Source organism: Amphiura filiformis, chromosome 11, assembly GCF_039555335.1.
Source record: "Amphiura filiformis chromosome 11, Afil_fr2py, whole genome shotgun sequence".
NCBI lineage: Eukaryota > Metazoa > Echinodermata > Ophiuroidea > Amphilepidida > Amphiuridae > Amphiura > Amphiura filiformis.
The window spans coordinates 36,737,015-36,869,565 of NC_092638.1; the positions used below are offsets into that span (position 1 = coordinate 36,737,015).

Below are 132,551 nucleotides of genomic sequence, written 5' to 3' on the forward strand. Positions count from 1 at the left end.
TCAATTACCTTAGGAGAAATCGACATATGTTCATTATGTGAAAACTAGTGTCAAATTTATTACTGTTTACTGGTTGCTGCAACCGGCCTTCACTTTTCTTGGAAATGTCACTATGTCGATTTTATGTAAATTAGCTTACTTATGTCAATTACAAGTTCTCCAATTGGACAAAATCAACATAATTATGTCAATTTCTTTCAGCGAAATTGATATGTCGATTTGCCTATTAATGGCAGCGATCGCACGTTAAAGCCGTGTTTGTACTTTTCTCGCCGCGATTTGTTTTGTGCTAAAGATGGTATTTTTAGCATATGACGTAATGTTCGTCCAGCCAGCGACGGAAATCTGAGTACGCTTGCACGATAATACATCACCAAGCAATGATTTAATTGGAGCACTGTCTGAAAATCGTTCTAAAACTGTTGATCACGTGTCAATTACATGCATAGCATAACTCGGCAGTACGTTTGTGTGCGATAGTACAGTACGTGCCATTGACGACCTGTAGGTGGGGTAACATGTAGATCTGTTGTAGAGATTGCACCTTTTTTAAAAAAGGCCAAAAGACCCACTTAACCTCAAAATTTCAAAAATCTGTGTACACCCTGTAGACAGTAGCTACAGCCAATGCTTATGTGCAAGTAACGTGTTTGAATAATGTGATCTGTAGAAGAAGATGCATTTTGAAACAGAAAATGCTAAATTTTAATTTATTGAACCTAGTCTGACCTTTGACCTCCCAAAGGTCATGTGCAGTTATGGTCAGTGATTCTTGTGACCAAATTTGGTCAAAATTGATGGAAGTATGTAGGAGCTAGAGCACAAAATAGATTGGGGTCAAAAGGTCAGGTTGACAGAAGAAAAATCTGTGTGACTGAGATCTCGTACGATACAAGACACAGCCGTGGGTCACGGCTGTGTAACTACCGGCATTACACAGCCGTGACGTTAGTCACGGCTGTGTCTTTTTTCTTACAGGTTCTTCTTCTTCTTTCTTCTTTCTTTCTGTCAACCATTACATTTGCTCTAGCACTCAAACGCTTACATCGATTTTGACCTAACTTGGTCACAATGATCATTGACCGTGCCCCTACATGTCACATGAAACTTGTGGGGTCAAAGGTCATGCAGGGGTCACAGGGTCAAAAACGTGATTTCAACTAAAATGCATCTTCTCCCACAACTTACGTTGGACAGTGACCCCACTTGCACACATGCATTGTTATTACCCAGTGTCTATGTGGTGTACACAGATTTGGGGTCAAAGGTCATTAAGGGGTCACTTCCGGTATAAAACGAAAAACCTTCACACATTTTTATTAGCTAAGTAAAACATAGCACAGTAACGGTATGTTCACATATGATCTGCAGTCACCCAATGTATATGTGGTATTTTTTTTTATTTGGGGTCAAAGCTCATTAAGGGGTCACTTCCGGTATAAAAAGAAATACCTTTAAAATGCATCTTCTTCCACAAATTATGTGGGACAGAGACACCACTTGCACACATGCATTGTTGTCACCCAGAGTATATAGGGGTGTACACAGATTTGGGGTCAAAAGGTCATTAAGGGGTCACTTCCGGTATAAAACGAAATACCTTCAAAAAATTTTATTAGCTAAGTAAAACATGGGACAGTAACGGTATGTTGACACATGATCTGCAGTCACCCAATGTATGTGTGGTATTTTTTTATTTTGGGTCAAATCTCATTAAGGGTCACTTCCGGTATAAAATGAAATACCTTTAAAATGCATCTTCTTCCACAGATTATGTAGGACAGTGACGCCACTTGCACACATGCATTGCTATTACCCAGTGTCTATGGGGTGTACACATATTTGGGGTCAAAGTTCATTTAGGGGTTACTTCCGGTATAAAACGAATTACCTTCAAGAATTTTTATTTGCTAAGAAAACATAGGACAGTAACGGTATGTTCACACATGAATTGTGGTTACCCAATTCATATGTGGTATTTTTTTATTTGGGGTCAAATGTCATTAAGGGGTCACTTCCGGTCTGAGACGAAAACCTTCAAAATGCCCCTTCTGCCACAAATAACATGGCAAAGTGATGCCACGTGCACACATACATTGACATTAGCCAATGTCTATGGGGTTTTCATATATTTTGGGGTCAAAGGTCATTAAGGGGTAACAACACGGCTGTGTTCGTGGTCTTGGACCACAGCTAAGTCTAGTTGCACTTATCTATGATCAACACAACATGACGCATGATTGAGCTTCCTCAATGCCGTTGTTTCCCCCACGTCCGTGGTCAAGGTCTGGGGTCTGGACGTCGGAGGTGCAAGACGTGTCTCTCATCTGCTCCGGTATCTCAGCAATTAAAAGCAACATTTTGCTTTAACTTTTGCTTTAACATCTGCTCCGGTATCTCAGCAATTAAAAGCAAAATGTTGCTTAATTTGAGGGCTAATACACCAGTGGATTATTACCCTCGGTATCCTATATCACCGTTTAAGTGAAATTTCTTGTGAAGGAGAGAGAATTTTGACGTGTTTTGGACGCCGCACTTGTGTCGTAGAGAGAAAGGATCAGAATTCAACAACTGGGTACAACGGCGGGGAAAAAAAAAGGGGAGACCAGAAGTGGTTCTTATCATATTTTACCAATCAAGCCATCATTTTCTACCATCGTTCTACCATAGTCTAGGAAGAGTATATGTTTTAAATTAAACCAGTCTGGAGGAATTTAGAGAGAAGATAGAGGAATTTACGGGAAAAGAAGTGGGCGTGGTACTGAGAAGAAAAGATCAACCAGTGGATCTCCGGGAGTGGACCCAGCTCATCAAACACGCTAAGTGGCAATATATTAAACTTTATATTTGTATCTTCATGTTTTAACCTATTTATGATGTATGACATTTGTGCAATATTTGATGTTAGCAACAATTCAATTTAAAAACAAAGCAAATCTTCATAATTAACATCAGCGCCATCTTATTGACGTCATAGATTTGCGAAAATTACCGAGAGTGCCGAAGAGCCGAATTTACACCAGGGCCCGGATTGAGAAGTACGTGAGCCGATGTCAACAAAGTGGACACGTGACAAAAGCGCCGGTAAAACAGCTGTAGAGTGTTGTATTCAAGTAAATCATTGACTCGCAGTTTGATATAATTGTTGTGCAGTTTAAATCAAAAGCCTCGGTTTATCAAACAGATAAGTGAAGTTGTTGTTGATGTAAAGTGATGAAGTGCACGAAGTATATAGTAGTGAATAGTGATTGTAACTTTTTGATATTGATGTGCATGTAGTTGTAGCAGCATCCGGCAGAACTGAAAGGAGGAATTGGAAGAAGTGAGTAATTGTGTTTGTTATTTGATGTTGACATTGAGATGAAATAGTCATGTTTTGAAAATTGATGTGCATCGGTACTAACCTAACAGCAGCATTAGAGGAACCAACAGAAGTGGCGTCAACATTTTACTGATACATGTGTTCGTGAATTAGATGTAGTGCAGTGACCTTTTCTAGCTATTGTTTGCAGGGGCTACAGAGGAATTAATTATATGTGAACTTGATGTGGTGCAATCTGTGATTTATTGTTTAAATGTATACGGAGCAGAAGTAAAAGTGTTTATTTTGTGAAGACAGTGCAAAATCTATGTGAACTTATTGGTGCAGTGAATAGTTGTTGACATTGACGTTCATTAGTAAAATTAGATGTATTGGATGTACAGAAAAACAGAAGGACCAGTTCCAGAGTAGCAGTATATAAACTGCTCAAATAAAGAAAGTCCGCAGTCGTGTAACTCGTCCTACACCAAAACCTGATCTTTTTATGACAATTTGATTGATACGGTCGTGTGAAGAATCTTGTTAGCTGCAATTTGATACCAAATTTGCTGCCGAAAACTCTAAATTCACAGAGATTGATACCAGTATATGAAATTTGGTGCATTTTCAAAAGTTGCAAATTAAAAACAGACCACGCGGACCTGTAGAGGAGAATGGCAGAGCGCGACTATTGACATAGCCCGAAACAACCGCTAGGTCATATCGATCGCATCGTGCCCTAGTATTCATCAGTAAAGCACTGTAGCAATCCATGCGTTAAAATTAACAATTGAATAAAGCGCGCACTTGGGATAGTCGACATGGACCCATCGTGGGCAAACAAGGTTGACCATATTGCCACGCTAAGAATTTCGACCGCGTGCTTCATTTTGATTTGCAACTTTTGAAAATGCACCAAATTCCATAAACTGGCATCAATCTTTGTCACTTTTGAGTGTTTGGTAGCAAATTTGGTATCAGATTGGAGATAACAAGATTCTGCACACAGCCTAATCAATCAATTTGTCACAACAAGATCAGGTTTTGGTGTAGGACGTGTTACATGACTGCGGACTTTCTTTATTTGAGCAGTTTACATCAGCAGAAAGCAGCTCGTTAGATTACATGGTGGGTGCAATTGTGAATTTGATGTAGTGCAGCAGAATAAATTTTACTGCGAAAAGTAGTGTTTCGTTTACATAGTGAGTAGTATAGAAAGTGCAATAAACATTTCCGATACTTGTGTTTTGATGTGCACATTTAGCAGCGAAGTGTATGTAACAGACGACAAGCAGAAAACGACTGTAGCAGTATAAAACAAGTTAAACAACAGGAAGGCGCAGATATTTAACTTGATGTTAAGTGTATGTTTTATGAAGACAGTGCAAAATTTATGTGAAACTGGTGCAGTGAATATTTGTTGATATCTGACGTTCATGAGAAAAATTAGATGTATTGGAGGTACAGAAGAACAACAGAAGGAACCGTTCCAGAGTAGCAGTATATACTTCAACATAAGATAACCTTGCAAACAAGGCAAGAATGTTCGCGGATGACTGTGTCATCTACACAGCGGCAAAAACACAGCAGGACCTTCAAACTCTTCAAGATGACTTGAGAAAGCTTGAAGAATGGCAGAATAGATGGGGAATGTCCTTTAATGCATAAAGATGTTACAAAATGAAAATTAGCAACAAGATGCAACCTCCGGATATGGATTATACTTTTTGCAAACTGCAAGAAGTGTCATCGCACCCATACCTGGGAATAGAAATTGATAACAAGCTCAATTGGAATACACAGAGGAAAAACACAATTTCTAAAGCAAACAGGGTGCTTGGTTGTCTCAGAAGAAACCTATGGTTCTGCACCAAGGAAGTTAAAGAAACTGCATATATGGCTTTAGTGCGACCAATACTCGAATATGCAAGCACAGTCTGGGGGCCATACCAGGATGGAGCAATAAAACAACTTGAAGCCGTGCAGCGTAAGGCTGCCAGATTTTGCATGGGGGACTTTAAGCAAAGAAGTAGTGTGACCAAGATGATAAAGAGTTAGGATGGGATTTATTGGAAGATAGAAGGAAGCAAGCAAGACTAGCAATGATGTATAAGATAACAAACAACATGGTGGGCATAAACAAGAACGATCATATGGAGCTAATAAAAGAAACAAGAACCAGGAAGAAGAACAGCAGCAATTATAAACCAATCTATGCAAGACTCAACACATACAAGTACAGCTATTTTCCAAGATCAATTAGGGAGTGGAACGCAACAGGAGAAGAAACAATCAAGGCAAGCACAATTGACAGCTTTAAGAACCGGTGCTGCGTGCAAAACCACATACCTTTGCAAAATATGATATTTTGCATATGCAAAATTACATACTTTCCAAAAGTATGTAGTTTTGCATATGCAAAACGACATACTTCGGCAAAATATGTAGTTTTGCATATGCAAAATATCATACTTTACGGTCACTATGAAAAATACAAGTTTTGCTGGGAAACCCCGTGCAGTTCGTGTTTGTGAATAAGGGCGCATGTCACAATGATTGGTAACTTATATTTTAAAAGGCAAAATATAGCGGACTGTGTATGTAACAAATGAATTAGCAATATCTGTATCTGTCTCCACAATCCTAAAGTATTGGGCTACATATAATATAAATTATTCTTTGAAAGAAGAGAATATTAGAACAGTGACCGTATGGATCCATTCTGCCCCTAAAGCGGCCGATACCGAACAACACATAGGGCCTACACGGCCTTGACCTGCGATTGTCTAAATTTGCATGCTGGTCAGGTAGAAGATAAATAACAGAGTGACCTTCAGCTTCTCCGTGTTTGGTCAGACCTACCGTATAGGCGCAGGCTGCATGGGGTGTATCCTGCTGTTCCTGCATAAATTAGTGTTCTTGTTCAAACCTGAGACTAGTATACCTCAGGTTCAAACACATGTTTCACACTAAGTGTACGCTGCATGACTGTATGTTTCTGTTTTCAGGGATGATTATCCTAATGTCTAATAAATGATGAGGGACATTAATTTGGTGGTATGCACCCTTACAACACACATCGCGCGGTGTTTCTTTATGCAAAATAAAAGTTATGCAAAACATCATACTTTGTTAGTATGTAGATATGAATGCTATACCGGCTCAACAGTGCAACCAAACAGAACAATTAGATAGAGACACGCACCATATATCCGCGACCATGACCCAAAAAGTTGGTGAACTGCAGCTAATAATCTGTATCTACCGACTCAACCAAGAAGAAGAAGGTCAACATAGTCGTATCGACTATAATAAGTGATACATGTAGTTAGCGCGAATGCAAACTACGATACAGTCGACCAGGACGGCGTTTGAAGCAAGCAGTAGGCCCATGAGCATGTTAAGTATACCAAGAAATAAAAGGTAAGTTGGGATGGGGGTGTGTGTGTAAGAGAGTCTAGATATTGGTAGATATTTTTGAATGCATAGTAAAATGCCTCGTTCGCAAATTATATTCCAGACTACGTATAGCAGGCTGTTGCAGTGTTGACTAATGAGAGAAGCTTTTTTGTTCTGTACACATATTATAAAATCCTAATTTTTGTCAGTTTTTGATTTGATTTGAAACGCACCATGTTCTTTCAATACATGTATTCAAGTGCAAGCCTTACACTTGGTTTCTCATTAGAAACCAACTGACGGGAGATATTCATCATTTTCTACCCCGGTTTCGTAAGATCTATTGTCTGAAAATCGAGCATAGCAGAATACACGTGTATTGATTTAGTCTCCCTGCCTGTACAATGTATTTATTTACCAGGCGTTGTCGAGGTGCCACGTGGCTCCATGAGTACCTCTAGCCCAACCCAGTCAGTCAGAGCACGAAGCTACAGGAGAGTCAACACTAGTTTCACTGGGTTGGGCGATCCAGCTAGAGGTACTCATGGAGCCACGTGGGTTCTCATCATCCAGGGTAGTGATGTTACATGTGGTCTGAAATATGGTGAACGAATTTCTTACAGTATTCCTCCTCGCGGACTATCGTTTCCTGCGAGGAGGAATACTCAGGGTCGTTCCTAGGGATTTTGCCGCCCTTGGCAAAGGCTCTTCCTGCCGCCCCACCAAAGCATACCAAAAAAGTGTTAAGGGGGGTTACCCCCTTGAAAACTGATAAGTTTTGACCTATTTGTATTCGTCTCCGCCCCGTGTCTTCTTTCTTCTCTGCCCCGTTTCTTTTCCTTTTCCGCCCTGTTTTCTGTTTCTCTTTTCGCCCTCTTTTTATTTTTTCCTCCCATTTCTTTAAATTTGTATACGCCCTCATTTTGTCTTCCCTTTCCTTTCTCCATTCTCGTTTTTTCCCTTTTTCCCTTTTTTTTTGCGCCCTCTGCGTTTGCCGCCCTAGGCGACCGCCTTTCCTGCTCTAATGGTCGGAACGGCCCTGGAAATACTGCGTTTCTTTCTCAGGAAGGGCCAGGAAATTTTTATCCGGCAGGTTCAGTAATTTTTTAACGGGAAGTTCAAGAGTTTCCGACCCCTTATAAAGCGCAATACAGTCTACATAGCCATGCAGCATGCAAAAAAATTTACAATACATGTAGTTTGGATAAATCATCAACAATTATCTATAAATCACTGACAAATGCCCCGTTTTTTACGATAAAAAGGAAAATTTCAATAAGAAAAATGTATACTTTGGGAGTGGTGGGTGGAGAAATTAAACGATCTTATCAGACAGAAAGCCGATTATAATGATGAATTATAATAATGAATAATGAATAAAATCAGGACAAAATCACAATCAAACCGATTAAAATGCCAATATCCGATTGCTGGAGTAGGAAGCTTCGTCCTTCTTGCTCTTTAGAACGGACCCACTTGTCGATTTTCATTTTTTGTGTGTATTTTCATGTTTTCTTATTTCTTGTTCATTTGTCTTATCTTTTATTTTATAGTTCTGATGAATTAGTAGATCCATTAAATAAGAGTTCTGGAACACTTCGTTTACATTTCCTGGCAATTTAATCCACAAAATATATTCACAATATTTCGGCCCTAGGCCTCTATCAAGTGCGAGCTGCGATCATCATATATCTATATATATTTTCCCTCCATGAGGGTAAAATGCTGTTTTCTTCCGTTCAAAATGAATATCTTAGTTTTTTAAAATTAACCCACTGACTAACATTTTTTATAGCTTAATACAAATAGAAAAAAAGATGGCTACCAATACAGATGCAATAGAAGAACGACCATTTGTAAGAACCGAGATAGTTCAACTCATTATTGAAGGAAACCCCGAAAAAATGTTCGAGTACTATAAGAATGCTAAAGGATATGAACAAGTAAGTGGTATATTTATCCGCCGTTGATAGGGTGAACATCGATATCTCGTATTATTATAAAGTAACGAAAGCGAGGACAAGATGAGTACCACGTGATTATTAAATAACGAAAGCGAGGGCAAGATGAGTACCATGTGATTATTAAATAACGAAAGCGAGGACAAGAGAGATGAGTACCATTTGATTATAAAATAACGAAAGCGAGGACAAGATGTGTACCATGTGATTATTAAATAACGAAAGCGAGGACAAGATGAGTACCATTTGATTATAAAATAACGAAAGCGAGGACAAGATGAGTACCATGTGATTATTAAATAACGAAAGCGAGGGCAAGAAGGGCATTAACCATATCAATGTTCACCTCGTCAATGTGTACTAATTAATACGGAATGCTATTATATAGGCCTGATTATAGCCGCATTTTACATCCGTGTGCCCGTAACTCATAGTTTCTTAAATGGGTCTCAGACAGATGTCGGCAATTGCACATTTCATGCATGATGGATTCAAAGCATTGAAATTTCGTCCTCCTCTTTCAGGTCCTAGGTCTCCTCCTACATGGCATATAAGACGTTTTGCCGTTAGACCGTAATTTGCTGATAACATGAGCTTTTGATATAGGCCCGCTTTTATACGTATATGTCATTAAAAACATCAACATTGTTTGCCCAGGGTAACTTGTCTAGCTAAGGTTACCCAGGGTAACCATACCCAGTGGCGGCTGAAGTATTAAAATTTAGGGGGACGAGGATTTGGTTTTACTAAGACATGTTTAATTGAAAGCAATTTTAGTCCAAAATTTAGCCCAAAATGGAGGTGATTTTTGTTATCGGATCAGCTAGTGTACGGGGAGTACGATAAATTGTGCAATTTTACCCTATTATATGGCCCGTGTTTTTCGGACTAAAACTGAAGATGTACACTGTACAAAAAAAAGCAATAATTGCCCTTGTTTGCTTTGTTTTTTTGCTGTTGTTGTTGGTGGTGTGTTTTTTTTCTTCTTCTTCTTCTTTTAAGATTTTTAGGGGGACGTTCCATTATGGAAACATTTTGGTATCCGGGGTAGAATCATAATGGGCACATTGTAGTGTAGGTTTTCGCGGGGATCACTTATATTACCTGTAATCATTTCATTTTCACCTTTTCTTTGTTTCACATTGATCAAGTATGCCAGTAGTCTTGGCAAGGCTGCCGGAGCTCTGGCGATGGCGAAGATATTAGAAAGCATACATCTGAGTAAGGATTCTCGCATCTTAGACGTAGGCGCTGGCACTGGGATCATGGGAGAAAAGGTAACTACACTCACAGAAATTGTTCGTTGGCATTACTCAGTAAGTTGATGTAAGTCGTTGCGTCAACTTTCCGAGTAATGTCAACGCGTACAATTTTGAGTAACGCTGACTCGATATCATTATGTTGGTCGCACTCATTTGCACTTACTTTATTGAGTTGTTACAACTCAGAAAATGAAACTAGGTTAGCATAATTTTCTAGAGGTGTGCTATAGTATACAAAATTTTGCACTGATTACAAAAATAGATATTTGAATACTGCTAATTGTGCAGAAAATGATCCAATTACGTGAATTAAGTAACAAAGTACCAAATTAGAATAACTCAAAACAATAAGTACCAGTAACTTAATATGAACGAGTTACATCAACTTACATGTTGAGTTACAATAACTCAACTAATTGGTTCTTTGAACCTTGTTTATTTTTCTAAGTTCCATGAACTTCAATTCAGAAGTTGGCATCACTTAAGAAGTTGACGCAACGACTTACATCAACTTTTTAAGTAATGCCAACAAAGTTGATTAGTTGACGGAACTTTCTGAGCTTTTTCAGCATTTGTTAAGTTCGGATAACTAAAATGAATTTAGTGTTGGCAACTTTTACACTATTTTTGAGTAAACTTACTCCTTTTGAATTGCGCCAACAAGGCGAACAAGTCATTTCTATGAGTGTACTAACATTGCATGGACAGTGGAGCTGCTCCCTGAGCTTTACCCCGATGCTGGCAGCCGTGATATTTTAGATTATTTAGGACTTTTTGTACTTTTTAGTCCAATTCCCTCTTGCTTTTCTCCACTTCAAAAATCCTGGCTAAAGCACTGAATAACATCCATTGATATTTCCCGGTGTGAAACGCCGCTCAAACGATTTTGTTTTCATATAGCATTTTCTTCAACATTTTGTCACAGTGGCACATTTTTTGTCACTGTGGATGACGCTGCCAGTGGCGCGCCAGAAATTGCTTTCTTTTTTGTTTACGCAAAAATCGGGAAAGAGAAGGAGGAAAAAAAGAAGTCAAAAAAGCGTAAAAACTTGAAGAAGAGGAAGAAGAAATGGAAGAAAAGATTGATAAGGAGACGCAGGTCGGAGAAGAGACAGAGAATGAAAAGGAAGAGAAGAAAAAGAGGAAAAGAAGACGGACGAGAAGGCGAAACTTAAGAAGCAGAGGACAAGAGGAGGAAGAAGAAACTTCGGGAAAAAGTGGAGAGAGCAGTTTAAGTAAAGGGAACCAGGAAAAAAGATATTAGAAAGAAAAAACTATTTCGATTAATTTTATTTCAATAAGTTTTACAAGTCATGCATGATTTGAAAACTTTATTTTTGTCAGCTTATCTGTAAACGATATTATTCTCTCTTTTGTTTTTCAATCAGCTTAAGGAAGTAGGATACACAAATGTTGATGCATTAGATCCAGTCGAGGAAATGTTGCAGTTTGCGCAGTCGAAGGGTGTTTACAAAGAATACATACATGAAGCTATAATACCTGGCAAGAAAGTTAACATAGCTGACAGTAAGTCTGAATAATCACACACTGGTAGGTGGGGGGCACTAAATTTTTCAATATCCATGATAATAAAATTAAAGCAATTATTGCCCATGTATCTTCCATTTTAGCCCAAAAACGTGTTTTGGGCAAAAATAGGGCACAATTGTGCGCGCACTAGCCCATCAAGTACCAAAATTCACCTTCATTTGGCGTTAAAATAATCAAAAAAAATTGAAACTTTTCCCCGTATTTTACGCACAAATGTCATAGTAAATCCGGCTCTTATATGTTCAACACCCCCCCCGCCAATTTTCTTCCCTGAAATACGATCCTGCAATCTGCAAGCCACAAAACATGGCGACTTCTATAGGATCCTGCTGTAGAGTCCTTTGAAACGCCACACCAAAGATGATGAGAACCTGTTTTACACCCGGGTTTTACATTATCTACATGGTAAACATGGTATGGTAAATTATGTTTTACAAGTCCAGTGATTCATTTCCGTTTTAGACGTTTCATCTTCTGATCGGAAGACTTCATCAGGTTGTGAAAGATTTGTTTTGGCCCCTGAACATGTATAAAACATTACCAAACTATATACGAAACTATACGCAACTTTAGTGTATACATGTTGAGGGGCCAAGTGGACTTACGGTCTTCTTGCGCTTAGGTATTTTCTTTGTTTTGCTCTCAAAATTGAAACGGGACTTTTTTAACAGCAAAAACTAACATTTTGTGGAAAAGAAATAAATACAAATCTACTTTTAACAGTTTTAATTGTTTTGCTTACAGATACTTACGATGCTTTGTGTTTACTTGGAGCGTTCCTCACTGGTCACGTAAGAACAACGTCATTGCCTGAATTAATGAGAATAACTAAGCCCGGTAAGTCTTAATCTCGGTCTAAATAACACATAATTCATACCGACAGAATACGCGCCAGAGTAACGCAAATGTAATCGCTAATATTGCGAAATATAGCCCATAGTAGGACGAAACATCGAATGACTCTACAATGCAATGAATGAACAGTAAGTTGACGTAGACATGCAACAAGTCAATTTGGAACAGCATTTCGCAAACTCTCCAGTGTCTCACGTTTGTTCACTTTTTAATTTTCAATTTTTGGGGCTATGTTAAGTTAATCCTATCGACCTTTATTAGTTTGATCTGTTTTTAATGTAACACATCAACCATAGTACAAACTGTTCTTTTCCGGAATCCCTGAAGCTAGGCAAATAGCTTGCATCAAACTACCCACGTACATTTTGAAAATTTACCTAGATATACATATTCATTACATGACCAGGGTATGACTGAAAGAGCCACCGATAACGCTATAGAACCAAATTCGATGTGGTGCCTAATTTCTCAACCATAAGTAGTATGTGCAGGAATATTTTATTCTAATGATGTTAATTACCAGCCAGGCAATTGGAACATGAGTAATTAGACCTAAAATGGGGTAAAATAGGGAGTCTACCAACTTAATTTATACTCAAAAATGCCTCAATATCAATGCCCTATTGGGTTTTCGTCTATAGTCTATGTATTTTATACAGGTCTGTGTCATCTACTGGTGTAACTTACTGTCGTAATAATTATTATTGTTTGTTAATTATGCAGGTGGTGTAATTATGTTCAATGTTTTCCAACATTGGATGAAAACGGACCCAGAATTTCACAAGGATTCAATCGAGGCAGAACTCCAATCATTCGTCGATAATGGAAGTTGTACAAAATGGAGCAAGCAGGACATTACTGTGTTCTCAAGCAATGGGAAATAACACCAGTGTACCTCCTCACATTAAAGCCACAGTGTGCGGGTTTTTAAAAATAGATTTTGATTTTCCTAAAATTGTTACTTTTCACTATCAGATAGCGCCATGTCCTTTTTTATGATATAATAAACTGGACGTCATCATGGCAGGATTTATTAGTCGTTTTATGTACTATTTATCCCGTATGTCATAATACCAATATTAAATGTAATAAAATATAATGAAAAATAATTTGCAGCAAAGCGTGCAGTCGATAATATGCACACACGAATAATGTCTTTAAGATAATGCGGACAGATTATACTGCAATAGCAATTGATTTCGCAGTACTTGATGGGGTATTAGATTTGGCAAAATGTGACAGCACCACATTTTGGGGGGTTCCAGTTTAAAAAACATGACCCTCTCTGTGTATGAAATTTTTGACATTTGACCTTAAAACTCATGAACTAAGCACCGTAGAAAAATATGAAAATTGATTTTATATTCCGTGTGATATATATATAAGAAGAACAATTTGAAATGCATTACAACATGATGGGAATATTTTTAATTTTTCCCTCACTGTGACTTTCGACCCCTCGTGGGAATCACAAGAGGCATAGAAAAAAATGTAACCATCATTTTTTTCCGGTTTAAGGATGCCAAAAACATGGGTTCCACTAATGTAAGAATAAAAATCCCAAACACATAGCGTCCAGTACTATAAAGTGTATGTAGCTGGGAGGAAAAGCCGACAATCATTTGAAAAATTTAAACTTGCTCCGATCTTGATGAAAATGATGCCAGAATCTTTGTTTTGATAAGATAAATGATCTTTAATAATGCTAGTTAACAACATGTGAGAGATGTTTCATTACCTATGTACACATCAAAACATGTCAAGTTCATTGGGTTTCTATGGTCATTGACCTATTTTGATGCGAAGTTTGAAATTTGACCCCGTGTATAAAGTTTAATGACCTTTGGGACAATCTTTTGTTTTGGGAACAACACAATACTAGGGTTCTTTTTATCTTTTCGGTTTCCGTAAGTCTTTTGTTCAGATACGAAAACGCGAGGGATTCAGTAAGTTACTGTAATCTGACTTTATTGTTAACTCTGAAGTACCAATCCGCTTATTTCAATAGAGGTGATTGCTTATGTCAATAAAACCGGGAGAGAAATGATTACGTTAACACCAGTGTTTTTAATGGTCTAGCGCCCTCTCGTCTTTACATTGGTAAATAAATTGATCTACATTAATTTGACAAAATGCATGCCAATCCGAATGACAAAGTCCACTTTTTTCTGTAAAAACGTTGCAAATAAGCCCTAAAATTACAAAAGGTCCGCTTGTGCATGGCCACAGTGTCGCCCTTCCATCAATGTCTATTTCTACTCCCTATTTTGCTTCCTCCTGCCCCCCCTGATCAGTCTCCCCACTCCCTCCCGTCCATACTCTCTCCTCTCGAGTTCTTCTTTTCTAGTCTCTCCTCTCCTCTCTTTCTTCCTCACCCCTCCCACTCTCACTTGTTCAGTCTCAAGTATTTCCCTCTCTCCCTCCCTCCCTCCCTCCCTCCCTCCCTCCCCCTCCCTCCCTCCCTCTCCATCCCTTGCGAAATTTATCAGTATGATCCATGACTGAAAATAAGCTCTGCAAAAATAAACATTTAAAATAAACCCGAGCCTTGCATATAGACCCAACCAATTATCAGATTAGCTTGTCATTGGTACGAATGAATAGAATACATTATCTTTGCTCCAATGCAATTCTTTTGTATTGCATTTCAATATAAAACATGATTCCCAAATCACCACTTGTACGCGCCTCATTGGGAGGTATTTGACTATTTTAGACGCTCGTTTCATCGCCAATATGAAAGACTTTTGCTTATAACTTGGCAAATGGTTAGTATATATTTCAATGCAAGACTTTTTTACGAGCGACTTACGTGTAGTGCATATACACCAAACACAAGTCAATTGAAGCCGTACAATTTACCGCGAATTTAGGACCGTAAAATTTAGACTCTTCTTTTGTCTAGATTAGCACCCAACCGCACATCACAAGGTTTTATGTCAAAAATCAATATAACTTACCAAAACGAAAACTGAAATTCACGAGCTTCACATTTTCAGTAACTAACAAAAGGCTAGAATAAAAGATTGGTCACACCTGGGAGACTACCACTTCAGAATAACAATAGCCTTGTTCACACAGTCGGACTTAAACCACTTAATACCGGACTTAAATTACGTCGGTAATAGTATCGGGTATAAGTGGCAGTGTGAATGAGCGTCGGATATAACTATATCCGACGTAATGTGGTTTAAATCCGACAATTTAAATCCGAAGATGACCAGGGTTAAGAGCTGTTAAGACCGATCGAAACGTTACGATCGGTAATAGTAATTACGTGTGAACACTGAACAGCGCTTTTGGGCTGTCGGATATAGCTGTGACCTTTCACCTTTCTGCGTGATTCAGCATGTAGAACACTTCCGGGTTAAATTAAATCACTCGCGCAACTGATTTGAAGCAGAGTATAAATAGTGTGACCAGTGAGAGATAAAACAAAATCATCATGGATGCAGGTGCGAATATCAAACGCAATAGAGGAATGAACTGGCAAGAGAAGGAGACATTAGCTTGTCACTGACCATTTCCGGTTAGTTATGACCGGTAATAGCTCGGATATAAACACGTCGGACATAGAGCTATTGCCGACTCGTCGTGTTCACACAGTCGGACTATTACCGGACTTAAATTACGTCGGTAATAGTATCGGATATAAGTGGCAGTGTGAATGAGCGTCGGATATAATGTGCTTTAAATCCGACAATTTAAGGCTGAAGATGACCAGAGTTAAGAGCTGTTAAGACCGATCGAAACGTTACGTCCGGTAATAGTAATTACGTGTGGACACGCAGCACTATTGGGCTGTCGGATATAATTGTGAGTAGGCCTATATCACTCGCGGAAAATTTTAAGCAGAGTAATTTATGGCTGCAGCTGCAAATATTAATATAAACTAGCGGGATGCAGGCCTTGCCGTTTAGATTTTAAAGGCGAGTGGTTAATCACTCGCTAGCATGATTGTAGGCGAGTGGTCGAATTTTCACAAATATCACTTATTTAGGAAATAATCAAGTAGAGTTTCTGTCTTGACACGGTATTTATGTACATTTATGTTGAAATGCGCGCGAAGCGCGCTAACATTTTCACTTTCTACGCTTGGAGGAGTACAGCATCGATTAAATACTGAAATGGCTGATTCAGTGGCTGATTTTGGGAGATTCGCAGCGAGTGATATTTAGTGTCTATGGCGAGTGGAAAATCGGTCACTAAAAATCGAGTTTGGGCGAGCGGTGGCGAGCGAGAGCGATCGCTCGCCTCAAACGGCAAGGCCTGGGGATGCGATTTTTTTTTTCGGACATCACCGTTAGATGAGTAAATGGGAGCGTTCACTATAACAGGAAGAATTACTGAACAGGTAGAATATTTGAAAATGAACATTAAAATCTGTTGTTTCTTACATTTCTCTTTTAGCTTCTTTTTTATTTGCTGCTTGTGATTTCCCGTTTCCATAGAGGGGTCAATTGGAATGACAAGGAAACATTGGCTATACTCAAAATTTGGAGAGACACGGAAAGTATTTCTGGGATAAAAAAAGCTTTGGGAGGAAATAGCCACGCTATTACATGACAAGGGGGGTCCCGATACGGTCGGGGAGCAGATACCTGTAGTGATAAAGGCACTGAAAACTCTCCATCGCACCCTCCATGATCGGGTGAAAAATTCAGGCGCAGGAGCAATTGACCATCCTTATTGGGATAACCTACACGAGTTTCGGGGGTAGCAAATGTTAACCCCAGAGGGTTCAGTGGGGGGCAGTATGGCCCTGGATGTAGATGGAGATGAAATTTATTAAGCCATAAGCATGATAATAGAAAGGCATGCAATTGCATTTTATAAGATGATTAGGGGGTCCCAAATATATACGGAAAGAAAAATATGGGGTGTCATAAAATATTTTTGATGACCAAAATGTAGGGAGTCACAACACAGCATGACTACAGATAGTGTGCTTATTTTATTCAAAAAGACTGATGTCTGGTTTTTTTTGGGGGGGGTGTAAACGGTGGGGGGGGGTCATAAAATATTTGCTGCCGAAATAGGGGAGGTCGCAATTTTATTGAAGCCGACTTTTTGTAAATTTAAAAATAGCATGATGATGGGAGTCAGTGTAATTTTTTTTATTTTTGTCATTTTTTCAAAGATGTTCACCATAGTAGGGCCTACATGTATAAAATGCGATATAGAGCTAAGTCTACTGTAAAATGGGACTACTTTGTCAAACTAAAATAATAATAATAATAATAATAATAATAATAATAATAATAATAATAACAATAACAATAATAATAATGATAATAATAATAATAATAGAACCTACATAAATACAAAATTGGTCTTAATTTTGGAACTTTTGAATTTGCATTTTTCTTACATGACATACCTACCACATTGTCTGTAATTTGTTTTAAAAAGGGGCGTTTATTGAAAGTGAATTTTCAGTGAAAACATTTAAAATCGGGTTAAATTTTCTGATGATGCTCATGTAGAAAGAAGGGTTTATGACCGGTAATAGGCTTTAACGGACATAACATGTCGGGCATACGCTTGCGAAGTTACGTCATTTATCAGATTAATTACCATAGCAATAGGTGAAAACAATTTTGAACATTTCGCGCTGTACTACAAGCAGGTTGCACTCATCACCAGTATGTCTACAATCATAGATTGAATACAATACCGGTCTTTTCAAAGATACAATCTTACAGGTGCAACTAATCAGCACGATTCACCTATTGCTATGGTAGTTAATCCGATTATTACGTAACTTCGCCAGCGTATAGCGCTATTGCCGACAAATGTGGACGCACTAAGGGATTAGCGGAAATATTTAATTCGATCGGACATAAGCCTAGATAAAATATTACCGGTAATAAGTGCATGTGTGAACACAGCTATAGACTTACAAAAACAGATCCGGAAACAGAAACTGAAAAGATAAAACGACGGTAGGGACTTCAAGGATTACGAAGAAATAGGTTAGAAAAATACATCATCTGGGTGCATGAGAACAATAGCTGGGTACTAGACTATATGGCTTGTTGTATCTGTAAAGTTTAGCTATTATAACGCTATGGGCAGAAACGTGTCAAAGGGCAATGCACTTTGGGTTGGGCCAATTTACTTATATTATAACATTGTCCAATTCAAATTGGACAATATTAACCGTATTAGTTGGCCCCAGCCAAAAATGTGTTAACCTTTGACACATTTGCCTATAACGTCGTAACAAAACTTCGCAGATGCGGTAGAGCAAACTATTCTTTGGATCAACACAAATTCGGTATAGTCATATGTAATTTTGCCACATAAGCTTGTTTTGGTGTCCATAGTTTTGTTTTTGATGGATATTGCTTCTAAATACCACGAACTTCAAAAATATGTTTACTGGACCTCTGTCAGCATTGGGCTAGTTCACACAGAGGTCAAAATTCAAATGCTGTTGAAAAGTTCTCCAAAATATTCCCCTTGTCATGCTTATTCATAGCGCTCAAAATTTCATCAATCCTGTTGTACACTTTATCTTGCTGAGTGCAAGGGCTGGTAATTTTTCCTCTCATGGTTATTACGCGTTTGTGTACCGGTTAGTTTGGTCACATTTTACCATGTTGATGTGCTTCATTTTATGATGCTGTACTTATAGTATTGTATTTGTTTGCGATTGTATTATTTGGTTAAATTTGAAATTGTAGGGGACCAACGATTTCCGCCTGCTTTCAAAATCGGCGATTAGTTGTCAAAAACTTCTTTCACCCAGTGTAATTTGGGGATCTGCTGAGATGATATTAATGAATTTTACAATCTAACAGCGGATAGGTGTGCGCCTTGTTCGGCTCAACCGGCCTAGTGGATTAGATCTGATTCTGATGATCCACCAGTGGCTTAAAAAGTGCGCTGTATAAATCTAACATGAATTAATTTTTTTATAATTTGATAAATATTTCTTGTTAACATACTCTAATGTGGTGCTCACTACATGTGGAACCGATGTAGCTAAGCCAGTACCTTCCAGCCTGTTTTTAACCTGTATATAGTATCTTTTTATGCCTTTGAGTCTCATGCCTGTTATGTGTGAGAGCGTGCCACCATTTGTGCGAGTATACTCCTAGGAGGTTTGTGCACAGTAGCGGAAAGAAGAAGAAGAAGATGCGGAAGGTCGAGTCTGCAAATGTTCTGTGCATGAGCTAGTAGAGATACAGCTTCATGTTCAGTGTAATCAAATAAAATAATATAGCTGGTTATCAACAAATCGTGATACATTCCTTCTTGTTACGAACGACAAGTATTAATTTCGATATTATTATGACAAAATCCATTCCCTTCTCAAATGATTAGGCTTTCTTCTCGAAAAAAATCAGAGGCCATGATAGAAACCCTTATCCTTTAGTTGATAAGAATTCTGCAATCTGTATATTAATGAGAAGTACGCAGGTAATATTTCCCGTAATACTTGCGTAGTCCGTAACATGACTCGCGCGATATCATAGACTCGCGCATATACTTCAAGCGAGGCATGGTTGCACTTTTAAAAAAGCAAGGAAAAACTAGTCTATTTTTTGGTAAGATTATCAAACTAAATTTCTTCAGCAAAGTTTACAAAATGTTCAATTAAGGATAAAATCGATACCCCTGTTTGTTCTCATGTATTACGGGAAAATGGAATACGGCACCAGACCGTAGATGTTTAACAGTATTTCGTGAACAAACAGGTGGTAAATGGGAGGAGTTGAACAGCGACCTCAAAGTTGAGATTTTCCATTTTTGGCCCTATTTTAAGGGGAAATTTGGGCCTGTGGTACTCCATCTATTACTCTACTTTTCATGGTTTTAGTGAAGCAGGCAGTCTATTTTCAAAATCTATAGTGCTCTGTTTGTATATTTTTTATTTAAATTGATTTGTAGGCCTCCGAAATTGCCCAATAAGCATGCAATTTCCCCACGCAATAAGCATGCAATTTCCCCATATCACAGAGAATTTAGGGGTTTATTATGGGTTTCCCATTGCCTGTAACTTTATTAAATTGACTCAGACTCAGAAAAGTTTTATATAGGAAATGGAAATCTACCATTAGAGGTATTTCGTCACTATCGACCCATGGCACAACATGCGAATCAGTACAGAAGATTTAAATGGAAGAATGCATAATGGGAAGTGTGGTCTAAACCGCAACATAATTTGTTCCTTGTTTTGCAAATGACAATAATATGTTATAATTAGCAAACAATGGCGCTGTGTGGTCTCTATAGTGACCGTTTGCCACCGTTCTTATAGCCTATTTTTGAATTTTTACAATTTTATTAAGTAAGTTTTACATGTATTTCCCCATAAAAGTACTCCATAATTCAAATAAGGCAATATTAACGTACAAAAATAAAGCGTAAATAAGATACGATTTGGAACAAAATGTTTCAATTTATTCATGACATTTTCTTGAAATTGTTCTAGATAGGCAATCTATGTGACATTTCCAAGTGAGACATTCGTCTATTAGTACACCAAGGAATTTAGTTTGATGCACTGTTTCTAAAGCCGTGTGATCTAGTGTGATATGCTGGTCTTGATTCATCGATGTCATTTTGGGTGTGCCAAGTACCATGTAATTTGTTTTGGTAGCATTAATTGACCATTTATTAGCTTTAAACCGATTGCTTACTTCCTTTAATTCTTCATTAACAAGGTTTGTCTAGCGTTCTACGTTTTTATGGGAGTCTAAAATGGTGGTATCGTCTGCAAAAAGGACGAATTCGAGTACTTTAGATGCATTGGTTATATCATTGACATAGAGTATAAATAGAAGTGGCCCCAGGATTGATCCTTGTGGAACACCACATACAATATCGTGTGATTCTGATTTATAAGAATTATAACAAACATATTGTTTTCTGTTACATAGAAATTTCTGAACCATTCTAACACAATACCACGAAAGCCACAGTGTTCTAATTTATGTAAGAATATGTTACGATCAGTTTCTTTCAACTGTTGCAGTAACTTTGTCTACCATTTGCTCTATAGCCATAAATGTCGAATGTTTTGACCGAAAGCCAAATTGTTTGGGGTTAAGGATTTCAAAAATGTCAAAAATTTCATACACAGAGGGTCAAGTTTTTTAAACTGGAACCCCAAAAAGGTGGTGCTGTCACATTTTGAGCGGATTATTCGGTATTTAGTTTAGTGTATAAGTACTGCGAAATCAACTGTTATTGCAGAATAATCTGTCCGTATTATCTTAAAGACAATGTTCGTTTTTGCATATTATAGACTGCACGTTTTTTTGCTGCAAAATATTTTTCATTATATTTTATTATATTTAATATCGGTATTATGACATACGTGATAAATAGTACATAAAACGACTAATAAATCCTGCCATGATGACGTCCAGTTTATTATATCATAAAAAAGGACATGGCGCTATCTGATAGTGAAAAGTAACAATTTTAGGAAAATCAAAATCTATTTTTTTTAAAACCGCACACTATTGCTTTAATGTGAGGAGGTACACTGGTGTTATTTCCCCATTGCTTGAGAACACAGTAATGTCCTGCTTGCTCCATTTTGTACAACTTCCATTATCGACGAATGATTGGAGTTCTGCCTCGATTGAATCCTTGTGAAATTCTGGGTCCGTTTTCATCCAATGTTGGAAAACATTGAACATAATTACACCACCTGCATAATTAACAAACAATAATAATTATTACGACAGTAAGTTACACCAGTAGATGACACAGACCTGTATAAAATACATAGACTATAGACGAAAACCCAATAGGGCATTGATATTGAGGCATTTTTGAGTATAAATTAAGTTGGTAGTTTCCCTATTTTACCCCATTTTAGGTCAAATTACTCATGTTCCAATTGCCTGGCTGGTAATTAACATCATAAAAACAAAATATTCCTACACATACTACTAATGGTTGAGAAATTAGGTACCACATCGAATTTTGTCATATAGCGCTATCGGTGGCACTTTCAGTCATACCCTGGTCATGTAATGAATATGTATATCAAGAATAAAAATTAACTTTCGCATACTGTTATTGTTTTCCATTTGATTGAAACTAAAGCAATGTTCAAATGTTCACGGTGCAAAAATACGAGGCATTGGTACATATTAGGGTACCGATAGCACTAGGATCAACTGCGAATAAGGGCCAAGGTAAATTTTCAAAATGTACGTGGGTAGTACTAAAGAATTTGATGCAAGCTATTTGCATAGCTTCAGAGATTCAGAAAAGAACAGTTTGCAATATGGTTGATGTGTTACATTGCAAACAGATCAAACTAATAAAGGTCGATAGGATTAACTTAACATTGCCCCAAAAAATTGAAAATTAAAAAGTGAACAAACGTGAGACACTGGAGAGTTTGCGAAATGCTGTTCCAAATTGACTTGTTCCATGTCTACGTCAACTTACTGTTCATTCATTGCAGTGTAGAGTCATCCGATGTTTCGTCCTATGGGCTATATTTCGCAATATTAGCGATTACATTTGCGTTACTCTGGCGTGTATTCTGTCGGTATGAATTCCGTGTTATTTATACCGAGATTAAGACTTACCGGGCTTAGTTATTCTCATTAATTCAGGCAATGACGTTTTTGTAATGTGACCAATGAGGAACGCTCCAAGTAAACACAAAGCATCGTAAGTATCTGTCAGTAAAAATTAAAACCGTATAATAATGAGAAATTTGATTAGAGTTTGTTACAATCAATATTGTAACAAAGCTTAACATTTCAATAAAAATAGATTTGTATTTATTTCTTTTCCACAAAATTTAGTTTTCGCTGTTTAATAAGTCCCGTTTCAATTTTGAGCAGAACAAATGAGGCAAAACAAGGAAAAGACGGCGATGTCGTCACTCGTTAATGCGTGTCGTTTGTGAATGAGGTCGGTCGCCTTGATGTGTTATGAACATCCAGTGCACCATTATGTACCACAATACAATCGTGTAAAAATTAGAATTTTGAAAAACATTGACAAAATGTTAACATATTACTTTAAGGGTACATAACCATCTTATACATGCTTTAGATAACAATGTTTTTGTTTTTTGTGTGCATATTTCAGCTGCATTTGACACATCATGTGCGTCTTTAGCCTTGACAATTAACGTCTTGCGTTTCGCTAATGACAATGGTACAAACTATTTTGAAATTCATCATATCTTTATATCATTAACAATCATTTCTTATCTCCTTGAATAAGTTCATCAAGATTGTTTAGTGAATGTTTTAAATTATGTTTTAAATTTCGATTCGCAACATCCCTTGCAACAGAAATGGGAGGGGGTCAGAACTTTGTTAAGCTGAATTTATACTCGATCGCTTTTGCAGAAAAGCGATTCTCACGCATGCTCAGTGTTTACTTACATTTCCAGAGCGTCAAGACGATCAATCAACTCAAATCGCTGAGGCCAAAACGACGTCGCTTTTGCAAGTTGAAGAAATCTCAACACGTGAATGCGTCAACCAATCATATCCAACCAACTGGATCTATTATTTTGATAATTAATTTTCCTTTCTCGATTATTAACTTTCGGCGATGAACTAATTCAAAGCAATAATTATTGACAGCAACCGATGTTTTAAAAATGTATTTTATGGCATTTAAAACATTTTAATTGTCGTCTGCAATCGCTATCGCCGTGATAAGTATAAATGCAAAAGCGACGAGCGATGCATCGCAAAATTCGGCGATTGCACATCGCTTTCCAAAAGCGTTTCATCGCAATCGCTCGGTGATCGAGTATAAATTCAGCTTTAGATTGCAACGGAACGAAGAGGATAAACAACATGAGAAGGAACATATTAAACATACGATAAATCAATGTGAATATTCTAACTGGGCATTTGAAAAAACATCACATCAAAGATAAGACCAAAGCGAGAAAGAAAGCAAAGGACAAGAACACCATGTGATTAATTGGGAGGGGGCAAAGATAAGACTCTTGCAAGCAAACCAGATGGATCAGAGAAGCAATAACGGGGATCAGAAAACGTTATCAACCAGGATGAAGGAACATATTCACTAAATCATGTATTTGCTGTAAAAGGGATGTAATACTCGGATTGACTGCCATAGCAATAGATTAATACAATTGTTGAATATATCACCCTACAAATTTCACGGTCAAAGAACAGGGATAAAAACCTAGATCGTAATATTATAGATGGATTAGTATCTTTGAAAAGAGCGATATTGTATTCAATCAATGATTGCAGACATACACATGTGATGAGTAAAACCTGCAGTGCATGGCGATATATACCAATTGTATTCATTGTTATGGTAATTAATCCTGTTATATCATCACTTTTTACGGCGAATGCGACCAGCTACTACAAAGAACTGAACACTGTTGAGATGAGAGTAGGAGTGTTGCTGATGAAGTCTTCCGATCGGAAGATGAAACGTCTAAACGTCTAAAACGTGAATGAATCACTGCACTTGTAAAACATAATTTATCATTTACCATGTTTACCATGTTTACCATATAGATAATGTAAAACAGGCACTCATCATCAGTATTTAAAAGGACTCTTCAGCTGGACCCTCTAGAATAATCTCACGAGCCAAGTGATGGTCAGCATTTAGTCGGCCATGACTGGGTCCCCGGCGCACCAAACCGGTGTTGTGACTGCCCAATTGGGTGGATTAAAGCCGCTTAAAAATCTATGTTATGTTGTATTGTGTTGTAAACTTTCATCATTCTATTGTCTACGTGTAACACGGGTGATGAAATGCAGTTTAAAATCCCCGCCAAGGACGAATCATTTCATATTTTAGGTGGAAAATATCCGACGGGGACCCAGCTATGGCTGCCATTGAGGTGTAGGAATGCGTGAAATGGGATTCTTCTATAGAAGTCGTTATGTTTTGTGATTTGCAGATTGTAGGATCATATTTCAGGGAAGAAAATTGGCGGGGGGTGAACATGAAGGTGAATTTTGGTACTTGATGGGCTAGTATGCACACAATTGTGCCCTATTTTCCCCCAAAACACGTTTTTGGGCTAAAATGGAAGATGCACGGGAATTAATTGCTTTATTTTTTATCATGTATATTGAAAAATTTAGTGCCCCACCTACCAATGTGTGGTTATTCAGACTTACTGTCAGCTATGTTTACTTTCTTGCCAGGTATTATAGCTTCATGTATGTATTCTTTGTAAACACCCTTCGACTGCGCAAACAGCAACATTTCCTCGACTGCATCTAATGCATCAACATTTGTGTATCCTACTTCCTTAAGCTGATTGAAAAACAAGAGAGAATAATATCGTTTACAGTTAAGCTGTCAAAAATAAAGTTTTGAAATCATGCATGACTTGTAAAACTTAAATAAAATTAATCAAAATAGTTTTTTCTTTCTAATATCTTTTTTCCTCGTTCCCTTTACTTAAACTGCTCTCTCCACTTTATCCCGAAGTTTCTCTTGCCCTCTTGTCCTCTAATTCTTAAGTTTCGCCTCCTCGTCCGTCTTCTTTTCCTCTTTTTCTTCTCTTTCTTTTTCTTCTGTCTCTTCTCCGACCTGCGTCTCCTTATCAATCTTTTCTTCCATTTCTTCTTCCTCTTCTTCAAGTTTTTACGCTTTGCTTCCGCTTCCACTTCTTCCCCTTATCATTCTCCGTCTATTACGCCTCTTCCCTGCTTCTTTTTTTACTTCTTTTTTCCTCCTTCTATTTCCCGATTTTTGCGTAAACGAAAAAGAAAGCAATTTCTGGCGCGGCACTGGCAGCGTCATCCACAGTGACAAAAAATGTGCCACTGTGACAAAATGTTGGAGAAAATGCTGTATGAAAACAAAATCGTTTGAGCGGCGTTTCACAATGGGAAATATCAATGGATGTTATTCAGTGCTTTAGCTAGGATTTTTGAAGTGGAGAAAAGCAAGAGGGGAATTGGACTAAAAAGTACAAAAAAAGTCCTAAATCATCTAAAATATCACGGCTGTCAGCATCGGGATGGAAGGGGGTTGAGCTCAGGGAGCAGCTCCACTGTCTATGCAATGTTAGTACACTCATAGAAATGACTTGTTCGCCTTGTTGGCGCAATTCAAAAGGAGTAAGTTTACTCAAAAATAGTGTAAAAGTTGCCAAAACAAAATTCATTTTAGTTATCCGAACTTAAAAATGCTGAAAAAGCTCAAAAGTTCCGTCAACTAATCAACTTTGTTGGCATTACTTAAAAGTTGATATAAGTCGTTGCGTCAACTTTTTAAGTAATGCCAACTTCTGAATTGAAGTTCAGGGAACTTGGAAAAATAAACAAGGTTCAAAGAACCAATTAGTTGAGTTATTGCAAGTTGATATACTCGTTCATATTAAGTTACTGGTACTTATTGTTTTGAGTTATTCCAATTTGGTACTTTGTTACTTAATTCACGTAATTGGATCATTTTCTGCACAATTAGCAGTATTCAAATGTTTATTTTGTAATCAGTGCAAAATTTTGTATACTATAGCACACCTCTAGAAAATTATGCTAACCTAGTTTCAGTTTCTGAGTTGTAACAACTCAATAGAGTAAGTGTAAATGAGTGCGACCAACATAATGATATCGAGTCAGCGTTACTCAAAATTGTACGCGTTGGCATTACTCGGAAAGTTGACGCAACGACTTACATCAACTTACTGAGTAATGCCAACGAACAATTTCTATGAGTGTAGTTACCTTTTCTCCCATGATCCCAGTGCCAGCGCCTACGTCTAAGATGCGAGAATCCTTACTCAGATGTATGCTCTCTAATATCTTCGCCATCGCCAGAGCTCCGGCAGCCTTGCCAAGACTAATGGCATACTTGATCAATGTGAAACAAAAAAAGGTGAAAATGAAATGATTACAGGTAATATAAGTGATCCCCGCGAAAACCTACACTACAATGTGCCCATATGATTATACCCCGGATACTAAAATGTTTCCATAATGGAACGTCCCCCTAAAAATCTTAAAAGAATAACAAGAAAGAAAAAAAACACCACCAACAACAACAACAAAAAAACAAGGGCAATTATTCCTTTTTTTGTACAGTGTACATCTTCAGTTTTAGTCCGAAAAACACGGGCCATATTATAGGGTAAAATTGAACAATTTATCGTGCTCCTCGTACACTAGCTGATCCGATAACAAAAATCATCTTCATTTTGGGCAAAAATTTTGGACTAAAATTGCTTTCAATTAAAAATGTCTTAGTAAAACCAAATCCTCGTCCCCCTAAATTTTGATACTTCAGCCGCCACTTGGTAAGGTTACCCTGGGTAACCTTAAGTAGACAAGTTACCCTGGGCAAAAAATGTTGATGTTTTTAATGACCTATACGTATAAAAGCGGGCCTATATCAAAAGCTCATGTTATCTGCAAATTACGGTCTAACGGCAAAACGTCCTATATGCCATGTAGGAGGAGACCTAGGACCTGAAAGAGGAGGACGAAATTTCAATGCTTTGAATCCATCATGCACGAAATTTGCAATTGCCGACATCTATCTGAGACACATTTAAGAAACTGGGTCATTCCATATGAAATCAAGGAGGCGCCCTACCTGACCCCCTCAGATTTGCTTTATATTTTAGTCATATGTTGTACCTGTAAAAATATTAAAAACCTGCAAATTTGAGGTCTGTAGCTCTTACGGATTTTCTGTGGCAGCCATTTAAATTTGGAGTAGGGGGGTCTAAATTTGGACCCAAAAGTTGCCCTTGAAATAAATTTCATCTTTGGGAGTCTGTGCCTTCTTTATAAAATGAGAGAGAGGTCTGAAACTTTGTATACACACTAACTGCATGCCCAATTTGTCAAAAATAAAAAATAAAAAATTTCTGTAATTGCGCGTTGTGTCACGGGGTCATTAAATATGCAAGAAAAAATGTAATGTTTTGTAAACTGGCAAGTTTAGCCCCCCTAAATTCACATTTTTGTCAGATTAATTATTTTTGTTATCACTGATGCTATATATAGGATAAATACAATGCATATCCAAGAAATTGAGGTCACAACTCATTTACATTTCGAACAGCGCCCTCACGAAGATGAAATTTATTGCAAATTCAACATTTTCAGGGGGCCCAAAGTCGATGTGGTCCACCTTCAAAATTTATAAAACATCACTTTTATATAACTACTAGTCTTAAATTACAACTTTGCTAAGTCCCAGTAATTGTATAGGTTGACTTCATATAAAATGACAAGCCCAAAGTTGACCATTTTCTTATGATTGCATGTAGTGCAAATGTGCCGAATTCGGAAGGCTTGAAAGTCAAATTGGCCACAATATTACAAATAAATGATTAGATGAGTAGTTATTGGCCCTATTTATACTTTTATTTCCATTTCATTTTGAATATATACAACTCATTTACATTTCGAACAGCGCCCTCACGAAGATGAAATTTATTGCAAATTCACCATTTTCAGGGGGCCCAAAGTCGATGTTGTCAACCTTCAAAATTTATAAAACATCACTTTTATAAGACTACTAGTCTTAAATTACAACTTTGCTCAATCCCAGTAATTTTATAGGTTGACTTCATATAAAACGACAAGCCCAAAATTTACCATTTTCTTATGATTGCATGTACTGCAAATGTGCCGAATTCGGAAGGTTTAAAAGTCAAAATGGCCACAATATTAAAAATAAATGACTAGATGCATAGTTATTGGCCCTATTTACTTTTATTTCCATTTTATTTTCAATATTGGGGCCAATTTAACTTTTAAGCCTTCCAAATTCGGCACATTTGCAATACATGCAATCATAAGAAAATGGTCAACTTTGGGCTTGTCGTTTTAAATGAAGTCAACCTATACAATTACTGGGACTTATCAAAGTTGTAATTTAAGACTAGTAGTTATATAAAAGTGATGTTTTATAAATTTTGAAGGTGGACCACATCGACTCTGGGCCCCCCTGAAAATGTTGAATTTGCAATAAATTTCATCTTCGTGAGGGCGCTGTTCGAAATGTAAATGAGTTGTGACCTCAATTTTTTAGATATGCATTGTATTTATCCTATATATAGCATCAGTGATAACAAAAAATAATTAATCTGACAAAAAATGTGAATGTAGGGGGGCTAAACTTGCCAGTTTACAAAACATTACATTTTTTCTTGCATATTTAATGACCCCGTGACACAACGCGCAACTACAGAAATTTTTTATTTTTTATTTTTTGACAAATTGGGCATGCAGTTAGTGTGTATACAAAGTTTCAGACCTCTCTCTCATTTTTTAAAGAAGGCACAGACTCCCAAAGATGAAATTTATTTAAAGGGCAACTTTTGGGTCCAAATTTAGACCCCCCTACTCCAACTTTAAATGGCTGCCACAGAAAATCTGTAAGAGCTACAGACTTCAAATTTGCAGGTTTTAATATTTTTACAGGTACAACATATGACTAAAATATAAAGCAAATCTGAGGGGGTCAGGTGGGGCGCCTCCTTGATTTCATATGGAATGACCCAACTGTGAGTTACGGGCACACGGATGTAAAATGCGTCTATAATCAGGCCAATATAATAGCATTCCGTATTAATTAGTACACATTGACGAGGTGAACATTGATATGGTTAATGCCCTTCTTGCCCTCGCTTTCGTTATTTAATAATCACATGGTACTCATCTTGTCCTCGCTTTCGTTATTTTATAATCAAATGGTACTCATCTTGTCCTCGCTTTCGTTATTTAATAATCACATGGTACACATCTTGTCCTCGCTTTCGTTATTTTATAATCAAATGGTACTCATCTCTCTTGTCCTCGCTTTCGTTATTTAATAATCACATGGTACACATCTTGTCCTCGCTTTCGTTATTTTATAATCAAATGGTACTCATCTCTCTTGTCCTCGCTTTCGTTATTTAATAATCACATGGTACTCATCTTGCCCTCGCTTTCGTTATTTAATAATCACATGGTACTCATCTTGTCCTCGCTTTCGTTACTTTATAATAATATGAGATATCGGTGTTCACCCTATCAACGGCGGGTAAATATACCACTTACTTGTTCATATCCTTTAGCATTCTTATAGTACTCGAACAGCTTTTCAGTGTTTCCTTCAATGGCCAGTCGATCCATCTCGTTTCTTACACACGGTGGTTCTTCTATTGCATCTGTATTGGTAGCCATCTTTTCCTTCTATTTGTATTATGCTATAACAAATGTTAGTCAGTGGGTTAACTTTAAAAACAACAAGATAATCATTTTGAACGGAAGAAAACAGCATTTCACCCTCATGGAGGGACAATATATAGATATATGATGATCGCAGCTCGCACTTGATAGAGGCCTAGTGCCGAAACATTGTGAATACATTTGTGGATTAAATTCCCAGCAAATGTAAAGTGTTCAAGAACTCTTATTTAATGGATCTACTAATTCATCAGATCTATAAAATAAAAGATAAGACAAATGAACAAGAAATAAGAAAACAAAAACATGAAAATATACGCAAAAAATTGAAAATCGGCAAGTGGGTCCGTTCTAAAGAGCAAGAAGGACGAAGCGAACGGGCTTCCTACTCTACTCCTACTCTAGCAATCGGATATTGGCGTTTTAATCGGTTTGATTGTGATTTTGTCCTGATTTTATTCATTATTCATTATTATAATTCATCATTATAATCGGCTTTCTGTCAGAATAGATCGTTTAATTTCCCCACCCACCACTCCCAAAGTCTACATTTTTATTATTGAAATTTTCCTTTTTATCGTAAAAAACGGGGGATCAAAAAATTTGAACCCAAATTTTATCTTGATACTGACTAAATAAGTATAAATAGTGCAAAATTTCGCGCGCTAGATAATTGTTTTGAACATATTTATCCACACTACATGTAGTGTAAATTTTTTGCATGCTGCATGGCTATGTAGACTGTATTGCGCTTTATAAGGTGTCGGAAACTCTTGAACTTCCCGTAAAAAAAAATTACTGAACCTGCTCCGATGAAAATTTCCTGGCCCTTCCTGAGAAGGAGACACAGTATTCCTCCTCGCAGGAAACGATAGTCCGCGAGGAGGAACACTGTAAGAAATTCGTTCGCCATATTTCAGACCACAATGTAGCATCGCTACCCTGGATGAAATATGAGAACTCACGTGGCTCCATGAGTACCTCCAGCCCAACCCAGCGAAACTACTGTTGACTCTACTGTAGCTTCGTGCTCTGACTGACTGGGTTGGGCTAGAGATACTCATGGAGCCACGTGGAACAGCGACAACGCCTGGTAAATAGTTCTATTGTACAGGCAGGGAAACTAAATCAATACACGTGTATTCTGCTATGCATGCCGATACACGTGTACTGATTTTCAGATGATAGATCTTCGGATACCTGGGTAGAAAATGATGAATATCTCCCGTTATTTTTGGTTTCTAATGAGAAGCCAATTGTAATGCTTGCACTTGAATATATGTGTTGAAAGAACATGACAGTCGTAAGCGTGCATATTGACAAACAACCGTGCGTTTTGAAATCAAAAACTGACCAAAAAAATCGGATTTTATATGTGCAGAACAAAAAAATGACTGCTGCCGTCATTCGTCAACCCTGCAGCAACCTGCAGGGTTACAGAACATAACACGGTACTAGCGCAGTAGAGGTAGTCTAAAGCAGATAACGTACCAAGTCAGTGACCAGGCTAATATCAATAGCCTTAGTCCTTCGGCCCATGGTTTCAAAACTATTAAACAGGTCGGAACAAAATGACCATGTGTGGCTGTTGAAGAACTAGTGGATTCAGCCTACCATCTTGGCGATTTCTGTCATGAAGATATCGGGGCGATGACACTGTGCGTGGGTTCTCATGTTTCATCCAGGGTAGCGATGCTACCGGGAATGCTACACCAGTAGGCCTAAATACAAGTCTCCTACACCCTGGGAGGAAAAAATCAGTGTTTCAAACGAGGAAACTTGCAATACGACTAAATTAAATACATTAGAAAAGGCTTAAAACCCAACTATTAGGCCCTGATTCATATTTAATCCTCATTTAGGCCTGGGAAATAGATTGTCTGTGAAAAATGAGCAGGATCTGACTTTTTATGACAATTTGCTAAACTTTCAAAATGTGTTACATTTCAGCAGAAACACCAAGCTATTCGTTAGGTGGCGTAAGCTGTGTGGGCTATAGGGTGATCTAGTCGGCATTTTTCTGCGAAAAAATGCTGGACTCCATATATAATTTCCACAGTGGATGTCTTCATCTGACCTTCGACTTGCAGAAAGGGTGAGTTTTGAAGAACTGAGTCGCTCTGGAGTCAAGAAAATGACGTTTTCCCAGACCCTGTTTGTACACAAAGTCAATGGGAGCTATTTACTGGTGTGCACCCTACACGTTGTCTGAAATATAATTTGTGAACGAGACATTTTACTATGCATTCAACTATAATTATATCTACCAATCCAGAATCTCTTACGCACGCAGGCACATCACAATTTACCTTTTATTTCTTGGGTACACTTGTGGGCCTACTGCTTGCTTCAAACGGCGTCCTGGTCTACTGTCTCGTACTTAGCATTCACGCTAGCTACACGTATCACTCATATATACACCAGGCACAAAAAGAAATTCGTCAGTTATATTTATCCTTGCTGTTCAATAACTTGATAGTTTTGGATTATTCTGAAATATACATTTTGTTAACTGGACTTTGCTTTCTCATTTGACCCTCTGTTCGTGAAAAACGAACAAGAATTGACCAAGATATGCGCCTCTAAAGCCTCAAACCCCAAAATCAAAAGTTGCATTTTCAACGATTTCCAATGGGAATGCATCGTTGTGTTGCACACAAGCACCACGGGTCAATCACCGGGGTCAATCAATAAAGCACACAGTGTACATGTATTAATTGAATCGTTAAAATTGCAACTTTTCATTTTGGGGTTTGAGAGTTTGGAGGCGCATATCTTGGTCAATTCTTGCTCAATGTTCACGAACAGGGTGTCAAATGAGAAAGAAAAGTCCAATTAACAAAATGTATATTTCAGAATAATCCAAAATTATCCAGTTGTTGAACAGCAAGGATGAATATAACTGACGAGTTTCTTGTTGTGCCTGGTGTAGTTGATTTACATACAACATAACTATATTATCGTCACGTTTGACCTTGCCTTGACCGCGTTCACTCCATAATGATAATAAGAACTATTATCTTTAAATAAAAATTCCTTTAAAAAAGGAATGGGGCGCCCAATGTGAGCTGGACGGGATATGGTGAATTCCATGGTGATTAGATTTGGTATTTAATAATGATTTTTTAGGGAGTAGAAGATGATCAAATACGAGAGAAATGCTTCATGGAATGAAGCTTTCGTGTCAATTTGCGATTATGTGGGGTTGGAGTTCTGTTTTGGGGGCCTATTGTAGTTTTCTTTGGATATTGAATATTGTTGAATTTCGTTATGCAGGCCCTAGGGTATATTATGATGGATAGTATAGAAGACACAAATAAGTAGGCTACCCCCCTAGTCATCTATACACTCATTCTTGTCACACGACGAATTTCGACAAAGTCATGTAAACGTAATTTCGTTTTTCACCTCCGTCCAGAAACAATCCTGAAATGTTGAAACCTGGGGTCGGCGCACGCATGCCAGTTTATCCTAAGGTATACTCTGTGTCTTTTGTAGCCAACCCTGTGGCTAAGAGAGGCTAGGAAATACTTAAACTAATACAAAACAAATCATACCCTCCTTTCATATTAAACAATTCCAAGAAATTGACAGGCCTGTTAAATCAAGGGTAAGGTCGATTTTTATTCTTCATGAAACGGGCACAGCCCATTTTTATGTTATTAATTCTGCTAAAAATTAATTAATAAATAACAAAATTACGTCATAATTATGACTTTAAGTCGGCCATAGAACTCTATTTTAAATGGACAAAATAGCCATTGGGGTTTCTTTCACTTTACCTTGCTAGGAACCCTTCCCAGCAGTTAGGCATTATTACAATAAATATTATTTCATTCAACATTTTGGGTAAACACTAACAAAATGACACAAAAGGCCTAAATCGTACATTATTGCGTTAAACTGCCCGACACCGACCCGGGTGAACACACGAGTCAAAAGTCGCCTAATTGGGCTACCATATCGCGGGGTTGGCAACTCTGGTTGCAAATACACTTCTGACCTTCAACACAGTCATGTATTCCGAATTTAAAGTCTGTCCACATAGAAGTACAAAGTAAATAGACCTCGGAAACTGGAGGTATGAGAATAATTATTTCAGTGCAATGCTTCTTTGGCGCGCCAACTGCTGCGCGATTTGTTCACCACGCTCTTTACCCGTCGCGTCATGCTTGCGTGTGACGCAAAGCATCGACCCCCGATGCCACAGATTTGGTTTGTACTTCTAAGCGGACAGACTATATTCCTTTCTCTGCTGACCAGAATTGAACTTCGTTAATTAATGTTTTTTATCAGAGATAGTCACCACAAAGATACTGAGCTGTGGTCTAATATCTTTGGTCAGTGGTTGTTTTGTTTGGTTTAAGGATTAGGCGTGCAAAGGTCACGGTCGTGTTGCTACTGCAATCACTATGGACCACAATGGCCTCATTCCACTGGCATATTATCAATAACCTCAATTAAACAATCATAGTGCAAAATTTGACCTTAAGTTGCAGAGTATTTTGAGTTTTTGTACTCACATTTTCAAAGGTCATTCAATAATGCACAAATGTATTGGGGTTAAAGAACTGTGCCCTGATAGATGAGCATGTTGTAGATTCTTCACACTGTAAACAACTAGTTCATGTACAAACATGATCAAAACATACATAATTAGAATGGTCAAATGTCACCGTCTATCGGGTTCTAAGAGGCGGTAAACTGGTTTAAACCATACCTGACCATACAAAGGTCACGATGTATTTGGTGTCTTTATAAGTCCATTAATTCTGTATTTTAAACAAAGAATATACGCACACCATTTTATCCCGTGCATATCAGAAAACAATAATAAAATAAAATCCAAGCATATTGTGGTTTTATTTCTGAGCTGGGCATAATTTTAGCAAGACAATTGCGTAGTAAATCTAGCAAGAGTGAAATTAGAAACTTTTCACAGAGTCATGCTATTAAGGTGCGCCCGCTTAAGGCGGGCGCCCCAAAAAGGGGAGAGACAACGCCATAGAAGAAGCTCAGTCATGCGTCATGTTGCATTGATCATGTTGATAAGGGGCTGTGCAATAATTATGAGCCGGGGTGAAATTGGGGGAGAAGTTTTGGCGAGCCGAAGGGGGGCAAGCAATTTTGGCCATCCGAGAGGGGGGGGCAAGCGATTTTTGGCACACATTCATGGGGCGCCTTTTAAATAAAACGATCTAAAAAGGCTTAGGAAAATAGTACGGAAATGCTTGAATATGCAATTTAAATAAAATTGGCCATTGCTCATTCTAATGAGACTAGTGTATGGGCAATATAAGTGTACTTTGAAAAATATTGTAAGAAACACTTAAAAGGTTTTCACTTTTAAAACCGACATTTCGGTCAAATCTTGTGCTTCGAAAGTAGTTTTCAACAAATTTACCACATTCGCTTTGCTATAGGGGCCTAAACATTAAATTGCGTTATTTATTGACCTAATGAGAATAAAAATCCCTTTAAAAAGGGATGTACCGGCAAAAGGATGAATTACAATGAGTAACAACCATTTTCTTTTTTAAAATATGAATATACAGTAAAAATAATTTTAAGTGTAAAGATTATGGTTGTTTGAACATTTTGAGCCAAGTTCCATTTGTTGCTATTCTTTCAAAATCAGTCTTTACGTTGTTACATAAATTTGAAATAAGATGGAATAAATTCCAAACATTTGGTACCAAATGTGATCATTTGGTACCAAATGTGATCATTTGGTACCAAATGTGATCCCTTCTAGATCCTCAAGAATTTCGGAAGCTAATTCATTGGCGATTTTGCCCAATAGTTTATGTTACACCCTGTTTTGTATTCTCTCTCACACTATACTTACGTCAAAACTGTCTATATAGAATAATTGTGATTGCACAAATGAAATTTGTAAAAGCAAACAACATTCGCATCTTTTAGTATAGATTAATTCATAACAATCTGGTTTGAAAATTTAAACACACAGAATGTTAAACACTATATCAAGAATAATAATTTTTGGAATATATAAACAACAAATATTTTAAATAGTTTAACTTCAACACTACACTATTTTTCGCTCACCTGTAACGTTTTCACTAGTTCGACTAGCGTCTTCAGCAGATGGTGATGCTGTGATGGTATCTTGTCTACGATCGGGATAACCTTCACTGATGACGTCATATGATTGACAGAATGACGTCATAGGATGTTACGATGTAACATCGCCCCCCACCCCCCCGGGCATCAGTAGGTTGTCCCAAATTGGGTCTATTTCGAATCCTTTGTCACGATTCAGTCTCGGTTTCAGTCATCCTATGACGTCATTCTGTCAATCATATGACGTCATCAGTGAAGGTTATCCCGATCGTAGACAAGATACCATCACAGCATCACCATCTGCTGAAGACGCTAGTCGAACTAGTGAAAATGTTCCAGGTGAGCGAAAAATAGTGTAGTGTTGAAGTTAAACTCTTTAATCATTTTATCTACCACTACGTATGAATATCCACTCGTATAACAAATATATTATAGGCCTACACGACACATACTGAAACCCAATGCTATTGTATTAATTTTGTTTATAGCATGGTTAAAGACTAGTGATATACGTAGGAACATAATTCGTTACATCTGCACCAAAGCTCCATTTTTTTGATTTCTGATTTTTCTGTATATCATCATTATTATAGACAAAAATATATGAAGTTAATCAACTTATCCAAAATAATTGGTAATTGTTTATCATGTGTGCAAATAGCTTTTGACACCAGACTTTTGATTAAGGGCATAACATACACCCTCTTCTATCCTAACATCTAATTATTATCCTGTGAAACTCCTAAATGTAGAACCGATTGCCCTGCCAATTATTCTCTCCCACCAACTGCCAATTAATTTTCATGTGTAAGTTTTCTGGAATAGATGTGTAATGACATCAAAACATTTTCATTAACCTATAGCAAGATCGCTGCTAGATAACCTTGACCCTGCTTGAAAAGCACTATGACCATGATGACCACACACTGACACATGTACTGAGTATTTTATTGTCCCCTGCGCTTTATACTCTAATAAGGTCGATGTGCATGGTAAGAGGACCAGCGAATTTGCCCAATTTTCAATTTAGAAAGAAAGTTCCTAAAATATATACTGATTTTACCTTAGTAGTTCAAAATCAACACAAAACTTCTGCTGTCTTCGCATACCAATTTTGGTATTTCTATTTGCTATGACAACTTGATCATTTTTTGACAATATTTTCTGTTTTATTCATAAACTATCTAATAGAAAGTTAGAAACAACAACAAACTTGAACCAATTAATAAGTACCGGCCAGCTGTGGCTGGCCGGTACAAAAAGTGTTTTTAGGGGGAAGTGTTAGCTTTCGTTGGATATACAAATATTTCTGATTGGATGAAGGGAACACTTGAGGTTTTGACAAAACCAATCACAGAGGTCTTTTTTCTCACATAGCTCTTTCAAGCTATGCTCTAATCAAAGACTGTTTAAAGACAATTCACTGCTTGCTTGGAAGCTCTTGGACGAAAATGTGTGCTCGGGTGTATCGAGGTGGTAACTGTGCATAGATGGTTTATAAGAGAATCGTTTTTGTAAACAAACCTTGCAATAGATTACGTAACGCATTGTTCCTTTGCGCCGATTTATTTTGCCGACAAGCCATTCATCGAGAGGAGGAGTCGAGGGGTGGAAAGCGGAGAAGCGGATGAGCGATCGAGATTGGAGGGGAGGGGAGGCAGACAAAAAGAAAGAAAGGAAGAGGGGAAGACGGAGAGAGAGGGAAAAGGAGTGCGAGGGAGAGATAGGCCCCTAAAGTGTAGGCATAAGAAAGAATAAATGCAGAGAAAGGAAAAGAAAGGAATGAATAAAGAAAATAATCATTATAACTATAAAAACTAAACACATAACAGCACTATTAGATTAAATAAATTTCGTTTGAACAAAACCATAAATTTACTCACGATTGACGGTTTCGTCTATTGTCTGGGCCCCCGTACAGGAAAAAGTTGCTGTCATTGGTATTTTTGTAAACCCCAGTGGGTAATAGTTCCAATGCAAAAAGATTAATCCATGTGTCTCTTCAGCAGAATAACCAGTTATGGGATATCGAGCCCTTTGAGGCTACTGTCTGGTCCTCCGTACAGGAAAAAGTTGCTGTCATTGGTATTTTTGTAAACCCCAATGGGTAATAGTCACAATACAAAAAAAACCTTAGACATTAACTCTGAGAGTTTGGTCTCAGACATTTAAAACCAAACCAAAAATCCCCCACAAAAACAAACAAACAAACAAACAAAAAAACAAACCAAAAACCTCAAGCTATCAAAGGAAGATTTTTAAAAGGTCGACAAAATTCCATTTTCCATTGTGTCTGAATCAGCATAATCTTATATGGTGTCCTGTATTCCTTTTAAAGATCGCTTGCCTGCCTGAGATGGAGAGCAATGTGATGGCACCGTAAATTGGTTGAGTCTAGCTAAGCATCCTTTATGAACATAGAATGTGATACGACAGGTATTCCAATTTTTCAGCAATGTCTCCCGCATTCAAATCTGTAGGCCTAATTATGATCTACATGTTTAATGATAACAACCTCTACCTCATTCGAATACCACCATGTTTGAGATTTTCAAATGATATTTTAATCCAGACCACATGTTTTATTTTTAAGCTTTCTGCTCGCGGGGTACAACTAGAGGATGGGGCATTAAATCTAGGTAGACAAATCTCTTCGGAACGATGCATTTCATATAATCAGCTGGACTGTTTTGAGAGTGCCATTTGAATTTGGCAGCAGGTGGTATTTTATCATCATTCTCATTACTAAATATTTAACTCTTTTGTAGAAGAATCCATGGTGTCATTCATTGCATGGTAGAGCCAGTTTGTTAAGTGTACAGAAGTCAAGTAGTTTCTCCACTCTGCTATTTACCATCACTACAAGGTCAAACCTCCCTGTGGTATACTGATAACCAGAAGAGTCAAGTGACTCTCTATGTGGAGTAAACTAGCACTGACTCTCAAAAGGAGTCACCTGATTGTCACAGGAGAGTCAGTTGACTCTACTTGTGGAGTCATTTGACTCTACATTCAGAGTGTTCGACGGAGTCAAGAAATTTATGATTCTTCAAGAAAGCCAGACTCTGGAATAGTTTGATTGTTGACACCATGTAATTTATATTCTCCCATTCCTAAGGGATGGTGGTTCAGCCTAAATTTATTTATCATGTCGTCTGACAGTCGCCTGTATGGCGTGAAACTCAAAATAAAGTCTCCTATTCCGGTAGGTATATGGTCAATTCCAGCCAAAGCGGGACAAAATTCTCTCTGGGGGCCATTTTAAAAATGTTTTCCTTTTCAATTCTAGACTTATCAAATGAGACGATCATATCTTGTGAATCATCAGGTGGAAGTGCCATCGGATTGAAAAATAACTTTTCTTGCTAGACCAAATAAAGTGTTAAATGCGCATATGCATGTTACCCACGAATCCAAGCCTTTTTCACCTGTTGTACGCCATAAAATTTCACCTTCTTTAATATCTTTCAATATTTTATGTGTGACTCATATACACTAGAAATCGGTGAAGACTTTGAACGTAAAATAGAATTTTATTACATATATCTACAAAGAAATATTTTGGTTATTACAAATTTTAAGAAAGAACCAGGTGTACAGTTAAGATTGTGTCAATTCTTCGAACTCTTTCCAAAGTGGCTGTCATTTAACATTACTGTATTATTTCGAAAGATTAGAATAAATGCTTCATAGAAATATAAAGTTAGATTTTGTATCTCGTCGCAGGATGAGGATCTCGGATGGATTCGTGGGTAACAGCGTCTGAAAAATAGCAATTCCTATTAATTTTTTTTACATAAAAATAAAAATTACTTTTCCGTATGTCAATAATTCAGGCTGCAATGGCACTAAAATGAATTTTAATCAAAATACAAACTACATAGAATATTTAGAATTGATCATTATGGCATTTTGGGTATAAAAATTTGAGAATAATGAAGTTGCCAAATTCAAATAGACAGAACAAACAGTTTTATATTATTATTTTAGTAAAATCATTCCATATTTTCATGCAGCAATATTCTATTAACTCGTGTTTGACAGTTCCTATGAACTAAAACACTATCAATACATTGTTAACTATAATTTAAGTAGGGATTCGTGGGTAACCAAAATGTTCGTGGGTAACACATATTTGAAGGTATGTATTGGTAAGCGGCAAAATAGAAAATATTACAGAATGTTGGAAACCATCATGCGGTTATTCCTCCATTGTGTTTCAATGATTCCCGTTTCTCTAACCAATTGCATTTACCCAAAATATGGTAATTTAGGATAATCACGGAAGGACCTGGCCACCCACCGTACTATTTGGCCTTGAATGTAAGCATGAGAGTACAAAGTCAAAAGAAAACGATGGTATCGGAAGGTGCGACCCGCAGGCCGGAAGATACGTCAATGGCTACTGGGGAAGAGAGAGATGCTGCTCAGAGTACACCTGTTGGTGATGACAGATCAGGATTAAAGCCTGCTACAGGAAGTCCCGTTCTTGACGGTCCCAGGAAGGAAAGGAACAGCACCCCTTTAAGAAAGCCAATAAATATTGCTACATGGAATGTACGCAGTATGTCAGGAGGAAAGATTGAAGTTGTGGAGAAGGAGATGGTTGCAAACAATATTAAGATCCTAGGAGTAACATAGTTGTGGTGGCTTGGTCAAGGGAGGTTCACTACAGATGATGGAAGTATGTTCATCTATTCTGGAAAAGATACTGGAAGGAAACGAGGAGGTGTGGGTTTCATAATAGAAAGAACCACAGCCAAGTGTGTTTTGGGATATAATCCAATAAATGAAAGAGTGATGACTGTAAGACTGCAAGGACATCCTTTAAATGTATCTATCATACAAGTGTATGCACCAACATCAGATGCATCAGAGAGCGAGATGACAGACTTCTATGAGATGGTACAAGGAGTTATGGATAGTATACCTACAAGAGACTTACTCATCGTACTGGGGGATTGGAATGCTAAGATTGGCAAAATGAAGGAGAAAACTGGGTGTATAGGCCAATATGGACTTGGGATCAGAAATGAACGTGGAGACAGACTAGAGGAATTTTGTGAAGCTAATAACCTAGTCATTGGGAACACGTTATTTCAGCATCATCCACGGAGACTGTGGACTTGGATGAGCCCAGGAGATAGAACAAGAAACCAGATCGATTACATCATGGTCAGGAAGAGGTGGAGAACATCACTCCAAAATGTCAGGACACGACCAGGCGCTGACTGTGGTAGTGACCATCAGCTACTTGTAGCCAAAGTAAAACTAAAACTGAGAGCTAAGAGAGGCAATGCACCACCTACCAGGTATGATGTTGACAACATTCCCACTCAATATTCAGTAGATGTGAAGAACAGGTTTGACGAGTTACTGAAAGTTAATGAAGAGGAGCAGACCCCAAATGAATTGTGGGAAGACATGAAAGAAGCAGTCCAGAGCACAGCAAAGAAGTACATCCCTAGAAAGATGAAACGGAAACAGCCGTGGATCTCTCAGCAGACCTTAAACCTAGCTGATGACAGGAAGAGAGCAAAGGCAGATGGAGGAAAGGAAGAATGGGCACGCTTAAACAAAGAGGTCTCCAAAAGTGTTAAGGAGGACAAAAGAAACTACATCGAAAGGAAATGTGTGGAAATGGAAAGATGTAAGGGTGACTCAAAAATAGCTTTTGGTATTGCCAAAGAACTTACCAAGAAGTGGACCCCAGGATGGATGTTATAAATGATGAGAAAGGTAACACTCTTACCGAAAGTGTAGACATCAAAAGGCGATGGGTTCAGTATAGTTCCCAGCTGTTTGAGGCACAAGATGACAAGGTGTATGTACAGTGTGAAACGAGTGAGGAAGAACCTCCACCATTGAGATCTGAAGTTGAGCTTGCCATGGAACAAATGAAAAATGCTAAGTCACCTGGCATTGATAATGTAGCTTCTGAGTTGTGGAAGGCAACTGGGAAAGAAGGGATAGACCTAATGTGGCGTCTATGTGGTATCATCTGGAAAAAGAAGAAATGGCCGAGAGACTGGTGCAGGGCAGTATTTATTCCACTGCCAAAGAAGGGAAATTTGAAAGAGTGTGCCAATCACCGGACCATCAGCCTGATTTGTCATGCAAGTAAAGTGCTTCTGAAGATCATCATCAAGAGAATGAAGAACAAAATGGAGCAAGAAATAGCTGATGAGCAGGCAGGATTTCGTGAAGGAAGGGGTACTAGGGACCAAATTGTCAATATCAGGAATGTGATTGAGAAATGCAGAGAGCATAGACTTCCTCTTTACATGTGCTTCATAGATTACAGTAAAGCTTTTGACTGTGTTAGCCACCCTCAGATGTGGGAAACTATGAAAAGATGGGTTTCCCAAGTCATCTTGTGGATCTGATCAGCTGCTTATATGAAGACCAAGAATCGGCAGTCAGAACAAGTAGTGGAGACACAGATTGGTTCAAGATTGGAAGAGGCTTACGACAGGGCTGTGTGCTATCACCCAACCTATTTAACATCTACTCTGAAGACATAATGAGAACAGCTTTGGAGGGGTTTGAAGGTGGAGTGAAGTTTGGCGGTACAAGAATTACTAACCTGAGGTACGCCGATGATACCACTCTTATTTGTAGCAGCAGAGTAGAGCTGATTGATCTTTTGAAGCGCATCAAAGAGGCCAGCGAAGAAAAACACCTTCACCTGAACACAAAGAAGACAAACATAATGGTTGTAGACAGAGAGCGGAAAAGTGATGAGTTTGTGATAGATGGACAGCAGATTGAGGAGGTGAAGCAATTTGAATATCTGGGTTCAATGATTAACAACAGTGGTGACAGCACAACTGAAATTAAGAGAAGACTGGCTATTGCAAGGACAACTGTGCAGGGCATGTCAAGCATATGGAAAAGCAGAGGCCTATCCATTGACCTCAAGGTACGCCTACTTCGTGCAACTGTGTTTTCCATTGCCACTTATGGATGCGAGTCTTGGGCTATGACCAAGAATGATAGGAAAAGAGTAGATGCTTTTGAGATGTGGTGTTACAGGAGGCTTCTACGAGTGACATGGAAAGACAGGAGAACAAATTCCTGGATCCTCGACAAGATTGGTACAAGTCTAACCATCAGAAGCGGCATAATGGAGAGAAAGCTGAAGTACTTTGGCCATATTGTCAGGAAACATGGAGGTGTAGAAAAACAGATTTTGCAAGGGGCTATGGAAGGCAAACGAGGAAGAGGACGTCCACCAACATCTTGGACTAATGACGTGAAGCTGGTTTCTAACCAGGGAATGCAAGGTGCAACGCACTTGGCATCAGATCGAGTGAGATGGCGTACTCTTGTGAAGACCACAGCAGCGCTACACAGCGCCACCTGACACAGAGAGAGAGAGGATAATCAATCAAAACTTCATGAAACAGCTTCAGTATACATTCAAGAGGACGCTATTAAACAGGACTGTTTTGGAACCTATTGCGCATGTTTTCAAAATGTTAAGATGCATAAGAAACATATAATTTACGAGTAAATCCTTGGATTCGTGGGTAACGCCGAATTCGTGGGTAAAGCTATAAGTACTATAGTACCGTTTGGGGTTTGCGTTTCTTAGGTGCATAAACTGTAAGTACTGTAAAAATTATAGCATACACATGGCTTGAATATGTGCTGATTTAAACTTAAAATATACAATCTCCTTGTTTTTCAAGGTTAGCATCTATTCGGGATTCGTGGGTATCAAAAGTTTAAACCGTCGTAGGTTCTTTTTGAAAGCGCTGAACGTATTTTTACGATTTAAAATTTTAAGCGCTTGTCAAACTAAATTCAGTGTCCAAAGTCATTAAATGTTAATTTAAGTTATGGCAATTATATTCGCTGGATTCGTGGGTAACAGTTGATACGTGGGTAACGTCAAATTTGATTTTATGGAATTTTATGGGTAAAATGTATTTGCATAAAATAATCACTTGGACCTCAGAATTATACAACGAAACTTCGTTTCATGATATAGTCATTTATGGCATATTCACTTAACATTTTTCAGAACGATCATTTAATTTTTGATACGCGGGTAACAAAATTATTAGCCAAATTGACTTAATGGCCTCTAGAGTCCACAAACTTTGGTGGAATTCAATCGTTTTACATATGATGAGAGATCATGCAAACGTCTTTCTAACGGAAATAATTTCATTTTGATTGAAGGACATTCAATGACATATATGGTGCTTTATCTTTGAATTCGTGGGTAACGCCAATTCATTTAAGCCATCATAACTAGTCCCCTGGTATGACTTGCTAATAAAGGTCTATATGCTCAAAGAGACCACATTGGACGTGACATGATATGCTCCATCAATAACGTAATTTCCTTTATTAATGACATTTTTAAAGTGGAAAGTTAACATAGAGAGAATTTTGTCCCGCTTTGGCTGGAATTGACCATATACTTTGAATTTTTATCTTGATGTACATCTATGTGTAGCATTATGTTGTGCTATTTCCGAACTGTCGGAGTGTCCCTGTAATGGAGTCAGGGTGACTCTATAAATGGAGTATGGGTTGCTCTAGAAGCAGAATCTAGCCACAACGCTACTCTATGTCTAAAATGACTCCATATTGGGAGTCAAATGACTCCTGTGTAGAGTCATCAACGGTGACTCTTCCGCGGAGTCAAGTATTTATGACTTTTCAGGGGAGTCAGATGACTCCCAATATGGAGTCATTTTAGATATAGAGTCGCAGAGTGGCTAGACTCTGCTTATAGAGTCACCCTGACTCCAGTTTGGCTTTTAATGGGATTCCAAAGATTGCGGTCTTTTTCAACCCTATTTGAGGACATTAAATGCAGCAGGTCTAGTCACTTTCATCTTGAATTACGATGGGAATGTCATATATTTGCATTTAGCGTAATAATTCAACGTTCAAGATGAAATCTTAGAGGTCCAAGAATTTACCGATAGATTTAAATCGACGAATCACGAGGCCTGAAATCACTGCTGATCAATTCTTAACCAATGAAATCTTAGGCGCCTGAAATTTTAGACGCCTAAGATTTTCTTGGACATCCAAAATTTAATATTAATTACCATGATTTAGTAATTTAGTAATTTAAACCGAAAGAAACTCACCAATAACAAAATTATTGTTTGCGTTCTGAGTTAAGCTAGCAGCAGCAAGAATAAGTCCAATAACAGCCATTACAAGAGCAACAATGCTCACAACCAGCGGAAGTGAAATGCTCGTATTGTTATCTGCGCCATATTTAATTATTCCTATCTTACTGCTAACACTTTCAGTATCCGCCATTTTTACAAGGGTCCCATGTAACTCTACTTAAATCACACTCATTTAGTAGATTTACAACATATTATGTTGAATTTCATGGCGCTTTGAGCACAGACTGTCATGCATTTGAACTTGAACATACACTTTGCATTACTAGTAAGGGATACCGTTCAATTAACTTATTACACTCACTGAAAGCAAGCTTGGTGGTGCTCAGTTAAAAATCGAAGCATTTCTATTACAATTCATTGGCATCGATCGAATGTTATTTGGTATCTCTGATTTTAGTTATTCTCATCTAAAAACACCCACCATCTGAGGAGTTGAAAGGCATAGTGAGTTCGATTTTGTGTGTTTTCAAGCTCTTTCGAGTCTGAATTTTCGCGTGCAGGGATATGGAGACAATGAGGATGTTAATGATGATGAGGATAATATTGATGACCAATGCAACAATAACCAATTCAGAGCCCACAGAAGTTTTAACCAAATAGACAAAAACAGGCCAACGTTTCGAGCAGATAAATTGCTCTTTTTCAGGGACAAATTTAAACAACACCACTACCTGCTATAGTTAAAGAAGAAACTATTGTTAACTAATGGCAAGTTCAAATTGAACCCAGGAGCAAACAAGACAACAAGCAAAATGGGCTGTGTCTTCACTCAAAAAAATATTAAATTGTTCTCCTTTCTCCTGAGTGACAAAGTACAGCAGTTTAGAGTTTTAAAATGTTATTAATTAAAACGCAATCAAATTATGATACAAATCCTTGAAATTTTGATTATCATCAACGTAAACTTGAAAGCTGTCGGTCACACAACAAGATGCATGCGAATACGTTTTGTACACAAACATGTTCAAGTCGGCACAGAAACAGTGGCGAAAACAGAACTCAAAAATCACTTTTTCTTGAATTGTGCTCCTTGAGACAATTTTTTTAGAAATTCAGAGAAAATTGCAGGACGAGATGTTGTTGTACATGAAACAGAAATACGTTTTACTATCAACACAAACAAACCTGTTCAATTCGGCACAGAAACCGTGGCGAAAACAAGGATCAAAAATACCTTTTTTAAATTAACGTTTAATATTTAATTATAAAGCTCCAAATTTAGGTTGCGATATGTTTTCTAGAAACACACAAAAGATTGCAGGACGTACGTTTCAGCCAACGAAAAAGAAGCACTTTTGACTATCGCTATGGAAAATATTGAATTCGATCTCAATGGGCCACACAACGAGCGAGATGCATGTGAATACGTTTTTTTCACAAACCTGTTCAATTCGGGCAAAAAAAAAGTGGTGAAAACTACGCTCAAAAGTCACTTTCGCTTTATTTATACTCCAGATTTCATATTTAGGTTGAGATATGTTTTCAAGACATTCAGAGAAAATTGCATGAGACACGTATTTGAGAGCGAAACAGAAGCACTTTTTGTCATCGCTATTTTTTCAACCCCAAAATAACATTCTGTTTAGAATGATTTGTACCAAATGTTTTTGGAATGTTATTAAAACGTTTTTATACCCTTTATATAACCCGCCATTTAAATGTTTTCTGTAAAACATTTGTGTTTGCTGTGCAGTAAGTTTTCATGAAACTTAAAGAGTCCCCGTGAAGCTCTAGCCTGAATCCTTCTGGCCTCTAATGGCGGCGCCTTTTTTACCCACAATCCTTCACGTTGCCTCATTCGAATAAGCACAGTGGAGCGGCCGTGCGTGAGTATTCGAGGACTGGAAGATCGAGTCTAGTGAAGCTCATCGTCTCTTTCGTCTTCAGTTTCTCATAGCTGATCCGATTCCTATCTTCAGGATTCCTTAAATATGTATACATGTATTAAATCTACGCAAAAATAAGGCAACAGTAAATATTATGAGTCGTGTTTGATTAATAGAAAATGTAATAAGTCGCAATATTATTGTTGGTGTGGTGTACCAAGCTTAAATGTCGGGTTATGTAAAGGGTATAAAACGTTTAATAACGCAATTCCTATTAAATTCCCTATTTCAAGTATAATATCCAAACTTTGATTATTGTCCTCCACCGGTTTAGTTTCGCTCACTCCACACAAACACTATATGGCTAAAAAATTTCCCGGCGACGCACAGTGTCATCGCCCCGATATCTTCATGGCAGAAATCGCCATGGTAGGTTGAATCCACCGCCACGCATAGCCATTTTTTACGTTCTAATTCTCGCGTTTCACAATACGATGCGCCTCCAGCGGTCGCTGGGTCGAGGCCAAAATACGCAGTGCATCATGGGAAAATGAGTCGACATCCAAAGCCCGCGTAATACGGATACAATACAGAAACATGCATCATTGTGGGTTTTAATGTCATTATAATGATGTTACATGCGAATGCACACTAAAACAACAATTTACAACTATAGTAGATCCATTTTCTATCTATTGATCACAGGGAATCCATCGTGGAGCTGTTTTCAACATATTTATTATCACACTCGCGTGAAAATTCAATAGCAGCTAGAACGGCGATGTCGACTCTGGGGTCAAAAATTTGACTGCCAAAAGCAACCGCTGGCGGCGCATCGTATTGTGAAACGCGATAATTGGCAGCCGGTTTGTGCGGAGAGTGAGCGGAATCAAAACGGCAGCGGAGGAGACTAAGCTTTTAATAATATGCAAGTAATATGAAATTTACAAAGCAAAGAGTGAATTGATATAGCGTCATTTTTGCAGTTACCGATTATTTAAATTCCAACACCATTTTATTTGTCATTTTTGCAGTTATCGATTATTTAAATTCCAACAACATTTTATTTGTCATTTTTGCAGTTTATTTATTTATCGCCTATTTCTTGATACACCGTGTCAGTGTTGCCTGTATCCTCGTAGTAGGCGTCATCATCATCGGCACCACTTGATTGTATCTTCTTCGGATTATGAACACGACCTTGGTTCTGATATTGGTGCGGGGTGTTCTCATCGTGATCTGGGTATTCATAATCTGTGTCAGTAGGTATGTGTGTCATCGGAATGGTACCCTGATATGGATGCTCTGCTTCTCTTGTAGTATTTTCAAGATCTTGGTAAGCTTCGTTTTCTTTCCCAGGCGCCGTCTCCATGATCTCTGTAGGCTCCTGGTGTCTTTTCCTGCAACATTTAAAAACAACGACTCAATATTGCACTACTGCACTGGTTGCATAAAGAAACGGGCCTTAGATGGCACCTGAATCCAGCCCAAAATCAAAACAACAAAGGATTATAAATATGAAAGAAAATATCCAAAATTTGTCTCACCTTGTAAAACTTCGAATCATTTTTAATATGCTACACAAAACACATTTTTTCTTGAACGTGGCTAAAGAAAGGCACATTATACCAATACCTTTTGAATTTCATTTAGTATTATAGCTGTATTTGACGATGTCGAAGAAAACGAATACCACTTACATATTTCGAAACTTATTTCGAAATTTTCATACATGTATACATAAATTGCTCTATATTATTTCCCATCCAATAAGTATTTTTAGGCACAAAAAAAAGTATTTAATTCGAAATCTTTCAAATGTATAAAATTTCGCTCAAAGCTCAAATTATATATTCTTCAACTCAACCAATTAACTGTGCTCTATAAACACTGTCTGCGTTTGGGACCACTTCTTTTGTTTATATTTCTCGCTGGCTATTCAAAGAAAGGCTTCATATTAGTACATAATATTATATCCTTCATTAATATATTCTCGTTCATTAATTGGTTAAACGAGTATCATGTGACCAAAAATAGTTTTAACTATTTTGCAAAGCAGTCAAAAGTCGATTGATAAGGGAACGGGGTACTATTGGAAGTACTATTTCCCCGGGAAATAGTACTACTATTTAAATAGTACTACTATTTCCCTCTGAGCGCGTATAACCTCATTGCTGCGTCACGGTTCCTAGTGGTCTGTGCAACTCACCACGTTCGCGGGATTTCGGTACCGGTTTCGGGGTATTAATTTGTAGCATGTCACGTTGTCTTGCGAAGCACACAAACAGCCCATATCTGCCGCTAAAATACGGCGGTTTCATGGCATAATCTGAATTACATCAGGATCAGTATCTTAATATTGACGGTTAAATAACAGAAAACATATGGTTACTCGTTGCACGGCGGTATTACAGAGGTTACAACATTTTCACGGTAAGCTTTAGCCACTCGACTGTGTGCGTGCTTTGTGCATGTGCATTCAATCAAAACAAAGCATGGGCAACCTAGCCTAGCCCTGACTAGGCCTAATCTACATGTATTCCTAGGTCTGTGTCTATGATAAAGGCCTTGCGTTTCTAATATTTTAACCAATCAATGAACAAAAAATACATTAATGTACCAATATAGGCTGCCACTGTGATGCCAATATGAAGATTACGATGATAAGCCACGATTGGCCCAATATGGGCAGCAAAATAATGCCGATGCCAAGATTGGCGTTCGAAAACCAACGTTGGGCCAATATATGCATGTTATCTGGGATATTGGTCCCCTCGGTGAACTGGAGACCGTGAACCTACTATTTTCCCTCGACCTGGCTCACGGTCTCCAGTTCACCTCGGGGACCAATAGATTACACCAGATTCCTCAAGAGCAGTAAATATTAATAATATTATATTTACAATTATTGGTTTCATTAATTACACCCTGATACAAAACAAAACACTTGCCGTTTAACGATGACTGCGATAATAAAGAGAATAATCAGGAATACTGTAACTACTGAAGCTGATACCGAAGAAAGTATCGTAATATTTGTACTCGGTCCTGAAAGAAAAGAGTATTTTATTTATATAGTTAAAACCTTGCTTTTCATACTTCAGAACATTTCAGATGTCTGTTTCATCTATTCAAGTGGTGTTTTGGTAACCGAAAACTGTTCCATACCCACGGTTAGTCCCAGTTCATAACTGGGCCATGAATTGCGCATGTATATTCCATGATCATCTACCAGCCATGTAATAATAGAGTCATGATTCGTTACTCGATGGACGTGAAAACATGATTCGACTACAAGTCTGCTGTTTAATGGTAATGGTTAGTATGGTAGTGTGACGTACTTTGACAGAGATTCCGCGAAACAAAAAAGCTCAAAAATAATCTACATTTTATAGGGAATCAAAATAGATAGTTGAGTAGACAGAAAGGCGAAGAAACTAATTTTCATGGACACTTCCATGCCAAAATCGGGGCCAAAATATAGAAATTACAGAGGCAATCGGTAAAATCTGAATTCTTTTAACTTGTTCAAGTATATGTTCAAATCATGATAATGAATAAAAAAAGTGAAAACAGTACAATATTGAACTAGTCCCCGGAAGTAGTCGCATATAAATACTGCTTACTTACAGTCACTGACAGACGACAACATGGTATGGAATATTATAATCAGGCAGGGTAACAAATTTATGGGGACAGAGCGGACAAAGCACCAGCATGGGCATAGATTATTTGGGTAATAAGTACTTAGATAATTAAAACCTACACCAAGGCATTCCTTCAGGAAAAGTATTGTTTGGCCTATCTGTGATGAAGCGTTTTCGAGTACAAAGGTCAAAGGTCAGGGTTTGACCTCCATGTGAGTAAAGTAAAACGACGACTTTTATCAAAATGGTCTCAAATTGTTCCTCTTAAAATAATAATTCAAGTAAACGACTATCATGACTATAAGGGGTGGTGCAATAATTATGTGTACCCCGGGGTGAATTATAGGGGGCAAAGATTTTTGGCAGGCCAAAAGGGGGGGGCAGCATTTTTGGCAGGTCAAAAGGGGGTCAAGCGATTTTGGCAGGTCGAAAGGGGGGCAAGCAATTTTTGGCACAGATATTTTGGGCACCGTTTCTATATTACGCCCTAAAAGGCGTAGGAAAACGTTAGGAACATGTTCAAATATGCAAAATTTCCTGCTCGCTGCGCTCGCACTATATGATAAGACAATTTAAGGTTTTAAATTCGGGTTTCCCAAAATCTTGCATGTGTAAGGGGGGGGGCAAAGATTTTTTGGCACATCAAAAGGGGGGCAAAGGTTTTTGGCACGTCGAAAGGGGGGGCAAAGATTTTTGGCACGGCCAGAGGGGGGCAAGCGATTTTGGCAGACCATTTTGAGAATTCACCCCCTGGTACACATAATTATTGCACCACCCTAAGATGTTTGGTTACCAAGCCCACTATATATGTAAAACCTATTTCATTATGAATTATTATGTTAGGACCACAGAGGAGAAAGAAACTGAGCGCGTGCAACCAGTCAAAGTCTCAGCATCACCCGATGAGGGCCGATTGTTCCATGAAATGCGACAGGCGGGACTGCTACGCAATTACCGCGTATTTTCACGGTCTATCGCGTAATCGCGAAAGCACGCGACGCTCTATCATGTATACCTTCATTCTACGCGAAGGCACGCAGCGCTGAGTAACCTTAAGGGTGACGGGCTGTCTCTAATTTTTTTATAAAAATAACCTTAATGTTAAAACCTTGAGTAACCTTAATGTATCGACCTTCAAATGTAACTTCTAAAAATACTAGTTTTTATATTTTATAGTGTTATATTACCTAAAATATTTCTTCGCTAAGTTGAAAATACGTTTTAAAGTGAATTATGACCAACAGAGGGCGCTATTACTGTACTAAAGTACGTGGTATTTTGACAACGGGATACACCGTGACCATACGTATGCTAGCATACAGCATACTCTTCCAAGCACGGTCTTCTCCGTGACAATACACTACGTATTGTCACAGTGTTTTCCATGTACAATATGTGTGTATTGGGTCGTTAGACACGGCACGATCGAACAATCGGCACTCATGAATATGCGAGAACTTACATCATGCAATACACGGGGACTTAATTTGACTGGTTGTACGCGCTCTGTTTCTTTCTCCTTTGTGGTTAGGACGATTCCCGGGACGATTCGGAGCATTTCTCAACTTTGACCCCTATAGAGCCCCAAATTTGACATCTGACCTTTAACCATATATCATGTAACGATCACCTGTAACAGTCGAATCACTCCCCGAGTCACTCGCAGAAGCAAATATCGTCTCACTGAACGGTCCTGGTCCTTTACTTGTATATGCCCTCACACGAAATGCATACGTTTCGTTGCTGGATAAGCCCGTTAAAGTTACTTCATTTCTTGAGGTCGTCTCTCTAGTACGCTCAGCAGTCTGCGAAGGTATCCAGTATTCAAATTCGTAGTTTATTATGTCACCATTACGTATATCACATGGTGGATCTTCCCACGTAAAGATTATTATTCCATCGCCTAGAAGCATCTGCTTCACATTGTTTGGTGAACCGTAAGGAACTATATTGGCCACAGTAAAAAGAGATGTCAAGAAGAAAACCAAAATATTTTAGGTGAATTACATAATACAGGGTGTCCCAAAAAAAGAGGCCCCTCATTGCGCCCACTTTTTCGCCTATTTCTGAAAAGTTGTTCAAATATATGTTGGTATGTAAAGAAATCTTAAATTGTTAGCTTTAATAAACCAAAACAATTATTTCAATCGGCTCACACATTTGACGATATGCCCATTTAAAGACAAGTACCCGTTTTTCACTCTGTCCACGGATAGCAAACAGAGTGGTTGGGATGGGTCATGCTGTGGAGTGGTCTGCGAGATCATCAGACCTCACACCAGTTGATTTCTTCATTTGTGGCAAAATCCAAAATCTTTGCAAACGTATTACTGCTATATTCGCAAGTATCCGGCGCACAAGGTTGGAACGCAACGCAATTGATGCAATGAGGACTAAGGCTGAAACCTGTATTCATCAAGGAGGCAACCAGGTAGAAGGCAGAGCAGCACAGTAAACTCACTTCAAAAGAACTAAAGACAAACTAAAAAGCCCTTTTCAGGGCTACCTTTTATTCCAAAAAGAGAAATGACTTATGTTGTCAATAAAAAGAAAGCAAGAAACAATAGGCCTAAAGTAAGAAAGTAAGAAACATAATAAAACAAAAAGGCATAAAATAACCGAGAAAAACATAAGTAATTGCAAGTATAGCAAAAGAAGTCCCATCCCACATCAATTATGCCCAAATTAATGACACTTAACAAAATCCATAAGCCCACCGGTAAAGCCCATTCCCTAAAATAAAGTTGTTATTTTATAAAGTTATCATCGAGGAATGTTTTATATTCATGCATGGTATATGCACTTTTTAATCTTTGAAGTAGCCAGACCTCCTCCGTGGACAGAGTGAAAAACGGATACATTTCTTTAAAAGGGCAAATCTTCAAAAGTTATGAGCCGATTGAAATATTTGTTTCGGTTTATTAAAGCTAACGGGTAAAGGCTTCTTTACATACCAACATATACTTGATCAACTTTTCTGAAATAGGAGGAAAATGAGGGCGCAATGAGGGGCCTCTGTTTTGGGGGACACCCTGTACATCAAAACTCTGTTTTTATCTGCTTTCCGATAGTTGGCATTTACATAGTTGGATCATACAGGAATTATATTAATTTTGCTCTATCGATGGTTTATTTAAATTTACATGTAGGCTATTATCGTCCGTTTACATGGAATCAAAAATTGTTTTAAAACCTTTAGCTCATTACACACCTGACTCTTCAGTAGTAAAATCAAATACTGTAGATTCACCAGCGGCGTTCCCAGATCTTGCTCGTATTATTGCCCGGTAGGTGGAGAAGTACTCGAGTCCAGGAAGTGTAACATTGGTGTTGTTGACGACTGCGTTCATGACGGATACATTTGTTTTCTGACACTGATCACTGTTTATCAATGTCACATTGACAATAAAGTCAGAAATGCAGGAGCTTATCGGTTCAATCCACTGTAGCATGTTACCTCTGAACTCGACATCAGTCACCATTGCCAATGCTATAGAATATGAGAATGTGAAAGAATTTTTACTGATTTATCAAATATTTTTACCAACGTCAGCAGATTAATGACTTCTACAATGTGATTGTGAGTCGTCTTTAGCATGTTTAGCTCTCCTTTGCATGCTTTGTATAATGTCACATTAGGTTTCACTGCCTGAAGAGAATTGAACACAACTTGAATTCCCTCCTGGAATTAGTATCTGTCAAAAGCCAGATCGCCAGGCTGTCATTATAGCTAGAGGCAGTATATGACACAGATGAGATAATGAGTGACATAAAAATGACCTTGTGTGGTATTGGGTTTTGCCTGAAGCAGGCACTTGTGGTTGAATATTGATCCCTAACTGCAAGACTTATTACCGTCGATTTGGTTGAAAAGGAGATGAAACATGAACAATTCTCTTCAGGCAGTTAAATCTAATGATTTATCAATACGAAGTTCAAGATCCACCCAAGGCTCAATTATTAATATTCGATAAACGATAACATTAAAATTTGTTATAATTACAAAGGCATGATGGTTACATAAAGTACTTTAGGCAATAACACATTGTTTGTATAATGTTTGATTTAAAATATTCTTCGATAGCCATTAAATTATATTTGCAATAATTCACCATAATTTACCTTCGCCAACAAACAGGCTTCTAGGCAAGCTCTTGTTTCCTTCAGCTTCTTTATTCACTGCACGGATTTGAAATGCGTATATTTTGCAGGTAGTTAACCAAGTGACTATAACAGACTTTGCTCGGGAATGTACAATTACTTCTGTATCAGTGGCCATTGAGCTGTTTTCCTTGTATGTAATAATAAAGCCACTTAATCCATGGGAACACTGTGTCCACTCTGTACCGGCTGGGATCTGAAATAAAATACATTTATAGATTATATCGACGGCCTTTCTCACTGAGCAAAACCAAAATACATCAACTTTAAAGAACGAGTACTGGTAGTGAGCAACGATTGAGTTGGATATGTCAAAGTTCCTATCTACAGGGTGAGTCAAAAAAAGTGCAATAGAGAAAAGAATCCATTTTTATTTAAGAACCGATTTGAACCTTTTAGGTTTTAAAACATTTTATAAATGATATATCCATTAGTGACCTTGTGTGAAAAAACCAAGGAATTGGCGTTTACCGTTTTGTTTTTACGCCACACTTTATAACGATACCCAGGTTTAATGTTTGTCCAAGAAACATCCAAAATTTGAATGTCAGCCCACTCTGTGTAAGGTAGTTTTGGAACAACTGCTATTTTCTTAACCTCATTGGCATTGAAATAAAATGGAGCACCCAAATTGTTATTGTCCTTGGTCTTGTTTAAGGAAAAGAAACATTATTTGTTGTTATTTTCATATTACCTTTACTTTAAAGATGTTTATTCTCTATCAAAAACATATACATTTGTAGGCGGATTTTTTTCAAATGTCGAAATGAAATGCGCGCAAATTGAAGTGGGGTGAATTATAAAATATCCAGTAAGTTGGACATATTGGGATTAAAAAAACTAGAGTGAGGTATGAATGACTTAAAGTAATGTTAGAAAGTTTGTTTGAACAGAAAAAAGAAATTAAAATAACACAAAAATCAACCTTATTTAAGTTTAAGTAAGTTTCAGAGCTGGTGCCTTTATCGTGCATTGTGTGCTCTCATTCAAAATACATGGTACCTCGTGGACAAATAATGAAATTGGGTATCGTAGCAAAAGGACTCATAAAAATAAAACGGTAGATGTGATTGACTTCATTTTTTCACAACTGATGCGTATTGAGTGTGGCATTTATAAAAACTTTCAATAATTGGAAAGTTCAACGTGGTTCTTACATAAATATCGATTCTTTGCTCTATTGCACTTTTTTTTACTCACCCTGTAGAACCACAAATGGAAGACAGGTCATTAAAGCTTAAAATTAAACATATCTCAAGCCCCCCCCCGTGAAAATGTATCCCCTCTTGAATTTAACTTAAACACGCCATCCCCTACAAAGTACAGAAATACATTCACAATGGCATTCGAGGGTCAGGGAAAACTACATTAGTTTCGAGTTTTAATGGCGTTTACTGTTTAACATTAATAATACTTATCCTACACAAACCCTTATTGTCAAAGGGGACGATCAGTATTTGTACTGGGATCATAGGGGCTCAAAATGTTTCAGACAAACTGTCCATGCTCGCTAAAATTATTTAACTCCTCTCTTTTCCATCAAATTTCTATATATTTTCAGATTTCGTGTTTCACCTGTTTCATGAAAATAAATGTCATGTTCCCACAAATTTCCAATCATGTCAGTCAATCAAATAAAAACAAAACGTACCGTCCAGGTCAATCGAACTGTGTTGTCATCGATTTGCTCAATATCAGTAATCGTCGGTGTGAGTGTTGGCGCTGAAAATGATAAGACACAATTAACCCCGTAATGATCATGACAATATTGTACCAACAAAAAGTTTTAATCTAGCCAGGCTAGCTAAACAGACATTGATATTTGCCTTATCAATGGAGGGGAGAACCAGCCATTTTGTGAATGCCAAGCATCCCTCTGGAACTAGTTTCGTTAGGAGCTGGTTGAAAATGGTGGATTACATTTCTCGCAGAATTTCTTAAAAAACGCCAATTTAATTATGTTAAACTTTTATATACTGTACACACAACTGTAAGGCTCTATTCAAAACTTTTGAAGACACCCATCGGAAGACTTTTGACATTTTAAACCCACTGACTACATAACCAGTATACATTGTTGTTTTTATATTGACTTTTTTCTTGAGTTTCTTGATCTTAGGGGTTGTCCTACCAGCGCAACCAGTAGTGGTGGATACATTCCTACTCCATGGCCCTTCAATTAGTTCTCCGTTTACATATTTAACTGCTGCTACAGCTAAATTGTACACAGTTTCTATGGATAAATCTGAGATGATTGCTGTCGAATCAGACGATTCCTGAGAGTTGTACGAAGTACCTATGTCATCTTCCTTCCAATAGAAGACCCTGTACTGATCAACAGGTCCAGTGCCATAGTCAATGGTTTGATTCCATTCATTCCAGGCAACCTTTACCGAGTTACTCATAGCGTCTACAATTACTTGGTCATTGTCGTAGAAATACGGTAATGCTTTTTGAAAAGAACATACGAAAGAGATTGGATGGTGAAAGAAATTTTAAACAAAATCCATGCTTTAAAAATCTGTCCCGAAATGTTGGTTCCTCAGTTCTAAATTAAAGCGTTGCGAGAATTTGTGAAGTTATATCTTGCAACGATAGCATTAAAGCACCATTTTCAGTTCGTGGATAATATCCGCAAATTGTCGGGTGTGCATGAAATATACAAGATATACAAGAAACATGTAACGAAATTAATACAAAATATGGTTATGTTGCGAGTTACCTTGTTGACAGTCGTTCCCGCCCCATCCGTAAGCGCATCTTCCATTGTTGCAAAAACCGGTAAGTTTATTACACCCATCTCTTCCATGACAATGGCATACAAATTCGCATTGTGCTCCAAAGTAGCCTTGACTGCATATATCCTCACCTTCGCAGCATATTGTCAAGCAAAACATATCATCAAGAATATTGTATTTTTACTATTTGTTATTATTCTACATATTTTTAACAAACATTCAAGAATAACGACACACATTACAAACAACTGCTTCTCAATCTTCACCACGTAACTCTCGAATCAAGTTTCGTAACCAACTTATACATTAATTGTAACTGTTACGAGTGTATTGTATAGACCTGTTGGTTGAAATACAGTACCGCACACCGACACCGCCTGGTTAATAATTACATTGTACAGCAGAAACACTAAAATCAATACCCGGGATCGATACACGTGAATGTGCTATGCACGATTTGATATTCAGACGATAAATCTTTGGATACTGGGGTAGAAAATGATGAATATCTCCTGTAACATTTTTATTCTAAAGAAGCCGATTTTGATGCTTGCACTTGAATATATGTATTGAAAGGATATGATAGTCGCTAGCTTGCGTATTGAGAAAGAACCGTGCGTCTTGAACTCAAAAACTGACAAAAATTCTGATTTTATATGTGCCGAACAAAAAAAAGACAACTGCCCTCATTCGTAAATACTCGGGTTACGGAAGATAGCGGATGATAGCGCAGCGTAGGCCAGTGGTGGAGGCATGCGCAGATGACGTCATGACGTATATCATGGTCACTGACATCTACAGAAGTCAGTCACCCGGCTACATTATTGTCAATAGCCTTAGTCGGATGTCCCTCGGCCCATTATGCGTCTCAAACAGGTCGGAACAAATGACCATACGTGGCTGTGGATTCAACCTACCATCATGGCGATTCCTGCCATGAAGATATCGGGGCGATGAGACTGTGTACCGTATATCAACTCTTATAATCACGAGGTAAAAAGATGACCGATCCTGTACGGCGAGTAAAATGGGACCATCCATCTTTCACATGGTATTATGTATACCATTAGATGGATTTATATCATTCGACTTATTGTAGATTTTTTCCCGAATATTGTATGCTCATTTGCCAGATAATTCACATTTAAAATAATTTACCCGCAACTTAATTGGCGAGTCTAAGAGGCCACGCACGAGAACAAGACACGCAGGCAAGTTGTCTCTTCCCTTCACGTGCACAACACGCGTACTATGTGACTACGGGCCTTTTTATCTAGGACCTTTCTGTTTTCGTTTTCGGTGTCAGATCTCATTGTTATTTTAGACTTACAGAAACCGAAAAGTCGTACCGTCACGCATAAGAGCCTTAGCTACCGTCTTACCGTTGAGAGCAAATTTGACTGCCAGTACAATACATTTTATTTATATATTGATTTAATCAGAAGAATGTGAAGGTTTATTATGCATATTTTTCTCTTACCCTGGCAGAAATTTTCATTGTAGCCAAAGTCACAATCATTAGATAAACACCCTATAGCTGCGTCACAGTTACTCAAATCACAATGGCATTGTCGATCGCAGTTTGCTCCATACCAACCAGCAGGACAAGCTGGAATTAGAAATCACATTATATTTTAATACATTCAGTAAGATAAGGATAATGAACTGAGTACAATGCATTAGTCAAGATAATCGCACGCGCCGTGGAGTTATTGCATTTAGCTCGAGAGCCGACAGGCTCGAGATTATCTTGACGAATGTATTTGCACGAGTACATTATCCGTCATATACTTTGAGTGTATTAAAACAATAGGCAATATTAATGGCTGCATTCATTATATTAGTTTGAATATTAGGTAAAATATCTTAAATTTTAAAAACACCGTCAGGTCATTGACCAGGTAACATTTACTAGTAACTGGTCAAGAAACTCAATCACTGTAGAAACTCAATCACTGCTATCAATGGTATCGATTGCGCCATACGTCATACTTTAGTAACTTATTCACGCATGGTTTGTAACCAATTGACTTTATGTTGTGATTATTTAATATCGTGGTTCCGAACACAGAGAGCACTGAAGCAGTTGACCTAGAAACAGTCGATTTTGACGTCCCACTACATGTAGTACTACAGTGAATGGAGATGAAAGAATAAACTTATATATCAATATCAACTGAACTTTATAGTTCTACAATTTGAACTTTAAAATCTACTAATATTGTTAAAACACACGACAGTGGAATTTGTTCGGTATTATTTAAAACATGATCATAATATTATGCGCTAGTGTGTGTTTCCTGGGCATGTTTATGTTATCTTCGATATAGGCCTACATGTAATTCCTTTGTAAAATGCTGAATATTTTGTAATGGTGTCATCTTGTATAATTATGGTCCACCTGCTTTTAGCCCTTTTTAATTAATAGAAGCTCAATTATTCTCATTTGATGTTGGATTTATTTGAGTTCATTAATCATAATTTATGGCAATGATAGTTGCAAAATAGAACAGTTTGTAACCTATGATTTACAAAGTGCGCATGAAAAAATACCATGCCCTATAACTATTTTAACACCACAGAATGTATATTCGTACTTTTTTGGTGGTATATATACCGAACATAGTTATATAAGTTATATAGTAATGTGAAAGTAGTATTTCTAGTATTTGCACGTATTATCTAAAATCTATTGTTTAGCGTGCGGGTTTTAGATAATGTATTGTTTAGCGAGCAGGTTTATATAAACCTGCACGCGAAGTATAGTTCGCGAAAATAATGCACCGGAGAAGAATACATAACGATGAATAGAAACGGGCACTAGAAGTATATGTTCAGATATTGTATCCATCCCACCTCTGAGGTCATATTTAATGGTTTGGGATCGCTAATATGTGACGTGTCATGTAAAAAGGAGACACTTTTGGACAGGATCGTAAATGGAGAAATAGCCAAAATCTGCCCGGGTGATTTTTTAACAATTTGAGTTTGTTGCGAATTTGTAATGTTATTAATGTTAAAAATATTGTCTGATAGTTTCAGACCGGAATATAACTGGAATCTTGTATTTTTGAGACATTTTTGAAGGTAATTCCTACTCTCAACATTGTCAATAATATTTTTAAAGGCCGATATCTCAATTTCCAATTTTATAATACCATAACTTAAGAACTCAATATCTTCGCTTAGGAATGTCCGATTTCATTGAGGAAAATGGCGTTGTGGAGCAAAATATCTCTGTATTTAACCCTAACCGCCTAAGGGCTTTTTGGCGACGGAAGGGAAAGAAGGAAAGAATAAAGAGAGAAAAGAAGGAAAGAAGTTGTTTGCTCTGGGTGGGATTCGAACCCAAGACACCTAGCATGCCAAGCACTCGGTCGGCGACACTTTGCTACGGGTCTTGGGCTTCGCTGGCCAGCGAAACCGTGCCTATTATCACTTAGAGCGATTGCGTCATCACACCACGTGGGATGCATGCACGAACAGCGCATATATCAAGTAGTATTTTGTAGTATTCAGGAGGGTTAGGGTTAAGATTATATAAAGACCTTAAAATTGATAACCTGCCCAAAAGTGTCTTCTTTTGACATGACACGTCACATATAAACTACCTCATATTTTGCTATTTACTTGGTGTAACTTCCCATTTAGTCTAATGATCAGTTGGTTTAATAATAAATTGACAGTGTTTTTGTCAAATACACATTCAATCAATGTTAACTAAAAAACTGAAAAGTAATAAATAAACAACTAGACACAAATAAATAATTGAATTACATTTAAGTATTTAACATTTAAGCACTAACTTTTATGTATTCAAATACATAACTAAATAACTAATTAAATGAATAAATTAAATGATTTTTAACTTTTAGGTACTAACTATGTATCAAAATACATATTAGTAATTGAATAACTATGGAAATGAATAAATAAAAATGATTATTATATAGTAGAATAATTTGTGCATCAGCAGTACAGGCTAATGTGATTCACAAAACAATACACTCATAACATCTGAATTACTTAACTTATAGAAATCATTGGAACACTGTTCTGAACTGAAATTACTTGATTCTCCGGTTGTGTACTTAAACCATCCGGCGGTTGCTACTCACATTCTTAAATTGTATTCATATAGCAATGACCTTCTGACAAACGGACGGAGACGCCGGTCAACCGCCGGTCGAGTTTTGATTTGATCCTAAAGCATATAATGCTAGCCTTGGTCAATAAATGAGGGCTATGAAGTCACTAAAAATGTTTCTTACAATTTGTGCGTGTTCCAAGTTATTTTCTGCATGTATTATGTGTGACGAAGCTCCAGCTCGATGTAGAGGACCATGGGCACAGAGTTGATAATATCAACGTTTAAACTACGTTGCAATTTCAACGGATGAAATGACAGTCGGATTTGAAAGTTTGCGTCAACAGGTCGATGCGAATGGTTTCAACTAACTGCAATTTTAATCTGATATCGACCAAATTTCAACCACATTTTAACCATATTTCGCTCCCATATCAACTACAGACAGAAGTGTTCATTTATAGTATAATATATAACATCCTATCAATTTTAGGTAGTACGTTTCTCCCAAGAGTCTACTTTATTTCTTACCAAAAAGAGATTGCACCGTTTATTTGTCTCCATTCAAAATACTGCTTGCAACTGTCCAGTTTCACACCTGGTCTTTTAAATGCCAGCCACTGCCTCCTAATTCACAAACGTGCGTTGCATTGATTGGTCAATGCAAATAATTTCAATAAGTATTATGCACGTTTTTAAATGATGTATTAAAATTAAATTAAACAAACCTAAAGTACAATCAAGCCCCATGTACCCTGCTGCACAGGAACAGCCAATGGGATCCGGACCGCAAATAAGAGCTGACCCACAGTTACCGCCTTTACTACTACAAAATAGAGAAGCAGAGGCTCCCCAGCGGTTGCTGTCTGTACCTAATAATTCAAATAAAAGGGAATACAAGGAACCAGTTTAGCCATGACTTTTGTAAATAATACTATCATCATTAGATAATTAGATTTTTAATAAAGTATTCCATTTTCTATTGAAACGAAAAATCTTAAATAAAGAAAAACATAGATATTTTGCCCTCTATATTTTGATTTTATCTTTTCCTGATAAAATGGAATGTTTAAAAAATGTACTCCTACATTTTTTAGGTTTGTTTATTATCTCTCATTAAAATAAAGAATTAGGTTTCTAACATGTTTCGTTGTGTGCTTGGACTCTTTAAAATGTCCTAAAATCCAACATGGCCGCCAATAAAATATGCAAATTGCGTAATTTAAGCATTTTTTGCTTTTATTCAACCCAAGTGTCCTTGACACCATATATGAAGTATCTAGCAGGTTTAATAAGAAAAAGTTGTTTTTGGTGCACACCTATTCCCAAAAAGTACATATTTAACATTCAAATAATGAGCAATCATCATTGTTTTCTAACTCCACTTAACAATGCTTAATATGTACCTAATAGTGACATGTATGTAATACAAAAAAGCGTCTAGTGAAATATTTGCATTATTTAACATGCACTTAACTATTCTGTTCTATTGAATAGATTCTCTTCATTATAGAGAAAATGCAAACGCAAATATATTTTTGATATAATTATAATTTATTGTAGATAATCAAGGTTTACTTTTAATACAATCAAAACATAGAACCTGAAACATGCGATAGACCTGCAATCGTCCAGAATATATAAATCTACATGTATGATAAAATGCAAAACGAAAGGTTTGGGACTTGCAATAACCTGATATTGTGCCGTCGTTAAAAATGCAGTTACGTTAACTGTCACAATATTTAAAATAACCAAAAAGAAACGACAGATCATACAGTCCCCTTGATATACTAGAGACATGTATTCACCAAAATATGAAGGTATCTAAATTATAGGACGATCGGCGATCTGTTCTAACCAATAGTGGGCTAAGCAAAAACCTGCATCCGCGCCTGAGGTGAAGTAGTGGATCCTCAAGAAATTTCAAAACATCGCTACTTGTCATGTGTAGAAATTGTGATATTCCAGTAGGGCCTAGCTTGCAGTAGTATACAGAGTGAAATATTTATAATTTAATAAATGATGAAACAGTTACACAATGTTGAGCTACAGTTTGACTAATAATGACATAACAGTCTGTCATCATTATAAATATCAGTAAGGCTTTGACCCATGCCCCAGACCCTTAATGCAGCCTAGCTCAAGCGGATATAGATTACCTGATCATCATTATCACTTCACAAGTTGATCACTGCTAGAAAATAAAAAGCCCTCCTTCCTTTTATAAAAGAGTACATGGGCAAGTTTTTTTTTGGGGGGGGGGATTTTGTCCTCAATAGTATTTTTTCCCTTACGTGTACCACAGAAGACACCAGCAAATCCAGGTTGGCATAAACACGTCCCGTCGTCAGCAGCACATATTCCTCCATTCCAACAAGTTGCACAGTTGCTGGAGCAGTCTGGACCGTACTTAGGACTTGGACATGCTGAATGAATATAAAAGTGATATACAAATAAATAATTTACGACATGACTTGGCTATATTGATCCAAAAACGAGCAATCCGCTGGTATTATCATAAAACGCAGGAATATCAAGGAATAAATAAGATTAACAATATAGGCATAAATTGAATTTTCTCCCAATAAGACGTCAAAAATGTCAGTTAATATTTAGCTATTATTTTTAACCACGTTTTTAATGTAATTGTTTTCGTGGCAAACATACCATACCCTTCTCGCCAATTTGTACCATTAAAATTACTGCAAATGGTGCAAAGAATACATAAATATATAGTACATAAAAGCCTTTTATCACTAGTTTTAGCTAGCCTTTACATTTTATACTAACCGTCGTCCGTCGTTTTATCTTTTCAGTTTCTGTTTCCGTATCCGTATCAGTTTTTGTAAGTCATTGTTATTCTGAAGTGGTAGTCTCCCAGGTGTGACCATTCTTTATTTTAGCCTTTTGTTAGTTACTGAAAATTTGAAGCTCGTGAATTTCAGTTTTCGTTTTGGTAAGTTATATTGATTTTTTAGATAAAACCTTGAGATGTGCGGTTGGGTGCTAATCGAGACAAAAGAAGAGTCTAAATTTTACGGTCCTAAATTCGCGGTAAATTATACGGCTTCAATTGACTTGTGTTTGGTCTATATGCACTTACGCCTAGACGTAAGTGGCTCGTAAAAATAATCTTGCATTGAAATATAACACTAACCATGTTGCCAAGTTATAGGCAAAAGTCTTTCATATTGGCGATTAAACGAGCGTCTGAATTAGTCAATTATCTCCCAATGAGGCGCGTACAAGTGGTGATTTGGTAATCATGTTTTATATTGAAATGCAATACAAAAGAATTGCATTGGAGCAAAGATAATGTATTCTATTCATTCGTACCAATGGCAAGCTAATCTGATAATTGGTTGGGCCTATATGTAAGGCTCGGGTTTATTTTAAGGGGACTCGGTCTTTTGTGCGTAATTATAGAGGGCCAGGGGATTCACTCTATCATTAAAAAAATATTTGAAGAAGTCAAAAAGCCCTAGGAATAAAAACTGTAGTGCAATTCACGCCAGATACAATTTCTTTATACGACAAAAATTTATTTTTGTAATCGATCAAAAAACAAACGTTTTATATCAATTTTAAATTTAGCCTGAATCCGTAAATATGGTACCTCTCGCCCTTTTTTAGGTCAAGGCTATTTTTACCATTATGCAGCGAACCATTGTTGAAGCTATTTCACATAAATGTACAAAACATTCTAGAGAAAGAATGAGGACATATAGTGTTGAAATATCTTTTGTTGATTTCGAATGATAATGTCATGAAGTCGTAAATTTTAAGGTCAAATTCCTAAAACCAAAACAAAACATTGCGACGCAGATAATTCCCGACTTACGCAATTTCATCATCACATCAGTGTCTTTATTATTTGTTTGAAACCTTTCCCAAACATAAAACGGCTAATCTATCTTTACAAAACGCGTCTTTTTTTAGTAAACAAAAGGCTAAAGATGGCATTATAAGATTTATCTTTTATCAATACACTCATCCGCTCAACTGCCACGGTGGCCGAGCGGTGAAGCGCTAGACGCGTAATCGAAGGAAGTTTAGAATCGCTGGTTCGAGTCCCAACGAAGCCTGTGGAAACTTTTTTTCTTCAAAATTCATGATCGCATTCCGAAATGAGTCACTTGTCGGTAAATCATGTATCGTATCCTTAAATGTTTATTTTTGCAGAGCTTATTTTCAGTCATGGATCATACTGATGAATTTCGCAAGGGAGGGGGATGGAGGGGGGGGGCGTGAGATACTTGAGACTGCATAGGGCCTGCACTTTGGCTCGTTTTTTGCAGGTTTACATGGTCCAATAATCACAAGATGACTGACATGTGGTAACAAAGGCAACAGTCACTGCTATTTGATTACTTCGCCTGTGATTGGCCATCACTGTGATACGATGGTCAAAAAACCAATAGATGACTGACATGTGGTAACAAAGGAACCAGTCACTGCAAGTTGATTAATTCCTGTATGACTGGCCATTCAATACATGCCTGTGATACACTATAGCCTTTTCAAAATGTAATCAAAGTAGAATACTTTGATGTAATACATGTTTGCTTGACTGCATTGACTATACCCGGGAACAATACACACAGTACATGTATATGCATTGGACCAGGGACTGTGTATGAAGGGACTCGAAACGGATTATAGATAGCTATTGTCAAGCTATTGTTATCAGGTTATCTTTTATGGCCTTCGATTACATGCGAGTTGCATCGAGGGCGTGATGTTTGTTTTCTTATTATTTACTCATGTTGCCCTATTCAAATATTTCTAAAGTTATGTCAAATAGAGTGCTTGCACGAATGGTCATTAGTTCAAATCATCCTCCAGACAAGCTCCATAAGATATGCTAATGCATGGAGTACAAAGATTTACTTTGATCATGGAAGAAAGAGATGAGAAGGAACCACAACGACTTCGATCGGCCAAGTTTTAATCCGCTTATCTATTGACGCATGAAAAGAAAAGCTATCAATGGTACTTACTTTCATGTATGATCCATTTACCGCGATCGATGCTTGGCAAAATCATTACTGGAAAAATTTATAACAAACCCATCCACGAACAAACAAACGCTACCCAGAAGTAAGATTATGGAATTTCACTGATGCTCTGAACATGTATAGTAGCTTTGTTTTGGGATCTACAGTCAAACTGTTTTCTTGATCGTGTTGTGTAGAAAATGTCCTATAAAACATCGAAAAGGTAATCAAAATCGGCCGTTTTTTTGCTGAGTTTCATCTTTAGCAAATAAGGTAAGATTTTGGTGACTTTTTCGATGAAAAATAGATGTAAAATGTTCTTAAATAATGCACAATGTTCCGGTTGAGTCCGGTACATAAAACCTGTTTAATTTAATAGTTTATATGTGTATAATCGTAACTAGCTAACTCGTTTCAGTGCCAAAGACTGCCAACTCTGAGAAAAAAGTCATCAAAGTTCGGAAAAATTGGGCAAAATGGAAGAAAAAGATGTAGGCCATCAATGACCGATGATCACGTCACCAGAGAAAATCCTATAGGGTGCTTGCACGGAAGGTCATTAGTTCAAATCATCCTTCACACACGCTCCAGAAGACATGCAAATACATGGAATACAATACCAATCACCTATTTAACGCGGGGTATTGATCAAAGTAAATCCTCATGAATAACAATGTCAACTAAATGTCGGTAAGGCTGAGTTCACATAGAAGTATACGGTATACGGTATTCGCTATACGAAATACGCTCATTCGATCAGGCTGAGTTCATATAGGAGTATACTATGTGAACTCAGCCTGGTCAAATGAGCGTATTTCGTATAGCTAATAGCGAGTATACATTTGTAGGTCAGTTTACCAATTTTCTTCGTCTAATCAAATGCTTGTAACTTTACTTCTTGAGGTCACATTGCATTGAATGAGGTGTCATAATGTGCAGAATTAGATAGTGGATCTATTACAAAAAAATGAATTTACCCACATATGGTTTAGTTTTAAAAATAGGACGGTATACGCTGCACTAAAATCGAGCACGCACGATTCCCACTATACTATCTATACGTAGGTATACGGCCTTTTCGAATAGCTTCGAATAGTGCCTTATGTGACCCGGTACTATGAAACTACCATGCCCGATTTAAGCTATACGCGTGCACCTGCAAAACGTACACCGTATACCCGAATAGTATACTTCTATGTGATCGTAGCCTTATGTGACCCGGTACTATGGAATTGCATTGCTCGATTTAAGCTATACGCGTGAAGGCTGTAAAACGTGCACCGTATACCCGAATAGTATACTTCTATGTGAACGCAGCCTAAAGGGAGTGGACAAAGTGAATGCGTTCGTTGTGGTTCCTTCTTATCTCTTTCTTCCATGCTTTGATCTATACCAGTTTACAGGTGATTGGTATTGTACTCCATGCATTTGCATATGTCTTCTGGAGCGTATCTGGAGGATGATTTGAACTTATGATCTTCCGTGCAAGCACCCTATTCAGTACGACAGCAACTTAGCTCACTTCCGGTAATTTTTACAGGCGTGACCTCTGCTGTTACGTAACGCAATGTTGAAAATCAGGTGGCAAATACGGTTTTTCAGAAAACATTAAAAAAATGGAATACACGAGTCGTTTCTCCCTTCATTTCTATATTGAGCCCATAGATAAGATATGAAACATGAGTATAAGGCAAAGAATAACGTGTAAAAGTTGAATTATTGTGGAAAAAATGAATGCTTTTGGTGCGCGAAGTAGCCTAAAAAATGAGAGAAAATGCATGTCACGATAACAAAAATGGTTATATCTACAGCTTTGTGGAAACGCCGGTGTAATGCTTTTCTGTTATGATAAACATTAATTAACCACAGCTTGTATTAAACTTTCAGCGAAAATGAGCGATGGAATAACCTAGTCGTAGGTTGAAAAGTTGCGTTCTTTGAGTCCTCGTGTCGTAAGCGCACGTTGCAAGTGTCACGATGCTTCACGAAATGGATCCCAGCCGGCGCTGTCTATTATACATGTTATATTGATTAATATAGCAATTAAAAACGTCTATTGTTATATATTTTATAAATACAAAATACTCTATTGTGTAACAAAATATTGTAGTCGTCAAAGAAGGTAGTATCATCTCATTTAACTGAAGTACAAGCAGTTTTGAAAAGATTGTTGTTGAGTGAGATCCTTGAACATGTTGAACGAGAAATAAGATAGCAAAAGAATACCCTTTGCCCGAACAAGTTGCGATGGCTTGTGGACAGAGCGAAGGTGTGCAGTGCGGAAGGTTGTGAGCTCGATTCCCGTGTTATTTTATCGATTATGTGGAATTTTTCAGTTCGTTTTTCTTTTCTTTTTTCCTTTCCTTTTTTCTTTAATAATATAGGCCTAATGAATGTCAGCTTGAAGGCCCACTTTTTTCATGATTTATGTCAGTTCAGTTCAGTTCAGTTTTATTTTCATCTCAACACACATACATATAAATAACACGATATAGAAAAAAACATTTTGTAATAAATTAGTAACAATGCAAAGCCAAATAATTTACAATTGAGATACCAATATTAATATTACAAAATAATATTCTAATAATGTGGTATGAGAGATGTGGATGCCACAGAAACGCATGTTTAAGCCTAATCCTACATTCGAGTTCATATCTTTTTTACAAAAAATGCATTTAAGTTCAGTAGCTTTCAATATGAAATAATCAAATAAAGCATGTCAAACTTAAGTAATTTTTAAAAGTTCAAGAATATATATATAGGCCTATCAAATAAAGGAACGTCAACACAGATTTTCACGATTTTTAATTGGACTAGACCCTCCCCTATCGGCAACATATTTTATGAGCTTTTATGCATACATATTAAATCATGAGATGCACGAATTTCAAACCTAATATTTTGGCATATTTGTAATTTTTACACAATGTCCAACTCGGATTTCACCTAATTGAATCAGCCAAGTTCGTTGTCTAGATAGAGCAACTAACTTTGATGTCTTGAGACTAATCCCCCATAAAACACCACAGTTAAGCGGTCAAGATATTAAGTGTTTTCTTTTCATTTTTATCTCGCTACTTCTGCTTCAAATGTAACGTGAAAACCTTCCTGACAGTTATTTAGTAATATTATAAATATTGTTATAATTTTTGGAATAACAAAACTTCAAATTTGCCCGAAATCGTATATTATGGCTTTAATAAAATATGAAAACTAGGATTTAAAAATATGAGTTAAAATCAAATCGAAAATCAAAGAGAGGTGCTTGCGGGGTTCGAACCAAGATCGAACTTCCAAATACATGTATTTACCACTAAGCCATACCAGAGATATGATTAATTCGGTGACAATAATAGCAATGTTATTCTCACTCAGTGGCTCACTCGTGTATTCTATTTCTGGAATGAATTAACTGACTTTTAAAATTGTTTGAACGTCGCGTTGGGAGTATTATTTTCAAGTTAAATAACCAACAATGGACAATTGACAATGAAAGTTTCTTTGCAGGAAAAACATCGCCCGTACAATATATGGCGTGACAGTAGTCACGCACAAAGATAAACATTTCAACATGTTCAATATGCGACTAGAAATATAGGCCTACCCCAACCTAAAGTGATGAAATTTTCAGGCAAGCTAACTTTAGTTATTCTATAACATGACACCCATTTTTGATTCCGGCGCTTTTTCTTGCTGGATGATATGAACATTTTTGTGTTCGTGACATGCAATTTTTCTTATTTTCCGAGCTACTTTGGACATGTTCAAGCTTCTTTTTTCCCATTTAATTCAACTTTTACACGTTATTTGTTGCTTTACACAAATGAATACATGAATCTAAAACCCACCCAAGTCCATGGGAAGTGATTTTGAGAAAAAACCCTGTGTATCATTTTAATTCCTTCAGTTAGATTTACCTGGTCAATATGGTAAGTTGTACGTGCAAATGGGTGGGTTAAACTGTATTAGGTATGACGATTAGCATTTCAGGGACTTCGTGGGGTTCATTTTAAATTCTGGACTTGGGTGGTTTTTTGAATCATATACAAAGACAATAATGTTGGAATGATATTACCACTAGTAAGATAATACAAAATAAAGCACACAGTTAAGTATAATATTGATAAGCATTCTGCCATGTAATATAAACCACACACTTTCCTTGATTAAACCCATTTTTTTTCAAAAGTCACTCTCCAGCAATGAAGATGTTACAAGTGGACTTTTATACATACTGGATTTCAATCAATGTGTTACAAGACTTAAATCATGGACTTGGGTTGATTCTTTCATACATGCTATTTTTCACATGCTCAATAGACACAGAGGATGAATTTGAGTTGTTCTTTCAAACATATGACAGGCCTATGTATAGCAACACTTTCCCATGCTTAACTCAATTTGGCTAAAGTATGGACTTGGGTGGCTTTTGTATTCATATATTCAAATGTTTGATATCTTATCTGTGGTCAGGGTACATAAATGGAGCAATATACGACCCGTGTCTTCCATTTCTGGAGCTATTTTGATAAAAAGCGTTTGCCGGCTAAAATGTCAACATTGTGTTACGTAACCCGTGTTCACCAACCCGTATAAATTTTCTGTCGAACAAAAGAGGTCACAAAGTTGCTGTCGTACTGTAGAAAGGTCTGACGCATAACAAACTATACATTTTTTTTTCCTCATGACCATACGAGTATTTTGATATATTACTTGGCATAGTTGGAGCACTCTGAAAATTTGACCCCATGTGACCTTGATTGACCCCTCCCCGGAATGCCCGGAAGTTTCAGGAGGTCAAGTAGAACCATGTACTTCTTTTGTCCAATTTGCCATCAAGATTTCAAACGGAAACAGTTCAGACCCAGAGCACGATCATGTCAGAAATTTATATTTTGTTCTTGGCATTGACGTAGCGTCATAGGGGCATGGGTGGGGGGGGGGGCACGTGCCCGCACCCCCAATCGATTGCAAAATTTTAAAAATCCCAAAGCAAAATTGCCAAAAAATGGCTTGTGCCCCCCAATCAGACCCGGTGCGCTCCCCCCCCCCCCCAATCATGGTCGGTGCCCCCAATCAGATGGCCCACGCTACGCCACTGGTTCTGGGACTGATTATTCGGACTACGATCAACGTATTATTCATGCTTGCTCAACTGAGGATAATTTGTAAACCAACCACCCGCATGGGACAATGGGTGGAAGCCGTTTCCAGTCCCTTCAACACAGTCCCTGGCATACGTATAGGCCCATAGTAAATTTGTCTGCTTTATCTGTTTTGTGCTGTTTAAGCAAATAGTTAAACATAATTTCCATAAAATGTAAGCTTTTACTGTCAGATATGTCCCCCTTTAATTTTTTAACCGAACAAGTGAGGTAAAGCAAAGAAAATTGGAATTTACTACTAGCGCCAATGAATGTTATACGGTACGATCCCTTGTGTGTGTGGGGGGGGGTGTGCGTACGTGTGTCCTGCACGCGTATTTTTTCTGCAACTATAACGGGACGCAATACGATACCGGTATGTTATAAGAATCAAACTTACAAGAAAGATGGCTCTTGTCAAATCCTACAATTCTGTCAGAGAAAATATGCATATTTGCATTAAATTTTTAATTAATTGACATAATTGATTAATTAATAAATATTTTATTTAATGATTTACCATAATTCCAAACATGTCAAACAATATGTCAAATTAAAGCTAATGCAATACTTTATATATTGGTCAGAGCACATTTTGCAGAATGCATTTAGTATTTTAGTTACATGATTCCAAACATTCTATTCCAATTTTTTGCTATACACGCATAGAAGCTGTACTTTTAAAATCCGCACCTAATCAATAATTTCACTCCATTATCAAAGTACTGTGCTCTCTGTAGCATTATGGAGTGACCAGGTCCTAGAGTGTGATGGTTTTGTAGCAGATGACAGTGCTCATTCAAGCCTGTCAAGGTCAGTTAGTAGCCACTTGCTGAATGGATGGCCATTATCAGCTGCCAATCACAGTAGAGGTTTGATAACATTTTGTTAAAAACCCAAATGTGATATAAGGACAAAGCTGTGCATGTTGGTACTTAATTGTTTGGATTCTTATGTTGAAATTCCCTTGTATTAGTATTTTTATGTGTAGTGTATATTGTTCATAAATTATATAGCTTTTAAATTTTAGGCATTTTTGCTCTGTTGCACTGTACCATTATGGAATTAGAGCAAATCAATTACCGACACAAGCAGGTATACAGTGTATTATTTTATTTTTATTTCGTATCTCAGGAGCATCTAGCTCACTTGGAAAGGCATCAGAATTTGGTACACTAGCGCTTCGAACTTTAAATCGGAAGGTGGTGAGTTCGAGCCTCATCACGGTCACATTAATTTTATAAACCAAATATTAGTTTTTCTTTTATTGTTTCTTTTCTTTGACTTTTTTTTCTTGTTTTATTTAATTTTTTTCTTTATTTTTCTTTTATTCATATTGCCAGGGTAAGGAGAGGAGGGTACTAATGGCCCATTCAGTGGTTTTTTCATCCGGACGATCGTAAAAATCATCAAAATTCAGATTTTGTACTAGACTGCGGAACTCAGTCTTCAATGATATAGTCAGTAATAATCTTTTTGTCATTATATGACTATCATCATTTGACGACTGAGTTCTTATGATACATCATCCGAAGAGCAGTTTCAGACAATTGCTTGGGATTGTTGGGGCAGAGGTTATCTTTTGAATTCTTTCATGACCACTGAAGCAGAGTCAAACCTGTCAAGGACACTCGGCGTGAATTGAACTGACCATGTCACTCGCAACACAAGAATTTCAAAGGTCATAAAACATCAATTTGGTATCTTCTGCTAGTGGTTCAGCCGAAAGCCGAGTAGGCCTATTTAAGACAAAAATAATGCATTTACGTGAATCTGTAATTTATATACTGACAGTATATATAAATTAGCTACATGTATTTGAATGGGGCATCAACTTCGTCGATACTGCCGTTTTCTTGGGTTTTTTGCCAATTTTTTTCATTAAAAAAATTTATGAAAGTAACAATTTGATTTTTTTCACACTTTCGCTGGGATCACTGAATGGGGCTTTGCAACGCAATATATTCAAAACTTGTATTCACCTACTGTTATAGCATTAATCCGATTATTACACAACTTCGCCAGCGTATTCAAGACATCCAATGCAAATAATCACCTAGATTATGACGTATCATACTGTAAATATGGCGGAGTACTCAAATTCATTCAACAAAACCATGATTACAAGCTATTGCAATCTACCGCGACAGCTCGTCTCACACACATAACAAATGCACTATACGATCAAATAGGTTGACGACAACGTTTGATTGAATGCACTGCATTGCGCCATGATTACGGTGAATAATGAAGGACACCGGTTCAAATCCTTTGTATGGAGCCAATCAATAATTTCACGCACATCCTCTATTATTGCCCAATTATTGCCCGGGATGATTGCACACTGTAAAAGAGCTATTGTTATAATGTTTGATGAAATCGTGTTTAACTATTTGCTTAAGAACGGCACAATGCAGACAAAGCAGACAGATTTACTACATGTGGTACATGTACATATAGGGAATGTGTGCGAGTATTACCTAATCATAATAGGGGCGTATCCAAAAATGAATTCACACCCCTTTCAAATGTCGAGCCAAAGTGCAGGCCCTATGGAACAAGTGAGAGTGGGAGGGGTGAGGAAAAAACATAGGAGATGGAGAGACTGAAAGACTAGAAAGAGAAGAACTCGAGAGGAGAGAGTAGGGACCGCGAAGGGAGTGGGGGACTGATCGGGGGGGGGCAGGAGGAAGCAAAATAGGAAGATAGACATTGATACGAGGGAAGGGCGACACTGTGGCCATGCACAAGTGCATTGGGGTTCGACAGGCTCATAAGCGGACCTTTTGTGATTTAAGGGCTTATTTTCAACGTTTTTACAGAAAAAAGTGGACTTTGTCATTCAGATTGGCATGCATTTTGTCAAATTAATGTAGATCAATTTACCAATGTTCAAGACTTGAGGGCGCTAGACCATTAAAAACACTGGTGTTAACATAACCTTTTCTCTCCCGGTTTTATTGACATAGGCATTCGCCTCTATTGAAATAAGCTGATTGGTACTTCAAAGTTAACAATGAAGTTAGATTACAGTAAACTTACTGAATCCCTTGCGTTTTCGTATCTGAACAAAAGACGTACGGAAACTGAAAAGATAAAATGACCCTAAGACATCGTCGAGAGCGCAGTCCCTGTTCGCACCAAATTTCAAAAGATTTAGATTTGCTAAACAGTGTGCTTAAGGTGGTACTACACCCCCAGATAAATTTAGTGACTAATTTTGAATTTTTCTCAAAAAATAACTGTATAAAATATATGTATATTATAGGGCCAAGGAATCCAACTACTTCACTGAAATTTCAATGATTCTAGACAAGTGGTTCATTATATATACGTTAAGAAATGAGGTACATTCTAGATAGCGGTACCTCATTTCTTAACATAAATAACATACCGCTTGTCTTGAGTCACTAAAATTCCAGTGTATTAACTGGATTCCTTGCCCCTATAATATACATAACTTTTGTTACCAGTGTGTTATTATTTTTGAGAAAAATGCAAAAATCCCAAAATGCGGTTCGTTTTCTATTTATTTATTTATTTCACAATATTTCAACAGGGTAACCTGCTCAATAAAAATTGATTTTCAGCAGGGCCCTGCTAACGTATAAAATACAATTTTACATGTTAAAAGAAAATAAGTATTTACATAAACATATAATCCATCCATAAAACCATGATTAAGAGACACGTTGACGTAAAAGACATAAAAGATATGTATATACATTATTGAATATTTGATTTTAAAAAACATTAGAAACTTCATAAGAATTACATAAGAATATAAATATTGACATAAACATATAATCGAACCACAATATTTCAACAGGGTAACCTGCTCGATAAAAATTGATTTTCAGCAGGGCCCTGCTTAACGTATAAAACACAGTTTTACATGTTAAAAGAAAATAAGTATTTACATAAACATATAATCCATCCATAAAACCATAATATTAAGAGACATGCTGATGTAAAAGACATAAAAGATATATATATACATAATAGGATAATTGATAAAAAAAACCATTAGAAAATACATAAAAAATATACATTGATATGCTAAAAAACCTATTGCAATTGTAAACATAATTTAAGAATGCAGAGCAAGATGATGACTCATAAATGGCAAGATACATTAACATAATTTCAGATCTTTTTTAAAAGCTGTTTTAAAAGAAGAGAATGATTTTGCATCTCGGATATCCTTTGAAATAAGATTCCATGTGATACATTCTTGATATTGAAACGTACTTTTACCATAATAAATATTAAAACTAGGCTTGTAAAGATTTCCTGCTTTGCTTGTTCGTGTATGGATAGAACTAACTTCATGAAATGTTATATATTATATAAAATTCGACTACGAATATCCATGAAGCCTAAAGTCATTAACATATCTTTGATGTGTGTACGGAATGGCATACATAAAATAATTCTCATGTCAGTATTCCGGAGTTTTTGAAGCATATTTCCGTACAACTACTCCAGACAACCATTCCATAATCAAAGTGAGGAAGTACCAATGTGTTATAAATCGTGATAAGGGAACTCTTTGGTACAAATGGCTTAATTCTCCTCATGATACCAAGACCATTACATACCGTTCGGCAAGCGTTGTTAACATGATCATTCCATTTTAAGTGACTGTAATTTGTGCACAAAAAATTCATGGTTAACCATGTCAAATGCTTTGCTGAGATCAACAAAAACAGCACCAACATAATTTCCATTATCTATTTCCATGTTTCACTTATCAATTGTTTTAATAAGAGCTGTGCATGTAGAGTGGTGTTTTCTGAAACCAGATTGAGCAGTAACATATTTATACAGTTGCTTATGAACGAGCTTTTCCAAAATCTTTGAACAAACCGGAAGAATGGAGATGGGCCTATAATTTGAAAAATGATCATCTTTATTACCACTCTTGAAAATTCTACATATAACCTTTTTGGGACACTATGTATAACGCCGTAGTCAGTAGCTGTCAGTTGCTTTAATATTAATATTATATTATCACTCTTATGAAATTGAGAAAATTTGCGTGGATTGTCAAAACTATCATAACAAAACCTACCTCTGACAATAAGTCTCATGATAGCGTGTTCTCCCATTTCTCTTTTACCTTCCTCAAAGCATTCATAGATCCCGGCATCTGCCAGCCGTATGTTGTCTTTTGTCACCTCAGTGTGGTCATTCCAATCTGTGATTACGTCACCGTTATTGTGAACCCAGCGTAGATTGTAAACAGTTGATATCACAGTGAATGTTACAGATTCACCAATACCGATGGTCGTTGTATACTGGTTTGGTGTTATTTTTGCTATGATACAATTTTAAAAATAATTTGTAAACTAGACAATCTACAAAACTGCGTATACATAATGCCTTGTTCTGAAAAATGAATGTCAGCATGACCGTTATCCCATTATTATCAATTTTCTTTCTGCCAACTGTGTAAATAGTGTATCTTGTACTAGTATTTGTTATTTTGTTGCCATTTTGTCTGTTTGAGGTGCACAAATCAGCTCGTATGGGTTCTGACAAAATACAAAGCAGTACAGCTAATAATTGACAATGAAAGAATTTACGCCACTGCATCATTATTTTATATTTTTATTTATGTGGGCAGTGGTCATTCTTTAATTCATCTTACGGAAGCAAATCAGTATTCCGATTCAAGCAAGGCATATGAATGAAAAACTTCTTGGTTTAAAAGTATAACGAAAGAAAACACATACTCTGTAATTTTCGTCCATGTGGTAAGCCTATTTGATCTATAAGGTATAAAATGGATAGGTCTGTTGGTCATTAAAAATTAGCATAAAGTTTGTTATCTTACCATTTTCAGACATCTTGATTATTGGAATTGTAACACGGTTTGAGTTGTATTTTGTTGTGGCATAAAACACTCCAATACGATCGAGGCTGCTTGAACGGGGAAACTTTACGTACGTCTGTATCCAGTTGTAAGAACTGCTACGAAAACCAATTCCCGTACCGACTGGTAAACCAGACCCTTGTGGAACACTGTCTCCATCACCAGGATTCTCATATCCTTGTCCCACCTCGCCTGTACCAGTGTTGCTGGTTCTACCGATCTTAATAAAATCTGCACTTTGTCTATTCCATGACAGGTAGGCTCTGTACTCTTCACTCGAGTCTGCACCAACAAGAGGACTGGTGTTAAAAAGCGTCACATCTACCTTGTATTCTGAAAAGAAAACCCACTCACTTAGTAGAAGTAAGTAAATACTTTCATGAGGCTATATGTCATAAACATCAAAGAGTCCATGAAATCCCTCCAAAATGACAATAACGATTACCAAAAGATTCAACCTTGCTGATAAATTCATTGCAAAAATTAGACATTAAACTTTGATAATTCATGTTGCACAAAAATAATACGAATAATACTGTGATGTCTTCGGAAAAGTATAGAGGCGTACAGAACTGATTCTTATCATTTTGAGACACCCTGTATGACAATGTCCAATCTTCCGCCCATGTTAGTCATGTTGAACCGTATTTTGCAGACTTGAACTGATAGGAGGATTGGTCCGATCAACATCCCCGTGGGGAGGGGGACTCACATACAGAGCTCCATTGGAATTGATAAGGTTTTCGCGAGAAGTCCTGGTGTTTCTTTTGAAGTAATGTTTGCGCCACAAACGTCAAACCCAACGTGTGAAGTGTAAAATCGGTAAAGAAATGTCATTAGATATGGACCGAAACAACCTCATCCGCCTTTTGTCTCCATCAAATGGAGATTTTAGTATCAGTGGAAAACCTGTATTTTGACCAGAGACCTTGCAAAACTTTAGGGGGCTGAAAGATGTTTAGTTCGGATTTTATATTTGCAAGCCTTCTGTGTCAGAAGTGGGTTAACCTATTGATTATTCATACCGTATTCTACGGGACATCCAAATGCACATTGGCACTCACATCAAAATACAATGAACAAACATGGGAATGAAATACCGGTATGAAACTTCATGGTTGGGAATGGTGTACAAATGACTTTGTACATAGACTGATATTAGATTTTATACAAGTGACTTTGTATTTAGACTGATATTAGACTTTGTACAAGTGACTTTGTACATAGACTGATATTAGATGTTGTACAAGTGACTTCGTACATATACTGATATTACATTTTATACAAATGATTTTGTACATATAATGATATTAGACTTTGTACAAGTGACTTTGTACATAGACTGATATTACATTTTATACAAATGATTTTGTACATATAATGATATTAGACTTTGTACAAGTGACTTTGTACATAGACTGATATTAGACTTTGTACAAGTGACTTTGTGCATAGACTGATATTAGACTTTGTATATAGACTAACATAGACTGTTATTAGACTTTGTACAAGTGACTTTGTATATAGACTGATATTAGACTTTGTACAAGTGACTTTGTATATAGACTGATATTAGACTTTGTACAAGTGACGTTGTACAAAGACTGAAATTAAACTTTGTACAAGTGACTTTGTACATATACTGATATTACATTTTATACAAATGATTTTGTACATAGACTGATATTAGATTTTGTACAAGTGACTTTGTACATAGACTGAAATTAAACTTTGTACAAGTGACTTCGTACATATACTGATATTACATTTTATACAAATGATTTTGTACATAGACTGATATTAGACTTTGTACAAGTGACTTTGTACATAGACTGATATTAAACTTTGTACAAGTGACTTTGTATATAGACTAATATTAAACTTTGTACAAGTGACTTTGTACATAGACTGATATTAGACTTTGTATATAGACTAACATGGACTGTTATTAGACTTTGTACAAATGACTTTGCATAATAGACTAACATTAAACTTTGTACAAGTGACTTTGTACATACTAATATTAAACTTTGTACAAGTGACTTTTGCAAAGAAATAAAAATTAAAAAAATAAATTTAAAAAAGAAGAAGAATAAAGCTCAAAGGCCTTTATCAATCGTTATTTTAAAAGTAAAAAAGTAAAAAAATCCTACCTACCTACCCTAATCTTTTTATGTTACTCCAATCAAATAATTTTAGGCCTGATATCAAATTTTATACAGTTTGTACAACTACTAATATTAGACTTTGTACAAGTGACTTTGTACATAGACTGATATTAGATTTTGTACAAGTGATTTTGTACATGGACTGATATTAAACTTTGTACAAGTGACTTTGTACAAAGACTGATATTAGACTTTGTACAAGTGACTTTGTACATAAACTGATATTAGATTTTGTACAAGTGACTTTGTACATAGACTAATATTAGACTTTGTACAAGTGACTTTATACATAGACTGATATTAGACTTTGTACAAGTGACTTTGTACATATACTGATATTACATTTTATACAAATGATTTTGTACATAGACTGATATTAGATTTTGTACAAGTGACTTTGTACATAGACTGAAATTAAACTTTGTACAAGTGACTTCGTACATATACTGATATTACATTTTATACAAATGATTTTGTACATAGACTGATATTAGACTTGTACAAGTGACTTTGTACATAGACTGATATTAAACTTTGTACAAGTGACTTTGTATATAGACTAATATTAAACTTTGTACAAGTGACTTTGTACATAGACTGATATTAGACTTTGTATATAGACTAACATGGACTGTTATTAGACTTTGTACAAGTGACTTTGTACATACTAATATTAAACTTTGTACAAGTGACTTTTGCAAAGAAATAAAAATTCAAAAATAAATTCAAAAAAGAAGAAGAATAAAGCTCCAAGGCCTTCATCAAACGTTATTTTAAAAGTAAAAAAGTAAAAAAATCCTACCTACCTACCCTAATCTTTTTATGTTACTCCAATCAAATAATTTTAGGCCTGATATCAAATTTTATACAGTTTGTACAACTACTAATATTAGACTTTGTACAAGTGACTTTGTACATAGACTGATATTAGATTTTATACAAGTGATTTTGTACATGGACTGATATTAAACTTTGTACAAGTGACTTTGTACAAAGACTGATATTAGACTTTGTACAAGTGACTTTGTACATAAACTGATATTAGATTTTGTACAAGTGACTTTGTACATAGACTAATATTAGACTTTGTACAAGTGACTTTGTACATAGACTGAAATTAAACTTTGTACAAGTGACTTTGTACATAGACTGATATTAAACTTTGTACAAGTGACTTTGTACATAGACTAATATTAAACTTTGTACAAGTGACTTTCTACATAGACTAATATTAAACTTTGTACAAGTGACTTTGTACATAGACTGATATTAGACTTTGTATATAGACTAACATGGACTGATATTAGACTTTGTACAAGTGACTTTGTATATAGACTAACATTAAACTTTGTTCAAGTGACTTTGTTCATATACTAATATTAAACTTTGTACTAGTGACTTTGTACATAGACTGATATTAGACTTTGTACAAGTGACTTTGTACATATATACTTGTACATAGACTAACATTAAACTTTGTACAAAGACTGATATTACATTTTATACAAATGATTTTGTACAAGTGACTTTGTATATAGACTGATATTAGACTTTGTACAAGTGACTTTGTACATAGACTGATATTAGACTTTGTACGAGTGACTTTGTATATAGACTGATATTAGACTTTGTACAAGTGACTTTGTATATAGACTGATATTAGACTTTGTACAAGTGACTTTGTACATAGACTGATATTAGACTTTGTACAAGTGACTTTGTACATAGACTGATATTAGACTTTGTACAAGTGACTTTGTACATATACTGATATTAGACTTTGTACAAGTGACTTTGTACATAAACTGATATTAGACAATAAATTTGTACAAGTGACTTCGTACATATACTGATATTACATTTTATACAAATGATTTTGTACATATAATGATATTAGACTTTGTACAAGTGACTTTGTACATAGACTGATATTAGACTTTGTACAAGTGACTTTGTACATAGACTGATATTACATTTTATACAAATGATTTTGTACATATAATGATATTAGACTTTGTACAAGTGACTTTGTACATAGACTGATATTAGACTTTGTACAAGTGACTTTGTATATAGACTGATATTAGACTTTGTACAAGTGACTTTGTACATAGACTGATATTAGACTTTGTATATAGACTAACATGGACTGTTATTAGACTTTGTACAAGTGACTTTGTATATAGACTGATATTAGACTTTGTACAAGTGACTTTGTATATAGACTGATATTAGACTTTGTACAAGTGACGTTGTACAGACTGAAATTAAACTTTGTACAAGTGACTTTGTACATATACTGATATTACATTTTATACAAATGATTTTGTACATAGACTGATATTAGATTTTGTACAAGTGACTTTGTACATAGACTGAAATTAAACTTTGTACAAGTGACTTCGTACATATACTGATATTACATTTTATACAAATGATTTTGTACATAGACTGATATTAGACTTTGTACAAGTGACTTTGTACATAGACTGATATTAAACTTTGTACAAGTGACTTTGTATATAGACTAATATTAAACTTTGTACAAGTGACTTTGTACATAGACTGATATTAGACTTTGTATATAGACTAACATGGACTGTTATTAGACTTTGTACAAATGACTTTGCATAATAGACTAACATTAAACTTTGTACAAGTGACTTTGTACATACTAATATTAAACTTTGTACAAGTGACTTTTGCAAAGAAATAAAAATTTAAAAAATAAATTTAAAAAAAGAAGAATAAAGCTCAAAGGCCTTTATCAAACGTTATTTTAAAAGTAAAAAAGTAAAAAAATCCTACCTACCTACCCTAATCTTTTTATGTTACTCCAATCAAATAATTTTAGGCCTGATATCAAATTTTATACAGTTTGTACAACTACTAATATTAGACTTTGTACAAGTGACTTTGTACATAGACTGATATTAGATTTTATACAAGTGATTTTGTACATGGACTGATATTAAACTTTGTACAAGTGACTTTGTACAAAGACTGATATTAAACTTTGTACAAGTGACTTTGTACATATACTGATATTACATTTTATACAAATGATTTTGTACATAGACTGATATTAGATTTTGTACAAGTGACTTTGTACATAGACTGAAATTAAACTTTGTACAAGTGACTTCGTACATATACTGATATTACATTTTATACAAATGATTTTGTACATAGACTGATATTAGACTTTGTACAAGTGACTTTGTACATAGACTGATATTAAACTTTGTACAAGTGACTTTGTATATAGACTAATATTAAACTTTGTACAAGTGACTTTGTACATAGACTGATATTAGACTTTGTATATAGACTAACATGGACTGTTATTAGACTTTGTACAAATGACTTTGCATAATAGACTAACATTAAACTTTGTACAAGTGACTTTGTACATACTAATATTAAACTTTGTACAAGTGACTTTTGCAAAGAAATAAAAATTAAAAAAATAAATTTAAAAAAAGAAGAAGAATAAAGCTCAAAGGCCTTTATCAATCGTTATTTTAAAAGTAAAAAAGTAAAAAAATCCTACCTACCTACCCTAATCTTTTTATGTTACTCCAATCAAATAATTTTAGGCCTGATATCAAATTTTATACAGTTTGTACAACTACTAATATTAGACTTTGTACAAGTGACTTTGTACATAGACTGATATTAGATTTTGTACAAGTGATTTTGTACATGGACTGATATTAAACTTTGTACAAGTGACTTTGTACAAAGACTGATATTAGACTTTGTACAAGTGACTTTGTACATAAACTGATATTAGATTTTGTACAAGTGACTTTGTACATAGACTAATATTAGACTTTGTACAAGTGACTTTGTACATAGACTGAAATTAAACTTTGTACAAGTGACTTTGTACATATACTGATATTACATTTTATACAAATGATTTTGTACATAGACTGATATTAGATTTTGTACAAGTGACTTTGTACATAGACTGAAATTAAACTTTGTACAAGTGACTTCGTACATATACTGATATTACATTTTATACAAATGATTTTGTACATAGACTGATATTAGACTTGTACAAGTGACTTTGTACATAGACTGATATTAAACTTTGTACAAGTGACTTTGTATATAGACTAATATTAAACTTTGTACAAGTGACTTTGTACATAGACTGATATTAGACTTTGTATATAGACTAACATGGACTGTTATTAGACTTTGTACAAGTGACTTTGTACATACTAATATTAAACTTTGTACAAGTGACTTTTGCAAAGAAATAAAAATTCAAAAAATAAATTCAAAAAAAGAAGAAAAATAAAGCTCCAAGGCCTTCATCAAACGTTATTTTAAAAGTAAAAAAGTAAAAAAATCCTACCTACCTACCCTAATCTTTTTATGTTACTCCAATCAAATAATTTTAGGCCTGATATCAAATTTTATACAGTTTGTACAACTACTAATATTAGACTTTGTACAAGTGACTTTGTACATAGACTGATATTAGATTTTGTACAAGTGATTTTATACATGGACTGATATTAAACTTTGTACAAGTGACTTTGTACAAAGACTGATATTAGACTTTGTACAAGTGACTTTGTACATAAACTGATATTAGATTTTGTACAAGTGACTTTGTACATAGACTAATATTAGACTTTGTACAAGTGACTTTGTACATAGACTGAAATTAAACTTTGTACAAGTGACTTTGTACATAGACTGATATTAAACTTTGTACAAGTGACTTTGTACATAGACTAATATTAAACTTTGTACAAGTGACTTTCTACATAGACTAATATTAAACTTTGTACAAGTGACTTTGTACATAGACTGATATTAGACTTTGTATATAGACTAACATGGACTGATATTAGACTTTGTACAAGTGACTTTGTATATAGACTAACATTAAACTTTGTTCAAGTGACTTTGTTCATATACTAATATTAAACTTTGTACTAGTGACTTTGTACATAGACTGATATTAGACTTTGTACAAGTGACTTTGTACATATATACTTGTACATAGACTAACATTAAACTTTGTACAAAGACTGATATTACATTTTATACAAATGATTTTGTACAAGTGACTTTGTATATAGACTGATATTAGACTTTGTAAAAGTGACTTTGTACATAGACTGATATTAGACTTTGTACGAACTTTGTATATAGACTGATATTAGACTTTGTACAAGTGACTTTGTATATAGACTGATATTAGACTTTGTACAAGTGACTTTGTACATAGACTGATATTAGACTTTGTACAAGTGACTTTGTACATAGACTGATATTAGACTTTGTACAAGTGACTTTGTACATATACTGATATTAGACTTTGTACAAGTGACTTTGTACATAAACTGATATTAGACAATAAATTTGTACAAGTGACTTCGTACATATACTGATATTACATTTTATACAAATGATTTTGTACATATAATGATATTAGACTTTGTACAAGTGACTTTGTACATAGACTGATATTAGACTTTGTACAAGTGACTTTGTACATAGACTGATATTACATTTTATACAAATGATTTTGTACATATAATGATATTAGACTTTGTACAAGTGACTTTGTACATAGACTGATATTAGACTTTGTACAAGTGACTTTGTATATAGACTGATATTAGACTTTGTACAAGTGACTTTGTACATAGACTGATATTAGACTTTGTATATAGACTAACATGGACTGTTATTAGACTTTGTACAAGTGACTTTGTATATAGACTGATATTAGACTTTGTACAAGTGACTTTGTATATAGACTGATATTAGACTTTGTACAAGTGACGTTGTACAGACTGAAATTAAACTTTGTACAAGTGACTTTGTACATATACTGATATTACATTTTATACAAATGATTTTGTACATAGACTGATATTAGATTTTGTACAAGTGACTTTGTACATAGACTGAAATTAAACTTTGTACAAGTGACTTCGTACATATACTGATATTACATTTTATACAAATGATTTTGTACATAGACTGATATTAGACTTTGTACAAGTGACTTTGTACATAGACTGATATTAAACTTTGTACAAGTGACTTTGTATATAGACTAATATTAAACTTTGTACAAGTGACTTTGTACATAGACTGATATTAGACTTTGTATATAGACTAACATGGACTGTTATTAGACTTTGTACAAATGACTTTGCATAATAGACTAACATTAAACTTTGTACAAGTGACTTTGTACATACTAATATTAAACTTTGTACAAGTGACTTTTGCAAAGAAATAAAAATTTAAAAAATAAATTTAAAAAAAGAAGAATAAAGCTCAAAGGCCTTTATCAAACGTTATTTTAAAAGTAAAAAAGTAAAAAAATCCTACCTACCTACACTAATCTTTTATGTTACTCCAATCAAATAATTTTAGGCCTGATATCAAATTTTATACAGTTTGTACAACTACTAATATTAGACTTTGTACAAGTGACTTTGTACATAGACTGATATTAGATTTTATACAAGTGATTTTGTACATGGACTGATATTAAACTTTGTACAAGTGACTTTGTACAAAGACTGATATTAGACTTTGTACAAGTGACTTTTTACATAAACTGATATTAGATTTTGTACAAGTGACTTTGTACATAGACTAATATTAGACTTTGTACAAATGATTTTGTACATATAATGATATTAGACTTTGTACAAGTGACTTTGTACATAGACTGATATTAGACTTTGTACAAGTGACTTTGTACATATACTGATATTAGACTTTGTACAAGTGACTTTGTACATAGACTGAAATTAAACTTTGTACAAGTGACTTCGTACATATACTGATATTACATTTTATACAAATGATTTTGTACATAGACTGATATTAGACTTGTACAAGTGACTTTGTACATAGACTGATATTAAACTTTGTACAAGTGACTTTGTATATAGACTAATATTAAACTTTGTACAAGTGACTTTGTACATAGACTGATATTAGACTTTGTATATAGACTAACATGGACTGTTATTAGACTTTGTACAAATGACTTTGCATAATAGACTAACATTAAACTTTGTACAAGTGACTTTGTACATACTAATATTAAACTTTGTACAAGTGACTTTTGCAAAGAAATAAAAATTCAAAAAATAAATTCAAAAAAAGAAGAAGAATAAAGCTCCAAGGCCTTTATCAAACGTTATTTTAAAAGTAAAAAAGTAAAAAAATCCTACCTACCTACCCTAATCTTTTTATGTTACTCCAATCAAATAATTTTAGGCCTGATATCAAATTTTATACAGTTTGTACAACTACTAATATTAGACTTTGTACAAGTGACTTTGTACATAGACTGATATTAGATTTTGTACAAGTGATTTTGTACATGGACTGATATTAAACTTTGTACAAGTGACTTTGTACAAAGACTGATATTAGACTTTGTACAAGTGACTTTGTACATAAACTGATATTAGATTTTGTACAAGTGACTTTGTACATAGACTAATATTAGACTTTGTACAAGTGACTTTGTACATAGACTGAAATTAAACTTTGTACAAGTGACTTTGTACATATACTGATATTACATTTTATACAAATGATTTTGTACATAGACTGATATTAGATTTTGTACAAGTGACTTTGTACATAGACTGAAATTAAACTTTGTACAAGTGACTTCGTACATATACTGATATTACATTTTATACAAATGATTTTGTACATAGACTGATATTAGACTTGTACAAGTGACTTTGTACATAGACTGATATTAAACTTTGTACAAGTGACTTTGTATATAGACTAATATTAAACTTTGTACAAGTGACTTTGTACATAGACTGATATTAGACTTTGTATATAGACTAACATGGACTGTTATTAGACTTTGTACAAGTGACTTTGTACATACTAATATTAAACTTTGTACAAGTGACTTTTGCAAAGAAATAAAAAATTCAAAAAATAAATTCAAAAAAGAAGAAAATAAAGCTCCAAGGCCTTCATCAAACGTTATTTTAAAAGTAAAAAAGTAAAAAAATCCTACCTACCTACCCTAATCTTTTTATGTTACTCCAATCAAATAATTTTAGGCCTGATATCAAATTTTATACAGTTTGTACAACTACTAATATTAGACTTTGTACAAGTGACTTTGTACATAGACTGATATTAGATTTTGTACAAGTGATTTTGTACATGGACTGATATTAAACTTTGTACAAGTGACTTTGTACAAAGACTGATATTAGACTTTGTACAGGTGACTTTGTACATAAACTGATATTAGATTTTGTACAAGTGACTTTGTACATAGACTAATATTAGACTTTGTACAAGTGACTTTATTACATAGACTGAAATTAAACTTTGTACAAGTGACTTTGTACATAGACTGATATTAAACTTTGTACAAGTGACTTTGTACATAGACTGATATTAAACTTTGTACAAGTGACTTTCTACATAGACTAATATTAAACTTTGTACAAGTGACTTTGTACATAGACTGATATTAGACTTTGTATATAGACTAACATGGACTGATATTAGACTTTGTACAAGTGACTTTGTATATAGACTAACATTAAACTTTGTTCAAGTGACTTTGTTCATATACTAATATTAAACTTTGTACTAGTGACTTTGTACATAGACTGATATTAGACTTTGTACAAGTGACTTTGTACATATATACTTGTACATAGACTAACATTAAACTTTGTACAAAGACTGATATTACATTTTATACAAATGATTTTGTACAAGTGACTTTGTATATAGACTGATATTAGACTTTGTACAAGTGACTTTGTACATAGACTGATATTAGACTTTGTACAAGTGACTTTGTATATAGACTGATATTAGACTTTGTACAAGTGACTTTGTATATAGACTGATATTAGACTTTGTACAAGTGACTTTGTACATAGACTGATATTAGACTTTGTACAAGTGACTTTGTACATAGACTGATATTAGACTTTGTACAAGTGACTTTGTACATATACTGATATTAGACTTTGTACAAGTGACTTTGTACATAAACTGATATTAGACAATAAATTTGTACAAGTGACTTCGTACATATACTGATATTACATTTTATACAAATGATTTTGTACATATAATGATATTAGACTTTGTACAAGTGACTTTGTACATAGACTGAAATTAAACTTTGTACAAGTGACTTCGTACATATACTGATATTACATTTTATACAAATGATTTTGTACATAGACTGATATTAGACTTGTACAAGTGACTTTGTACATAGACTGATATTAAACTTTGTACAAGTGACTTTGTATATAGACTAATATTAAACTTTGTACAAGTGACTTTGTACATAGACTGATATTAGACTTTGTATATAGACTAACATGGACTGTTATTAGACTTTGTACAAGTGACTTTGTACATACTAATATTAAACTTTGTACAAGTGACTTTTGCAAAGAAATAAAAATTTAAAAAATAAATTTAAAAAAAGAAGAATAAAGCTCCAAGGCCTTCATCAAACGTTATTTTAAAAGTAAAAAGTAAAAAATCCTACCTACCTACCCTAATCTTTTTATGTTACTCCAATCAAATAATTTTAGGCCTGATATCAAATTTTATACAGTTTGTACAACTACTAATATTACACTTTGTACAAGTGACTTTGTACATAGACTGATATTAGATTTTGTACAAGTGATTTTGTACATGGACTGATATTAAACTTTGTACAAGTGACTTTGTACAAAGACTGATATTAGACTTTGTACAAGTGACTTTGTACATAAACTGATATTAGATTTTGTACAAGTGACTTTGTACATAGACTAATATTAGACTTTGTACAAGTGACTTTGTACATAGACTGAAATTAAACTTTGTACAAGTGACTTTGTACATAGACTGATATTAAACTTTGTACAAGTGACTTTGTACATAGACTGATATTAAACTTTGTACAAGTGACTTTCTACATAGACTAATATTAAACTTTGTACAAGTGACTTTGTACATAGACTGATATTAGACTTTGTATATAGACTAACATGGACTGATATTAGACTTTGTACAAGTGACTTTGTATATAGACTAACATTAAACTTTGTTCAAGTGACTTTGTTCATATACTAATATTAAACTTTGTACTAGTGACTTTGTACATAGACTGATATTAGACTTTGTACAAGTGACTTTGTACATATATACTTGTACATAGACTAACATTAAACTTTGTACAAAGACTGATATTACATTTTATACAAATGATTTTGTACAAGTGACTTTGTATATAGACTGATATTAGACTTTGTACAAGTGACTTTGTACATAGACTGATATTAGACTTTGTACAAGTGACTTTGTATATAGACTGATATTAGACTTTGTACAAGTGACTTTGTATATAGACTGATATTAGACTTTGTACAAGTGACTTTGTACATAGACTGATATTAGACTTTGTACAAGTGACTTTGTACATAGACTGATATTAGACTTTGTACAAGTGACTTTGTACATATACTGATATTAGACTTTGTACAAGTGACTTTGTACATAAACTGATATTAGACAATAAATTTGTACAAGTGACTTCGTACATATACTGATATTACATTTTATACAAATGATTTTGTACATATAATGATATTAGACTTTGTACAAGTGACTTTGTACATAGACTGATATTAGACTTTGTACAAGTGACTTTGTACATAGACTGATATTACATTTTATACAAATGATTTTGTACATATAATGATATTAGACTTTGTACAAGTGACTTTGTACATAGACTGATATTAGACTTTGTACAAGTGACTTTGTACATAGACTGATATTAGACTTTGTACAAGTGACTTTGTACATAGACTGATATTAGACTTTGTATATAGACTAACATGGACTGTTATTAGACTTTGTAGAAGTGACTTTGTATATAGACTGATATTAGACTTTGTACAAGTGACTTTGTATATAGACTGATATTAGACTTTGTACAAGTGACGTTGTACAGACTGAAATTAAACTTTGTACAAGTGACTTTGTACATATACTGATATTACATTTTATACAAATGATTTTGTACATAGACTGATATTAGATTTTGTACAAGTGACTTTGTACATAGACTGAAATTAAACTTTGTACAAGTGACTTCGTACATATACTGATATTACATTTTATACAAATGATTTTGTACATAGACTGATATTAGACTTTGTACAAGTGACTTTGTACATAGACTGATATTAAACTTTGTACAAGTGACTTTGTATATAGACTAATATTAAACTTTGTACAAGTGACTTTGTACATAGACTGATATTAGACTTTGTATATAGACTAACATGGACTGTTATTAGACTTTGTACAAATGACTTTGCATAATAGACTAACATTAAACTTTGTACAAGTGACTTTGTACATACTAATATTAAACTTTGTACAAGTGACTTTTGCAAAGAAATAAAAATTTAAAAAATAAATTTAAAAAAAGAAGAATAAAGCTCAAAGGCCTTTATCAAACGTTATTTTAAAAGTAAAAAAAGTAAAAAATCCTACCTACCTACCCTAATCTTTTATGTTACTCCAATCAAATAATTTTAGGCCTGATATCAAATTTTATACAGTTTGTACAACTACTAATATTAGACTTTGTACAAGTGACTTTGTACATAGACTGATATTAGATTTTATACAAGTGATTTTGTACATGGACTGATATTAAACTTTGTACAAGTGACTTTGTACAAAGACTGATATTAGACTTTGTACAAGTGACTTTTTACATAAACTGATATTAGATTTTGTACAAGTGACTTTGTACATAGACTAATATTAGACTTTGTACAAATGATTTTGCACATATAATGATATTAGACTTTGTACAAGTGACTTTGTACATAGACTGATATTAGACTTTGTACAAGTGACTTTGTACATATACTGATATTAGACTTTGTACAAGTGACTTTGTACATAGACTGAAATTAAACTTTGTACAAGTGACTTCGTACATATACTGATATTACATTTTATACAAATGATTTTGTACATAGACTGATATTAGACTTGTACAAGTGACTTTGTACATAGACTGATATTAAACTTTGTACAAGTGACTTTGTATATAGACTAATATTAAACTTTGTACAAGTGACTTTGTACATAGACTGATATTAGACTTTGTATATAGACTAACATGGACTGTTATTAGACTTTGTACAAATGACTTTGCATAATAGACTAACATTAAACTTTGTACAAGTGACTTTGTACATACTAATATTAAACTTTGTACAAGTGACTTTTGCAAAGAAATAAAAATTCAAAAAATAAATTCAAAAAAAGAAGAAGAATAAAGCTCCAAGGCCTTTATCAAACGTTATTTTAAAAGTAAAAAAGTAAAAAAATCCTACCTACCTACCCTAATCTTTTTATGTTACTCCAATCAAATAATTTTAGGCCTGATATCAAATTTTATACAGTTTGTACAACTACTAATATTAGACTTTGTACAAGTGACTTTGTACATAGACTGATATTAGATTTTGTACAAGTGATTTTGTACATGGACTGATATTAAACTTTGTACAAGTGACTTTGTACAAAGACTGATATTAGACTTTGTACAAGTGACTTTGTACATAAACTGATATTAGATTTTGTACAAGTGACTTTGTACATAGACTAATATTAGACTTTGTACAAGTGACTTTGTACATAGACTGAAATTAAACTTTGTACAAGTGACTTTGTACATAGACTGATATTAAACTTTGTACAAGTGACTTTGTACATAGACTGATATTAAACTTTGTACAAGTGACTTTCTACATAGACTAATATTAAACTTTGTACAAGTGACTTTGTACATAGACTGATATTAGACTTTGTATATAGACTAACATGGACTGATATTAGACTTTGTACAAGTGACTTTGTATATAGACTAACATTAAACTTTGTTCAAGTGACTTTGTTCATATACTAATATTAAACTTTGTACTAGTGACTTTGTACATAGACTGATATTAGACTTTGTACAAGTGACTTTGTACATATATACTTGTACATAGACTAACATTAAACTTTGTACAAAGACTGATATTACATTTTATACAAATGATTTTGTACAAGTGACTTTGTACAAAGACTGATATTAGACTTTGTACAAGTGACTTTGTACATAAACTGATATTAGATTTTGTACAAGTGACTTTGTACATAGACTAATATTAGACTTTGTACAAATGATTTTGTACATATAATGATATTAGACTTTGTACAAGTGACTTTGTACATAGACTGATATTAGACTTTGTACAAGTGACTTTGTACATATACTGATATTAGACTTTGTACAAGTGACTTTGTACATAGACTGAAATTAAACTTTGTACAAGTGACTTCGTACATATACTGATATTACATTTTATACAAATGATTTTGTACATAGACTGATATTAGACTTGTACAAGTGACTTTGTACATAGACTGATATTAAACTTTGTACAAGTGACTTTGTATATAGACTAATATTAAACTTTGTACAAGTGACTTTGTACATAGACTAAATATTAGACTTTGTATATAGACTAACATGGACTGTTATTAGACTTTGTACAAATGACTTTGCATAATAGACTAACATTAAACTTTGTACAAGTGACTTTGTACATACTAATATTAAACTTTGTACAAGTGACTTTTGCAAAGAAATAAAAATTCAAAAATAAATTCAAAAAAGAAGAAGAATAAAGCTCCAAGGCCTTTATCAAACGTTATTTTAAAAGTAAAAAAGTAAAAAAATCCTACCTACCTACCCTAATCTTTTTATGTTACTCCAATCAAATAATTTTAGGCCTGATATCAAATTTTATACAGTTTGTACAACTACTAATATTAGACTTTGTACAAGTGACTTTGTACATAGACTGATATTAGATTTTGTACAAGTGATTTTGTACCAATGGACTGATATTAAACTTTGTACAAGTGACTTTGTACAAAGACTGATATTAGACTTTGTACAAGTGACTTTGTACATAAACTGATATTAGATTTTGTACAAGTGACTTTGTACATAGACTAATATTAGACTTTGTACAAGTGACTTTGTACATAGACTGAAATTAAACTTTGTACAAGTGACTTTGTACATAGACTGATATTAAACTTTGTACAAGTGACTTTGTACATAGACTGATATTAAACTTTGTACAAGTGACTTTCTACATAGACTAATATTAAACTTTGTACAAGTGACTTTGTACATAGACTGATATTAGACTTTGTATATAGACTAACATGGACTGATATTAGACCTTGTACAAGTGACTTTGTATATAGACTAACATTAAACTTTGTTCAAGTGACTTTGTTCATATACTAATATTAAACTTTGTACTAGTGACTTTGTACATAGACTGATATTAGACTTTGTACAAGTGACTTTGTACATATATACTTGTACATAGACTAACATTAAACTTTGTACAAAGACTAATATTACATTTTATACAAATGATTTTGTACAAGTGACTTTGTATATAGATTGATATTAGACTTTGTACAAGTGACTTTGTACATAGACTGATATTAGACTTTGTACAAGTGACTTTGTATATAGACTGATATTAGATTTTGTACAAGTGACTTTGTTTATAGACTGATATTAGACTTTGTACAAGTGACTTTGTACATAGACTGATATTAGACTTTGTACAAGTGACTTTGTACATAGACTGATATTAGACTTTGTACAAGTGACTTTGTACATAGACTGATATTAGACTTTGTACAAGTGACTTTGTACATAGACTGATATTAGACTTTGTACAAGTGACTTTGTACATAAACTGATATTAGACTTTGTACAAGTGACTTTGTACATAGACTGATATTAGACTTGTTACAAGTGACTTTGTACACATATACTTGTACATAGACTAACATTAAACTTTGTACAAAAGTGACTTTGTACATAGACTGATATTACATTTTATACAAATGATTTTGTACATAGAATGATATTAGACTTTGTACAAGTGACTTTGTACATAGACTGATATTAGACTTTGTACAAGTGACTTTGTACATAGACTGATATTTTAGACTTTGTACAAGTGACTTTGTACATAGACTGATATTAGACTTTGTACAAGTGACTTTGTACATAGACTGATATTAGACTTTGTACAAGTGACTTTGTACATAAACTGATATTAGACTTTGTACAAGTGACTTTGTACATAGACTGATATTAGACTTTGTACAAGTGACTTTGTACCGTAGACTGATATTAGACTTTGTACAAGTGACTTTGTACATAGACTGATATTAGACTTTGTACAAGTGACTTTGTACATAGACTGATATTAGACTTTGTACAAGTGACTTTGTACATATACTGATATTAGACTTTGTTCAAGTGACTTTGTACATAAACTGATATTAGACTTTGTACAAGTGACTTTGTACATAGACTGATATTAGACTTTGTACAAGTGACTTTGTACATAGACTGATATTAGACTTGTTACAAGTGACTTTGTACACATATACTTGTACATAGACTAACATTAAACTTTGTACAAGTGACTTTGTACATAGACTAATATTACATTTTATACAAATGATTTTGTACATAGAATGATATTAGACAAGTGACTTTGTACATAGACTGATATTAGACTTTGTACAAGTGACTTTGTACATAGACTGATATTAGACTTTGTACAAGTGACTTTGTACATAGACTGATATTAGACTTTGTACAAGTGACTTTGTACATATACTGATATTAGACTTTGTACAAGTGACTTTATACATAAACTGATATTAGACTTTGTACAAGTGACTTTGTACATAGACTGGTATTAGACTTTGTACAAGTGACTTTGTACCGTAGACTGATATTAGAATTTGTACAAGTGACTTTGTACATAGACTGATATTAGACTTTCTACAAGTGGCTTTGTACATAGACTGATATTAGACTTTGTACAAGTGACTTTGTACCGTAGACTGATATTAGACTTTGTACAAGTGACTTTGTACATAGACTGATATTAGACTTTGTACAAGTGACTTTGTACATAAACTGATATTAGACTTTGTACAAGTGACTTTGTACATTGACTGATATTAGACTTGTTACAAGTGACTTTGTACACATATACTTGTACATAGACTAACATTAAACTTTGTACAAGTGACTTTGTACATAGACTAATATTACATTTTATACAAATGATTTTGTACATAGAATGATATTAGACTTTGTACAAGTGACTTTGTACATAGACTGATATTAGACTTTGTACAAGTGACTTTGTACATAGACTGATATTTTAGACTTTGTACAAGTGACTTTGTACATAGACTGATATTAGACTTTGTACAAGTGACTTTGTACATAGACTGATATTAGACTTTGTACAAGTGACTTTGTACATAGACTGATATTAGACTTTGTACAAGTGACTTTGTACATAGACTGATATTAGACTTTGTACAAGTGACTTTAATATATAGACTGATATTAGACTTTGTACAAGTGACTTTGTACATAGACTGATATTAGACTTTGTACAAGTGACTTTGTACATAAACTGATATTAGACTTTGTACAAGTGACTTTGTACATAGACTGATATTAGACTTTGTACAAGTGACTTTGTACCGTAGACTGATATTAGACTTTGTACAAGTGACTTTGTACATAGACTGATATTAGACTTTGTACAAGTGACTTCGTACATAGACTGATATTAGACTTTGTACAAGTGACTTTGTACATAGACTGGTATTAGACTTTGTACAAGTGACTTTGTACACATATACTTGTACATAGAATAACATTAAACTTTGTACAAGTGACTTTGTACATAGACTAATATTACATTTTATACAAATGATTTTGTACATAGAATGATATTAGACTTTGTACAAGTGACTTTGTACATAGACTGATATTAGACTTTGTACAAGTGACTTTGTACATAGACTGATATTTTAGACTTTGTACAAGTGACTTTGTACATAGACTGATATTAGACTTTGTACAAGTGACTTTGTACATAGACTGATATTAGACTTTGTACAAGTGACTTTGTACATAGACTGATATTAGACTTTGTACAAGTGACTTTGTATATAGACTGATATTAGACTTTGTACAAGTGACTTTGTACATAGACTGATATTAGACTTTGTACAAGTGACTTTGTACATAAACTGATATTAGACTTTGTACAAGTGACTTTGTACATAGACTGATATTAGACTTTGTACAAGTGACTTTGTACATAGACTGATATTAGACTTTGTACAAGTGACTTTGTACATAGACTGATATTAGACTTTGTACAAGTGACTTCGTACATAGACTGATATTAGACTTTGTACAAGTGACTTTGTACATAGACTGGTATTAGACTTTGTACAAGTGACTTTGTACACATATACTTGTACATAGAATAACATTAATCTTTGTACAAGTGACTTTGTACATAGACTGATATTACATTTTATACAAATGATTTTGTACATAGAATGATATTAGACTTTGTACAAGTGACTTTGTACATAGACTGATATTAGACTTTGTACAAGTGACTTTGTATATAGACTTATATTAAACTTTGTACAAGAGACTTTGTACACTGATATTAGACTTTATACAAGTCTTTAGGCTTGATTGTTACACCATACAAAAACACCCTAAAACATATGGGTTTTGGACCTTATTTCTAGAGATTGGACAAAATTAATCCTAACATTCTACTTATCTCTTTAATTTACCAATTGAAATATTTCAATCCTTTTTCACCATCCAATCAAGAATCTTTCACAGTCGGCAAAAAAAATTGAAAAAGGTTAAAAATCAATCCTTTCGACTGAATATTCAATTGGCAAAGATGTGTCCCTAACTTTAATCTCTAAAAGATTGAGAATATTTTGATTGACTTAAAAGATTCAAATTTCAATTCATTCGACTGAATATTTAGTCGAAAACGATTTAAAGAATCAATCTTTTTGCTTGAACGTTCAATGGAAAATTTCAGATAGCATGCCAACAGGAAATAAACATAAACGATAATTTATTATCAAACAGATTTAAAAAAAAATCAAATCCTACCTGCTGCCTCTACTGTTGAATCCAATCGGAAAACGAAGAAAATGCAAAGACAAAAGAATGAATTGTGAATAAACTTGAAGCACATTTTGGTGGTCAAGATATTAAAATCCGTCAGTCAATCCTGACCATTTTTCCCGTTAGTAGTAACAATATGACGTATTGCAGGTACATGCACACATACATAACCTTACATGTAGCAAAACGAGGAAGTTCGTGTTAAAATTGGCACGATTTGGTTTAATGAGTATCCTTTCAAAGTTCAAGTTCAAGTTATTCAGGTGTGAAACAAATTTTTTTACAATTAATAGTGCTGTGCTGTGTCAAACAGGAAGAAATCCCAAAAGTTTAGCATGACTGTAGGCTATACTTGACAAGTTATTAATAAAATTTCAACATGTGAAATAAAGCCTGGTAAGTAAACAAAATAAATTATTTGAGTTTTTGTAAGAGGTGCCTTCTAAAGTATAGTAAGCTTAATATTAGTTCATAATGATAATTTAATTTAAAACAAACCAAATCGATTAAATAAAACACCCTATATAGGCCCTACAGCAAAATGCAGCAAATGCAGTGTTTTCAGACATAGACTGCGGAAGCGGGGAGGGTGAACGCCCACCCCACCCCCAATTATTTTTTGCAAGGGGACGTTCCCCTTAATAATCATAACAGAGGGAAACACAAAGCAATACTTGCTCTGTATATTTGCCTTTTTAGTAAAAAAAAAAACACCGCGTTTTGGGCCCAAATATTAAAGGTAAACTTTCATAAATTTGCGCGCTTCGCGTTATACTGGCCCAAAGCACGCCTCAATCGGGGCTAAAATGGTCTGAAATTGACATTTTTTTCGCTCGCTAAGAAAAGTCCCAGTAAAACTGGAACAAAATACGCTCGTCCCCCGACCCCACCCCTAAATTGTTATGCTCCCGCTGCCACTGTTGTCAAAATTAACAGCCCTCGAGTATATTTTTCCTGTAATTGCCGGAAAATAATAAAAACATGTTTACATCCAATACTCTTTTCAAAACTGACTGCCAACTTGCCCAAGTCACTCAGCAAAATAACCAACCCAAATAGGCCTATCTACATGATCTATTTAGGCATTCGGTTGTACTTTTTGGGCAACCATTTCGTGATCTATTCAAAGCCTCGTCCCCCACTTTTCTCAACAAAAAAAGTTTTAAGATTTTATACCACCGGAAACATCTGGCGACATAATGTTAGTGCGCATCATATATTTTTTGCAGAATGCAGATTCATTCGCTTAGCAAAATATGTTCTGTGTAAAGAACAGAATTACAGCACAGTGGCATAGGCCTATTATTGGTGGAGTGATGAAGAGGAAGGTGGTTTTAGCTCTGCCCCCGGGTACTGAACTTTAGATGTGACGGTATGTGCCTGTCAATACCCCTTTTTTTGAAGTCGAATATACCCGATGACCGCGTTTTTAGAAGCGGCTACTGAATGACCAACCTTTTTTAGGTGTGACTACCCAATGACCCCCTTTTTTTCTAGAAATGTATCATCAAAATGCCACAAAATAGTACGTTCAAATTATCTTATTTCAACAAATTTGTACTGTAAATTTGATAAATTTGGAATAAAAAAATAAATTTGCTCCATTTTTTTTCAAAATTTTCTATACCCAATGGTCCCCTTTAAAAAAAATATTAAACCCAGTGACCTTTTTAAATTTTTTTATACCCAATGACCCCTTTTTCAAAATATTATACCTAATGACCCCCAAGTTCATTTTGTTTGGACCCAATGACCCCCTTTTTAAACAACGTTTTGTACGTAATTATATCGATATGCCCCTACTTCGTGACGCCGGTAGGCACATACTTCCGTCACTTCTAAAGCCCCCCCCGTGCAGACCCTAGAAAGGGCATGTGAGGTCATTGTACTTAAAATTCTAAACAACCAAAATGAAAACATGACTTTATAACGTCAGGTCAAGTTCACTAAACGTTAAATTGCGTCGATCAAAACGTGATCAATGGTTGGTTAGCGGTAGCTCCCCCGGGAATGCAACAAATTTCCCACCTGTTGTCGTGGTTTATTTCGCTAAAATAGTCTTACAAGTAGGACGTGTTTTTGTAGGAGGTCATAAGGGACCGTTCACAAACACTTGTAAGGGGGGCCTGAAGCAAAAAAATTTCATCGCGAACATTTTTCAGGACCCCTTTACAGACCTCAAAAATTTCAGGGCCCCCTTTTTTGACATGAAAATTATGGGTCAACCGGTATCCTAGAAAAGCATGTTAACTTAATTTTTCCAGGAAAATGTGTGGTCATTTTTTTCAGGGCCTCTCTTACAAGTGTTTGTGAACGGTCCCTAATAAAGCCGTGAAAAAAGTTAATGTTTTGGTTCTCGCCCCTCCCTTCTCATGCAATTTCTGGGATTTTTCAGGTTTTTTTTGGTTATTTAGATTCTTAAAAAAATAAGTAGGCCTATGTTTATTATAGAACACGAATCACTTCCCAGTCTTAAGGGTGTAGGCCTATCCCTCGGAATTTCACATTTGAAAAAAAAAAAGGAATTCTAATAATAATAAATCTTATCTTATCTTTAATCATCTTTAGTATCTCCTATTATTTTCTATTATTTTATATAATCTAGGCCTACTTATCTTATTTTATCTCATCTCATCTCAGCTCACCTTACTTTATTTCCGTCACGTTATGTTGCTTTCACGTTCAAATAATGCTAAATTTTCTCTGCTCACTTGTGCGCAGGTCTGACAATTGGTCTCACAAAATTGGCATTGCCCCCCCCCCCCCCCACAAGGGGAAAGTGGGGGAGGGGGAAAGATTTTATGCCAGACCCAATCGGGCCTACCGAGGTAACCATGTAACTAAACTGACTTTATCGGGACAAAATGCTTGCAAAACGCGTGAAAATTTGTATTTTGTCATGCTTAAATGAACAATAATGAGGCCAATTGCGGTCTAAAACGAGATGTGCATTACAACTTTTTGTCAATTTTGTCCCAGTATTTCGAGCCAGGAGGAACAAATCTCCGGAAAAAATCATGACCTCCGGTAGGACTAAATAATACTAATAGAATCAGTTTGATTGGTAGCTATTGGACTTGGTCACCATATGAACACATTCTGTGGTCAGTTCAGATATACCTATGTTCAGACCAATATCCCGGACTTGAACGTGTTGTTGACTTCCTTCCCCTGGTTCCTTCCTGTCTCGTATAGCGATTAATTCAGAAAGGAGTATCCGCCCGGGTACCTACATGGCTGCCGTGCGGGCTTTTTCGCATGAGCCCGCAAAAGTGATGTAGGGACATTAATAAATGACAATTAGGCCTAATTCATTTTTAAGGGTCGGGACGTGGACACTTACGATACTTTTTTGACAGCAAAATATCGGGCAAAATATGTCACAGTTTATACACACTGATTTTCCGATATTTGTTTCGTACTCACAGCAGGCGCGTAGCCAGCATTGTCAGCCGGCGGGGTGGCAAACGTCAGTATCGTCCCTATTTCTCTCCCTCCTTCCCCATTTTCTCTCTCTCTCTCCTCTCCTCGCCAGGGCCGTCGCTGACCATTTTCTCAGGGGGGGTGTGGCGAAATATGTATTGCTGGTAAACACCCAAGTATTTGCCAAGCTGTCCAAAGAATTTTTTTACCGGGAAAAGCGCATGAAATTTAAATTTGATCCAGTGCGCGCGTAGCGCGCGAAAATTTGCTATTTCAATGCTAAAATTCAAGGGGGGATGTACCGGACTCACCGAACTAGGGGGCAAAATTTTCTAATCGTCCCACTCATTCCCTACTAAAAGAACATTACCGGGACAAATAGGCTACGCACGAAGAACACGATAAAATTGCCATTTCAATGCTAAAATTAACCAAATTGAGGACAACTATGTCCTAAAATCGTACCAAAGGAAGACGCATAGGCTAGACCTTTTACAACTTTCCAAGGGGACGTCTTGTAGATCCTCTCACAGAATTGGGCCTACTTTACCGAGATAAATGCGCGCGTAGCGCGCGGCAATTTGGCAATTTTATACTAAATGGGTCAAAATGGGGTTGATTTGGGTCTAAAATAGACCTAAATGATGATGAAAATTGTAAATTTTGTCACACCATTTCTGTCAACTGAGTAAAAGAGGGACTGACTTGCCACTTTGCCCCATAGCTATAATCTCCATTGGTGCTGATGAAGGGCGCGGTGCGGCGGGGTGATGGGATGCGCACATATGCATTTTGTCGATCTTGCAAAATCATTTGTCCACATCACCTCAACGCACCTGGTCAACATAATTGTAGACCCAATATACCGGCCCAATAGGGCCTCATGATATTACGAAATTATTGTAGTTTTTATCCCCTCTCCATCATGTGATGTGAGAGACACATCTCATACTCTCACCCCCTCCCCTCCCTCCATGTTCCCCCTCTCTCACTCTCTCTTCCCCTTCTCTACCCTTTCTCTCTCTTTTCCCGCTTTTTAGGGGTCGTTGGAGGGGGAGGGTCGCAGTTGCACCTCACCCCCATGGCGATGGCCCTGTTCCTCCCTTTCCCTTTTCTTTTTCCCTCCCCTTCCCCTTTTTCTCTCCCCCCTCTCCTTTCCCTTCTCTTTCTCCCTTTCCTCCCCCTTTCTCTTCTCTTTCTCCCTCTCCTTCCCCTTCTTTTTCTCTCTCCTCCCCTTCTTCTCGTCCCTTTTTTCCCGCTTCTCCGTCCCCATTTTAGGTGTATAATTGGCCCCAGCATTATTGATGTGTGTGTATTATTATTATTGCTGGTTTTATCCTGTTGTAGATTAAGATTATAATTATGTATTCGATGGTTTTTATGCTTGTAGTTTTAAGAATTTGTAGTTTACTCTGTACAGTTTTGCAGCGTCTAGAGACCTTTTGTTTTGCGCCATTTATAATTGCTTCAATCCCCTCAACTGAACCCGAGCAGCATCTTAGGCTCCAATCCCCTCAACTGGTTTACCCTCCAAATGGCTCATTTGTTTGTTTTAGTTTATTTCTTCTTTTGCCTAGGTTAGGCCTACTCATTCAACCGAAGTTTTAAAGGTCCCACGAAAAGGTATGGTATATTATACATCAAAATGTCGAGAAAAATCCAAGAAATTGATTAAAAAAGGTTTATTCTAAGTTATAAAATAAAATGTAAAATGCGCCCAACGGGTGTATTTCGCCCGGGGGGTCACTCCCATTGTGGCCTGTACACCATCCGCGATAATCAACTTTTGAAAAGCACCCGAAACAAGGATTTAACCCTTGGCTAAAACGACACCCTAAACAGGGATTTCATTCCTAACATCAAATTTCATACCCTAAATTTCATTTCCGCGTATTTAGCAATTGCAATTTTGCTACCCTTTTTTCCAATTTGTCATGTTTTTGACACCCTAAACGCGATACGCGCGTATCGTACCTACCCACGAAAAACGACCCTTTTTACGCGTTTTTATTATCGCGGATGGTGTACAGGCCACAATGGGAGTGACCCCCCCCCGGGGTATTTCGTCGCCGATAAAACGCAATCTAAATATCTGCTAAATTGGCAACACGCGTAACTCAGAATTCAGCAGTTCTGTTCTTTCATAAGGTCCAGGAGGAAGTAAATGTTGTTAATCACCCGTTATACTAATTTAAGCCTCTAAAACATGATAAAGATCACATTGCTGCAGCCTGCACGCAATTCTACGGTGTAACATGGGGGCCAATATTTTCCCTGAAAAATACTTTTCCCAGAAAAAAATATTTATCCCAGAAAAAAAAAATTTATCCAAAAAAAAAAAAATTACCCAAGAAAAATATTTTTCCCCAGAAAACTATTGTTTCCAGAAAAATATTTATCCTAGAAAAAAAATTTTATCCCACATTATCCCAGAAAAAAATATTTATCCCAGAAAAAAAAATTATCCAAGAAAAAATATTTTTTCCCAGAAAAACTATTGTTCCCAGAAAAATATTTATCCCAGAAAAAATATTTTATCCCACATTATCCCAGAAAAAAATTTTCCTGGAAAAAAAATTGACCCTAGAAAAAATATTTATCCCAGAAAACAAAAAATTCCCATCAAAAATATTTTTGCCATAAAAAATGTATTTTTCTAGGAAAAATTTTTTTCTGGGAAAAATATTTTTTCTGGGAAAATATTTTTTCTGTGATGAATACTTTTTCTGGGATAAATATTTTTTCTGGGAAAAATATTTTTTCTGGGATAAATATTGGCCCTCATGGTACACCGTACAATTCCGCAATTATTGACCACAAGAATAAGCTAAATCATATTATGTTGTGTTCAAAGCAGCTTTTGATGATAACCATGCAGATACCTTCTCCGCACTCACCTGACGACACACTAAAGCGTATAAAAAAGGTTATGCTCACGAGCGATCAAAGTTCACAATCAAATTTATATAAATAGTAATCAGTATAGTGGTTGTGCATTTCTTGGATAGGCCTACTGTTTCCGTTGCACTTTTAAAGATAGATTTCATGAGTAACAGGTCTTCGAAGCTCTTCGATGATACTAACGTGGCCGTTGTTTAATTCTTTTCTGAACTTAAAAATGTCTTCGACCATGTTTTATTGTTACACATTAATACTTTTTCTTCTGGTCAGTTTGAGTGGCGTTAAGCTTGAACCTGTCAACCCGACAACTCAAAATACAACTTGGTCTGATGTCAGTCCGACATTTACAACAGCCAGCAATATACCGACTTCGCCGATACAAATACTAGGGAAGGTGCCCCTTCGAATGCTTCAAGGAACAACGCGGCCGGTTGTCTTTGGATTTGCAAACTTTTTAAGTGAATTTTACACACTTGAAATCACTAGCAGTGACAGGTCGGTAGTTCGAGTTGTGGAAGATGGGATACAACTTTATTCGTCTTCAGCTTTTGACGAAGCTATTGTTTTACTTAACGACACGCAGGTTGCGATAAATGACTCATTAGCGTTTGGAATGACTATTGCTAATTTTACTCTTCAAGGAGTACGTTTTGGTAAAGCACATCTTGTGTTACAGTTAATGAGTACGGATACTGGGGAGATAGATGAGGAGTTATCGGAGATACTGCCGTCTCCTGCCGTTGCAGTTATTCGAATGCCAACGTAAGTATAGTCCCCTGGGTGGGGGCACCACTAAAATGGGTGACGGGGAAGTGCGGTCACATTGACCCCCATTTTTCAACTCCCTCTCACCCAATGACCCCTTTTTTTTTTACTGAACTCCTCTCACCCAATGACCCCCCTTTTTGTTTTCCTGTCACCAAAAGACCTTTTTTTTTCAAACATTTTGGGAAAATTTCTGATAATCTCTCACTGAATGACCCCGTTTTTTTCAATATTTTTCTTAAAATTAAAAAAAAATCAAATTTTCCCCATTCTCACGGAAAGACCCCCTTTTTGGGGCCTTCTCACTGAAAGACCCCCCTTTTTCGGTGGCTAGGCTCTCACTGACAGCCCCCTAGTTTTGAACGGGTGTCCGCACATCCCTGTCACTTCCAAAGTCGAGTGCCCCCCCCACCCGGGATATATCGCGTCGGAAATTAACTTCTGATCGACGTCTCTAGATCAGGAACAATGGGTAGAAATGATAAGCTATGTTAAAAAATTTAAAAAAGTCCCATGGGGTCAATATGGTCCAAATTACATACAACGTTGTTCAAATTTCAAAATTGCTCAGATTGTTTCAAAAAAACACACCAGTATTCCTCTGGTCATACATGCCATAACCATGTAACAATTCAGATAAAGTATAATAGTTTGACCTACCGTACCTAAGGCACACCATAGCCCATTCTTCCAACTTTTCCTCACAGCTACATACACTTTAAGAATATATCATTAGATTTATAAAATTTACTTCGAGGACTGTTAGGCCTATATATCAAAAATGTGAAAAATATCAAATTGTAACAATTTGTCATATAATTTGTATTATATCGTGAATTTCAAAAAATGAAAATTATTTGATATCAAAAAGACATTCTTCGTATTCAGAATGCAATTCGATATGTCTGATGTGCTCTCATTGTCCCACAAAAAATACTGTCGAAACGCTCAAAACGCTCATTCCAGATCCCTTAATTCATCAATTGATTCATTCATTCATTTTCGTTTAATAAAAGTAACTAAATTACGTTAGTCTTAAGGGAAGGGGTATGAACGTTTGGACAGTATTTATTGTGGGACATTAGAGCATCAGACATATCGAATTGTATTCTGAATACGAAGAATGTCCTTCTGATATCAAATAATTTTGAATTTTTGAAATTCACAATGTAATACACATTTTATGGCAAATCATTAAAATTGATATTTTTGATATTTAACAGTACTCGAAGTAAACTTTATAAATCTGATGATTATATAACGTGTATGTAGTGTATAATAAAGCCGAAGATCAATTGAAAATTTTGACCTTTCAGAAGATATGGATTTTTTTCCCAAAACACCAAAAAAATTAGGTCGTTTTGGGGAAAAAATCCATATCTTCAATATGAAAGGTCAAAATTTTCAATTGATCGTCGGCTTTTCCTCCCAGCTACATACACTTTAAGAATATATCATTAGATTTATAAAATTTACTTCGAGGACTGTTATATATCAAAAATTTGAAAAATATCAAATTTTTATAATTTGTCATAAAATTTGTATTATATCGTGATTTTCAAAAAATGAAAATTATTTGATATCAGAAAGACATGCTTCGTATTCAAAATTCAATTCGATACGTCTGAGGTGCTCTCATGTTCCATAAAAAATACTGTCGAAACGCTCAAAACGCTCATTCCAGATCCCTTAATTGTTTCTTAATTCTGTTTGGTCGTTTGTGTATTTTCAATATTCTTGAAGTCGTAACAAGACATGATCTTTCCGTAGAAATGATAAATACACTGAACATTTTTATATTTCTTTAATACATGTTTAGCTTTAACCCTATTAAAACGGGACGACTTCCTGTTTTTTGATGTATAATATAAATGCGAATAAGCCATTAATTAATATAAAAACTAAATTAACTTTCTGAGACGAATGACTCATATAGAAGTATGATCATCGTGATCATTTCCTACATACAGTTGTTTATAATTAGTAAAATTTCCATTGAAATTGTATAACAGTTTTTATTTGTTTCTCGGTTTACATGGACGGTCAAAACTGTGTGACGCGACAGTTTTTTTTTGTTTTGTACTTTATAGATATTTAAAAACCCATCGATCAGTAACTATATCTCTGTTATCTTACGCAACCTTTTGACAAATATGTACAAAAATATTTGCATCAGATTAAGGGGCTGTGCAATAATTATGAGCCGGGGGGTAAAATTTCCAAACGGCTCGCCAAAAATCGCTTGCCCCCTCTCGGCCCGCCAAAACCGCTTTCCCCCCCCCTATCGGCCCGCCAAAATTCTTTGCCCCCCCCTTGAACATGCCAAATTTTTGGTCTAGATGTATGTTCGTTTCCGTACTGTTTTCCTAAGCCTTTTTAGAGCGTTAGAAAGGCGCCCCACCAAAAATCGACGTCTCTAGATCAGGAACAATGGGTAGAAATGATAAGCTATGTTAAAAAAATTTAAAAAGTCCCATGGGGTCAATATGGTCCAAATAAAATTTACTTCGAGGACTGTTAGGCCTATATATCAAAAATGTGAAAAATATCCAATTTTAACAATTTGTCATAAAATTTGTATTATATCGTGAATTTCAAAAAATGAAAATTATTTGATATCAAAAAGACATTCTTCGTATTCAGAATGCAATTCGATATGTCTGATGTGCTCTCATTGTCCCACAAAAAATACTGTCGAAACGCTCAAAACGCTCATTCCAGATCCCTTAATTCATCAATTGATTCATTCATTCATTTATTGTGGGACATTAGAGCACATCAGACATATCGAATTGCATTCTGAATACGAAGAATGTCATTCTGATATCAAATAATTTTGATTTTTTGAAATTCACAATGTAAAGGCTGTGCAATAATTATGAGCCGGGGGGTAAAATTTCCAAACGGCTCGCCAAAAATCGCTTGCCCCCTCTCGGCCCGCCAAAACCGCTTGCCCCCGCCCCTATCGGCCCGCCAAAAATTCTTTGCCCCCCCCCCCTTGAACATGCCAAATTTTTGGTCTAGATGTATGTTCGTTGCCGTACTGTTTTCCTAAGCCTTTTTAGAGCGTTAGAAAGGCGCCCCACCAAAATCGCTTGCCCCCCCCTCTCGGCTTGCCAAAATTGCTTGCCCCCTCCCTCTCCTTTCGGCTCGCCAAAATTTCTTGCCCCCCCAATTTTACCCTCCCCAGGGCTCATAATTATTGCACAACCCCTAATGCTATTATACATGTAATTTTAAAATAGTTCAACTACTTGTTTCAACGGGAATTGGCTACGCTATACCGTACCATTCACCTTCACATTGTGTAGAACAGTTTGGTCTATCATTATGATCATATACCGTAAAACCTCGTCTACAAGCATATAGAGTGCTTTTGATGAAAGCTAAATTAATCCAGACTCCCTCCGTCCACAGAATTATAACATTATGGAGTTTGAGTGAATACATTATTGATACAAGCGTATACAAACAACTGTTATTGTAAGATTGTTGTTTCGTATTAATATAGCTTTCATCAAAAACATTCTACATGTATATGCTTGTAGACGAGGTTTTACGGTAATTTGGTCTTCGACCTCCAAAATGCAAATTTTCTTCGCAGTTGTTAACATTAGGGCCTGCTTTGATTTGTTTGAGTGAAAATCGGGTCAAAACAAAAGAAAATCATGTTGGTAAATCAAATGATTTTCAGTTTCAGGTTTGAAAATGGCAAGAAGTGGTCAATTCCAGGTTTGGAAATGTTTTTAAATGCTACTGCAATTGTAAAGTATTGCTAAATTATTCAAAATTAAATTTTGTGACAACTCTAATTATTATCACAGACTCATTAAAACAAATCCACTAGACATATCCTTAAATGTTTATCTCTGCGTTTATCTGTAGTCTGTACTATAGGATATGTTTGCATTTAAATGACAATATTTAAATAGAAAGATGTAGATACATGACTAATTGCATGTAGGACAAAAATATGTCATAGCGTATCAGTTCCGTATCAGTTTTATATCTTGTCTAAATTGCCCCCCAGTAAAAATTCAAAATTATGAAAATGTCCACCTTTTGCAGCAAGTTACGCAAAATTTGTTGACCCCCCCGACGATAAACAGGTATATTATAAAATGTAAATTACGAGAAGAGGGGTTTTCACAAAATCAACTTCACTTTTCGATCGAGAAACGAGGTTTCTCGGTACATGAGGGACCTTCGTTGTTAGGGGCTATTCGCAGTGAAAAACTTCATGGTTTTCAATGGAGAAACCTGCAGGCCCATTCAGTGATTTACTCATACGATCTTAAAAATCATAAAAATTCAGATTTTGGTACCTTTGTCATTGTCATAGATGCGCTAACATATAGCCTGCTAGTGGTTCAACCGAAAGCTGTTTATTTAAGACAAAATAAAGCATAAATACATGAATATGCAATTTATACATTGTATACTGACATTATATAAATTAGCTGCATGTATTTGAATGCTGTTTTCTTCCTTCAAAAGTACCAAATTTGATGACTCATCCTTCACTTTTATAAACAATTTTTATTTTTTTTTACACTTTCGCTGGGATCACTGAATGGGATTTTAAATCGGGAAACTCAGGTTCATTTGCGAAAAAACTTTGCTTGCGCAAAATATTGTGGCAATATAGTCGCAGTATTACCAATCTCAGCAAGTGACAGGGTTTAAGTCGTGAGAAACATTGTGAACTTTCCTTTTTCTTTTCAAATTCGTTTATCTTTGTAAGCTAAAAGAAAACCTTGGCAGTCAATTCTATTATAAGTATAGTTTGCCATGGCAACGGCTTTCTTTTCCCACAAAGTGCAACGTTCCTATACTCTGAATAGGCAACAAAGGACGTTCAACTCCGTCGATAAAATACTCAAGTCCCTGTTTTTCAGGCATTAAGTTAACTGTGGGAGCTGCCTTGGTACCAAGTATATAATTTCAAAATTTAATGTGAAAGAAAAAAGTTTAATAATTATCAAAATAATAATTAATAATGGAAAACATACATTTATCGACTGATTCGACTCGGTCAAGTATGATATTAATATATTTTTTTAAACACTGCACTATAGGCGACGAAAAAAAGAAACCCTGTTCTACGGGCGGACGCACCTTTCAAGTAGGGTCGGTCGGTCTGCCTTTTTTTTTTGTTTTTGTTTTTTTGAAATGACCCAAAAATAACCAAAATCTGTAAATAATTTGCAATTTGAGAAAATACACACAAAAAAATGTTCCTGAAATTTCCGAAATTTGGGTCGGCATTCATTTGTACAGGAATTTTTTTCCCAATTTGTTCAAAATCTGGGTCGGTCGGGCCCATAGAACAGGGTTTTCTTTTTTCGTCGCCTAAAGGATACAATTAGCATGATTAAGCTCAATTATACAGGATGTCCCAGAAAACGCGGGTCTCACCTGGAATGTGCTTTGCAAGTATATAGGCCTACACTTTTACAGTGTTTGCATAAAAATATGTTGGCCTAGGCCGCATATTCTAGCGTTTGCAAAACAAGTAGTTCATTTGGTAAAACGATTTGAAAGATACGATCATGATGATAAATGTCAGGCTCTTTTTATGAATTTTCTTAAAAAGTAAGCATTTTTTAACCATTTTTGATGCAAATTTCTCAAAGTTGGTCAAAATTCAAAAAAATAAAAAACGGTTTTTTAATAACTAATAAAAACAATTTGGACCAAGAATTTTTTTTTGTTAGTATGTTACGTTGAACAAAAACGAAGGGGGCAAAAAAAAGCCCCGTTTTGGAGCATTTGGCCCAAATTTGACCTCAAAGATGAATTTATCAAGTCTTTGCCATTATAAATATGTATACTTTTATATACTTTCATAGACCAACAATTTAGCAGTTATGAGGCCCGAAAGTGTCCATAATTCCAGGCGCATTAGGCTACACCAAAACACTGCGCGAAAGGTGCAATGGCGATGAGTTCCGGTTAAACGTATACTGGAGACAATGTGGTGTCCTTTATTTTTAGGGAGTGTTCAGAAATACTTTGGTGGGGGGGCTGGTAAAAGGAGGGGCCAAAAAGTTTTGGACCTTAAAAGGGGGGACCAAAGAGTTTTAGGTGGTAGGAAAGGGGGGCCAAAAAGTTTTCCGCTTTAAAACCCAAAATTTTCGCGCGCTTCGCGCTTATTGACACCCTCTATATCACTTTTAACATGGACAAGTTTTGGTTTTCAGTGCTTTTGTTTGATGGCACTTAGTGTACACATATCTATTAATTTTAAAATTAATATAACAATAACATTAACGGTGATCAGCAACATGCAACATCTGGGTTGGTCTGAGAAATAGGCCTACTGGTACTTTTTATCATAGAATTTTATATCTCTTCAAAGTAGGGTACAAACGTGATTATGTACCAATCTGATCAAAATACAACTAAATCAAGAAAATATTGCAAATAAATTGGATTTCTTTGCACATAAACTGCAGTTTACTATTTCTCATTGCAAAATTATTTTGTACACATAGGCCCATGGGTAGATTTACCATAGGGCAGAGTGGGCACAGGCCCAGGTACCACGGTCTTTGGTGGCTAAAACTGATACCTGTGTACATTTGCGTGACCAAATTAATCTCATATTTGACCATTTTAGCTTTTTGCATAAATTAGTTCCAATTTGAACAATATTTGACCATTCATCAATATGGCCAAATCTTTTGCGCGGTTCGCGCGCATTTGTACTATAATAGCCACGGATCCAAATTATGCTGATGTGCCTATAAACCTCCAAATCAATCCTCTATTTCATTGTAAAATCAGATAAACACCCTGATTTGGGACAAATCTAAATTAAGTATAAAATGAAACTTTCCTTGTGCTTGTATTTCATGTGCAATTGTCCCACCGGGAATGTTTCAAACATTTGCCTCCCTCAACAATGACATGTGACCCAGATACCACACCACTGGAAACAACACTATTAAGTATAATGTTTGTTATACGATAATGGGGGGTCAAAACGTTTTGTCTGTCAAAACAGTTTAGCGGTCCATCGAGGGGGGTCAAAAAGTTTTCGAGCGAAATAATTGAGGAAGACCAGCCCCCCTACCAAAGTATTAATGAACACTCCCTTAGGGACCATGTTCTTCGCCGGGTTCTTCGTGAGGTTGGCATGTTCTGATTTTAATGAAAGATGCTAACCTATTAATGACTAAAATAGATATGAAATTATACAAATCGATTTCACAAGAAAAGTAGGCCCTATCCGAATTACTGCTAACGGAACAAGTTTTAATGCTAGAATCTGTAAAGTTCCCCAAAATTGAAGCTTAAATGAAATTTCAGTCCTTAATTAATACAGGGATGACGTTAAAAAGTGAAAAATATTGTCACGCCTAGTAGAAAACGCCGCTTAAAAAGTTAATTTTTACGTGCTTTTCAATGGAGAAGTTATTTGGTGGTTTACGCCCTTAAGACCACCCTTAACGTGGATTTCTCAATGTCTGAGGGATGAATACGACATGTCAAAATTGCTATATTGGCGCAACGAAAAGTATTTGATTCTTTATTATATTACCCACAATGCATTATTACTTTCAGAGCTTTTGACATGGCCTTTGGATACGCACTCTTGGTAGTTTCCGCGTTAACGACTGGAATTATGGGATGCGAAATAGAATGGGATAGAGTCAAGCCTATTTTCAGAAGACCATACGGTATAATCATCGGAGCTGGATGTCAATTCATTATTATGCCATTGGTAAATATCAAGATACTTCAGTAGGCTATACACTTACGGGGAAATTGCTATTATGTTCGTTATGAGACAATAGCTGTCGGAGTGCGATGGTTCGTTTATTGTAGGCCGATTAAGGTTATGTGCTGCTGCCTGTAATATCATTCGCATTCGATCTTGGTGGCAAAACTCGATTTGAAATGCTGTCCGTATCTGCTATAATTAATTTGGCAGTACAATTAATTCGGAGCTATAGGCCTATCAGTTTCAAAAACTTATAGGGGGCCTAATTCTGGTTATTCATTTCAGGTCTTTTGTTTGTTTGTTTATTTGTTTGTTTCTTTGGGGTTATTTTGTTTGTTCGTTTTTCCTTGTAGATCGATATTGGCCTACTTTTGCGACTTTTCCCAAAGCATATTATGCTAAAACTTACATTGCCATACGATCTTAAATTTATTACGTCAATGAAAAAGAGTACGTTTCATTTCCCACTACGAATGCGGCGTTGTCATTCATCAGCTGAAATGACTAATTTTTACGATCTGCGCATGCTCGTTACCCTCTTTAACGTTACCTTACCATATTCTTTCAACACATATATTCAACTGTAAGTCAAGCAATAGGTTTTTACAAAATACTAAAAATAACGAAATATAGGCCTATTCAAATAATCTATATAGTCAAGTGGCGGTCACTAGCTTAATTCATCTCAATGTAACCCAGGATCTGTGATGCAATTATGTCCTTGAGTTTTCAATTCTATATTGAGACAATCGACGTCCAACAATATAATTTTGCCTGGATATATTGAAAGACAACTCATAGCTGAATTAATTACATCGCTGAGCTATGCGATTTGTTTGTTAGCCAATGATTGGTTTAAACCAATCGATCGCTGAGAGCTGAGTATAAATTCAGCTTATCTTGTAATCATATCAGCAGCGGATAGACTCTGAATATATTTACAGAGACACATGCCTTGCTTCAGACAAAATAATTATTTACCTGGTGTGGACGATGTGTAGGCTTCGTCGTCTGCATGGATTCACCTTTTCGCCAGGACACGGTAACTCAGTCCCAGGATTCTTTGCAAAGAAACCGAAACTACGTCATCGTCGATGCGCAGATCGGCACTGCGCCCCGTTAAATTGGTCGGATGCGCAGTATAAGTACGGTATGCCCGGGCGGTCTGCGCCATAGACGATGACGTAGTATTTGTTTATTTACAAAGGATTTCGGGAATTATGTAAATGGTTTCTTCTCTTTTTCGATTACAGACGGCATTCGTGTTATGTATACTTTTTAAACTACCGAATGATCTATCGCTTGGCGTTCTACTAGCAGCTTGTTCTCCCGGTGGTGGTATGAGTAACATGACCACGGTAGTTGTTGAGGGTCACCTGCTACTCAGTATTGCTATGACGTTCATGAGTACATGCCTTGCTTTAGGTAAGATCAATAATGTTATGGGCCTACTGAGTAATTGACTCATTCATTCACTCACTCACTCACTCACTCACATCCCCCACTCACTCATTCACTCACTCACTAACTCACTCATTCTCTCACTCACTCTCTCTCACTCGCTTACTCACTCACTCTCTTACTCAATCTATCAATAAATCCAGCGCTCAAACGGAGACAAAAACAGCAAAAACGATGCCACAAATTAAATTTATAAAAACATATCAGGCCTACTGCAATCAAGGGCAGTAGCGTAGCGTGGGTCATCACATGGGGGGGGGGCACCCAATCACCCACCATGATTGGGGGCACCGGGTCTGATTGGGGGCACAAGCCGTTTTTCGGCAATTGTCCTATGGGATTTTTAAAATTTTCAGATCGATTGGGGACACGTGCTTCCCCCCTCCGTGCCCCTATTTCGGTACGCCACTGATCAAGAGCGTAGCAATGGACATGGGCCCCAAGGGTTCATGGGCCCCGAGCAAAAGCGAGAATGAAATGCTTAGGGATAGGGCTGATAAAAGAGATGATAAAAGGGCCACACACTGCTCCTTGTTTAACGGCCTGAGGCTCTTGCAAAGCCTCTGGCTGCAATAGTCATATTTAGTGGGGCCACGTCAATAATTTTAACTCTATAGTTCAAATCTGATCTATCCGTTAGCGTATATTTAGTTTCAGTAAAATGTTGGACAGTTGATTGGTTCAAAAACTTCATATTATATATTTTAAAATATCGAGATTGCCGCAGGCGATAATACCGCGATATGTGTGGTGTGTATATATAAGACAATGAAACAATTATCATCAGCTAACAGAACTGAAATCACGAACAGTAAATATCCACAATAAATATCTACATTCAAAGATCACTAGGCCTAATACTTGTTTGTATATGCTTGGATCTGTAATTTATTTGTTCAAACTCCATAATGACGCCTGGATTAATTTAGCTTTCACCAGAAGCACTCTATATGCTTGGAGACGAGGTTTTACAGTATTTGGAGGGGAAGCACCTCCTTAAGGGACAGATCCCTTAGTGAACAAAGTTACATTTTCAGATTTATACCACAACTACTTTTCTCTCATGACCACGAAGTAGGTGAGAGTTGAAGTTTCCTCATATTAAGATTTTTTCTCACGACCATGAACTAGGTGAACGTTGACGTACAGAACTCCAATTATAATATAAGATTGTCATAAATGTATGAAATATGAGTCCAAATAATAGCTAATAATACATGTCTTTACTTGTCATCATACTGCTTCTATAATCAGGATAATAGACCCTTTTCACCTTGTGAATGATGGTTGACTCAACATCGACAGGTAAATTGGGCTTAGACAGCTGTCTGGAACGTTACTTATCTCTTACTTAAAGTTCCATGAAAACTCATGATTGTACAGATATCATCGAGTGATTATGGACAGTTAAATGGGCATGACCCGATCAACATCCTCGAGTCATCCACCATTTCCCCCACTTCATCAAGATAAATGTTTCGGTGAGAAGGTGTGAACAAAAACGCGGTCACGGTGGTAATCACAACCGGAAGTAGTATCCTATGGGCCATTGCTTCCCATAAACTGTTGGAGCAGTACAACTCAAAATTTAGAAACATATCGAGGGTTGAAACCCATGTACCCAGCAATTTTTAGCTATTTTTGGCCATTTTGAGATTTTGGCACCAAAATAATCACCAGCACCCACAGATTTTTCTAATCATAAAACTTTAACCATGTAATTGTGCAGACCAGAAAGACTTATCTCAATGCTTGACCAAATTGAGTTCGGCTAGAAAGTCTCAACTCAGAGTTGAGGCTTTCTGGCTAAACTGCAATTGGCTAGATTGAGAGGTAGCTAAATAGAATTGTACTCCCACTTTGGAGCTGACGCGTATGTCGGGCTGTTAAGACTCCCCTTTTCAACGTCGCTGCACCCAAAGACCCCATAGTTTTTTAAGAACACATGCTCTGTCACCCGAAGACCCCCTATTTCCCCATTTGATCTGTCACCCAAAGACCCTTACAAGTTCAATTTGAACAGCAGATTTCATTTATCACCCATCTATGTTACTTTGAAAAAATAAAGAATTTGAAGCCATTTAGAACTAGAAATTCGATTTTCGAGGTTTCTGTAGCGCTGTTTCGGCTCTCAGTTACCCAAAGATTTCATTTAAAAAAGAGGTCATGTTCTCACCCAATGACCCCGTGTCCATTGCAGACTGTGTTACAACAAGCGAATTTCGGGGTTTCCTTAGTTGGTGTACGGGGATTATGTGCCATGGTTTTGGGGTACCTTTTCAGCGTATCCCGGGCAGCACACACCGACATCGCCTGGCTAATAATTATTTGGTGCAGCAGAGACACTAAAATGAATACACGGGATCGATACACGTGAATTGCTATGCACGATTTTGATATCAGACCAAAATCTTCGGATACCGGGTTAGAAAATGATGAATAGGTATGATGGGAGGGCGAGTTAGCGCAGCGGTAATTCCCTCGCTTTGCACCACTGAGGTCCCGGGTTCAAGCCCCGGCGCGGCCCAAGGACTCACGTGCACTTAAGTGGTTTATCCCGATTCCATGCTCGCTCTCGCAGGTTTTCTCCGGGATCTCCGGTTTCCTCCTGTATCGCAAAAATCGGTGATTAGTTGTTTGGTTATCAAAACTTCCTTCACCCAATGGAATTTGGGGAGCTGCACAGATAATTGGTGGATGTTACAATCTAAATGCGGATAGGTGTGCGCCGTTCGGCAGCAACCTAGTTGATGCGATCTGATTGTGATGATTCACCATTGCAGCGAAATTACAGCGCTTTGAGTCCTCTAAGATCTCGAGAAAGGCGCTTTATAAATCCAAAATTTATTTATTTTTTTAATTTTTTTATTTTATTTTTTATTTTAAATTTATAATATCTCCCGTAAATGATTTCGTATAAAGAAACCAGATGTGGTTCCTTGCACATGAATATATATTTTGAACAGATATGATAGTCGTTAGCTTGCGCTTTGAGACAGTAGCTTGCGTCTTGAGTCAAAAACTGACAATATTCCGCACTGAATAATTCTGATTTATATGTGCCGAAGCGCAGTGTATAGGCCAATCGTGAAGGTTGTCTGAAAGAATATGACCTATGGCATACCATGCTTGACTGACACACAGCGAGGTGAGTCACCGAGCTAATCGGGGCTATTGTCAGCAGCCTTAGTCAGATGTCCTTCGGCCTATATTTAACAGGTCGATATGTATATTGGCCATGTGTGGCGGTGGATTCAATCTACCATGGCGATTTCTGCCATGAAGATATCGGGGTGATGACACTGTGCAGCGTATATCAATGGGTAGGTTTTCAGTGGCAAAAGTGCCTTTAAGGCGATTTAATACCCTGATTTTCATCAGTACCCATCTTCTTTTTTTGTTGCAAATTTATAAAGTATATAAATATGTTCATCATCTCATGTCCTGAACTTATAAAATATCTCTACATACAAAGTGGTTTTAAACCATATTAGAAAATCATTTTAGCCCTATAGATTTTTTTGTTTACTGTATCCTGGTAACTGAGATGTGTGTTTCATAACAAACCATAATTTATTCTATTGAACATGTCCAAGTAGAATACATGAATAGAATACATTAAATCCTTTGTTATACTATCTATAGAAATATACTCACTGATTATAACACTGAATAAATTAAATAGGCCTAAATAATCTCTTCCACATAGAGATTAAAAAAGGCTATAAGGTCATCAAAGGTCAGGTTATAGGTCAATTGGTTCAGGTCAAATTCAGGCATCAATTTTGAATGCATGTGATAGTCTGTGATATCATACATGTCATAATGAGGCATCAATTTTGATATTTTGTCTGTTACTGGATATATAATGGAAATGTGTGAGGTGGATATACGAAAATACCTTGGGATGTAAATGGTGAGTACAATTTAGATTGCCTAGTTGAGTTGGATTGGGCAAATAAATATAAAATAGTTACCAAAATCACAAAAATGAAGCTTACGGAAAACTACCTAATATGGTGGTATAGGTGACAAAAATACAATCTTTTTCAACATTGCTGTAGTGTGGTTGTGGTAACCTGTTACCTATGGCTTAATTAAGTTTCAGTGACATAGTGTTGCAAGTTCAAAATACAAAATATAGCTCGACATTGAAAATAGAAGCATTTTAACCGGTTCGTTTTTTGATAGTTGTGGAGCACCAAGTTCATGAAGTCATAAAAGAAATCAGGGACCACTTATTCCCATTTTACATATCAACATTATTTCCCTAATGTGTTAGCAACACATATCCAAAATTTTAACGAAATCCGTTGATAGTAAGCTTTCCAAAATGAAGTGAATTTAAATCATCAGTGATGTACCTCCTTTTGGCTTCTATCTTCAAAAGCATGTAAGCTACATTGATACCGATGCCACCAATAAAACGAGAAGATTTGCCCCTTCATTTTGCATACCACTTTGTCCAATTTTTTTTGTAATTTCTTCACAAAATGCCAAAAAAAATCAATGGGTGTAATACCCCCTTAAGTGCTTTTTGTGAAAAATCGGTATATTGATGGGTTGCAAAAACAATTTTCACCCTTCTGTTTGCTATACCTTCTTTAGTTTTTGATTATGTAAAAATTATTTATGAGAATTTGATCAACTTTTAATCTTTTGCAAACAAATTTCAAATATTTGTATGCATTCCCAGGTTTGGGATCACCGATTATGTCTTTAATATGGGAGTTTTTAGCATTAATTGCGTAGGCTATAATGTTTCCTACAGTATAATGTAATATTCCTTGCAGCTGTTGTCGGCAAATTAAAGATTGTTTTACCATTAACCCTGTCGGTTCATTCTACACATACACTCTTAAAACAATGTGGTCAAAATGAACCCTTTTATTTATTTGAAGCTATTCGTGGTTGAAATCAACCAGGGTCATTTCCTGTTTGTATTATACAGCCCCCCCCCTCTAAAACAACTCCTGATTGCGCCCCTTTGTTATATTTCTTGAAAGTTGATTAAATATATTTTGGTACATAAGAATAGCTTTAATCATGTTACTAAACCAAAACAATTATATCAATCGGCTCACAACTTTTGAAGATTTTTCATTTTTATCATTTTCCAGGTATGATGCCGTTTAACCTATTCATCTACAGCCGTTATTTCATCGACCAATCAACCTTCCCCATTCCGTTCGATAAAATCATCATGGGCCTCGCCTTGCTCCTGGGACCTCTCTCTGCAGGCTTCCTCCTCCGTCGCTGCAAACCATCTCTTGCTGAAAAGATCCTCAAAGTTCTCAAACCAGCTTGTCTGGTAGTGGTCTTATTCACTATGGCAGGGGGAATGTACACTATACGATATGTCTTCACGTACATCATTCCAAATATGATAATCTGTTCTTTTCTGCTACCTGTGGTGGGTTTCATACTTGGAGCAGGAACTGCTTTATTGTTGAGAAGACCAATAAATGAAGTGAAAACTATTTCCATGGAAACAGGTATACAAAACGTTGCCATAGCAGCGGGTGTGATCAGATTGACGTATCCGTATCCTGATGCTGACATGGTTTCATCTACGGTAATGTGGACTATGCTGGGACAATTCTTTGCTGTAAGTTGGGATATATTTTACTGTATTTCAATTTCACATTCAATCCGTAAAAACAATAACACCCGTCTTCAAATCATGTTTAATTAGCGAAGAGGTATTGAACTTCAAGCACATACAGGGTGTATCAAAATGATTGGTACCCATCAATATCCAGTGAGCATGGCCAAGACTACCACATCAAAATGCAGGATAACATCCACTTTACTTGTACATTTATGTTATAAAAGGTCATTTAACTATAAGTTGTAGTCATTTCAAAAGGATCTAATGTTGAATGAGGAAGAAACAGACGTTTCATTAGACAACAAAGCTAACGGGTACCAATAATTTTGATACACCCTGTACGTTATGATTTCGCAAAATGACGAACAGCTATCCGTCTGTTAAAATCGTCTTTAAATGGAGATAACTAACCCTGTATTAATTATGCCGTCCTCCGCAACCCACTTACCACGCAGAATAAATATATTTCACTGTTATCATGGTTATGTGTTCCCCTCTATTGTTAATAAGCCCAATCGGCATTGGAAGTTTGCAATGCATTGTAGGACAGTTTTTGCAGTTTTAGGACACTTTGTCCTTTGACCTTTCAGAAAATTCAGAAATATTGGGTTTTTATGCGTACAAAATATAATCTAAAATGTTTTACAATATTTAAAACAAATATAAAAAATATTAGTGTTTTATAAATTAATTATTTGGTATTTTTAATGATCAAAATTGTGACAATAATAAGAAAATTAATAATAATTACGTAAATTTTCCCGAAATGTCAGAGGTCAAAGTGTCCTAAAACTGCTCGCAAAAACCGGAAGTTAGAATGGCGATTGGGCTTATTAGCGATGAGGTGTTGAACTGTGAATATTCGGCATTTTTACACACACCATATTGTACTCATGCAGCGATTGTAGGCCTACTTACCCACTTCTGGCACTAAGCAGTCGGTAAGTTATGATTTTGCAGAACAACAAACAGCTATCCGTCTGTTTGTTAAAATCATATGTATGAATTGTCTTAAAATAGAGAATAACTAACATTTTAATGATTTTAAAAACAGACAAATAGCTATTCGGCATTTTGCAAAATAATATGTTAGGATCTCAAACATGCTCCAACTCAATAGAAAAGAGCAGAGAATATGTTTTGGGGATGTCCAACTCAAAATTAATATGCCCATAAGATGCTCAAGGTGAATTTTTTCTCATTATTTGACACACTTGAGCAGAATTCATTGATATATTTCGCATATTCTTGTCTATAACTTTAGGTAACAACAATGATGTGTACGTATACTGTGTACAAACGGTGCTGCAAGAAATCTAAACCTGAAGCCTTGGAATTAGAAGATGGGTATATTCAACATTCAACAACGGCGTCATTGAAGAAAGGTAAGTTCACCCCTGTTCACCCCTCCGACCGCCCTGGCATCCATACAGCTCAGTGAAATATGACGGGGGCAGATTCCGCCTGAAATAAGCCATTTGTCATTGAAAACCGTGTTATTGATAATTAGTGGTATTGAACCTATAGGTCTAGACCATAATCATAAAGCTATTCATTCACTCAACGTAACTTCCATGTGTTATTATACCTCTGAACACCCATTTGTGATTGCTTTCCATTGCAGGTGTCAATGGCAAACCAACCATAGTCCATCATGTCAGTACAGATGATGATTCTCAATTCCAAACCATCCATGCACATCTTGCTCGTATCACACAACCAAAATCACCCGAGTACGAACAACTACCACAAACGGAGACACCTAGCACCAAGAAAGGCTCTAATGGTGATGCTAATCACGGAGCATACTCGAGACTTTTGTCTTCAGAATCTACTGCTAAATCTGCAGGACCGGAAGAGACAGAAATGGATACGTTTTCTTCTCCTGATGATGATAGAATTGATGGGGGTAATGATGATGGACTATGGGCACCGAATCCAACGGCTGGAAAGATTGATTATAAAGTATTCAAAGATGAGGAAGATGAGTAAATAGGCGACGGAAAAACAACAACAACTTGTTTTTCTATAAAGTGCTGTTTTGTTTTCTGGAAGAGGCCAAATGACCCTAAAATCTGCTCTTTTTTTTGTATTTCTCACACAATGGCATAGATTTCTTTTTGACATTGAAAGGGACGAGGTTGGGAAACTTCTTGAAGCGAATGCAGCACCTTTTGGCGACATATTCATTGTATGGTATAAATGTGTGAGAAAATTCTTGGCATATTGAAGCTAAACTGGTGAAATATGGTGCAAAAGTGGATTACATTCATGCTAAGTGTGCAAATATTGTCACTTTTAAAGCTAAAATGGCCAAATCTGAGGTTAATTTGGTCAGAAATCCTAAACATGCATCAACATGGGGAGGATAATTGTATGGACCATTCCACCCTGTCAGAAAAATTTTGGGATTCATGGGAACTAAAACAAATCCCCAAAACACAAACTGTTGGTGTTTTTTCGTCGCTAAAGGAAAATATTGAAGGTCATTCCTCAAGAACAAAGTTTGATATCACCATTTTGCATACACAGATTATAACCTTCAAATCTTGTATTCACAGCAAACACAAAACGTTTTCGACATCATTAGCAAAAGGTTATAAAAGGTTGTCAGAAAACGTTTAAATGTCGGGTTATATAAAGGGTACATTAATGGTATAAAACGTTTTCATATTACATTAAATAACATTTGTTGGTAATTTACTGCACAGCAAACACAAATGTTTTACAAAAAACATTTAAATGTCGGGTTATATAAAGGGTATAAAAACGTTTTAATAACATTCCAAAAACATTTGTGAAAACTTGGTACAAATCATTCTAAACAGAATGTTATTTTGGGGTTGAAAAATATTTTGCAAAAAATGTTTGCCCAAAATATTTACAATAACGTTTTAAAATGGTTTCACGACCTTTATATAACCCGACATTTAAATGTTATTAAAACGTTTTGTAAAAAACATTTTAAGAACATTTCTGTGTTTGCTGGGTGGAAATATTTTAACATAATGTTATTTAAGTGTTGACAAAATATTTGGCCAAAAATGTTTGCAAAAATAGTTTACAATGACATTTCGAAAACATTTTAAAAATATTGTTGTAGTGTGTTTTCATACAAAACATTTTAAAACGATTTCATGACCTTTATATAACCCGACATTTTACTGTTATTAAAACGTTTTTACCTAAACCAAAACCCAAAATATAACTTATTTAAAACGTTTTTGTGTTTGCTGGGATTTGGTACACTGGAAAATCCAAGGTAAAGATATTTTTTTACTGATAAAATGCAGGTCAGATGTCTTTTGGATTTCTAGACCACAAAATATAGTAACGTAAGCCTGGGTGCTGCATGTGTATTTGGGGCTCCCCAGGCTTTACTATAAAATTTGATTGAAAACTCTCAAAACTGAAAAGCAAATCAACCTTGAAATCATTTTAATTTATGCGTCCAATTAACTTTGATACAGTTTATTGCTTTGTTGACAATGTATTTGCTCTATATAGAAAAATGTTTTTTACATCCTAGGACCCACATTTTAAAGCAAGAACAAAATATCAATTCTATTCAATTTCACTATTTTAGGCTTGATTGTCATTAAAAACGGAGCTCAGAGACCCGGGCTCAGAGACCTATTTAAAACCACAACATGCAACAATACTCTGCATTGAGGAGCTTTCAAAAATTGGCCATAATTGATTTGATATAATAATTATGTATTCAAATGTAAAATTCCTTTGCCAGAAATAAACTTTTACATCTAGCGCTAGGGATAAACTTTTCGTTCATATGTTGGAAACATTTTGAATGTATAATAATCATGGTAGTGTTTTGGTAAATAGCAATGTACAAACATGACCAATGTCAAAAAGTAGTGAGTCAAGGATGGGTCCTGCTTTGGTCCAAAGCTGACCAATACTTTATCCTACCAATCAAGGATAAAGCAGTATTCAGACTTTTTATTGTCCGTGCAATATTGTATGCAACATATCTCCGTTATTTTATCTATTGCCATTCTATTTCCAGTAATGTTTAAGTTCTAACGAATGTTTGATGACGTAAAATCGATAATATATTTCTACTAGATATTACATGTAACATATTATCGATTTTTTCGTCATCAAACATTCGTTAGAACTTAAACATTACTGGAAATAGAATGGCAATAGATTAAATAATGTAGATATGTTGCATACAATATTGTATGTGTAATACTCGGAGTCTGTGGAGCGCTTTACAAGAAAACCCTGAGAACAAAACCCTCTGAATCTCTCTGACACTGGTCAAAATGCACAGGTTTTAATTTCATAGTCAATGGGTCTTGCAGATTTTCATCGACTTGCCCAATGCTTGCCAGTGTAAAGGGGTGACACCTCTACTTTTATGGTCACTAGGGGTTTGCACTGGCAATTTATTACCAAATGGTGGAAGAAGGGAACTTGCACCATCTGCAACAACTCTGATGAAAAGCAAGGATGGTACTAATAGACCTATCCACTGCAAGAAAATACAGCCATGCGATGTGTAATGTTGGGTTTGTTTTGGCACAGAATGAAAGTTGATATTAAGTTTCCCCATCACATTATTTATCGGATTTATTAAGGCGACACTTTCATTATTTGGCTATATTTCATTATTCAGGGATGAATACAAGCACTGACATAATTTCCTGAAACTGCTTTAACATTTCCTGAAAATGTGGATTTCCCTGTACTTTGAACAGGGAAGATAGGAATTGCATGAAATCAGGAAATATGCTTAGATCATCTTTACATACATTTTCCAACAGATTGAAAAAAAGATTTGAGAAATATTGATTTTGTTTTTATTAAAATTGAAAGAACTTTGTAATTTTTATTGAATCACCTGGAACATGAGGGAATCATTCAATTTTCATTATTCACTATATTCTCTACCCCTACAACTAAGGCAAACTGCTGAATTCATTTTGTCTGACATTTTGATATTTCCATCTCAATTTTCAGATAGTTGACTTCTTATGAAAATAATGAAAGTTACATGCGCAGGCAACAGGGAAACTTGGAATCAACTTTCATTAACCTTAAGTGGTAAATGTATGTTCTAGAGGGAGTAACTCTTCTCTGGTCTATCATTTAACAAAATAGATGTTGCTTGTATGTGTGTGGGGGGGGGGAGGAGGAGGTAAATAAGCTCCCCTAATTAGGACAGATTCTTAGGGGGGGGGGGTAAGTGAAATAGAGCAATTTAGCTTGGAACCAAAGAACATAAGTTGTAAACATAAATAAATTTTGATACCAAATGAATTTTGTACATGTTTAAATAAACACACAAAACAAATTGTTTCTTTGCGAATATCAGTGACTGTTTAATGTCCTCCATCCCGACCACATCTGTTGTACAGACAGAATAAACAACACACCGTCACTGGTTTTTTTTTAAACATCTACCCTTTCTAATAAATACCACAAGTTCTTTGGCAAAAACTTCTTCAGTATCTCCACAAAGAACTTGCGCTATGCACGTGTGCTGTCGAGACAACACCGTGACGGAAAAAGAGAGTAAAAAAAAATTCAATAAAATAATGTTGCAAGACTTGTGGTTAAACCACTAGTGCAGCCGATATAACAGGCTAACAAGAATACTAAACCGGTGCACAGCACCCTTCAGTTCAGTAGGAAAAACAGTAGGGCTTCATACAATAGCAAAGTGCCCAGAAAGTTTTATGCTTTCAAAAGGGAGTCTCATTTCAGCAGCTAAATGGGCTATTCCACTTGAAATCCATACACCCCCTGTGGAAGACATGACCTTAATCTCCCACACAGGGAGTGTGAATTTTAAATGGAGTCACTACCCCATTTGAAATCCACACTCCCTGTGTGGAAGATTAAGGTCATGTTTTCCATAGGGGATGTATGGATTTTAACTGTAATAGCCCAATATGATAAAAAGTGCTAAATTGCACTTTCGTTTCATGGTAAAATATTATGGACCCGTTGGTTCGTTTTTTATGATTTTTTTTTTCATCTTGATTTATACAACATAAATCTTTAGGTGGTAAAACCCCTGAGTAAGCCTCCAGGCACACAAGAAAACAAATAATTCTTGTTATTAACAAATAAAAGTTAATTATAAGATGCCCTGCCATTATAAATTACTAAAAAACAATGGTTAAAAATCGGTCATTTTGGAAATACAGGTGACTCCGATACAAGGATCAAGTTTACAAATAAGGTTTTGGTGGTTAAGGTACGAAATGGGTTTAGGCAGAGCATTTTATAATCAATAGACAATAATCAATGATTTAGATGTAGCCTAGGGCATTCCACACTTCTCACATACCAAGTTCACTCGAATCAAAGAACTTAGCACCCTATGGACTCTGCTGAAATTGTTAAGCTAAGTAGGTAGCATTATAACAACACAACTCTGCTATAAACCTTGAAGCACAAAAACAACAGTTAACCAAAAATGTTCAGCAGGATCTGACACTTCACTGCTTATCTCAACCGACTCTGGCGTTACATAATTACGCAATAGCATCATTAGCTATAATCGAGTTGAATCGCATCATACCACAAACTGGACATATTATAATGCTGACTGAATTACTCTGATCCTCATAGCAGTCACTTACTTTGGGTTATTTCAGATGAAATCCATACTATACACCACATGACATGACCTTAATAATCTCCTACACAGGGGGTGTAGATTTCAAATGCAGTCATCCATTCAGTTAACCCTATTTGAAATTCACACTCCATGTGTGAAGATTACAGTCATATTTTCCACAGGGAGTGTATGGATTTTAACTGGAATATTCAATTTAGTGTACATTTTGCATTCAAAATTGGCCATTTCCTGGCGAGGATAGGATTTATAAATGACTGCCACTTTACAAATAAAATCCATATTATGTCTGACATGCTATGCCAATAACAGAACTTGTGATTTGTCAGATTACCCCACTAATTTGCTAACCATGCAAAACCAACCAATCACATCGTATGTTGATTGGTACAACATACACAACACAAAACATTGTATCCCTGGATTGTATCGCTTCCAAATTGCTATATTTTTACGAGTTGCAAACATTCTGCCCTTTCTGTGAGCATTGGGCTATTCCTGTTGAAATCCATACACCCCTATGGAAGACATGACTTTAATCTCCCACAGAGGGGTGTAGATTTCAACTGGAGTCAACCATTCAGGTAACCCCATTTGAAATTCACACTCCCTCTGTGGGAGATTAAGAACATGTCTTCCATTAGGGGAATATGGATTTCAACTGGAATAGCCCATTACTCAAAACATCTCATTTTGTTTGGTTACAAGTAGTACATACTTCAGAATTTCACATTATTCAAACTTCTTGATTGTGTATTTATGACAGTAGAAACACTCTTGTCTGAAACTAAGATACGGGATTGGAAATTTGGACAGACCAAATGATCTATTATCTCACAGAAAAACCTACAATGCCTCATAACTGCCCAACTCCATTCCAAGTTACCAAAACAGCTTTAAAAATGTTCCGCAACAATTTCCACATTTACAGTATTTCAGAACACTGATTGATTGGAACATTATGGAGTTCAAACTTAACACACACACACCCCTAATGGGCTAGTCAAGTTGAAATCTCATACACCCCCATGGAAGACATGCTCTTAATTTTCTACACAATGAGTGTGAATTTCAAATGGGTTTACCTGAACAGATGACTCCATATGAAATCTACACATCCTGTGTGGGAGATTACGGTCATATCTTCCACAGGGGGTGTATGGAATAGCCCAATGTTGACTACCTACAGAATGGCCATGTGAGCTGAGTAACTTGTACAGAATCGGAGTTTGCTTTTATGACATCCAAAGTATCATGGAAGAGTGAACTGAGTTGATCAACCACCATATAGTACATTACTGAACACTATAGAAATGGGAACTGACATTGTGCTCTTCCATTTGAAATCCACACACCACTGTGTATCATAACACTGCTGTCTCAATTCCAGTTGAACTAAATGACCAATCAAAGTGGAATTTCTTTAATATGTTTTTATGTTTGAACCCAGTTGGGATTTTGCACATTTTTGCACCTATTTGGGTTGCTGGATCTGGAATGTCTTTACTGGTGAATTTGGTTGGAATTTCAAAATCTTCAAGGGGGTCTGGTTTTTAAACGGAACAGCCCATTCCTCTAGATGTCCTCAATCGACTACTTTGTCACTCAAAGTTGTGCCTGTGTCCGTTTCCAGCTTACAAAAATGAATACAACAGTTGGTTCACATAGTATTTCCTTGTACATTTACAATGACATGAAGAATAACACTCGTATCTCAGACATATCAATGCCAGGACAGCTCTTTAACCCAAATGGTCTATTCCAATTGAAATCCATACACCCCCTATGGAAGACATGACCTTAATCTTCCACACAGGGAGTATGAATTTCAAATGGGGTTACCTGAACAGGTGACTCCATTTGGAATCTACACCCCAGTGTGGGAGATTAAGGTCATGTCTTCCATAGGGGGTGTATGGATTTCAATTGGAATAATACAAAATGCTTGTCCTGTCATGAAATGACCTTTTGACTATTGAGTTCAAAAACTCATGTTCCACAAAAGAGAGATCAGTTATTGAGCTGTCATGGTGTTATTCCAGCTGATGAACTGTGCCCCCTGATACCATTTTGGGTCATAGTAAAATAGGGTTGCATGGTATTTGGCAAAGTTCTAAATTTGATTATTTTCTAAAAGTCTTGCATTCAGTGTTAGATCATTACAAAATACTGTGTATGAGTAGTTGAGTACCCTTACTCATTAACCTATTATTCTGATACGCCATTCAAATAATCAATGAATTATTTCTGTCGAAGTACTATTTATGTCCAAATGGTAACTTTAACTCAAGGGGGTAGAAAGAAATTTGTTTAAAAAATGTGTACAATTATACTGTCTTTGGTTTAACTTAACACAAAATTGAGCAGAAAATTTTCCAGGATTTGTAACAACAGAACTCGTAAACAAACATTTTGTAATACCCACTTGTGACTTATTAACTTTCTTGGAATTTCAGCATTATTTTAGTGCATATCATTGTCAATTTCAATAACAAACAATATGGAGAGCTAATATTTATAATAAAAAAAAGAGTATTTGAGAGCATTTTTTTAATTGGAGAAAATAGCTCTTGCACATTTTGGATTCATGATTTCAGTAACTTTTTAAACATCTGTGTCATCAGTCAGTCGGCTATTGAAAGATCTTTTACACACACACTATAGAACATGCAATACAAAATGATGTATTCTGAAAACACAAGATTTATCTTTGTCTATTTTCCTTTGGTGAGTCTGTGACTTCAATGGGCTATTACAATTAAAATCCACACTCCCCCTGTTATAAATACCTTCCACAGGGGGTATGAATTTCAAATGGACTGAATGCATTAGGCAGATCCATTTGAATTTCATACACCCTCTGAGAATGATTCAATCGAAATCTTCCACAGAGGGTTGGTGAGTTTCAAATAGAGTTAATGTGAAAATTCCATTTGAACTTCATACTCCCCCTGTGGAAGATATTTCCCAAATCTTCCACACAGGTGAGATATTTCCCAAATCTTCCACCGGGGGAGTGTGGACTTTACATGGATGAGCCCAATACATTATTCACCAGCTGCAGCATTATAGCACATCTATTTAGTTATTCATGTGCAGGCACACACAAAAGGTGCATGTTGATATGTGCGCAAAATACCTGTGTCGTATGCAATTATGTCACCATCTCACAACAGGAAAATAGACCTGTATGAGGGTACAGAAAGGAGTTTCAAAATGTAGCGACCAATGACAATTTCAAACTATCAGCAAAACCAAATCGGAATGATGGTGTGTCTGGCAAATTTAGCCAAACAAGTATTTGTAATAGTAATCATAGCCATTTTGTATAATACTTTAAAGAGGAAGCCCTGCCAGGGCAGTTCTTCTGGGGAATGAACCAGACCTGCCTGGTTATCAAATTTATCAGTGACAAGGTTATCCCTGAATTTAACAGGTGCTAATTGATGTTTTAATGTTATTGCATCAATTAGCACCTGTCAATTCAGAAATAATGCGGCTGATTAATTTGATAACCAGGCAGGTTTGGTTCACCCCGAGAAGAACTGCTCTGGTGGGGCTTCCTCTTTAAGGTCGTAAAGGAATAATGACGATAAAGCACAATCATTACAAACCTTCTTGCCTTCCACGATCGATTTTTTAAGTTGAATGAAAGAAGTTCATAGGTGCATAACAATAAAAAATAAAGCACTAACAATCTTCTTCCATTCAAGAACCGACTTGGCTTCTGCTTATAGAAACACACTTAGCAGCTACATGTTAAATCCCTTTCCGTACATTTATTACATAAAACCCAGTATTTGGTGTATATACTCCACCCAATTTGAAGGACAAAGTAGCTCTGTTGCGTTTATGCACAATTCATTTCTCGCATTATGATAGCACTCACACACTACACAATCTAATAGCTTATGGCTGCAATTTCCAGCAAAAAATCCAAATTGTTCTGCAGCATGTATATCAAAGCAACAGATTTACTATTTTTTCAGATTGGACAGAGTATACCTAGATAGTCTTCAGCATGATGTAGTAGATGATGCAGGTTGACGACTCCAACCGATTGATCAGCCTTGTCCAATCCACACTAAATATCTCTCGCTGCTGCTGTAGTCCACACGCTGTACATGATTACCTTTTTTTAGTAGTAGTTAGCACCCATTACGAAAACAGAGGCAAAGGTAGGAGGAAGATAAAGAAGATACAACGGCTGCAACCCAGAGGCACCTCGGGGTGGGGGAGGGGTAACATAAAATAGAACAGCAGGGCTTGAAAAGGAATTTGGCAAATCTGAATTCCAAGTTTGCACCACAGAGCAAACAAAAGTCACTTGGACCATGATGATTGGCTACCCATCAGAAGCAAGTTCTTATCAAACCAGAACTCTTATTAATAATACTGCAATATAAATTGCACATAACAAACTGTACTTGTCATCATAAAGTCTTGACCAGCACAATGGTTTATTGGTGGTGTTCTTCTGCCTGAAGTGTCCACTTGAGATAAAGGAGTAAACATGGCCAGAGTTGCCAGGGTTTCAGTAAAACGGCCCATTTGGGCCACTTTTTTTCCACACCGAGTTTTCAAAAATCTAATACTGAAAATTAAAATTTACAACTGTTACATTGTATCTAAAATCACCAGACACAATTTTGCATCCAAATGATGATGACATAATAGAAGACCGTCACGACCACGTTATCATCAATCAAACGTGTGATAACGTCTAGTGGTTCTGGACACAATAAGTTCCAAACTTCAATTTCCAGTATCGAATAGTTGCTGTGCATCTCACAGTGGTACAGCAAAATTTTTTTACAGAAACATGCACATAAAAGTGCGTTGCCCTCGGCCTTGTACTTAAAATCAGAATGATACTCTAGCAACACTGCCTAAGATAACACTTTTGATTAAATTTGCTCTCAGGATCTTGAGACACTTCAAACATTGTAATGATTCATTGAAAGGAGCTGATATCACACCAGTAATGACCTCGTTAAACATTTTACTGTGAAGCAGTAGTGTTGACATGTGACAAAGGGCAAAGGCAAGGTTATAACAACATGTGATCTTTTATTTATCTGTGTAAATGTAGCAGCAGGTTTAAGGTCTGCATTGGTTGATATTAAAAATCTTTGAAATAGGTGGATCAATGGCCACAGGGTGTTTGCCAAGAATAAAAAAAAACCTGTTTGCTGTTATCAGCAGACCCTTTTCCCCAAATTTAATTTTGGAGAAAATTTGAATTTTAGAAATTCCCAAGTTCCCTTCCCCTTCCTTTCTCCCCTTCCCCATCAGAGCCCCACAATGGGCTATTCCAGTTGAAATCCATACACCCCCTATGGAAGACATGACCTTAATCGTCCACGCCACGGGTGTGAATTTCAAATGGGGTTACCTGAATGTGCGACTCTATTTGAAATCTACACCCACTGTGATCGATTAAGGTCATGTCTCCCACAGAGGTGTGTGTGGATTTCGACTGGATTAGCCAATTTTTAACCAGCCTCTTA

The 132,551-nt window shown here is 35.9% G+C and overlaps 4 protein-coding genes across 7 annotated transcripts; 2 read left to right on the forward strand and 2 right to left on the reverse strand.

Moving 5' to 3' along the window:
- Nucleotides 1-6,555: 6,555 nt before the first annotated feature.
- On the forward strand, nucleotides 6,556-14,385 carry LOC140164800 (methyltransferase-like protein 27). Its single transcript, XM_072188165.1, has 6 exons — nucleotides 6,556-6,724; nucleotides 8,496-8,643; nucleotides 9,813-9,938; nucleotides 11,312-11,450; nucleotides 12,219-12,311; nucleotides 13,053-14,385. Exons 1-6 carry the CDS (start codon nucleotides 6,639-6,641, stop codon nucleotides 13,211-13,213), a joined length of 753 nt encoding a protein of 250 aa, XP_072044266.1. The 5' UTR covers nucleotides 6,556-6,638; the 3' UTR covers nucleotides 13,214-14,385.
- Nucleotides 14,386-20,709: 6,324 nt separating this feature from the next.
- Nucleotides 20,710-33,410, reverse strand: LOC140164804 (malonyl-[acyl-carrier protein] O-methyltransferase-like). Of its 3 annotated transcripts, XM_072188171.1 has the most exons (7): nucleotides 32,779-33,410; nucleotides 31,961-32,212; nucleotides 30,341-30,475; nucleotides 27,011-27,136; nucleotides 25,451-25,589; nucleotides 22,895-22,987; nucleotides 20,710-21,999 (listed from the first exon to the last, which is right to left on the reverse strand). In XM_072188171.1, the coding sequence occupies exons 2-7, from the start codon at nucleotides 32,006-32,008 to the stop codon at nucleotides 21,806-21,808; spliced, it is 735 nt and encodes a 244-aa protein (XP_072044272.1). In that variant the 5' UTR covers nucleotides 32,009-32,212; nucleotides 32,779-33,410; the 3' UTR covers nucleotides 20,710-21,805. The 3 variants fall into 3 exon arrangements, with proteins under 3 accessions (XP_072044272.1, XP_072044274.1, XP_072044273.1); XM_072188173.1 differs by lacking the exon at nucleotides 31,961-32,212 and having other exon boundaries at nucleotides 32,779-32,965; XM_072188172.1 differs by lacking the exon at nucleotides 31,961-32,212 and having other exon boundaries at nucleotides 30,341-30,489; nucleotides 32,779-32,963.
- Nucleotides 33,411-46,892: 13,482 nt separating this feature from the next.
- Nucleotides 46,893-98,656, reverse strand: LOC140164801 (uncharacterized). Of its 2 annotated transcripts, XM_072188166.1 has the most exons (14): nucleotides 98,524-98,656; nucleotides 78,163-78,534; nucleotides 77,398-77,643; nucleotides 64,474-64,605; nucleotides 62,905-63,048; nucleotides 59,570-59,698; nucleotides 58,074-58,220; nucleotides 57,483-57,800; nucleotides 57,003-57,073; nucleotides 55,313-55,547; nucleotides 54,402-54,680; nucleotides 52,821-53,135; nucleotides 50,495-50,591; nucleotides 46,893-48,943 (listed from the first exon to the last, which is right to left on the reverse strand). In XM_072188166.1, the coding sequence occupies exons 1-14, from the start codon at nucleotides 98,606-98,608 to the stop codon at nucleotides 48,631-48,633; spliced, it is 2,883 nt and encodes a 960-aa protein (XP_072044267.1). In that variant the 5' UTR covers nucleotides 98,609-98,656; the 3' UTR covers nucleotides 46,893-48,630. The 2 variants fall into 2 exon arrangements, with proteins under 2 accessions (XP_072044267.1, XP_072044269.1); XM_072188168.1 differs by lacking the exon at nucleotides 62,905-63,048.
- A 6,403-nt stretch (nucleotides 98,657-105,059) lies between these two features.
- Nucleotides 105,060-123,265, forward strand: LOC140164802 (hepatic sodium/bile acid cotransporter-like). Its single transcript, XM_072188169.1, has 6 exons — nucleotides 105,060-105,624; nucleotides 113,197-113,356; nucleotides 114,610-114,781; nucleotides 119,938-120,425; nucleotides 121,693-121,813; nucleotides 122,053-123,265. The coding sequence occupies exons 1-6, from the start codon at nucleotides 105,080-105,082 to the stop codon at nucleotides 122,418-122,420; spliced, it is 1,854 nt and encodes a 617-aa protein (XP_072044270.1). The 5' UTR covers nucleotides 105,060-105,079; the 3' UTR covers nucleotides 122,421-123,265.
- The last annotated feature ends 9,286 nt before the right edge of the window (nucleotides 123,266-132,551 follow it).

Coding starts and splice junctions, on each gene's coding strand:
- LOC140164800 (XM_072188165.1), top strand. CDS start 6,639: ATGCAAACTACGATACAGTCGACCAGGACGGCGTTTGAAGCAAGCAGT. Junction 8,644..9,812: donor ATGCTAAAGGATATGAACAA/GTAAGTGGTATA, acceptor ACATTGATCAAG/TATGCCAGTAGTCTTGGCAA. Junction 9,939..11,311: donor CTGGGATCATGGGAGAAAAG/GTAACTACACTC, acceptor TTTTTCAATCAG/CTTAAGGAAGTAGGATACAC.
- LOC140164804 (XM_072188171.1), bottom strand. CDS start 32,008: ATGGGCCGAAGGACTAAGGCTATTGATATTAGCCTGGTCACTGACTTG. Junction 27,137..30,340: donor ATGCTAAAGGATATGAACAA/GTAAGTGGTATA, acceptor ACATTGATCAAG/TATGCCATTAGTCTTGGCAA. Junction 22,000..22,894: donor AATGAGAATAACTAAGCCCG/GTAAGTCTTAAT, acceptor TTAATTATGCAG/GTGGTGTAATTATGTTCAAT.
- LOC140164801 (XM_072188166.1), bottom strand. CDS start 98,608: ATGTGCTTCAAGTTTATTCACAATTCATTCTTTTGTCTTTGCATTTTC. Junction 77,644..78,162: donor AATCAAGATGTCTGAAAATG/GTAAGATAACAA, acceptor ATTGTATCATAG/CAAAAATAACACCAAACCAG. Junction 53,136..54,401: donor TTTTACTACTGAAGAGTCAG/GTGTGTAATGAG, acceptor TGGCCAATATAG/TTCCTTACGGTTCACCAAAC.
- LOC140164802 (XM_072188169.1), top strand. CDS start 105,080: ATGTCTTCGACCATGTTTTATTGTTACACATTAATACTTTTTCTTCTG. Junction 105,625..113,196: donor GCAGTTATTCGAATGCCAAC/GTAAGTATAGTC, acceptor TATTACTTTCAG/AGCTTTTGACATGGCCTTTG. Junction 114,782..119,937: donor GAGTACATGCCTTGCTTTAG/GTAAGATCAATA, acceptor ATCATTTTCCAG/GTATGATGCCGTTTAACCTA.